Source organism: Anas platyrhynchos, chromosome W, assembly GCF_047663525.1.
Source record: "Anas platyrhynchos isolate ZD024472 breed Pekin duck chromosome W, IASCAAS_PekinDuck_T2T, whole genome shotgun sequence".
In the NCBI taxonomy this organism is placed as follows: Eukaryota; Metazoa; Chordata; class Aves; order Anseriformes; family Anatidae; genus Anas; species Anas platyrhynchos.
Window position 1 is genome coordinate 10,267,591 of NC_092620.1, and position 136,672 is coordinate 10,404,262.

The 136,672-nt window shown below is 43.4% G+C and overlaps 2 protein-coding genes and 1 pseudogene across 8 annotated transcripts; 2 read left to right on the forward strand and 1 right to left on the reverse strand.

Moving 5' to 3' along the window:
- Window positions 1-8,769: 8,769 nt before the first annotated feature.
- LOC140000529 (very low-density lipoprotein receptor pseudogene) lies at window positions 8,770-10,252 on the reverse strand (annotated as a pseudogene).
- An 8,002-nt stretch (window positions 10,253-18,254) lies between these two features.
- On the forward strand, window positions 18,255-111,523 carry LOC101804420 (chromodomain-helicase-DNA-binding protein 1). Of its 7 annotated transcripts, none has more exons than XM_038169392.2 (36): window positions 18,255-18,596; window positions 20,424-20,626; window positions 53,426-53,630; window positions 57,356-57,423; window positions 63,002-63,151; window positions 63,433-63,692; window positions 70,572-70,797; window positions 71,734-71,834; window positions 72,093-72,271; window positions 72,757-72,884; window positions 72,978-73,194; window positions 73,791-73,880; window positions 74,688-74,878; window positions 75,995-76,183; window positions 76,353-76,515; window positions 81,008-81,160; window positions 81,444-81,515; window positions 83,047-83,196; window positions 83,896-84,044; window positions 87,507-87,603; window positions 87,698-87,793; window positions 88,769-88,945; window positions 89,125-89,285; window positions 89,976-90,017; window positions 92,572-92,702; window positions 93,090-93,228; window positions 93,969-94,119; window positions 95,137-95,259; window positions 95,613-95,756; window positions 97,062-97,319; window positions 97,750-97,890; window positions 104,895-105,073; window positions 105,234-105,330; window positions 106,126-106,183; window positions 107,987-108,197; window positions 109,012-109,214. In XM_038169392.2, exons 2-36 carry the CDS (start codon window positions 20,574-20,576, stop codon window positions 109,064-109,066), a joined length of 5,004 nt encoding a protein of 1,667 aa, XP_038025320.1. In that variant the 5' UTR covers window positions 18,255-18,596; window positions 20,424-20,573; the 3' UTR covers window positions 109,067-109,214. The 7 variants fall into 7 exon arrangements, with proteins under 7 accessions (XP_038025320.1, XP_038025314.1, XP_038025319.1 ...); XM_038169386.2 differs by lacking the exon at window positions 109,012-109,214 and adding an exon at window positions 108,420-108,909; XM_038169387.2 differs by lacking the exons at window positions 18,255-18,596; window positions 109,012-109,214 and adding exons at window positions 18,863-18,998; window positions 108,420-108,909.
- LOC106020314 (GVQW motif containing 3) lies at window positions 78,992-80,342 on the forward strand. Its single transcript, XM_027447435.3, has 2 exons — window positions 78,992-79,392; window positions 79,425-80,342. Exons 1-2 carry the CDS (start codon window positions 79,128-79,130, stop codon window positions 80,207-80,209), a joined length of 1,050 nt encoding a protein of 349 aa, XP_027303236.1. The 5' UTR covers window positions 78,992-79,127; the 3' UTR covers window positions 80,210-80,342.
- Window positions 111,524-136,672: the final 25,149 nt, after the last annotated feature.

A 136,672-nucleotide genomic window follows, 5' to 3' on the forward strand; every position in this document is an offset into this window, starting at 1 on the left:
TTTTCCTCTCTTAAATATGCTCTCACAGAGGCACAAAACAACACTGCTTATTGGCTCGGCTCTGGTCAGCAGTGGGGCCCTTCCCAAACATGGGGCAGCTTCTAGATCCTTCTCACAGAAACCACCCCTATGGCCCCCTGCTACCAAAACCTTGCCACGTAAACCTACAACACCCATGGACACGAATCTTGGTATATTTTTACTATATTTCACTCAGTGCTCATAACATGCTCCTGGGCCAATTTCAAGACCCATTCCAGCATCAAAATTGAAATTAAACAGCTATTTGTACTAACTCAGCCTCCCATTGAGCTAACTCCTCACATGTTCCACACAGGTCCTTACATAATTAAAAATATGGGATAACAAGCTCTAGTTGGTTTCTAAAAAGGGTAGAGATAGCTTTCCCAGGAGAGCCATCACATCAGTTGTTGGCAGCACAGACAGAGCCTCCATCTCATGGTCTGACACCAGTTGCTGGCATTCACTGCCAGCCATCACTGCCTAGGTGTTGAGGGATTTCTTGAAACAGCAAAAATCCTATGGCTTGCTGTAGCTGAGCAAACCAAGCTACCAGGGCAACTATGGGACGTTCCCATGGCAGTGTTCCCACATTGCCCAGTTGAGGAATTCGGAGAAATATTGTTGCCAGTAGCTGGCTTCAAGGACAAGGTCTATGTGACTGCTGATCACAAGGGGTTGTTTTCTTGCAGGTGGGGTTGTTTTCTTGTGGTTGTTTGTCTGAGTGCTTTTGGCCGATGGTCTTGTGTGGGGCACTGTCCGCCCCTGTTGGGTTCTCTATGAAGGTTAGGCTATTCGGGCAATAAATTGGAGTATGATCTGACCCTACTGTGTGTCTGTCGTGCTTTCGGCCGTGCTTCCTGCAACACCTAGGAGTGTAGGACACATTATGGGATGCAGAGGAAGAGCAGTTTGGGATCACAAAGGATGTATGGGATGTTTAGAGGAGGAAACAAAGGTGGGAAAAAGGTGTGTGTGTGTGCAACAGTCTTTACCAAGAACTGGAGTGGGTTTGCAGCCTCAGGGACTTGTATGTCCAGATGCCAGCAACTGGGGAGATTGGAATCCAGCAGTCAACTACTGGGCAGACTGAATATCTGAGCCCAGCTGCTGGAGGGTTCCACAATGTAAATATGTATATATATATATATATATTCTCACTGGTGGACCTCCATCCTATCCAGCCAGAGAGGGGAGCAGGATGAGGCTGTTGGTGCTATGTTCATATGAGTGCTCTGAGTGTCTGTGATCTGTGTAGCTGGCTATGTATATATGTGGTGTATATGTGTGCTCTGTGTGCATGTGCCTGTGCCTGCTGGGAATAAATTTTTAGCCTTGTTATTGGTTGGATCTAGGGACATGGAGCAGCAGCAGCCTCACATCTCTTTGGCTGTCAGATCTGGCAAAATATATTTTCCTCTAACAAAATCAGTGACACCTTAGGCACAAGAAATACTCTTACCCAGATCCTAGAAGCATGCTGAGATGCCATAAACCCATAATACACTTTCAGAAGGTAGAAGAAAAAGAGAGCTTATTCCCATAGGTGCAGCCTCTGGTATGGCAGAAGAGAGTATGGGATCACAGCAGCTCTGACTCCAGTTAAACTCTTGTGAAATCATACCTTTGAAGAAGATTCCCAAGGCAGTTTGGTCTCAAGGAAGGCCAGGCTGGCAGTTTCTAAAATACTATAAAAGCATTCCTTAAACTGAAAGGGTCACTTGTGCAAGAGATCGTTGAGGTGAGCAGTGAAAGTGGTTTCATGAACTCTACTGCGAGTAGGAGAGAAAGCTGAGAAACTCTACCAATAAATAATCTAGGTGAGAGAAACTGAAGAAACTAACAATATTAGTAAGTAGTAGAAAATAACATAAAATGTAGACTTCTCCCAAACTTTATAATTTGTTATTTAACTTCATGTCCTGCTGAAGCTTTCTGCTCTTAAGTGGATGCAGTCTAGCATCTTTGCTACAGAGAGAAAGCAGAGATATCTCACAGCTCTAAGTAAATCATGAAACTTTATAAACAAGCTATCCTCATTACAAAAGAGATAGGTTTAATCATGTTAATTTACTTGTGGAAACTACTACTGTTGAAGTCCTGAGAAGAAAAAAAAAACAACAAAAGACAATTTATAGCAAACTATCCAGTAGTAAGAGATTATAGTGATGATGTGTAATGCCTTCCTGACAAAAGGGTGTTTGTAGTAGGTGCAAGCACATGTATTATAGCTTTATTACTCTAAAATAGCATAATGTGTTCCAGAGCCTTCTAGAAACCATACAACAGCTCTCCATAGATGTCTGATCAAATGATGTTATAATCTTGATAGTACTGCTGGTAAATTTCCCTAGTGCACACTCCAACTATTAATTTATGCTAATGCTGTCATATTTTCACAGCTATTGTTATTTTTGATAGCTAAAATAATCTTAATTATAAAGTTTAAAATTATATAAGCTTAATTTACAAATATACTTAATTTATGTACAGACATGCCTTCTTACTGTATAGACAATCCTCTCTATATTATTATATACTCTATATCCTTCTTAATGAAGCAATTGCCCTAAAAACTCATGAGAGGAATACCAAGGAACTGAAAATATTTAAGATGTTTGCAGATTTGGGGCCTTATCTGACAGCTAAGCACCATGCAGCTGCTCACTCTCCACACCCCACCTCTCTGGCCCAGAAGGACAGGGGAGAGAATAGGAAAAGCAAAAGCAAGAAAACTCTAGATCAATATAAAGACAGTTTAATAAGCAAAGGAAAGAAAAAAATGAAAGAAAAAAATCACAAAACAAGCGATGCAAAGGCAATCACTCATCAACTCTCACAAGTAAACCAATGCCCAGCCAGTCTCTGAGCAATGGCTACCTCCCTGCAAAAAAAACCACAACTCCCTTCAGTTTTTATTGCTGAGCATGATGTCATATGGCATGGAATATCCCTTTGGTCAATTTGAGTCAGCTGTCCAGGTTGTGTCCCCTCCCAGCTTCATGTCCACCCCCAGCCTACTTGCTGCAGGGGCAAAAAGTGGGAAAAATAATAGGCCTTAATGCTGTGCAAGCACTGTTCAGCAATACCCAAAACACTGGTGTCTTATCAACAGTTTCAGTCACAAATCCAAAACACAGGACCATGTGGGCTGTTATAAAGAAAATTAGCTCCATCCCAGCCAGACCCACTACACCTTGGTAAAGTGTTTCAGTGTTAAATACCTTATTTTTTTTTTTCATTTCAATTTAAGGCAGTTACTTACATTCTGACATTCCTGAGTTTAAAGTCCATTGATTTTGTGGCATCTTTCTCTAACACAATGAAGTATACTCCCTTAAGCTGACTTAGGCAAACTTAAGTGCTTCAGTAAGGAACATAGTCTAATACAGCTTTTTTTTTGCAGACTTTGAAGCTGTTTTCTTGTCTGAACACCTTATGCATTTTTTTTAACTCTAGGGGAGGAATAAAAGTTTATTCTGTCTTTAATCCCTGAGATTTTGAGGTATTTTCCTATAGTGTTTGAGAGAGGGACTAGTGGAAGTGCTTCATCTAGTCTCTGCTGCTTCAGTCTGGTTCCAAAATGGAAATGGAGTTTCAATGCGCAATAGTCGATCCCAACACTTACTTGGTGGGTGTCCTGGTTTTGGCTGGGCTAGAGTTAATTTTCTTCCTAGTAGCTGGTATGATGCTGTGTTTTGGATTTAGAATGAAAATAATGTTGCTAACACACTGAAGTTTTAGTTGTTGCTGAGCAGTGCTTACGCTAAGTCAGGGACTTTCCAGCTTCTCATACTGCCCTGACAGCAAGGAGGCTAGAGATACACCAGAAGCTCTGAGAATCAGGACAGCTGATCCATACTGACCAAAGGAATATTCCATACCATATGACATCATGCTGAACAATAAGAGCAGGGGGGAATTGGCCAGGGGAGCTGCTGTTGCTCAGGGATTGGCTAGTGTGGTGTAAATGCCTGAAGTAACTAGGAAAATAAAGCTAACATTCACACTTTTAAGGAAAAGGTACAGCATTGAAGAGGCTTTCAGGGTAGGGCATAACTGCATTACCTGAGCGTTCCCTAGGCTCCCAACCTTAGATGCTATCGCGCTGGGGAAACTTGGTGTGCTAGCTCTAAGGAACACCACGGAGCGTGGAGTGGAGTGGAGACACCACGGCTAGGCTCTGTAATCAGGTGGGGCCTCGATTGTTCTTGTGCACAAAGCTGCACTTTTTGCCACCCTAAGCCAAAGACCTGTCATGTTTTAACAAATGCTGTACCCTAGTGTACTTTTTGCTCATTATAATATCATTATAATACCAAAACACACCTCCATCCCAAAAGCTACCCGCCTCCAAGGTGCGACCACCCCTCACCGAGCATGCGCTCTGAATTTCTCGGAGCCTATTACTTTAAACGGAGACGGGAAAACTTTACACCAATCATAACTAAGATATGCTTGACTAGAGCCACTCAAGCTCCACCTAAAAGATAGAAAATAATATAAATTGGCCCAAGAGAGAGGGGATGTTAGGGAAGATACCATCGTCAGGGGAGATACCATCCCGAGGACATACAACATCCTTAGGACCTCCTGACTCCTGGGATCAGTCGACGGGCTGAGCCTCTCTTCCCCCCCCATTGGGACGCCTTTGGGTGAGATCTGAATATTTGCTTATAAATCTCTATAGAGTCTTTGATCCTTTTAACGCGTTTATTTCTAGGCTGCGCACCTGTAACACCTGTAACACCTGTAACACCTATAACATCTGTAACACTTATAACATCTATAACATCTGTAACACCTACAACACCTATAACACCTGTATAACATCTGTAACACCTACAACACCTGTGTATTTCATGCATACTAGCTTGCTTTTGCAGATAGTCACTATCACCGGCAATCCAAAAGAACCTGATTATCTGTTGCTGTAATAAACCATACTTGATTGCATTGTGATAGCTCTCATTAATGCAACTAGGGTGAGGGTGGTTGTCCGTGATAGTTCAGTGTTCTGAATCTAACCAGACCCCCAGACGGTTAATGCATTGTTGGTGAATGTCTGAACGGACCCCCAGGTGGTTAATACGTTTTTGGTGAATGTCTGAGCGGACCCCCAGGCGGTTATTACGTTTTTGGTGAATGTCCGAACGGACCCCCAGTTTTGGTGAATGTCCGACTGGTTCAGTACTCTGAATCCAACTGGGCCCGTAACGGTTAATCAGCTACACCCCTTTAACGCGACAGCTAGGCATCAGTCGGCTAGCGGTGAACAATTGTGTTGTGCATCACTTGGCCTCTCCTCTCCTCCCCTCCTCTCCTTTATCTCAACCCACAAGCTCTCACACTTCTACCTTTTTCAATTTTCTCTCCCATCTCACTGTGTGTGTGTGAGCAAACAGCTGTGTGATGCTTAGCTGCCTGCCAGGTTAAACCACAACAGTGGGCCAAAGGAGCAGTTCCAGGAAACCCGTGCAGATCTGCTGAGGGGATGCCTTGGCTGCCCAGTGTTGCTCACCCGGGGGGGGGGGGGGGGTGTGGCAGCCATAAAATAATCCCTAGGCCCAAGGTCTCTAGCTGACCTACTGTGGCTCAGATGCTGGCTCCTGGCCAACACAGCTCTTCAAGCATGAACTGATTTGACAGCTACTGTAGCCACCTTGCTCTGATGTATCCACACAAGGACTCTTCTTTCAAACTTTTCCTTCTTTCATGAGCAAACTGTTTTCATGCTAATCTCAATTTATTTTACTCTTGCAGGGTGCTGAAGAAATTTCCAAGTATGGTACTACATCCTCGTCAGACATGACCCCACAATCCTCCCTAGCATAACAGTGCATAATTGTATATGTGTGAATCTAAAGAGGAGAAAGCAGGTGAATTGCTTCCTCTTTCCAACACATTTGGCTGTGAAGCTGTAATGCTCAGAGTGTAGTTTTTACCCAGCAGCCACTACTTTCTTTTAACACTCTGGAAACACGTAGACTGTAGCGATAACACGTTATTATTATTATTATTTTTAATGAACATGAGCCACCTAAACAAACAGCTTGGTCATTAATCATTTCAACTAAAGGACAATATCAAAAGGAGTGCACTGCCTTCAGCTGGGGGATGCCTTCCTCATGGAGGCATGTGTTCTCTGTGCAGCTACATGCCAAGCCTTCCTAAATATGCCCTAATGCCACTTTTAACTGTGTAGGAAGACTAAGAAATGCATATGTGTTTGTTAGGGGTCTCTGATTTTACACAGGAAAAACCTTAAACAAATAACCCCACCCACACTACACTAAATGGTAACATGTTGACTTGCGGAAAATGGACTCCACAATCAGTAAGATTGTAAAGTAGGTATGTTTATTCAGTGCTGGGCAGCACAGGGGTAGTCCCGCCAAAGTCGTGCGCACCTGATGCGGCAACTTGCCTTGGTTATATGCAGTAAAGAGTTATATATGCATGAAGTTTCCCAATACACCTATACATATGCATAACATGTCCCCACTTCATATTAAAATTAGTTCCAAAGAGTCATTTCCATAAACTCCTCCCATCTGCTCTTGCACAGTGTATTCTGGTGGTGGTCATCAGGGGTCGTAAAGTTCTTTTACTATTTCTAGGTTCAATATAGTGTTTCTTTATCTATCACTCTTTCAAAATATCTGTTAGACTCCAGTTTTCATCTGAGTTGGTTCTTTTTCCACTCGCTGTAGGAGTTTCCTGTACTCTTAAAATACCATAAGGTATATTGGATCACTACGCAAAGAACCACGAACAAAACCACGACCACGATTATTGTGATAAACAACTGTTTCAGCCAGGTTAGGTTTGGCAACCAGGAAGTTATTTTTTTTTTTTTACCAAGTCTGTAAATCCCCAGGATGTATCATCCTGAGCTACTGCATGCAAAATTTTATTCTTTTCCCAAATCTTCTCCAGGTCAGTCTCAATTTGTTTTTGTTAACATATACACACCAAGTTTGGTTTATGACTGTACACAATCCTCCCTCCTTGGCTAAAAGCATTTCTAATCCCATCCTATTCTGAAGCATTACTTTATGTAGGGAGGAAATTTCTTCCTGTAATGCCAAAAAAGCATCGGCTGTGGCATAGATATTTATGATAGCTTTTTCTAATTCACTTATTCCCAGGGATGGAATCAACCACCTTACAAAACTATGGAATCCCATGGGTCTCATCACGAGGGGGTTATTTGAAACAGTATGTGTTTGTCTTCATAAGGTCTGGACTATTCCCGGAGGTGGTTCAGTGAATATACCCCCTCGAGGGCTAAGATAGCCCCCGATACAATGACCTTTCCAATTTAAGGGTAAGCTTTTTTCTAGCACTCCCATCTCCACATAGCCAATAGAATCCTTTTTGTAGCTTGCAAATTTGCGTGAGAGAATTGAGGCCGTGAGATCCTGACTTGGATCCTTTTTATCAGCACATATTGTGACACCTACACCATAATCTCTAATTTTAGTAAGATTAAAAGTTCCTAAATATTCTGCCATAATACAATTGTCAGATTCCTGGGCTAAATAACTAAGTGGACCTGTACCTATGCATGGGGTTTTATCGTTTAAGCACCTGGTGTATATGTTAACATATTTGCGTGGGATTAGTTCAAATCTCTCCCCTAGATGTTCACGATCATCCTTGCCAAATCGACATGTTCCATTTTGTTGCAGGAAGCACGGCCGAAAGCACGACAGACACCAGCAGAGTCAGATCATGCTCCATTTTATTGCCTGAATAGCCTAACTTTTATAGAGAACTTAACAGGGGTGGACAGTGTTTCACACAAGGTTATTGGTCAAAAGCACTCAGACAAACAACTACAAGAAAACAACCCCACCTGCAAGAAAACAACCCTTTGTGATTAGCAGTCACGTAGACTTTGTCCTTGAAGCCAGCTACTGGTAACAATATTTTTCTGAATTCCTCAATTGGGCGACGTGGGAACACTGTCATGGGAACTTCTCATAGTTGCCCTGGTAGCTTGGTTTGCTCAGCTACAGCAAGCCATGGGATTTTTGCTGTTTCAAGAAATCCCTCAACAATTCCCCCTTCTTCTTTTGAGCAAACCAAGCCCAACACAGCAGTTTTACAAGCAACTCTTTAGCTATACTTACAACACACAACGATGATTACCACCACCATAAACCAAATCCTTAATCCCCTTGTGACTAAACCCAGCAACCATCTACACCTTGTTTCAAACAAGTCAGTGAACCATTGATTGAAAGGATTGATACCATACTGAATCTTTCTAATATGCTCTTTCAGGAAAGTAATGGATTTGTGAATTGACTCATTATGATCAGAAAGGTTTAAACAGTACATTCCCTTAAAGTCCTCACACCCATTCCTTTGAGCCAAAAGCAAGATGTCAATAGCAGCTTGATCCTGTAAAAGCAGATGTCGCAGACTATTTTGATCTGGTAACATCTCCTCAAGTATCTCTGTCGTGGCATAGGCTTGCCTCTCGGCCCAGCATTCCAATTTTTCTAAGTTGTTACGTGCGGCCGCAGATGCCACTCCAGGCACTGAAATTGCTAATGCCGCTCTAGCTGCAACCCCACACAATTCAACATTATCATTGCAATCCGATGCAAGCAATGCCCATTTATGTCTGGTGATCTCACGCAACTGTAACAAGCTAGGAGCAAATACAATGAGTTTATCTAAGTAACATGGACATCTGACAGCATTTGCAGGGATACCATGCCAGGCCCCATCCCCACAAATCAGAAGCACATCAGGAGGCAAGGCCAAAGCTGTACAATTGTTCCAAACACTGTAGTTGTTACCCCTTGTCTCCATGCTATAAACCCCTAAACCCTGCTTAGCAGCGTCATTGTAATCACAGGTGTTATTTGTGTTTTTGTACTGGTATGGCCCTTTTCCAGGTTCCTGTAGCAGGAATCATCTGATATCCACGGCTACGTTCACATTTGTAGCCACCTTTCAGGTTGATACAGATTTGACTACAGATACCAGGGTTTTGACATTCATCAAAATCTCCACAGTTTCTCTTGTCTACAAAATCAAACCCGGCTGGACAGTCACATTCATTTATGTTGCATTCCTTCAGGGGCTCATCACTCCAGTCCTTGCAGCCTCTCTGCTGGTTACACACTTTATTGATATCTATGCATTCTCCACTTCTGCACTTGAATTTGCCAGGTCCAGAGCACTGAATAACATCGTTACAGTTTGCTTCATCAGTGCCATCCAGACAGTCTCTCACACCACTGCACTGCCTACTCCCATGGACACGGTTCCCATCTACACATCTGAACTGGTCTGGCCTGCAGGTCCGAGAAGGGCAGTTAATTTCATCACTTCCATCCTTGCAATCAGGATCTCTGTCACATCGCCACTTCTTGTGGATACATTCACCTGAGCCGCACTGCACCTCACTCGCAGAACACTTCACTGGAGGTGCAGGCTGGCGGCCACACTGCTCCAAAGATTCATCCGAGTGGTCGGAGCAGTCAGCATCATCATCACACACCCAGCTGATAGGGATGCAGGTAGAATTCTTGCACTGAAACTCATGAACACCACAGGTAGGAGGTGCACACTCCAGCTCATCACTACCATCACTGCAGTCATCTTGACCATTGCAGACAAAGCTTTTGGAAATACATTGCCCACTACTGCATGTGAATTCTGCTGCACTACAAGTCACATTGCCACAATTCTCTTCATTTTCTCCACTGTCACAGTCCTTTTCACCATCACATTTCCAGGACACTGGGATACACTGGACTGACTGAGGACCACAGCTAATTTCATTTACCCGACATGTTCTCATATGACACAGATCAGCACTCTCATCAGACCCATTTTCACAGTCCGGATCCCCATCACACGGCCATCTATTTGGCACACACTGACCACTGTTGCACACAAAGTCAGATTCAGCACACGTCTTCTTCACACAAGCACTCTCATCACTGCCATCTGAGCAGTCTTCACATTTTGCTCTAGCACTGTCGGCAGCAGTGCACAGGCAGGCGAGGGCGAGCAGCAGGCAGAATGCCCCACAGCGCAGCAGCGCCCGCCACCGCTCTGCACCTGTGTCACTTATACTACTCCTATTACCCGTGCTGTCAGTGTCAGTGGCATCCTCCTGGTACCGTTTCTGTCTTTGCCGCCCCTTACTCTCCCCTTTTCTTTTTGCCACTGACCATTCACCACAAATGGATAAGACACATGATTACTAGTTAGGAAAGAGAGCGTAACGTCTGCTATACGGCTGCAGGCAGTGCCAGCTGCAATCCTAGAAGCTGTTTGTGAACGAGCCTGCCGGTGGTCATTTGGCAGTGTAATCTGCGTCTCTGCACTCCTGCCCTGCAATAGAGCTAAATCGTCATTAATAGTCCGTAGAATGAGGCAACCCCACGGAATGTTATCCAGAAACCGAGTTATAACACCGATCTGGGGACGAATAGTCTTTTTTTTGCATTGCAAGATAAACCTCTTACGAAAAGAATGCCAGAGAGAAGCAGCACAGCCGCTGCTGCCGCCTCCATGGTTACGTCAGACAGGCTGCAGGGTCCTGATGTCCGCCCCTCTGCTCTGTGCCGACTCGACACACGGTGAGGGTCGGCTGCCGGCGTCCACTGACGCCTCTGGTCTCCCGTAGCAACTCGATCTCGGATGTCCCGCATCGCACCGCGATTACTTCAATTTCATGCGATTACTTCAAATTTCCCGCGTCTCTCCGCGATTCCTTTTTCCGCGTCCCACCGCGATTCCGCGTCCCACCGCGATTCCCTTTTCCGCGTGCCACCGCGATTCCTTTTTCCGCGTCCCACCGCGATTCCGCGTCCCACCGCGATTCCCTTTTCCGCGTCCCACCGCGATTCCCTTTTCCGCATCCCACCGCGATTCCCTTTTCCGCGTCTCACCGCGATTCCCTTTTCCGCGTCCCACCGCGATTACGTTTCCCGCGTCCCACCGCGATTCCGAGTCCCGTTTCTCACCCCGAGGCCGTTGCCCAGGTCAGTTAGTAGGGTGTTTCAATGCTTCTCTCTGTGCGGTGGTCGGCTTGCCGTGTGCCTCGGATCTCACGGCGCCGCTCCCATGTCCCGGCGCCGCTCCCATGTCCCGGCCTCAGCCTGTTCGGGTCTCAGCCTGTTCGGGCGCCATATGTTGCAGGAAGCACGGCCGAAAGCACGACAGACACCAGCAGAGTCAGATCATGCTCCATTTTATTGCCCGAATAGCCTTACTTTTATAGAGAACTTAACAGGGGTGGACAGTGTTTCACACAAGGTTATTGGTCAAAAGCACTCAAACAACTATAAGAAAACAACCCCACCTGCAAGAAAACAACCCTTTGTGATTAGCAGTCACATAGACTTTGTCCTTGAAGCCAGCTACTGGTAACAATATTTTTCTGAATTCCTCAATTGGGCGATGTGGGAACACTGTCATGGGAACTTCTCATAGTTGCCCTGGTAGCTTGGTTTGCTCAGCTACAGCAAGCCATGGGATTTTTGCTGTTTCAAGAAATCCCTCAACACCATTTCTTGGGTGCACAAAGGTCGATGTCCAATTCATAATTCTAGGTTGCCTCTACGCAACACTGTGTACACCCAACAGTCAGTTTCCTTGACCTATAATACCATTAAGACCGTGAGAAATGTAACCTTCCATGTTTCACCCAAGTAACCTTCCATGGGGTCTTGGGTGCCTTTTTCACTCTGGTGTGATGGATCCAGGCATTCTGCTCCTTGATTCTGATTGCTGTGAAAGAGGTAAGGAGTACCTGGAATGGTCCTTCCTACTGTGGCTTCAAGGTCTTCTCTGCAAGAGACTTTACGTAAACATAATCTGCAGGTTGTATATTGTGCACTGGTCCATCTAACCCTCTACCTGGAGTCCCACTCACATGCTTTCCAATTTCATTAAGCTGTTTACCTAAGACCACCATATAGGAGGTCATAATTTCATCCCCAGCTTGCATGGATATTCCTCTTTGTAAGATTTCAACGGGGCTTAACCCTTCCTTTGCCCTTAGTCTAGTTTGTATATGCAAATGGGCTAAAGGAAGAGACTGAGGCCAGGCCCAATTTGCTTCCTGTCCCAATTTCACAATTTGTTCTTTGATTAAGTGTTTCATTTTTACTACTTGGCCACTTGACTGAGGGCGATATGTGGTATGAAGTAATTTGTTGTACCACTTTTGCCCCTGTCAGAGGATATAGTTGCTGGAACTCCAAAACAAGGTATTATTTCTTGTATCTTAATTACCTCCCAAGCCTTGGCTGTTCTAGTCGGGAATGCTTCTGTCCATCCTGAAAAGGTGTCAGTTAATACCAATAAATACTGATACTCCCCTTTTCTTGGGAGTTCAAAAAAAAATTAATTTGCCACTGTTTGGAGCTTGATTACTTTTATACCTGCCTAACAATGGTATACAAATTAGGCCCTATCCATTTTCTATTTAAAAGCTCTTATACTACTTCAGCTCCCCAGCATGCTTTATTATGTTCTCCAATTACCATTCAATTTAATATGGTATCACAATTCTCCCATCATTTATTTACATTAAACCTGTAGGTAACATTTTCCGTTTACATCTTAGAATATTCTACTTCATTTTCTGAAGCTTTTGTTAATGCCTGGTTTTCTGTTCCTGGTACTAGTGCCAAAATTTGACTCTCGGATGCCTGTTCTGCCACCCCTTTGTCTCCTGCATCAGCCAATCTATTTCCCTTTTCAATATCAGTATTTTCTGCTTGATGTAGGCAGGTATACCGTTCAGAGTAATTTCAGTATCTCTTCTGCATGTTTAATTGAGGAAGATAAAAGTCCTCTCTCCTTCCATGTGTATTGCCCCATGTGTATGCACCACACCAAAGGCATATTTCAAATCTGTCCAAATGTTTGCCAGCTCAAAAAACTTATTAAGGCGATGATTTCCACCTTTTGGTCTGATGTTTGTTACCGCATATCCTGTGAGGTGAAGTCCCTGGTGGACGAAGCTGCTGCCATCTATATACCAATCCTCCACATCTTCTAGGGGTGTATCCTTTAAGTCTGGTCAGCTGGAGTATACTGTGCCTGTGGTTTTGATGCAATCATGATTAGGTGATCTGGAAACTCTGTTACTAAGGAAAGAGGCTGGGTTCACAGTATTAGTGCCGAAAAATTTTACTAAACTAATAGTCCATTCTACACATTCCTTTTCTTCAATAGTAGCTATCATTTCTGTATTGCAACAGTGTCCCCTTTTCCCGAAGGGGTCTTTCGAGCTTCAAGATCACAGTTCCTGAATATGGTGGTGCTATTCTTGAACCCCTGTGGTAGCACAGTCCAAGTAAGCTGAGTTTTCCGTCCTCTATTAGGATTTTCCCATTCAAAGGCAAAGAGTTTCCTGCTTTCAGTTGCCACGGGCAGGCAGAAAAAGGCATCCTTTAAATCTAATACCATGAACCAAATTTGACTGCTTTTCTTATTTTGTAATTCCAATCATTTTTCCCAATTTAAATTTCAAGCACTGAAAACCAAAAAACAACAACAACAAAAAATGCCTTTTCCTGTTGGCCAGTTGCTCCTATTACATTTACAGACTAACACAGAGAAAGAAGTTCCTGTAACCAACAAAAAAAATCAAGCCTCACTTCTTCATTCCTTAGCTTTATTTCAACTAGTGGACCTGCTAGGGTAGATGTCCCAGGTCCCCGTCATTCCTGAATGTTGCATGTTTATCCTGCAGCCTAAGACAATTTCTTTCTGATATCAGGGACCGATTGCCCTAGAAAGAGGCTAGCCAACCACCTCTGTTTGTTTTCTGAAGCCAGGTCAATTTTTTTGTCTGTTTCTTTGTTTAGTTATTGTTTTATTCATTGTATTTCAAAGTTGGTCCAAAAATTCAAAAATTCCATAGGGATTTCTTTTGGACCTTGCTGGAACAGATTCTCAATTCCCAATTTAACCAGATTTTGGTATTTACATAATTTCCGGGGTGATTAGGGTCTCAGTGGGGGTGTGTCTGTCAGGGAAATGCAATCGTTGACAGTTCCCTGAGCGGTCCCATTGGCAATCTGAGCTCACACATGAACTCAGGTTGTTTTAAGAGCTGCTTTTCTGTTTCCATGACAACTCTCTCGGACCCATCATGGTCCCTCTGCCCCAAAGGCTCACACCCTGATTTTGAGATCACAGCCTCCTGTTGAGGCAGAACTATTAACATTCCTACATCCTCTTTCCCTGCTCATTCAACTTCAAACAGTTCTGTTAAATACTACATGCCACACAACTTTTAACACCTTCAACAACCCTTTCAACCCTTCCTTTATCTTTCTCCAGCCTGTACTTTTCTCATGCCAACAGCAAATGCTCAGTCAGGGGCCAATTTAATTCCACTCCTTTTCCCCCTAAGATGCTGAAACAACATATCAGTATACATCCTATTTCCCTTCTCTCCTCAAAACCAACATTAATTGCAAGATAGTGTTATAGTCGATTGATCCATAAAGTGGCCATTTAGCTTATGTATTGGCCACCATTGATTGCAATACTTAGTGGAAGTCGTCTTGCTTTCTGTGCGCCCCAGTTCTAACAATATCCTTCCAATGTGCCAATAGTGTGCCAGTGTGCCCAAGGAGGCTTTCTTTAAAACGTCTTTGTTTTGGATATTACCCATTTCCTTGATTTCCCATTCCCCTTTATTTATTTATATTAGTTACTGTCCTTTGTTCAATTTCCAGGCAAACCTTTTTACTACTTACTATCTTTTTCTAATCTTCTTCTCCAATGTCCCAATTCTCTGGGATTAAACTCTTCTTCCCACATACAAACTTTACTATTTCAGATTATTAATGAGCCCCGTTCCAATCATAAATCCACAGGACTTCGGAAAAACACCTGAAGCACTCAGCCTTCCATCTTCTAGACAAACAATACCACCTTTTCCACAAAATTTACATTTCAACAGGACCGAATTTCAAGCCGAATGCCGATTTTTCTCATGCACTTTGTTAGTAAGCCCACACAAAACAAGGAATCACTCCTGTGTATCTGTCAATATGGGGGGTTTAAAAGGTATTGACACCTAAATAAATTCACTCTCCCCCTTCTTACCAAATTCCCAGGGCTCAAGCCCGAACCACCAAAGAAATGACTCTCTCAGTTCTGCTGCTTTGATAATCAGTCAGCCCCCTCCCCCCCCAGTACTTGGGAAACTGACCAAACACCACAGCAAATACACCAACACTTCTAAACTGTTAGTTACTTAGATAATGCTCCCACCTTTTTTCTTGTCACACTCAAAACGTTTAAGAACAAAATAGGATCACAAGATATACCGCCAGGCCCATATATTGGGCACCACCAATCAACACTTGGATAAAACAGCACTTCTTTTCAGACTGTCATGCGCTTCATTCATCTCCGGCCATTCCCCTGTAGTGGGTTTACGTGGCAAGGTTTTGGTAGCAGGGGGCCATAGGGGTGGTTTCTGTGAGAAAGATCTAGAAGCCGCCCCATGTTTGGGAAGGGCCCCGTTGTTTCCCAGATCTGAGCCAATAAGCGATGTTGTTTTGCGCCTCTGTGAGAGCATATTTAAGACAGGGAAAAAAAACGCTGCGCCACACAGCAGCCGGGAGAGTCAAGGGAGTGAGAAACAGCCTTGCAGGTGCCAAGGTCAGTGTAGAAGGAGGGGGAGAGGTGCTCCAGGCGCCGGAGCAGAAGTCCCCTGTGGCCTGTGGTGAGGACCATGGTGAAGCAGGATGTCCCCCTGCAGCCCATGGAGTACCACGGTGGAGCAGGGTTTCACGCTGCAGCCCGTGGAGGAGACCACGGTGGAGCAGGTGGCCCTGCACCGACGGAGGCTGCCGCCTGTGGAAGACCCCTGCCGGAGCAGATTCCGGGCCGGACCTGTAGCCCGTGGAGAGGAGACCACGCAGGAGCAGGTGATCTGGCAGGAGCTGCTGCCCGTAGGGGAGCCAGGTTGGAGCAGTTTTCTCCTGAGGGATGGACCCCGTGGTACGGACCCATATCTGGAGCAGTGCTGGAAGAGCTGCTACCTGTGGGAAGCCCACGCCGGATCAGTTCATCAAGGACTGCATCCCGTGGGTGGGACCCCACAGCACAGGGGACGAGAGTGACCGAGAAGGAGCGGCAGAGAAGAAGTGCTGTAGACTGACCATAACCCCCATTCCCCCGTTCCCCTGCGCCGCTCGGGGGGAGGAGGTGGAAGAGGGTGGATGGGGGGGGAGGTGCTTTTGGTTTCTTTCCTTTGTTTCTCACTTCTCTAGCTTGTTAGTAATGAGCAATAAATCTTACTATCTGTCTTCTTATGCTGAGTCTGGTTTGCCCGTTACACTAATTATTGCGTGATTTTCTCGTCCTTATCTCAATCCTTGAGCCCCTTTCACATATTTTCTCCCCATTCCTCTTTGAGGAGGGGGAGTGAGAGAGCGGCTGTGGTGGAGCTCGGCTGCCCACTCGAGCGGAACCACGACATCCCCTCACGGAGAATATGGAACCACAGATCGGAACTCCGCACTCACTTTGCAGCAATGCTGTGTCTCACTCACACAGCACAATCACGCAATCACACAGGGAGGTCCCTTGCACTTCTCGTTCATACCACAAGAATATATCACTTAAAACAATAACCAAACTTGTTTGTATCATTTCTGGCTGTGTTCCTCGTGGAGTAATTCACTTCACAACAATACTCTGTCTCAAACACATACACAAATGCTTTCAACATGAGATACCCAGACATCCACAAATAAGACATACAATTATTAACGCTCCAATTAATATCCCTCCAGCAGATGAAAATATTACCCAGGTAACCTTGTCACAATTGTGAGAGGCCCGCTTACCCTTCTTCCCATGCTTCTTATACAGTCATTAGCAGGTCCATCCTGGCTCCCAAAACTGGGATGCAGCGGTAACCTCAGATTTGCTTGATCTACTGCCAAGATCGCTAGTGGCCACTCTGTCGGTCAGCAAATCCCCCTTGATTCTATTGGTCAGCAAATACCCTTTGACCACTCGTATCAGTCACCAAATCTCTCCTTGACCGTACTATCGGTCAGCCTATAGGTTACCCTCCTCCCATATGGGGACTACGCTGCACGCCAGATGTCTCTGCACGATTTACCAGCTGCCCCGTCACGTGTACGACTTCCTGTACTGTAAAACATACTGTTTGTCCGCAGCTTCAGGAGGTCCTTGTCTGCTCCCGCGTTGAGCGGCTGAGAGCAGAGGCTCCTCCAAGGAAAATACTCAGGGTGCCCCTAGGTGCGTCCACTCTGCAGTCGATCCCGCAGCTGAGCAGAGCATCTCCTGGCTGGCTCGCCAAACTGACTTGCGGAAAACAGACTCCATAATCAGTAAGATTGTAAAGTGGGTATGTTTATTCAGCGCTGGGCAGCACAGGGGTAGTCCCGCCAAAGTCGTGCGCACCTGATGCGGCAACTTGCCTTGGTTATATGCAGTAAAGAGTTATATATGCATGAAGTTTCACAATACGCCTATACATATTCATAACCCATCCCCACTTCATATTAAAATTAGTTCCAAAGAGTCATTTCCATAAACTCCTTCCATCTGCGCTTGCACAGTGTATTCTAGTGGTGGTCGTTGGGGGTCGTGGGGATGAAGACTGATGACTCTTCCTCATCACCGCTAGTTGACCTCTTGTCTTTGTGCAGATTCAGTTGCTCCTTGGCTCTTGTCCATCCGCAGGACCCATTTCTACCAGTTTCCTAAGATAGGCTCACACTCTTATTAGGAGACTGACCTTGGTAAGGGGCCCAATGCTTCTTGCTTTAATTAATTTGCACAGTGCACCATAGTTAGCAAAGACACTAAGTAGCATCCTAGTTTAATGCTGTCAGTGCTCTATCACTACTTGATAAGATTCTCCTAACTTCCTCTCTCAGTGTGGTCTAGGCTAGGTTCACTGCCACGCTGTGCTGGTCATGGGCACCCCCCAGGCTGGACCGCACCCTGCCCCCTCACATGGGAGTTGCAGAAGGCACCAAGAGCGGTACTGGTACCGACACTGGCCCCAGCGCTTGTTTGCTGCGGCAGGCAGATACCTGCTGCCCTCGGCTCAGCCAGTATCCGGTGCGGCAAGGAGGCCGCTTGCGCCCTTCCTGCCGCCATAACACGATGGTGCTATCCCCTCCCAGCCATTGCTCCTCCTCCTTGCTCTGTCCCAAGGCGCAGGACTGACATCACACCCAGGATTTCCATCTGACTGAGGGGAAGAGGAGGACGTTGAGCGGAGCGGCAGCGTGATGGCGATGGTCGGGAGGACTTAAGAAGCGGCGGCACAGCACAGCCCCTACTGTGTTTTCCCAGGCTCCTCCCTGCTTGGAGGGGGGGGGGGGAGCGAGGGGTGGCTCTATTGTTCGAACCGGTGGGGGCTGCGGGCGAGCCCACTGTGCAGGGCTGTGAGGAGCCGGCGGTCCAGGCCCTGCGGCGGTCACCGGAGCAGTCTTCGGCTAAAGGTTACAGCACAAACCTCTTTGTGGAGCATAGCTCTGTCTTGCGCTAGGGAGGCTGGCACGAACACACACACGCAGGTAGGTAGAGGTCTGTCATGGTTCCTTTCCCTCTCTCGTCTGGAGTTGTGCGGTAGCTTTCGAAGATGGATGGGGAGGTGGCTGGTACTGAGGACAGGGGGCTGGATACCTACTGCGGATCTGGGCTCCTGGGCCTGCTCGCTGTTATCCGACGGGGGAGGGAGCTGTGAGAGCCGAGGCAGCTAATTGGGGTTGAGGCTTTTTCACTGGTTCCTGTGGGGGGAGCCTGTGACGAACCGGCTGGTAGTGCGGCCTTCGCTCTTCTCCGCCCATGGGGGGCGCTGGGGGAAGTGAGCATGGAGGACTGCGGCGGCCTTGGTGACTCTACTAGGAGCAGCGCTTGCGCGGGGTGCACCACCAGCGGAGTGCTGTCTCTGGGGGTTGGAAGCGAACCCACGAGGGGTAGGGATGCAGCTCTGGCCTCGGCTTCTCTCGGGAATGCTTTGGGAGCGGTCGGTAACGGGAGGCTGCGAGAGCGTGGTCGGAGCACGGGGAGGATCGCTGCGGAGAAGGGAGCTGGCGACAAGGAAAGACTTTCGTGACGCTAAAAGGGTATCGCCAGGGATTCCGAGAGTACCAGACACGGAGGCAGGCAGCAAGGTGTTTGCCCCCTGGGCGCGGGAGGACAAACAGTGGGGAGCTGGGCCCCGTTGGACGCCAGCTGCTGGTTCTCGAGAAAGCACTAAGCTGCTCGGCTCACCGCCGTTGGGGCCCTGGCCTTGCTTTGCGGCCGCTTTGGGGTTACAAGGCTTTTTCCTGTCACTTTTTCTTTCATCATTGTCTTTGTTTGATGGCTGGAGTGCCCTTTCTGTCCGAAATAGTGCCTGAGCACAGGGTTTTTTCCACCCCAGAACGAGATAGCCCTTGCCCCTATCGTAGGCTGTGGGTCGGGTCGTACTTAGAAGGGAGCAGTTCGAGGCAGGCAACTTGCAGATGAGCCACTAATTGCTTTCATGCCACTAAATCAGTGAGAGGCACAGCTCTTTAGCTGATTATCAGTGAGTTCATACTTGCACTACATTTAAAGTGAGTCTAAACTTTTTGTAGGTGTATCTGATGCTAGTGAACTGATTGAAGATGTTTGTGTATGTGAAATGACAGTCATTCCACCTGTGGGATCTTGTTTGCTTGGTGTAGTTGAGCTGTGTTTTTTTTGTTGTTTGTTTTTTGTTTCTTTTTTGTTTTTAATAGGGACAGTCCTTATTTTCCAGCCTCTGTACTCAACTGGATGTAAGCATTATGTTTGTGTCTGGAAATGCTTCTGATATTTTTTGTGCATGAAATAATTTCACTTTTCAGATCTTAGCAGAGCATTAATATCTGTAGTCTATATTTATGCATTTGGGAGGCTTTTTTCCTTTAAAACTTAGATCTGGTTGTTCTTAAGATAGTACTATAGCAAAAATCATGCCACCTGGTATAATGCAGATACATGGTAAGCCACTCTTCTCAACCCAAAATACTTAAAAGAATAGCATTTTCAAAGCTGGTCTGTGGGCAGACCAGCAACTATTCTGCAGCTAGTGGTTTTGCAGAACTTGTAGTACAATCAATGAAAAGTTGCATAAAAGAACATATAATGGCTGGGACCTAATAGTTTTTTGCCCAACTGCAAAAAAGGTCTTTCCTTCTGTGCATTTCATGTATTTCATTTAGTTATTTAATTTTTTCAGCGTAGTATAACAAAATATATTTTTCAGTTAAAATGTGAGATATACTCTTCTAGCATTGGTGTGATGGGACAGGTAATTTTCAGTATCTTTCAGTTGTAGCCATCAAATATTTCAAATTGTGTTTAAAATTGTGCATGTTGTTTTATTACTTTAGGTAATTTTGGGAAAAAACTTGAATGCATGCAAAGAACGGTTGAATAAACACATCACCTGGAAAACACAGAGTACCAGGAAGTGGATTCTTGACATCCACCTTGTAACCTGAGTGACTTCTATTTATCTTTTAAACTTCTTAATATTTACAATGAATGGGCACAGTGATGAAGAACGTGTAAGAAACAGTAGTGGAGAGTCAAGGTAAGCACTTTGTCGTTTCAGTCCCTGGTTGTGTATTTTGTTTAATAGAACTGCTTTACCTTTTAATTTTGTGCCAAAACTTCCTAGTGAGCAAGCAGGACATGTTTAGGAGGACTGGCTATGCTTTTTTTTTTTGTCTGCTTAATCTGCTTGTTAGTTTCATATAGTTTTGTTTAATAACTGTAATAATCATGGATATACCTTACAGAATAGAACTTAACCAGTATTAAAACTGTATCAGCGTTACTCTTTTTTTTCCTCAAAAGTTGCCGTAAGTGTTAAAAGCTGAAACAGATTGGATTGAAATGTTAAAATAAGACTCCATGTCTATGAAGTGCAGGGCATGCATGCATAGTATATGCTGTATAAGCTCTGAACTGGACTATCTCTAAAGCTGGAACAATGAGCTGTTAATTCTAGCTTTTGATATGTGCTACTTTATGAGGCTTCCTTCTTTGTTGAGCTGTGAAAGCAGTATAATGGAAAGTGTTAAATTCATGGTTGGTTTCCAAAATGGAAGTACAACTTTCCCAACTGTTTTCCTAATTAAAAAAAAAAAATTTAAAAAAAAAAATCTATTCACTATGTAGCATAGTGAGTAATGGGGTGGGAAGATGGGGAAGAGAGAAATGTTTAGCTGATATTAGGTGCAAATCTCTAGGAAATTTATGAGCAGTAAAATTAAAGAAACTTTTGACAACTCTTGTGTATTCTTTTGATGACATTATTCTTGTTATACCTAGGAATATTCTAGAAAGATAATAAACTTTGGATCTTGTGAATAATTTGTAAACTCTAATTTATTTTAAATAAAGATCTCTCCTTCCAGTAAAGATGGTACTTGTCTAATTAGCAAACAAATTTATTTCTACTAAGTGGCAAAACATTCCCAGTTACATAAAACAAATAAACAAAACAAGCTTTGTCAGTTGAGTAGAGGAATATGAACAAAATAGAAGTGTGAATAAAGCTAATCTTCTGAACTTTTAGAGAATTATAAATAAGACCTTCAACAAACATTAATTTTTTGGGGACAACTCTGACCTTGTATTTATGAAAGGTTTTACTACTTGAAAAAAGCCACCTAGCTAAAAAAATTATGTAGGAAAATTACTTCATATCAAGCTATGACCACTTTGATATAAAAATACCGGTATATCAAAGTTATTTAAAAGCTGTAGCAATTCTCATAAGACTAAACTAAATAAATATCATTAAAGCTTCCTGAACAATTTTATTAAAAGTAAATATCAGCAAATTACTTGGAACTTGATAGTTGCTGGTGAAGTGAGACTTTGTTCTGTGTTTTAAATGTGCTGTTGAGCTATTTTAAAACTTTTTTTTTTATTAAAAAAGTGTTAAAACTTTTTTTCCCTAGTTTTTTATTAATCATTAACCCTGTAGCCTACTGAATTCACAGGCAGATGTCAGAAAGCATATTTGCATGTTTACCATTTGCAATCAGGAAACTCTGTACATGAAGAGTGAAATTTCCTGTTTTAAAGAATTGAGCCAATTTATGTTATTAAAATAACTATTATAAAAGGAGTTTACATTGTTTTAAAGAAACTCTTATAATGAATTGCAGAAGTTGTGGAAAGCTTGTAGTATTCTCAGCAATAGGAGGGCTAGAGAAGGGGCTAATTGGAAACCTTAGATTATATATAAACGGCCAGCACTGTGGTAAGGAACTGTAGCTGTCTTCCATTCCCTGTGACTGGCAGTGAAAAGGCATTTCTGAAGCATGTGGGAAAGGAAAGGGCCATGCTCCTGTGCTCCTTTCCACTCTTGAATCTCTTCATTTGTTTGGTAGATGACCAGAAATCTTTCCATTGCTGCAGATGCTGAGCCTGAAGTTTTGTTTTGCTACAAGTAGAAGTGAATCTCTTGTATTTTCACAGTTGAATAATTGTTGCATTGTTTGGACTTTCCTTGGCCATGTTAGCAACCTCTGAAGCTATAAGTATGTGCTAGTACCAGGCATGGCAAAGATTGTGAACTGACAAACACTAAACTAATCTTGCTGCTTGATGTTAGAATTTGTGTAATAATTACAGTGGAATCTACTCTTCAGCTTTTTCTTTATTATAAATCACTGTTTTGGATTGTTTTTAGTAGTTCTAGGTGAAATATCACAGATAATGTTCATCTGGATAGCAAGTAAATATAAGCAGAAAACTTAAAAGTTTCTCAGAGTATTGCTATTAAAGTTAAGCAAAGTGTTTTTGTGTATGTTCTTGAAAGCATTCTGTTGCAAACTTGAATAGGAGTAAATACATATTAGTTACCTAGTAATAAGAACAGGGAATGCAGAAGTGAAACGTTGAATAGCAATCTGACTTCCCATCTCTTTGATTCTCCTATGTTTCCTGTAGAACAAGACATGGAGCGCTTGAGCAGACCTACTCTGTAGGTAAAAAGGAGTATACTCAGTACACCCCATTTGGAAAGTAGCTGGCTGGGGTGCATTGTACTTCCTTTTTTTAGTAAGCAGAAAGTGGTTTCTTGCACCAAATATCCTTATCATCGTTTACATTCTTGAAAGCTGATGTTACGACAGTGCAGTAATTTCTGTGGATTTAATTTGCTTTGTTGATTTCTGTGGACCACAAAAGACAGTTAAGTAAAACCAGCTCTTTGTCAGCAGGCTTGAATTTGCTGTATGAACTCATACCTTCCACAGAAGATTAAAAGGATAAATTGAAAGCTACTACTCTAGGATCCTGCTTTCAAGAAAACATGAGCATACTTACAGAAGTATTCTTATCTATTGGTTTCTTTTTGGTAGATGTCTGATAGGAAATAATAATAAAAATTAAAAACTGTGCATGTATATAGAGGAAAAAAGTGTACATGTATAGAGAATTGTATTGTGTTTATGTGGCAAGGTGTTGGTAGCAGGGTGCTGCTGGGGTGGTCTCTGAGAAGAGACTGGGGCTGTCCCTGTGTTGGACAAAGCCAGTCCCAGCTGGCTTGGCAATGGAACCATTTTTCCTGGTTTCTCACTATCCTACTTAAATTTTAATTGGCAGTAAACTACATTAATTTTCACTAAGTTGAGACTGTTTTGCTCATGACAGTGATTGGTAAGTGATCTCTGTCTGTATCTTGACCCACAAGCTCTTCCATCTTATTTTCTCACCCTGCCCTGTTGAGGAGGGGGGAGTAAGAGAGTGGCTGGGTGGAGGTCTGGCAGACAGCCAAGCTTAACCCACCATCACAAGAGTATATACCTTAAAGTATGGATATATCTGTATATTTTAATGCAGAAGACTCCTGAGATCAGAAAAAATACCTGAAAGGTGAAGGAAACTGTACATAGAACTTAATGTGAAGGGCTAGTGGATGAAGCAAGCTCTTTGCTTTTGTTAGTAATAGTCTTCTCTTTGATTAGCAAGTTGTGATTTTTACCAAGAAAATTTGTCATGGAATTAAACATTATCAGATATGTGGGTCTAAGTTTAAAAAAAAAATAAAAATAAAATAAAAATCGCTTCTCTTCATCTTACAGTTCAGACAGAATATTCATCAAAAAAAAAAACACACAAGTATTTCTGTTTAGAACCTTTTCCTGTTAAAAGAATAAATTCTAAATTGATGATACAGCTTTCATTGTGCATGTAGACTCTAGTTTGGCTTTGGGATTCCTGCTGATTTTTTTCAGTTCCCAAATGTTGGGATGCATCACTGAGCTTAGAAGAGGTGATCTTTGAATATTAACCAGCTTTCTTGGGGCCCCTCTTCCCCCCCCAGGGCATTATTACATGGGACTCTACTGTAATAAATGGCTCAGTCTTCAAAATAGGACTATCATCAAAGTTTACAACTTATTAAAGGACTAGAGGTAAGCAAACAGCGCTGGGTGCGCTGGAAGTCTCTGTTCCACCAAGATGCATACCAGTTACATCAAGCAGCTGTTTTTTATGCTCCTAGGCTAATACATACTCATTACTACTTCTAAAAAAAAAAAACAAACAGGGTTATTATAATTAGTTTCTGGAATCCGAACCCTCCTACTGGCGCATGCGTATCAGTCTCTGGGGGTCTCTCGTGCTGAAGGCTCATAGTCTTCCTTCCTCTTGTCCTTCTCCTTTGTCCAACTTGGCTGTATGTCAGAGACTTGTGCAGCGTCCTCTGCAAGCTTTGTCTTTTAGTTGTTTTTCAGGTCTCCCCGTCTCCTTAATCTCCCGGCCAGATATCAGAGACTTGCATAGTGTCCCGTGCAATAGTCATAATAGTTAGCAGTTATTCTGAAACCCCCCCAGATATCAGAGACTTCAAGGAAAAGCCTACAAATACATTTCCCTTCAAGCTCTCTATTGACACGACTTGCTAAAACATTCCTTTGCAAGATACAAGAACTATATACGTTAACCACTCTGTTTTTCTTAGACTTGTGGTTATACAAGGGTATGTATGACAGAAGGTCACATTCATCATACCATGCGGCCCTAGCACTGTTCCATACTGACACAAATCACATAAACATATTTCACACTACCAAGTGGATCCCTGAAGAGGCCAAAGTCTGCTCTCCCAAAGTCCAGGGTAGCGAGCTGTGCACCCTCCTCTCTGCCCTAAGGGTCTTGAACTCCACCATTTCATGGTCACTGCAGCCAAGGCTGCCCTTGAGTTTCACATTCTCCACCAGCATCTCCTTGTTGGTGAGAATGAGGTCCAGCATAGCACCTCTCCTTGTTGGCTCCTCTATCCCTTGGAGAAGGAAGTTATTGGTGCATTCCAGGAACCTCCTGGATTGCCTATGCCCTGCTGTGCTGTCCCTCTCAACAGTTATCAGGGTGATTGAAGGGTTAGCATCAAAATCACTGAGGTTTAATCTGAATTAAATCTGTGATGGTTTTACCCAAATGGGCATCTGAACTCCACCACAACTTCCACCAGATCACCTGCTCCTGCATGGGCTCCTTTCCATGGACTATAGGTCTGGTCTGGAGTCTGCTCCGGAGGGTGTTCTCCATAGGCCACAGCCTCCTTCAGGTCAGATCTACCTGCTCCCCTGTGGGCTCCCTCCATGGGCTGCAGTGTGGAGATCTTCTCTGCCATGGTGCCCGTGGGCTGCAGGGGGACAACCTGCTCCACCATGGTCCTCTGCACAGGCAGCAGGGGAACTTCAGCTCTGGTGCCTGGAGCACCTCCTCCCCCTCCTTCACTGACCTTGGTGTCTGTAAGGCTGTTTCTCACTCCTCATTTTCCCAGCTGCTGTGTTGCATCTTCCCCCCCCCCCTTCTTAAATTTGCTCTCACAGAGACAGAAAGAGCATTGCTTACTGGATCGGCTCTGGCTAGCAGCAGGTCCCTTTTGGAGCCATCTGAAACTGGCCCTTATGTAACATTGGGCAGCTTCTGGACTCTTCTTACAGAGGCCACCCCTGCAGCCCTATGCTACGAAAATCTTGCTGTATAAACCCAATACATTACTCATGTGGTAGAGTCTTATAGGTAATTCCCTGACAGGATTTAGAGACTTATATGCTTTTTTAATAACTAAAGCTTGCTAAATGTGTCTGTGTTAGGGAAAAAGTGTCTTTTTGTTTGGTTTTTACTTCTTAGTAGTGTGCCAGTTGTTTTGTGTTTGCAGTAAAATGGGGGGAGACTGGGTGGAGTATTCATGAAAGAAAACCAGAATCCATTAGCTAAAATATTGTAGCTAAAAGGTTGGTTATATTTGAGTCCTGAGGCAAGGTGAATCTGGGCCATTCTTAGGTTATACTGAGAAGTAATGACTCCTTGTTAAATTTCTACTAGGTCAGCACTAGTCAAGTGAACCAAAGGGAAAAAAAAAAGGCCAAGTAAAGATACATCCCAGTGAAGTTGCATCCACAAATGCCAAGTGCCAGAAAAGGATGGGTGGATAGTGAATTGACGTGGTATATCAAATTGCTAGTAGCTGTGTTGAAAAGACTTTGAAATTGAAAACTTACTACAGTAGTTCTTCAGTAAGATGTAATTTTCAAAACCCTAGTTTTTATTTTGGATACTGCTTAAGATACATGACTAGAATCCTGCAGATAAACTTCTTTTTCTGTTTTTGGGGGGGATTTTTTTTTTATTCTCCTCTTTAGATAACACTTCTTTTTTTGTTCCAAGTAAGTCTTGGCATATTTTTGAGACATTTTTTGGTTTTAGAAAATTAGATAGGTCTGTGTTTTTTTATCATTGCTGCTTTCTTACAAGTATTATTTGAAAAACAAATAAAACATTATTTCAGAAGTTGATGATGCAAATTGGTATTCTGACCGATGCCAATCTGAAACTGTTCCTTATGAGAGGTTAATAAGAACAAAACAAAAAAAAATATCTTTTTATTTCGTTTGTTCATTCTAATGCGTAAGTAGTTACCTTTTAAAGATAATTAAGAAATGAATCTTAGGCTGAAAATTTCCATTCAACTTCTGTTTGAATAGGTAAGTAGTTTTGATAGACAGTAATTGGTTGTTTTTTGTGGTGCTGTTACAAAGTTTACTTTTAATGGCTGCAGAATTCAAATAGCTTGATAAGGGAATAAGTTTTCCATTTTATAGGTGTGTGTGTGTATGGATGGAGGGGTGTGTGTATATATCTATGTGTTTCCCCTAGGCTTAAGAAAAAATAATCTCTGTGAGACAGCAGAGAGTGTGATTAAACTGAGTACCTTGTTCTTAAGACTTTTCATGACACCTACGTTCCTGTAAAATCATTTGAAATTGCAATATACTAGTAATTAGTTCTTTTTTTAAAAAAAATCTTATAAAGTTGAATGTCATAGCTTGAAATGCTGACAAATCAGCTTTACACTTTGTGAAAGAAGATTGTTATTAGGAATTAAGAAAAAGATAATTTCTTTGAAGGTAAAACAAGGACACAGTCTGCACTTGGAAATATGAGACAGCTAGTGTTTTGCCTTGGCATAAACTTCTATTCTAGTTCTTAGACTGCAGTGATCTCAGTGGTAGAAAGAAAAATGTATATGTTCTCTATGATGTTTGGAAAAGGGTGGGTTTGTTTGTTTTATGCTGAAAACTGAGTACCCTGTAGCATTTCCTGTAGAGTGTGTTTTGCCTTGCATTCCTAATCACTGTTATTGTTGGTCCATTAAATTTCTTAGAGGAAAGTCATTTGATAAAGAGATTATTGTGGATATTGGGGTTTTAAGTACTGCGTGTCATGCAGTGCTGCTTGTACAGTCTCAGCAATCCATAGTGTATCTTCAATGTAAAATGTGCTCATATATTGCTCTACTTCCTATGTCCTCTGTGAATACAAACTTTTGATTTTGGGATTATAATACTGTCTTTGTAGGGGTTATGCCTCCAAGCCTAAATTCTACTGAAACAGACTCTGCAGTAAGAACACATGACATTAAATGTGTGCTGGTAGTCCTCAGAGCCATCCATAGCTGGTTATCCTTTAGCCAGTGAATAAGCAAGTTTTTCTAAGCTTCATTAAAAATGAAGTCACAGCTATTATTAATCTTGTCTATTTTTCGTGTGCTGTAGTTACCTAAAGACCTCTGGGAATGTGGTACACATGAGAGTGCACAGGCAGGAAGTTTAGTGTAGTTGGATGCATCTGCATTGCTTTGGGTGACTAGAGTTCAAGTAAGCTCTATGCAGTATGTACTAGTCTTCTGTGCTTGAACTCCAATAGGTATTTTTTTATCAGTAAATTTGAAACTTTTTAAATCATGTATTGTTCTCCTTAGTACTGCTACGGAGGGGAAAGGTATGAGAAGGAGGACACTGATAGTAAAAGTCAATAATTTTAAAAAGGGTAGAAAGGAGGACCCAGGGAACTACAAACCGGTGAGCCTCACCTCTGTGCCTGGCAAGATCATGGAACAGGCCCTCCTGGAAGCAATGTCAAGGCACATACAAGACAAAGGGGTGATCCAAGACAGCCAGCATGGCTTCACAAAGGGTAAATTGTGCCTGACCAACCTGGTGGTCTTCTATGATGCATCAGTTGACAAGGGAAAACCGACTGATGTCATCTACTTGGACTTCTGCAAGGCCTTTGACACGGTCCCACATGACATCCTGATCTCCAAATTGGAGAGAGATGGACTTGATGGGTGGACCATTCAGCGGATAAGGACTTGGCTTGACTTGTCTTGGCTCTCTGTCCAGGTGGAGGCCAGTGATGAGTGGTGTACCTCAGAGGTCTGTCCTGGGACTGGTATTGTTTAATCTTTATCAGTAACATAGACAATGGGATTGAGTGCACCCTCAGCAAGTTTGCAGATGACACCAAGCTGAGTGGTGCAGTTGATATCAAAGAAGGAAGGGATACCATTCAAAGGGACCTGGTCAAGCTTGAGAAACGGGCACACATGAACCAAATGAGGTTCAACAAGTCCAAGTGCAAGGTGCTGCACCTGGCTCAGGGCAATCCCAGACAGGAGTACAGACTGGCTGGAGAACTCATTGAGAGCAGCCCTGCAGAGAAGGACTTGGGAGTTCTATTGGATTAAAAGCTTGACATGAGCCAGCTGTGTACATTGGCGGCCCAGAAGGCCAACTGCATCCTGGGCTGCATCAACAGCGGTCGAGGGAGGTGATTGTCCCCCTCTACTCTGTCCTGGTAAGGCCCCAGAGTACTGCATCCAGGTCTGGGGCCCCCAGCACAAGAAGGATGTGGACCTGTTAGAGCAGGTCCAGAAGAGGGCCATGAAGATGATCAAGGGGCTGAAGCACCTCTCCTATGAAGAAAGACTGAGAGTTGAGGCTGTTCAGCCTGGAGAAAAGAAGGCTCAGGGGTGACCTCATTACAACCTTTCAGTACTTAAAGGGGACTTACAAAAAAGAAACACAGATGGAGAGTGACTCTTCGCTCAATCAGATAATGACAGGACAAGGGGGAATGGTTTTAAACTAAAAGAGGGGAGATTTAGATTAGAGGTTAGGAGGAAATTCTTTACTCAGAGGGTGGTGAGGCACTGGAACAGGTTGCCCAGAGAGGTTGTGGATGCCTGTCCATGGAGGTGTTCAAGACCAGGTTAGATGAGGCCCTGAGCAACCTGATCTAGCAGGTGACATCGCTGCCTATGGCAGGGGTGTTGGAACTAGATGATCTTTACGGTCCCTTCCAACCCTAGCCATTCTATGATCCAATGTTTTTATGAATAATTGGCTTTTGAACTGGTGTCAGTGACAGGGGTTTGGTTCTTTGAACATGGAACCCCTTTTGAAGATCAGCAGCTGCTTGGGATACATGGGATCTGCCTCGCTAAGAGGAGCAAAAACTGAGGCATCCTATTTCCCAGTAGGATGGCTGACCTCATGAGGACTTTAAACTAGTAATGACAGGGGAGGGAGAGGGTTACCAGCAGCCCTGTGAGGGAGCAATGGACAGGGTTACTGAACAGAGGGCATGGGGTGATGTGACAGAGGGATCACAAAATGGGGCTTAAGCAGAGTCACCTCCGGCATTTGTAGGTTAACACAGAAATGCCTACAAGGTGCTGTTATATAAAAATCTCCCCAAACCTCCAAACCTTTCTAGGAACCAGATATGCTGCAGTTCCCCTCTTAAGTGCCTGTATACTAATGCATGTGGTAAGGGAAATAAACGTGATGAGCTAGAAGTCTGTGTGCAGTTGCAGGGCTATGATCTTGTTGAGATCAGGGAGACATGGTAGGATGGTTCTCACGACTGAAGTGTTGCAAAGAAAGGATACACTCTCTTTAGGAAGGACAGGCTGGGGAGAATGAGGAGAGGGAGTTGCCCTCTATGTGAGAGAGTAGCTGGAGCGCATGGAGCTCTGTCTCAGGATGGATGAGTAGTAAACTGACAGTTTATGGTTTAGGATTAAAGGGAGGAATGGATTAGGTAACATTATAGTGGGGATCTACTATAGGACACCTGACCAGGAACACTAAGCAGATGAGGCCCTCTACAGACAGATAGGAGCAACCTCACCTTCACAAGTGCTGGTCCTTGTGGGGGGACTTCAAACATTCTGACATCTGTTGGAGGGACAACACAGCAGGGCATGAGCAATCAAAGAAGTTCATGGAATGGATTGATGATAACTTCCTTCTACAAATGATAGAGGGGCAGATGAGGAGAGCTGCTCTGCTGGACCTTGATCTCACCAACAGTTCTTTCCGGGGTTAAATGTCACCGTAAGACTTGCTTTTTGAGGCCCAGGATAGTGTTCTGGGCGGTGGTGTGGGGCATGGAATATGTTTCCAGCCATCCAGTGGTTGCTTTCACCACTGTATGTGGTGCTTGCCATTGCAGGTTTGAGGGAGTGATGTAATCAGTCTGCCAGGCCTCTCCATATTTATATTTCAGCCATCATCCTCCATATCACAGAGGCTTTGACCGTTTGGCTTGCTTGACTGCAGCATGTTTCACAGTCATGAATAACCTGTGCTATAGTGTCCATGGTCAGATCCACCCCTCGATCACGAGCCCATTTGCATGTTGCATTTCTTCCTTGATGGCCTGAGGTGTCATGGGCCCATTGGGCTATAAATAATTCACCCTTATGTCGCCAGTCCAGGTCCACTTGAGCCACTTCAATCTTAGCAGCCTGATCCACCTGCTGGTTGTTTTGATGTTCTTCAGTGGCCTGACTCTTGGGCATGTGAGCATCTACATGGTGTACTTTTACAGGTAGTTTCTCTGCTCAGACAGCAATATCTTTTCACTGTGTGGCTACCCAGATGGGTTAGTCAATGTGCTGCCAGTTGTTTTACTTCCATTGCTGTAACCACCCCCACAGGGCATTTGCCGTCATCCATAAATCAGTATAGAGATAGAGAACTGGCTGCTTTTCTCGTTCAGCAATATCTAAAGCTAGCTGGATGGCCTTCACTTCTGCAAATTGGCTTGATTCACCTTCTTCTTTAGCAGTTTCTGCAGCTTGTCGTGTAGGACGAGTTGCAGCCTTCCACCTCCGATGCTTTCCCACAATATGACAGGACCCATCAGTGAACAGGGCATATTGCTTCTTGTTTTCTGGTAGCTTTTTATACAGTGGGGCTTCTTCAGCACATCACCTCCTCCTCTGGTGATATTTTGAAAACTTTGCCTTCTGGCCAGTCCACAGTCACTTCCAAGATTCCTGGGAGTCTGGGGTTTCCTATTTGAGCCTGTTGTGTAATCAGTGTAATGCACTTTCCACACATGAGGGAACTGATGTTATGTTGGGTGAGGACCCTCCCTTTGAACATCCAGCCCAGCACTGGCAGTTGGGGTTCCAAGAGGAGCTGTGCTTCAGTACCAACCACTTCTGAAGCAGCTGGAACTCTTATATGCTGCCAATATCTCTTCTTTGGTTGGAGTATAGCGGGTCTCGGATCCTCTATATCCCCGACTCTGTAACCCTAGGGGTTGACCTTGAGTCTCGTCATGCTCTTTCTGCCAGACAATCCAGGTGGAGTCATCCTCCCCAGCTGCAGTGTAGAGTACTTTTTTTTCTTTTTTTTTTTCTTTACACCTTGTTCTGCACAGACTGGCCCAAGGGCAGCTGCATGAACTGTCTCCCATTTAATTTGTTCAAAGGCTTGTCATTGCTCAGGGCCTCATTTGAAATTGTTCTTCTGGGTCATTTGATAGAGAGGGCTTATAATCAGACTGTAGTTTATTATATGCATTTTTTTCCTAAGAAAAATGGATCTCCTGTGCAGGTCTCTTGACTTTAATCTGTTTGAAGGCAAAACCAGATTCCAGAAGGATTTGGAGTATTCTCTTCCCTTTCTGAAAAACTTCCCCTGCTGTGTCACCCCAAACGATGTCATCGATGTACTGCAGGTGTTCAGGAGCTTCCCCCTGTTCCAGCACAGACTGGATCAGTCCATGGCAAATGGTAGGGCTGTGTTTCTACCCCATGGGGCATTCAATTCCAAGTATATTGGACTCCCCTCCAAGTGAAAGCAAACTGTGGCCTGCACTCTGCTGCTAAAGGGATGGAGAAAAATGCATTAGCAATATCAATTGTGGCATACCACTTGGCTGCCTTTGACTCCAGTTCATACTAGAGTTCTAGCATGTCTGGCACAGCAGCCTGCAGTGATGGCGTGATTTTATTCAGGCCACAATAGTCCACTGTTAGTCTCCACTCACCATTAGACTTTCGCACTGGCCATATGGGACTATTAAAAGGTGAATGAGTGTGAGTCTTGCTGATCACTCCTGGGCTCTCCAGTTGATGAACGAGCTTATGGATGGGAATCAGGGAGTCTTGGTTTGTATGATATTGCTGCTGCTGCACCATTGTGGTAGCAATTGGCATCTGCTGTTCTTTGACCCTCAGCAATCCCACAACAGAAGGGTACTCTGAGAGACTGGGTAAGGTAGATAGCTGTTTAATCTTCTTTGTCTCCAAGGCAACTATGCCAAAAGCCTACCGGAACCCTTTTGGGTCCTTGAAGTACCCTCTCCTGAGGTTAGTGTATGTTAAGAATGCACAGAGCCTCCAGACCAGTAGCAGTGCTTTTGCCACTCATTCCCAGTTATTCTCGCTTCAGCCTGCAGTACAGTTAGCTGTTGGGATCTCCCTGTGACTCCAGAAATACAAATAGGTTCTGCCCCTTTATAGCTTGGCATTAGGATGCACAGTGAGTTGGTGTCCACTAGAACCTTCAACTCCTGTGTGTTTTATCATAGAATCATAGAATATCCTGAGTTGGAAGGGACCCTTAAGGATCATCAAGTCCAACTCTTGACACCGCACAGGTCTACCCAAAAGTTCAGACCATGTGACTAAGTGCACAGTCCAATCTCTTCTTAAATTCAGACAGGCTCGGTGCAGTGACCACTTCCCTGGGGAGCCTGTTCCAGTGAGCAACCACCCTCTCTGTGAAGAACCCCCTCCTGATGTCAAGCCTAAATTTCCCCTGCCTCAGCTTAACCCCGTTCCCGCAGGTCCTGTCACTGGTGTTAATGGAGAAAAGGTCTCCTGCCTCTCGACACCCCCTTACGAGGAAGTTGTAGACTGTGATGAGGTCCCCCCTCAGCCTCCTCTTCTCCAGGCTGAACAGGCCCAGTGCCCTCAGCCATTCCTCGTACGTCTTCCCCTCCAGTCCTTTCACCATCTTCGTAGCCCTCCTCTGGACACTCTCCAACAGTTTCATGTCCTTTTTATACTGTGGTGCCCAGAACTGCACACAGTACTCGAGGTGAGGCTGCACCAGCGCAGAGTAGAGCGGGACAATCACCTCCCTTGACCTACTAGCGATGCCGTGCTTGATGCACCCCAGGACACGGTTGGCCCTCCTGGCTGCCAGGGCACACTGCTGGCTCATATTCAACTTGCTGTCTACCACGACCCCCAGATCCCTCTCTTCTAGGCTGCTCTCCAGCGTCTCATCGCCCAGTCTGTACGTGCAGCCAGGGTTTCCCCGTCCCAGGTGCAGGACCCGGCACTTGCTCTTATTGAACTTCATGCGGTTGGTGATCGCCCAGCTCTCCAACCTATCCAGATCCCTCTGCAAGGCCTTTCCACCCTCAACAGAGTCCACAACTCCTCCAAGTTTGGTGTCATCAGCAAACTTGCTCAAAATACCTTCTATTCCTACATCCAGATTGTTTATAAAAATATTGAAAAGTACCGGCCCTAAAATGGAGCCTTGAGGGACCCCACTGGTGACCGCCCGCCAGCCTGACGCAGCCCCATTTACCATAACCCTTTGGGCCCTGCCCGTTAGCCAATTGCTCACCCATCGTATGATGTTTTTATTTAGCTGTATGGTGGACATTTTGTCCAGTAGGATCCTATGGGAAACCGTGTCAAAAGCCTTGCTGAATTCCAAAAAAATCACATCAGCTGGTTTCCCTTGGTCCACCATACGGGTGATCTTATCATAAAAGGAAATCAGGTTAGTTAGGCAGGACCTACCCTTCACAAACCCATGCTGGCTGGGACCAATGACTGCTTTGTCCCCCAGGTGCGCCTCAATAAGTTTGAGAACCATCTTCTCCATGATTTTACCAGGCACTGACGTGAGACTGACAGGCCTGTAATTGCTAGGGTCTTCTTTCTGACCCTTCTTGAAAATCGGCACAACATTTGCCAGCTTCCACTCTACCGGGACCTGGCAAATGTTGTCCAGTTGGTGTCCACTAGAACCTTCAACTCCTGTGTGTTTTATGTGCCAGACCACCAAATCCACACAGTCTGGTAAACCTGGTTGTCATTTTCCTCCACCTGGCTGGAGGCAGCCTCCTCTATTCTTGTAATAGTATTCATTACTCACTTCATGTAAATGTCAATCAGATGTCTTTTTCAATAAAATCAGAAATAAGATCAACCCCTCTGCTCCCACTAGAAACTGGAGCAGCCATTTTCCTGGAAGAACACAATTATTTGATTGATTGTTTTATTTTGTGCCTCTGGGGTCAAGGTAGATTTCCAATCCCACTGCATCAGTGCAGCTGATATCCCACCTGCTGCACTGGTGATATCCCCTTCCCACTTTTTGCCCACCCCCAGCCTGTTGGCTTTGGGGGCTTTGGAGAGAGTCTTGATGCTGTGACAGCAATGCTCAGCAGAAGACAGAACTTTGGTGTGATACCAGGGCTGTTCTAGCTACAAGTGCAGAGCACAACACTATATGGGCTGTTGCAGGGAAAGTTAACTCCATCACAGCCAGACCCAGTACCGTCTCCCTTCTTAGAGATCTTCAAAAGCCACCTGGACATGGTCCTGAGCAACCTGCTCTAGGTGTCCCTGCCTGAGCAGGAGGCTTGGACCAGATGATCTCCAGAGGTCCCTTTCAACCTCAGCCTTCTGTGATTCTTTGTGAATATTGATATTGTGTTTCATAATTTGTTTTAGCAATGCCTTGTTTTGAAGAAAAAAAAAAAAGAAAACCCAGCAATATAAGCCATTAGTTTACGGTAGTCATCCTGCATTCTTCCTTTGTAGATGATATAATTAGGGTAGTCCAAAAAGAACTGTAATGAACCTTATTATTTGATTTTTTCATCTTGCCGAGGTGATCAGCTCCGGGGCAGACGCGTTCTGCAGCGGAGCGGGGGATCAAGACAGGCAGGACTTTTTTTTTTTTTTTTTTTTTTTTTTTTTTTTACCGGCATCGAGGCCACTCGAAGCAGTTGAGGGAGCTGCCAGGACCCAACAGCTCTCGCGAGGGAGGCTGATGATGCGTAGGCGGAGCCAGCAGCACCCCCTCCCCAGCTGTTCAAAAGCAGCCCCTAGGGAGTGCGAGTGACCAGGAGCACGGCGACCAAGACTGGCAAACAGGGCGTGGTGTGTCAGAAGGGCGTGGCGCAGCAGTTCCTCGCCACTCTCTTGCAGCGGTCTCTCCCTTCGGTACTGATACTGGTAGCCTGCTTGCAAGAAACCTGGCCATGGTATCAACCAGGCAGAAAACCATGGCCTCCGCATCTCTTGTGGCCTCTCCAGCTGCAGTCACCAATGTGGCTACTCTGAGGGAGGGCTCAGGGAAACACACTGCCATCCAGGTCTTGGGCTGCAGGGTGTGCCCGAGTCTTCTGTCTGTATCTGATAGCAGCAGTGAGGGTTATGCCTGTGGGAGGTGTGCCCAGGTTGAAGAGCTGCTCAAACAGGTAGCAGACCTTCGGGAGGAGGTGAGCAGGCTCAGGAGCATCAGGGAGTCAGAGAGGGAAATTGACTGGTGGAGGTGTACTCTACCCTCTCTGAGACAGACTCAGGAGCCTGCCGCAGCACAGGTGTCTCCTGCTACGCAGAAGACAAAAGTCCCCTCATCCCACCAGGCAGTAAGAGGGGACCTAGGCCATGGGGGGGAATGGAGGCAGGTTCCTGTTCGGGGTGGTAGGCGAATCCTGTCCCTGCCCACCTCACCTTCCCATCTACCCTTATGTAACAGGTACGAGGCTCTAGAACACCATAGTTAGAACAATGAAGTAGACGAAAGCCAGTCCCATTTGGAGAGGGTGCCTAAGGCAAGGCAACCTACCCCCTGCATTGCTACATCGTCTGTCAAGAAAGAGAAAAGGGTTATTGTCATGGGGGACTCCTTTTTGAAAGGGACAGAGGGCCCGATATGCCAACCGGACCCAACCAACAGGAAGTCTGTTGTCTCTCACCCGAGCCCTGGGGAGACTTAGCTAAGAAAGTCAAACAACTGGTATGGCCCACCGACTACTACCTGCTACTGGTCTTTCAGGCTGGTAATGACGAGGTAGCAAGGAGAAGTCCGAGAGCGATCAAAAGGGACTTTAGGGCTTTGGGGCGACTACTTAAAGGATCAGGGGCACAGGTTGTGTTTGCCTCTGTCCTTCTGATAGGGGGGATCAATGCTGACAAGCAGGCTCACCACATTAACACATGGCTTCGGGACTGGTGCAACCGACAGAACTTCGGGTTTTTCTATCATGGGAAAGTCTACGTGACACCAGGCCTGCTGTCACCAGATGGGATGCGCCTCTCTCAGAGGGGGGAAAGGATTTTGTCTCAGGAGTTGGTAGGGCTCATAGATAGGGCTTTAAACTAGAGTTGAAGGGGAAGGGGATAAAACCAGGCATGCCGGTGATGAGCTAAGGGATGGTGCACTAGAATCAGAGGGACTGTGTGCCAGAGAGGTCCTCTGGTCTGCTCCACAAGGTGCTGTGTGTAGGGAAGCGCATTTGAAGTGCTTCTACGCAAATGCACGAAGTATGAGGAATAAAATGGACGAGCTAGAAGTCTTGGCCCAGTCCCACAGCTACGACATCATTGGCATAAGCGAAACCTGGTGGGATGAGTCCTGTGGCTGGTGTGCTGCAATAGATGGTTACAGGCTCTTCAGGAGGGACAGACAGGGTAGGCGAGGTGGTGGGGTGGCAATGTATGTGAAGCATGGGCTGGACTGTGTGGAACTTCAAGTTGGGGATGGCAAAGTTGAGAGCTTCTGGGTAAGGATTAAGGGACGAACAAATAAAGGGGATGTCGTAGTGGGAGTCTATTACAGATCACCTGGCCAGGATGACAACGCTGATGAATTATTCTTTGAGGAACTAAGAGATGCCTCAAGATCAACTCCCCTTGTCCTTATGTCCTTATGGGGGATTTCAACTTGCCAGACATCAACTAGGATCACCACATGGCTGACACGAGCAAGTCCAGGAGGTTCATAAAGCACCTAGATGATAACTTCTTGGTGCAGGTGCTAAGGGAGCCAACTAGGAAAGGTGGCCTCCTTGATCTGTTGCTGGAAAACAGAGAGGGTCTTGTGGGAGATGTGGCAATTGGTGGCCGTCTCGGTCACAGTGACCATGAAGTGGTTGAGTTTAGAATTTATGGTGACAGAAGGAAAGCTGCCACCAAAACTTCAACCCTGGATATGGGGAGAGCAGACTTCAGGCTACTCAGGGAACTAGTTACTAAGGTCCCCTGGGAAGCTGCTTTTGAAGGCATTGGCGTCCATCAGTCTTTAAGCTGGTCAGTCTTTAAGCACTGCCTCCTAAAAGCACAAGATCAGGTGATTCCAAAGTATTGGAAGGCAGGCAGGTGGGGCAGAAGGCTGGCCTAGCTGACCAAGGATCTTCTAATGGAGCTTAGATGGAAAACGGAAGTGTATGGCTGCTGGAAGAAGGGTCAGGTAATGAGGAAGGAATACAGGGATGCTGTTCGTGTTTGTAGGGAGAAAATTTGTGGGGCCAAAGCCCAACTAGAGTTGAAGCTGGCCATGTCTGTGAGAGATAATAAAAAATGGTTTTTTAGATATGTGAACAGAAAAAGGAGGACCAAAGAAAACGTAGATCTGCTACTTTATGGGGAAGGTCTCCTCACAGACAATGACACTGGCAAAGCAGAGACGTTTAATGCCTTCTTCACCTCTGCCTTCAATGTTGATGATGGACTTTGGGACCCTGGGTGCCCTGAGCGGGAGGACCATGACGGTGGGAATGACAAACTCCCAACCAACCCTGAAAATGTGCGGGATTTGCTGCTCCACCTGGATCCATACAAGTCCATGGGTCCAGATGGGATCCATCCCAGGGTGGATCAAGGGAAACCAGCCGATGTGATCTTTTTGGACTTGAGCAAGGCTTTTGACACGGTTTCCCATAGGATCCTACTGGACAAAATGTCCAGCATCCAACTTAACAAAAACATTATACGATGGGTGAGCAATTGGCTGACGGGCAGGGCTCAAAGGGTTGTGGTAAATGGGGCCACATCAAGATGGCGGAAGGTCACTAGTGGGGTCCCTCAAGGCTCCATTTTAGGGCCAGTCCTCTTCAATGTTTTTATAAATGATTTGGATGTAGGACTAGAAGGTGTTTTGAGCAAATTTGCCAACGACACCAAACTTGGAGGAGTTGTGGACTCTGATGAGGGTAGAAAGGCCTTGCAGAGAGACCTGGACAGATAGGAGAGTGGGACGATCACCAACTGCGTGAAGTTTAACAAAAGCATGTGCTGGGTCCTGCACCGGGGATGGGGCAACCCTGGCTTTACGTACAGACTGGGCGACGAGGTGCTGGAGAGCAGCCCTGCAGAGAGGGATCTAGGGGTTGTGGTTGACAGGAAGTTGAATGTGAGCCAGCAGTGCACCCTGGCAGCCAGGAGGGCCAACCGTATCCTGGGATGCATCAAGCACGGCATTGCTAGTCAGTGCTAGTCAGGGAGGTGATTGTCCCACTCTGCTCTGTGCTGGTGCGGCCTCACCTCGAGTACTGTGTGCAGTTCTGGGCACCACAGTACAAAAAGGACATTAAACTGTTGGAGAGTGTCCAGAGGAGGACGACGAAGATGGTGAAGGGCGTAGAGGGGAAGACATATGAGGAGCAGCTGAGGTCACTGGGCCTGTTCAGCCTGGAGAAGAGGAGGCTGAGGGGGGACCTCATCGCGGTCCACAACTAACTCGCTGTGGTGGTTTTACTCAGGTGGGCAGCCGAGCTCCACCACAACTGCTCTCTCACTCCCCCTCTCCTCAAAGAGGAAGGGGGAGAAAATACAACACAGAGAACTCGAGGTTTGAGATGAGAAAGGTTTAATTAAAGGGAAAGGGAATGGGGAGGAAAAAAAAGAAACAAAAGAAACAATAAGTCCGTGCGGAAGCACAGAGAGAGGGAAAAAATATTATTCTCTACTTCCCATCAACGAGCGATATTCGGCCACATCCTGGGAAGCAGGGCCTCAAAATGCGTAGTGGTTGTTCAGGAGGAACAGCCCCCTCCCCCACGAGAGCCCCCCTTTTTATTGCTGAGTGTGACATCAGGTGTTATAGAATATCCCTTTGATTGGTTTAGGTCAGCTGTCCTGGCGATGTCCCCTCCCCATCACTTGCCCACCCCCAGCCTTCTGGCTCTTGGGGGCTTGGAAGGAGTCCTGATGCTGTGCCAGCTTTAAATAGACACAACACTGGAGTGATATCAGTGCTGTTCCAGCTAGGAGTGCAGAGCACAGCACTGTGTGGGCTGCTGCAGGGAAAGGTGACTCCATCCCAGACAGACCCAACACAACGTCCACCCCTTATTTCATAACATTTGTGTCACAATCAGGTACAGTTTAGTATATAGATGCTCTCATCACCATTGTTTTCTGTCCATTGAAGCATTTATATGTCTGTACTTCCTTTCATTCCATAGGTCTTTTCCCAAAATGTTCATAAAAGCCATTGATGGTTTCAGCTTCATCTGTCAAAGTGGTCACTCAGGGCAGGCGAAGTTGGTTTTCTTGTGTCCTGGTTTCAGTTAGCACAGAATTAATTTTCTTCCTAGTAGCTGGTGGAATGCTGTGTTTTGGCTTAGGATGAGAAGAGTGCTGATAATACCCCGATGCTTTAATTGTTGCAGAGCAGTGCTTATACTAAGCCAAGGACATCTCAGCCTTTTGCTCTGTCCTGCCAACGGGCAGGCTGGGGGTGCAGTAAGAGCTGGGAGGGGACAGACCCAGGACAGGTGACCCAAACTAGCCAAAGGGGTATTCCATACCATCTGACGTCATGCTAAACAATATATAGGGGTGGCTAGCTGGGGGGGAAGGGGCCGGACTGCTCGGGGTTAGGCTGGGCATCGGTCAGCGAGTGGTGAGCAATTGCATTGTGCATCACTTGTTTGTACATACTATTATTACTTTCCTATTATCATCATTGTATTATTATTGTTATTATTTTTATTATTATTTTGTTATTATTATTTTCCTGTCTTATTAAACTGTCTTTATCTCAACTCACGGGCTTCACTTTCCATTTCTCTCCCCCGTCCCAGAGAGGGAGGGGGGAGGGTGAGCGAACGGCTGCGTGGTGTTTAGCTGCCGGCCGGGTTAAACCACAACAGCCTTTTTGGCGCCCAACGTGGGGCCCGAAAGGTTGAGATAACGGCAGATCTGACCAGAGTGTGTTAAACTAAAATTGGTGTAAGGATTAGACCTGCTTAATAGTCACTTGTCATAATGCTGATTGCTTTAATCTCAACTTTGCTGCGCCTGTTTTCCAAATTGAGTATTATAGTACATTATTTTCCGTATTTACTCTCTGTCGTGTTGTTTATCCTCTCCGGGCCCTGGTTTCAGATCATTATGGTGCTGTGTGTTGTAGCAATGGCTTATGAGACGATGAAATATGTGGTCATGACTCTAACTTGTTATTTGTATTCAGTAACATCGTCGACTCTGTACTTTGGAAACTGTATCTTGGAAACTATTAGCAATTATACCTATTGTTTTTTTCCATTAAGGAGTCAATCTGTGGAGGGGAAAGGGGAGGATATTTTTCCTTACTTGCTTACTCTCCCTTTCTCCTTCACCACCCCTGTATCCTCCTGGGTCACTCTGCCTTCCTCCTTCACCACCCTCTTATCCCCTGAGCTTGTCACAATAGCTCTCCAAGATATTGAATATTTCTGGAATACTCAGAGTACCATAGTCTTGTTGTTCTGCCTCATGAATGCACTTCAGGTTCTGCTTAAAGTTAAACAACTACTTGGGAAGCTCTTCTGGAGATCTGCCCGGGGGCAGGATAGTTGTGGGTGGCAGGGAGTATGGGCGGATATGGGCAGGCATCTAGAGCAGTTGGCACCCCCAGTGTGTTGGAAATTCACCCCTGAACAATGGCAAAATCCTCAAAAACTGGCAGAATGCTTGAAAAAAAGGTGTCATGATTCTGGCAGTTCTAAAATAACACAAATCATTGTAACGTGCTGGGGCCTGGCTCATGCCTATCGAGCTGCCATTGATACTGCTATCAACTTAGTGACAGACCCTGCGGCCACTCCAAGCCCTGTGACAGATCCAACGGCCACTGTGACCCCTACGGTGGACTCGGCAGCCGCTCCAGATCCGGTTCCTGCAGCTGCTCCAGTCCCAGCTCCTGCAGCCGCTCCAGATCCGGTTCCTGCAGCCGCCCCAGCTCCAGCTCCTGCAGCCGCTCCAGCTCCAGCTCCTGCAGCCGCTCCAGCTCCAGCAGCCGCTCCAGTCCCAGTTCCTGCAGTCGCTCCAGTTTCAGCTCCGGCCGCTACTCCAGTCCCAGTTCCTGCAACTGCTCCAGCTCCAGCTCCAGCTCCTGTAGCCGCTCCAGCTCCAGCTCCTACTGCTGCTCCAGTCCCAGCTCCTGCAACTGCTCCAGCTCCAGCTCCAGCTCCTGCAGCCGCTCCAGCTCCAGCTCCTACTGCTGCTCCAGTCCCAGCTCCTGCAACTGCTCCAGCTCCAGCTCCAGCTCCTGTAGCCGCTACAGCTCCGGTTCCCGCAACTGCTCCAGCTCCTGCAGCCGCTCCAGCTCCTGTGGCCGTGTCAGAGAAACGAGCTGTAGCAGTGCAAGTTGACCCTGCAGAGGGTATTCCAACCCCTGTAACGGGGTCAGAGAAACGAGCTGTAGCAGTGCAAGTTGACCCTGCAGAGGGTATTCCAATCCCTGTAACGGGGTCAGAGAAACGAGCTGTAGCAGTGCAAGTTGACCCTGCAGAGGGTATTCCAATCCCTGTGGCAGACCCTGTAACAAAGTCAGAGAAACGAGCAGTAGCAGTGCAAGCTGCCCCTGTAGAGAAGGTGAAAATATGGTACAGAAATTCAAGTCGTTTAGAACGCAGAGAGTCTTCTGCCAATCCAGGTAAGGCTTCTGCCAAAACTAAGTATAGAGATGACGAAGATGATGACGACGCTGGGCCATCAAGGATTCAGGAGGAGGAAGATGAGGATGCCGAAAGAGCAACAGTAACTACGCGAAGCCTAAACGAGCGCGAGCTACGAGATGTGCGAAAAGATTTTGGTCGCTGTATAGGTGAGCAGCTTGTCACCTGGCTGCTCCGGTGCTGGGACTCTGGAGCCAATTGTGTGGAATTAGACGGCAGGGAAGCCAGACGGTTGGGATCCCTTGCTCGAGACGCCGGCATTGACAAAGCAATTGCAGATGGAGCACGACCCACCAGCCTCTGGAGGCGTCTCCTCTCAGCTGTGAGGGAAAGGTATCCCTTCAAGGAAGATATTTTATGTGTACCAGGCAAGTGGACCACTATGGAGAAGGGAATCCAGTACCTGAGGGAATTAGCCGTACGGGAAGTGATTTATGAGGATCCAGACCAGACACAAACATCCAAAGATCCAGATGAAGTCAAGTGTACACGACCCATGTGGCGGAAGTTTGTACGGAGTGCACCATCATCATATGCCAGCTCATTGGCAGTAATGGCCTGGAAAGAGGATGAGGAACCCACAGTGGATGAAGCGGCTAAACAACTCCGGCAGTACGAAGAAAGTCTCTCCTCTTCCTTACAGGCCTGCGTCTCAGCTGTGGAGAAACTGTCTGAAGAGGTCCACCAACTTAAAGAGAATCTATCTTCCCCCCAACCTGAACCAACCAGTGTCCAACGACCGAAAGAGAACACCTGGGAGAAACTTTCTGAAAAGTTTCACCAACTTGAAGAGAGATTATTCTCCTCCGCACCTGTACAAAGCAGTGTCTCAGCTATCAGGGGTAGGCGTTCATCCACACAAGGAAGACGATATAGTGGGTACTCACCCCGTGCCACCCTGTGGTTTTACTTACGAGACCATGGAGAGGACATGAGAAAATGGGATGGAAAATCTACCGCGACCCTAGAGGCACGGGTACGTGAGTTGCAAAAGAAAACAATCAGGAAAAAAGGATTCTCCGAAAAGTTTGCTGCTCCAACTTCCAGCAGACAATCCTTCAAACACAGAAACGAAGAAGATTCTGACCAGGATTAGGGGGGCCCTGCCTCCAGCCAGGGGGAGGAAAGGGACAATCGAGTTTATTGGACTGTGTGGATTCGATGGCCTGGCACATCACGCGCACAGAAGTATAAGGCTTTAGTAGACACCGGTGCACAATGTACTATAATGCCATCGAGCTATAAAGGACCAGAGCCCATCTATATTTGTGGAGTGACAGGAGGATCTCAGCAGTTGACTGTATTGGAGGCTGAAGTAAGTCTGACTGGGAATGAGTGGGAAAAGCACCGCATTGTGACTGGCCCGGATGCTCCATGTATCCTTGGCATAGACTATCTTAGAAGAGGATATTGCAAGGACCCAAAAGGGTTCCGGTGGGCTTTTGGTATAGCTGCCTTAGAGACAGAGGGCATTAAACAATTATCTACCTTGCCTGGTCTCTCAGAGGACCCCTCTGTTGTGGGGTTGCTGAGGGTCGAAGAACAGCAAGTGCCAATCGCTACCACAACTGTGCACCGGCGGCAATATCGCACTAACCGAGACTCCCTGATTCCCATCCATAAGCTAATTCGTCAATTGGAGAGCCAAGGAGTGATCAGCAAGACCCATTCACCTTTCAATAGCCCCATATGGCCAGTGCGAAAGTCTAATGGCGAGTGGAGACTAACAGTGGACTATCGTGGCCTGAACGAAGTCACGCCACCACTGAGTGCTGCAGTGCCGGACATGCTGGAACTTCAGTATGAACTTGAATCGAGGGCAGCCAAGTGGTACGCCACAATTGATATCGCTAATGCATTTTTCTCCATCCCTCTAGCAGCAGAGTGCAGGCCACAATTTGCCTTCACTTGGAGGGGAGTTCAATATACTTGGAATAGGCTGCCCCAGGGGTGGAAACACAGCCCTACCATTTGCCATGGGCTGATCCAGTCTGCGCTAGAGCAGGGGGAAGCTCCTGAACACCTGCAGTACATCGATGACATTATTGTGTGGGGTGACACAGCAGAGGAAGTTTTCGAGAAAGGGAAGAAAATAGTCCAAATCCTTCTGAAAGCCGGTTTTGCCATAAAACAGAATAAAGTCAAAGGACCTGCACGAGAGATCCAGTTTTTAGGAATAAAATGGCAAGATGGACGTCGTCAAATCCCAATGGATGTGATCAACAAAATAACAGCTATGTCTCCACCAACTAACAAAAAAGAAACACAGACTTTCCTAGGTGTTGTGGGGTTTTGGAGAATGCACATCCCAAATTACAGTCTGATTGTAAACCCGCTCTACCAAGTAACCCGTAAGAAGAATGAGTTTGAATGGGGCCCTGAACAACGACAAGCCTTTGAACAAATCAAGCAGGAAATAGTCCATGCAGTAGCCCTTGGGCCAGTTCGAACAGGACCAGATGTAAAGAATGTGCTCTACACTGCAGCCGGGGAGAACGGCCCCACCTGGAGCCTCTGGCAGAAAGAACCTGGGGAAACTCGAGGTCGGCCCCTGGGGTTTTGGAGTCGGGGATACAGAGGATCTGAGGCCCGCTATACTCCAACTGAAAAGGAGATATTGGCAGCATATGAAGGAGTTCGATCTGCTTCGGAGGTGGTCGGTACTGAAGCGCAGCTCCTCCTAGCACCCCGATTGCCGGTACTAGGCTGGATGTTCAAGGGAAGGGTCCCCTCTACGCATCATGCAACTGATGCTACATGGAGCAAGTGGGTTGCATTGATTACTCAGCGGGCTCGAATAGGAAACCCCAGTCGCCCAGGAATATTGGAAGTGATCATGGACTGGCCAGAAGGCAAATACTTTGGGATATCATCAGAGGAGGAGGTGGGTCGTGCTGAAGAAGCCCCACTGTACAACCAGTTGCCAGAGAATGAAAAGAAATATGCCCTGTTCACTGATGGGTCCTGTCGTATTGTGGGGAAGCATCGGAGATGGAAGGCTGCTGTATGGAGTCCTACGCGACGAGTTGCAGAAGCTGCTGAGGGAGAAGGTGAATCGAGTCAGTTTGCAGAAGTGAAAGCCATTCAGCTGGCTTTAGACATTGCTGAACGAGAAAAATGGCCAGTTCTCTATCTCTACACCGATTCATGGATGGTAGCAAATGCCCTGTGGGGATGGTTACAGCAATGGAAGCAAAACAACTGGCAGCGTAGGGGCAAACCCATCTGGGCTGCTGCATTGTGGCAAGATATTGCTGCTCGGGTAGAGAACCTGGCTGTGAAAGTACGCCACGTAGATGCTCATGTGCCCAAAAATCGGGCTACTGAAGAACATCAAAACAACCAGCAGGTGGATCAGGCTGCTAAGATTGAAGTAGCTCAGGTGGACTTGGATTGGCAGCATAAAGGTGAATTATTTATAGCCCGATGGGCCCATGACACCTCAGGCCATCAAGGTAGAGACGCAACATACAGATGGGCTCGTGATCGAGGGGTGGACTTGACCATGGATGCTATAGCACAGGTTATTCATGACTGTGAAACATGTGCTGCAATCAAGCAAGCCAAACGGTCAAAGCCTCTTTGGTATGGAGGACGATGGCTGAAATATAAATATGGAGAGGCCTGGCAGATTGATTACATCACACTCCCTCAAACTCGCAATGGCAAGCGCCACGTACTTACAATGGTGGAAGCAACCACCGGATGGCTGGAAACATATCCTGTGCCTCATGCCACCGCCCGGAACACCATCCTGGGCCTTGAAAAGCAAGTCCTATGGCGACATGGCACCCCAGAAAGAATAGAATCAGACAATGGGACTCACTTCCGAAACAACCTTATAGACACTTGGGCCAAAGAACATGGTATTGAATGGGTGTATCACATCCCCTATCATGCACCAGCCTCCGGGAAAGTTGAACGATACAATGGCCTGTTAAAGACTACCTTGAAAGCAATGGGCGCTGGGACGTTCAAAAACTGGGATACGCATTTAGCAAAGGCCACTTGGTTAGTCAATACTAGGGGATCTACCAACCGAGCTGGACCTGCCCAATCAAACCTGTTACGTACTGTAGATGGGGATAAAGTTCCTGTAGTGCATGTAAAAAATATGCTGGGTAAAACAGTCTGGGCTACTCCTGCCTCAGGAAAAGGCAAACCTATTCGTGGAATTGTTTTCGCTCAGGGACCTGGATACACTTGGTGGGTGATGCAAAAGAACGGAGAGGTCCGGTGTGTACCTCAAGGAGATTTAATACTGGGTGAGAATAGCCCATGAACTGAATTGTACCATGTTAAATAGTATATTATACTGTATGTTATCACTACCATGATTACTATAGGTGACTAATTAGAATGTATGGAAAAGAGTGTAACCTGAGCATGACATAAATGGTATGGAATAAGGGGTGGATAGATGTCCTGGTTTCAGTTAGCACAGAATTAATTTTCTTCCTAGTAGCTGGTGGAATGCTGTGTTTTGGCTTAGGATGAGAAGAGTGCTGATAATACCCCGATGCTTTAATTGTTGCAGAGCAGTGCTTATACTAAGCCAAGGACATCTCAGCCTTTTGCTCTGTCCTGCCAACGGGCAGGCTGGGGGTGCAGTAAGAGCTGGGAGGGGACAGACCCAGGACAGGTGACCCAAACTAGCCAAAGGGGTATTCCATACCATCTGACGTCATGCTAAACAATATATAGGGGTGGCTAGCTGGGGGGGAAGGGGCCGGACTGCTCGGGGTTAGGCTGGGCATCGGTCAGCGAGTGGTGAGCAATTGCATTGTGCATCACTTGTTTGTACATACTATTATTACTTTCCTATTATCATCATTGTATTATTATTGTTATTATTTTTATTATTATTTTGTTATTATTATTTTCCTGTCTTATTAAACTGTCTTTATCTCAACTCACGGGCTTCACTTTCCATTTCTCTCCCCCGTCCCAGAGAGGGAGGGGGGAGGGTGAGCGAACGGCTGCGTGGTGTTTAGCTGCCGGCCGGGTTAAACCACAACATCTTGACACCAGCACCAGCTTAGCTCACATCACTGTTGCACTTGCCCGGTTCCTTGCAAAGTTGACCTGTCGTTGGTTCTGCAGTGTCCTCCTACAACACATAACTTGGATGACAGATTAATTTTCTCCCAGTGTTAAATCTCCTTGAGGCACACACTTGATATCCCCATCTTTCTGCATTACCCACCAGGTATACCCTGGTCCTTGGGCAAAGACAATCCCACGAGTGGGTTTGCCTTTTCCCATGGCAGGGGCAACCCACACCGCCTTCCCCATCCACTTTCCCACATGCACTACAGGGACTTTAGCTTCTCCCACAGTGTGTAGGGGTTTTGTTTTAGCAGGACCAGCAACGGCTGTCAGACCCCCTGTTGTTAACTAGCCAAGTGGCCTCTGGTAGATTTATATCCCAATGTTTCCACGTCCCAGCACCCAATGCTCGCAGCATAGTTTTTAACAGTCCATTGTACCTCTCAACCTTCCCAGAGGCTTGTGGGTGATAAGGGATGTGATACACCCACTCAGTGGCATGTCTCTTGGCCCAGGAAGTGACCAAATTGTTTTGGAAGTGACTCCCATTGTCAGACTCAATTCTCTCTGGTGTACCATGTCGCCATAGCACTTGTCTTTCCAGGCCCAAGATAGTGTTTCGGGCCGTGGCATGATTCACTGGATATGTTTCCAGCCACCCAGTAGTTGCTTCTACCACGGTGAGTATGTAATGTTTACCTTGGAAGGTTTGTGGGAGTGGTCCGATGTAGTCAATCTGCTAGGCCTCACCATATCGAAATCCAAGCCATCTCCCCCTGTTCCAGGGAGTCTTTACCCTCATGGCGCGTTTGATTGCAGCACAGGTCTCACACTGATGGGTAACCTGTGTGATGGCCTCAATGGTCAGGTCCACCCCTCGATCACGAGCCCATCTGTATGTGGCATCCCTCCCCAGATGTCCTGATGTTTCATGGGCCCATCGAGCTACAAACAGCTCACCCTTACGTCCCCAGTCCAGGTCCACCTGAGCCACTTCAATTTTCGAAGCTCGATCTACTTCTTTGTTGTTCTGTTGTTCTTCGGTGGCACGATTCTTAGGCATATGGGCATCTACATGACGTACCTTTACAGCTAGGTTTTCTACCCAGGCAGCAATATCTTGCCACAGGGTAGCGGCCCAGATAGGTTTACCTCTGCTCTGCCAGTTGTTCTGTTTCCATTGTTGCAGCCACCACCACAGAACATTTGCTACCATCCACGAGTCAGTGTAGATATAGAGAACTGGCCATTTTTCTCTTTCAGCAATTTCTAGGGCCAGTTGTATAGCTTTCACTTCTGCATACTGACTCGACTCACCTTCCCCTTCCATGGCCTCCATAACTTGTCGTGTGGGACTCCACACAGCAGCTTTCCACTTCTGATGGCTCCCTACCACACGGCAGGATCCGTCAGTAAACAACACATACTGCTTTCTATCTTCTGGCAACTCATTGTATGGTGGTACCTCTTCAGCATGAGTTACCTCTTCTGTTGGTGCTCTGAAATCCCTGCCCTCTGGCCAGTCCATAATCTCCTCCAGGATTCCTGGGCGATTAGGTTTCCCCATTCGAGCCCGCTGTGTAATTAACGCTACCCACTTATTCCACGTAGCGTCGGTTGCATGGTGTGTAGTGGGGCTTTTCCCTTTGAACATCCAATGTAACACAGGTAGCCATGGGGCCATGTGCTTCTGTACCCACAACTTCTGAAGCGGCTTGAATCCCCTCATATGCTGTTAATATTTCCTTTTCAGTTGGGGTGTAATTGGCTTCTGATCCTCAATAGTCCCGGCTCCAGAACCCCAGAGGTCAGCCTGGAGTTTCTCCTGGGGTCTTCTGCCGGAGGCTCCAGGTGAGCCTATGCTCCCCAGCTGCAGTGTAAAGTATGTTTTGCACAGCTGGTCTGGCATGAACAGGCCCAAGGGCTACTGCACGAGCTATTTCTTGTTTGAGTTGTTCAAAGGCCTGTTGTTGCTCGGGGCCTCACTCGAAAGAGTTCCGACAGACCCAACTGTCGTGGTTTAACCCGGCCGGCAGCTAAACACCACGCAGCCGTTCGCTCACCCTCCCCCTCCCTCTCTGGGACGGGGGAGAGAAATGGAAAGTGAAGCCTGTGAGTTGAGATAAAGACAGTTTAATAAGACAGGAAAATAATAATAATAATAATAATAATACAGTGGTGATAATAGTACTACGAATAATAATATGTACAAACAAGTGATGCACAATGCAATTTTTCACCACCCGCTGACCGATGCCCAGCCTAACCCCGAGCAGTCCGGCCCCCTTCCCTGGCTAGCCACCCCTATATATTGTTTAGCATGACGTCAGATGGTATGGAATACCCCTTTGGCTAGTTTGGGTCACCTGTCCTGGGTCTGTCCCCTCCCAGCTCTTACTGCACCCCCAGCCTGCCTGTTGGCAGGACAGAGCAAAAGGCTGAGATGTCCTTGGCTTGGTATAAGCACTGCTCTGCAACAATTAAAACATCAGGGTGTTATCAGCACTCTTCTCATACCAAGCCAAAACACAGCATTCCACCAGCTACTAGGAAGAAAATTCTGTTCTAACTGAAACCAGGACACCAACACACTCGCAAGGGGGAGTGGAGAGGCAGGTGACCTGTTCTCTGTAAACACCAGTGATAGGACCTATGGGAATGGTGTTAAGCTGAAGCAGGGGAAGTTTAGGCTGGACATCAGGGAGAGGTTCTTCACCAAGAGGATGGTTGCACACTGGAACAGGCTCCCCAGGGACGTAGTCACTGCACCAAGCCTGTCTGAATTTAAAAAGTGACTGGACTGTGCACTTAGTCACATGGTCTAAACTTTTGGGCAGACCTGTGTGATGCCAGGAGTTGGACTTGATGATCCTTATGGGTCCCTTCCAACTTGGGATATTCTATGATTTTATGATCTTGTTTCTTGTAATTTCCTTTCTTTGTGTCCTCATCCCTCTTTCTTCTAGCTACCAATTTGTTTTTGTAGTTTTGTATTTATTAATAATTAAGTTAAATACTGACTAAATACTGAAAATTTTGCTCTTTTCAGATGTTACTATTAGTTGATATGCAGTCTGGTAATATTACCCTGCTCAGGTCAGTTTATTTTGAGAAGCAGGGATCATGAGATAGCAGGATCAACATAATAAGCACTAAGCCCGGTGGGGGATCCATTTCCAGGCAGCCATTGTTAAGAGGCAATGTTGGCAAGATATAGAGTCTATGTATTTTGTCTGAACACTGAATATTGTATGATCTACATTTGTTGGTGGATTGGTATTACTTACTGGAGAGCATAGAAGATAGCTAGTTGATCTCTTCAGAAAGGAAAAGATTTCAGTTTAGCTTTTTAGATTCAACTACTGAACAACTATTTACACTATCTATTTAGACTTTTTTCCTACTATTTTACAATCCTTTTTTTGTACTTGCCACTTAATTCCTGTCTTGAAAAACATTAAATCGTTAAAATTTCCCATCAATTGTGTATCGTATTGACATGAATTTTGCTTATTTATCTAGATACATTAGAAAGGTTTTTTTTTTTTTCCTTTGGTCTTTACCAGTTCTCTCCTGTATCTAGTTTGTTTTTCAGAATATTGGCAACTTGTTTGGCCCAATATGGTTTATTTCAGTTGCAGTTTCCTACCCCCACCCCTCTACCTTTGTTTTGTTTGTCTTTGGCCCTATATGTACTTGAACCTATGGGTAGTGTTATATTAGTGCATGTGAAATATTTTACCTTTCTGTGGAAAGCTAACCTAATCATCACCATACTTGTGGCTCAGTGTTTGTGCCTTTATTAGATTTGGTAATCCATGTTATTGCCACGAGTATGGCAACTTTGGACGAGCCTTGTCCTCCTGCATGAAGGTATTTGATTCCCCTCCTTTTCTGCAAGGGTATGTAGGTTTTAAGAGTTTTTGGTGGCATTTTCTCACAAGGACTTATTTGGCAGGTATTTACTTGTGTCTCGCTGTTTCTCCTTGCTGAATTTTCTTCATTTGTAGTTAGTGCTGTCTTCTGCAGTCCACGTGACATTTACCCATCTAAGTTACTAAGTTACCCATCATTAAAGGTAAGGTAACAGTTGTGTACAAGAATACTATTATATTAAAAAGTTTATGGTAAATCATGATGGATGCTGCCCTTAATTTCTGGTAAATAGTTTGAACAGTTATATTCTACAGTGAGTACCTTGCTTTATTTTGCAAACCAAGTTAATCTGTTAGTGTTACAGCATCCTGCCTGAAGCAGGCCCTTGATGACAGGAATGGGAAGTTTGGAGGAAGCAATTTTGTTATTTCCCAGTTTTCTCCTCAGGAAGTATGAGTAAACCCAGCAGTTGTATTTCTCCATATCCCGTACTTCCAAATAAGGAAGCTTCACCATGGTTTGTTTCTTTCTCTTTTTTTCAAAGTCAGCAGATGCAGATTATTTATTGAGGTACTGTCTACAGGAATCAGTTTGTGAATTTATTTTTCCTCAATAAATTCAGTTTAATTTGTGTTAGCAACAATAGGGAGAGTAGTGGTTTTGTTTTGTGACTTTAAATGTCAGTCAAGTGTGTTCTAGTGCAGAAGATGATCAGTTCCCATTGTCTGCCAGCCAGATGAAATGTGCTAACAGTGATAGGCTTAGACTTTGATATCAGCTTTAGGGTTTTTATTGTTTGGGATTTTTTGTTATCTTTATTGTTTGTTTGTTTGTTTGTTTGTTTCCTTTTTAAATACTTGCAGCCGAACTATACATAATTTAAAATTATTTTGCTGTGTGGTGGAGTGATTCCAATGTTTTCTCTCGTATATTTGATATAGGGTAGTATTTAACCTAATGAGGAATTTGATTAAAGTTTCAACTCAGTTCCTTTGTGAAATTATTTTAGAAAAACAAATGTTTCTGGTTTTGAATAGTCATGAAATAAATGTTTAACTTAACGTATTTTAAAAGAAAAATATTTAAAATCTAATATAAAATGAATGTACAGGTGGAATAATCCAGTGACTCAATATGCTAAGTGTCTTGGCACAAATCATTCAGAATTTGTCTGTGTGGGGAATTTTACTGCTGTTTTTTTAACAGAATAAGATGGTCTGTGTGGATTTATATTATGTGTGACAATACATTTCTTGTTTTCCAGTTACTTTTATAAATACATTGATGTTTAAAATGTTTAGTAGTATTTTGTATATAGTTGGTCCAAATAACATGAAATGTGGGTTTCTAGTACTTCCTCAAAGATTTTTTTTCCCTACTTTTTCATGAAAAAAGTCAAACTAGGGAAACAAAACTGAGATTATATTTTCCTTAAAGGAATGTGTGCTCAAAAAAAATATGGAGGGGATGACAGAGGTGACGATTGCTGATCTAAAAAGATTTTTAAAACAATCGTGTATGTGTGTGTATGTATATGTGTGCATGTGTGTATATATATGTATACAAATATATGCAAAAACACGTGAGGTTTGATAAAGCTAAGTAAGGGTTTGGGTGGGTGAGAAATACCCTTGCTTGACTCCTCTGAGTTCATTTTCTGTTTCCTGCTTTTTTTGTTTGCTGAAAAGTATCTAATTAAACTTTGAATTTTCACTCCTGCCTTACTCCAGTACATTCATTTGTATGCTATCCATGTGCGGGGGCTAATTTAACAACTGATTTATAGGTGAAGCTAAAGTCTTTTTAATGTGACTTTTAAAATCCTGTTTACTTAGCCATTGTATAATATCCTGCTATCTTCTGATTGCAGCCAGTCAGATGATGATTCTGGGTCAACATCGGCTTCTGGATCTGGTTCAAGCTCTGGAAGCAGTAGTGATGGAAGTAGCAGTCAGTCAGGTAGCAGTGATTCTGAGTCTGGTTCAGAGTCCAGCAGTCAGTCAGAATCAGAATCTGACACATCTGGAGAGAAGAAACAAGTTCAAGCTAAACCACCAAAAATTGATGGATCTGAGGTAAAATAAGACATGAACCCTTTCTGGGGAAAAAGCACTGTACAGAGTAGCTTCAAGAGCAGCCTTTATTTAAACGAATAAACAAAGCATTTTTAATTAGAATTTTAACAGAATTGGGTTAGTGAATATGCATGCTTAGCTCTCATAATCACTGAGCTCTTAAATTCTCATGTTTGTTCATATTTAGTTAGCTATTTTTGTCATGCAGAAGCACCTATTAACTTATTGTATATTTTTCAAGACAAAGTGACATTATTTCTAAAATTTTATTTAAGTTGTTTCTCTAGTGCTTAGTTTCTTCATATCAATAAGTCATTGTACAACAATTTCAGGCTTACATACGTTTTGTTTTCTGTATGGGGAAAAGTTTGCTAAAATTAGAAATAAACTGTTATTTAGAAATCTCTTAAATCCAGTGGTTGAAAATTACCCAAACTCTCCTCTGTTTCTCTGTGACTCAAAGACTGTTAAGGATTCTCTTTTATTTTTTTGTTCATGTACTTCAGTATTCCCATATGAAGCTAACATATATCAACTAAGCAGCCTGAAAAGACTTATCTGGATCAGTTTAAAAGTTTACTTTACAAACATTTTATCTTAATTATAGAGGCCTGCACAGCTACTGTTATATTTACTGTTAAAAGTGTGCCAGCAATTCTCATGTAACATTATTTTCTGCAGAAGTCTCGCTACTTTAAAATGCTATCCAATATTATTAATACATGCAGTATTTTTATAGGGAGTATTTTTTTTTTTAATTAATAACACTGAGATACTTCTTTAAGGGACTGGGGTATCTCTCCTGTGAGGAAGGGCTGAGAGAGCTGAGACTGTTTAGCCTGGAGAAAAGGCGGCTCAGGGAGGATATTATCAATACCCAAAGGGAGGATGCAAAGAGGACAGAGCCAGGCTGTTTTCAGTGGTGCTCAGTAACAGGACAAGAAGCAATGAGCACAAATGGAAACACAGGAGGATCTGTCTCAACATCACAAAACACTTTTTTTTTTTTTCTTTTTTTACTGTGTGGATGATGGAGCAGTGGAACAGGTTGCCCAGAGAGGCTGTGGAGTCTCTCTCCTTGGAGATCTTCAAAAGCTGCCTGGACATGGTCCTGGGCAACCTGCTCTAGGTGTCCCTGCTTGAGCAGGGGACTTGGACCAGATGACCTCCAGAGGGTCCCTTTCAACCTCAACTATTCTGTGACTTTAACAGTGATGCTGCTCATGTTAAGAAAAGTAAATATGTGGTAAACTGTAAAGTTTCAACATGTTTAAGTGACTTTTGTATCTGAATTCCAATTCAGTTTTGGAAGTCCAGTCCAAAATATACTTGCTGTGCAGGGATCAATAATGATCAAGAAATAACAACAGCAAATGATAGCCTCATCAGGCAGTGGTTCAGAAGAGGTGAATAACATATAAATTCGTCTATTAAAGTCTAAACATCCATGTCTCATTGCCCCATATGTTAGAATGAAATTACGTAGAGCCAAGTTCTCTTGTGTGTGTGTGTATAAAAAGTCTGTATTTAGTCTATAAAAGTAATGTTCAAATAAGTGACATGCAAAGATTTTTTTTCTGTTTCCTTATATGCATGTTTTCAGGTAAGTTGTGCCAAAATTAGAGCAGTCTAGATTAGTATTTTTAGCTAGATATACTGTGATGTATGGACAAAACTTTCAAGTCACGTAGTACTAAATTTAATTGTATTTCTGCATTCTAAGTTCAATAAAGACAGCTAAAATACTAAAAGACTTTCTCATCATTGTTTCTATATATAGTTCCTGCAGTTTTCAAAAAAAAAATAAAAATCCCACAAGTCTGTATAGAGTAGTAAACTAGATTTTTACAACTTCTGTAACAGTCATAAAATAATGATTGTATTTTAAGACCCATACCTTAATTTTAGCAATTTTTAAAACCTAAAGCATAGGCTAAACAGATACTGACTTTGTGTAGTATGAACATATTTCAAGGACATTAGTGACTGTGAGTTAGAATTACATATAAAGCAGATTTTCATATTTCCTTTGTTTTTTTTTTTAAAAAAAAGTAAGCATTGAATCATAGATCCACAGAATGGATTGGGTTGGAAGGGACCTTAAAAATTGTCTAGTCCAACACCCATGCCACGAGCAAGGACACCTTCTTCCACTAGATCACGCTGCCCAGAGCTCCATCCAACCTGACCTCGAGGACTTCCAGGGATGGGGGCATCCACAATTTCTCTGGGCAACCTGTTCCAGCGCCTCACCACCCTCACAGTGAAGAATTTCTTCCTTATATGTAATATATCTTTCCATTATCTCATATCTCTTTCAGTTTAATACCATTACTACATGTGCCATCACTACATGCCCTTGTAAAGTATTTCCCCATCTTTCTTATAATCCCCCTTTAATTATTGAAAGGCTGCAATAAGGTCTCCCCAGAGCCTTTTCTTCATGCTGAATAACCACAACTCCCTCAGCCTGTCTTTATAGGAGAGGTGTTCCAGCTGTCTGATCATTTTTGTGGCCCTCCTCTGGACTTACTCTAACAGGTCCACCTCTTTCTTGTACTGCAGACCCCAGAACTGGATGCAGTACTCCAGGCGAGGTCTCACAAAAGCAGAGTAGAGGGGGAGAATTGCTTCCCTCAACCTGCTAACCACGCTTCTTTTGATGCAGCCCAGGATAGGATTGGCTTTCTGGGCTGCAAATACACACTGCTGCCTTATATCCCATTTTTCAACCACCAACACCCCTAAGCCCTTCTCTGCAGGGCTGCTCTCAATCCATTTATAGCCCAAGCTTTGTTGATGTTTGGGATTACCCTGACCCAGGTGCAGCACCTTGCATTTGGCCTTGTTGACCTTCATGAGGTTCATGTGGGCCTGCTTCTCAAGCCTGTCAAGGTCCCTCGGGATGGCATCCCTTCTTTCTATGATATGAACACCACCACTCAACTTGGTGTTATCTGCAAACTTACTGAGGTTGCAGTCAGTTCCACTGTAGTTAGTGGGATCGATCATTTGATTCCACTTTGGTCACAAGTCTTATTACTGTTTAATGTTGTGTGTTTTTTTTTTTGTTGTTGTTGTTGTTTTTTTGTTTTGGTCAAGTTTAGCTGCTCATCATTAAAACTAAACAAAGGAGTTAATCATATAGAGTTAAAATGTTAATTTATAGCTGTTGAGCTGTTGCTAAGTACTCTTCCTGAAAATTCTTTTTCATTGTAAAAATGATGTAAACTTATTCCCCATTAGAATGGTTTTAGGATTTTTTAAGATAATTTTAAAGAAAATTTTAAGTTTTTTTTTGGTTTAAGGAGTAGAAAGAGAAGAAACGTACCTAGTATTCAGAAAAATTTCTTAGTCATGTTTAAAGGTGAGAGAACTCTCAAAGGGCAGGAAATTTTATTGAGGCTTTTGATAGAATTTAAAACTTGATTTATTAACTTCCAGCAGTTTAAACATTGACTATATGTACACACTGATTATTTGTTAAAACTTTTTTGTGGTATCTTCTTGAGTTCTAGTATATTCATAGATGGATAAATACAGAATCAATAGTAATCCCAATCTTACTCAATATCAGTGAGTATACTGGAGGGTGTGTGTGAAGAAGATAAGACATGAATATGATTTCAGTTTGAAAGTAGGAGCTGAATTATCTTTGTAATAGTAAAAACACTTCATTCTTTTTGTGATAATGAATCATATATGTTTTTTTACTTCATCTGCAGGATTTATCGAGCAGTGAAGATTCTGCAGGTGACTCATCCAGTGAAACCAAAAAGAAAAGACATAGAGAGTAAGTTATCTTTCATAAATATCATCATTTTTTGTTATGGCAACATATGCTTGTAATTATCCAGACTTCACTTCTCTGCACTTGAAATAAATAATCTTGTGCTTCTTGATTTTGAGTAATGTTTTAGAATATTTTAAAATAAATACTCTCAAAGGAACATATATATATCATTATTCATTTCTGAGCAAAAGAGACTGCATTACCTAAAGTTTTGTTGAAGAATATTCACCAGCAATTTTTATTTTTAAAACAGTCATATTTGTGGCATATTTTTGAGCTGAAGCCTTTTAAAAGTTCCAAAAATTATTACAGGTTTGACAGTAATTAGCTTTATTGACTACCCAAGACACTTTAATTGAAATTGAGATGGTTTTAAGCTGTAAATCAAACAATTTATGACAAAGATCATACCTTCTCATTGCCACAATGAGAGGAGAATAAACATAATGACCTTGGAAGGGTGGGTGTGTCTGTTAATGAACAGTATATAGAAATTGAATCATTCTCTCTTCTTCTCCAGTTAATGAATCATCTCAATATTCAGGGTTGTCAATATGAATTCTTCAAGAAATGATAGTTAAAAAATAAAAATAAAAAAAGCTTGCTATGCAAGATGGTACTTCTATAGTGATGAATTAGTTTTTATAGTCCACTGTTATTTAAGAATGTGATTACACCCTAAAAACCATACTTTGTTATAGGAAATATATATTAAGTTTAGAAACTAGTAACCAAATAATCTCATATGTCCAGTGCTTCAATTTTCATTTCAGACTGTTTTGAACAAGTATGTTTGCAGCTGTTTTATGACATGCAGATCATATTTATCTATTTAACTTAGTACAGGATCAAACCATAGAGTATGGTGTTTTATATATTGTCCATATCATAGAATCATTAAGGTTGGAAAAGACCTCCAAGATCATCTGGTCCCAACCATCCCCTTACCACCAATATCACTCGCTAAACCATGTCTCTAAGCACCACGTCCAACCTTTCCTTAAACACCCCCAGGGATGGTGACTCTACCACCTCCCTGGGCAACCCATTCTAATACCTAACTGTTCTTCCTGATAGGAAATGTCTCCTACTTTCCAACTTGAACCTCCCCTGGCACAACTTGAGGCCATTCCCTCTAGTCCAATTGCTGGTTATCTGGGAGAAGAGGCTGACCCCCAGCTCCCCACAACTTCCTTTCAGGTAGTTGTAGAGAGCAATAAGGTCTCCCCTGAGCCTCCTCTTCTCCAGACTAAACAACCCGAGTTCCCTCAGCCGCTCCTCTTAGGACTTGTGTTCCAGGACCTTTTGTTTTTGTTTTGAGGTTTCAGAAGTGCAGAATAGAGGGGGAAAATCACCTCCCTCGACCTTCTGGCCGCCCCTCTGCTGATGCAGCCCAGGATGTAGTTGGCCTTCAGGGCTGCAAGCGTGTGCTGCTGGCTCCTGTCAAGATTTTGTCCACCAGAACCCCCAAGTCCTTCTCTGTAGGGCTGCTCTCAATGAGTTCTTCTCATTGTTTCATGTCAGCAGCCTTTCCCTCATCCACCAGGCTGGTCACCCACTCATAGAAGGAGATGAGGTTGGTCGGGCAGGACTTGCTTTTCACAAACCCATGCTGACTGGGCCTAATTCCCCCATTGTCCCGCAGATGCTGTGTGATTGCACTCAAGATGACCTGCTCCATCACCTTTCCTGGCACCGAGGTCAGGCTGACAGGCCTGTAGTTCCCTGGGTCCTCCTTATGGACCATTCTTATAGATGGGTGTCACAATAGTAAGTCTCCAGTCATCTGGGACCTCTCCAGATGACCATGACTCCTGATAGATGATGGAGCGCAGCCCAGCAATCACATCCACCAGCTCCCTCAGCACCCTTAGGTGGATCCCATCTGGCCCCATGGACTTGTGACAGTCCAGGTGGAGCAGCAGGACTCTAACTGTTTCCACCTGGGTTGTGGGAGGTTTCTTCTGCTCCCTGTCCCAGACTTCCAGGTCAGGAGGCTGAGTACCCTGGGAATAAGTGTTCAGACTAGTAAAGACAGATATAAAGAACCTCAGCCTTTTCCTTATCATTTGTAGTCATGTTTTCCCCTGCATCCAGTAAAGTATGGAGATTCTCCAAAAAATACAGATTGTGGAGTTGCATGAGGTTGGGGGGGGTTGTTTGTTTTGGTTCTTGGTTTTTTTTGTTTTGCTTTGGAGGGATGTTGTTTGCATGTTTCTTAATTTACTGCTTCTGGAAAAAATATTTCATGGAGATGGATGTTTTCATAGCATTTCCAAGATACGCATATGTATCAACCACAATAAAACTGTAATTTCTAGGACCAATGCATATTCAAGTGAAAGAAGGGTTGAAGTACTGAATCTTAGGTTTTGTAATCGTAAATTTAATGAAGAAGCCTTTGAGTAATATTCTACTTCTTGAAGGACATGAGCATATGTGGTGGTTTTACCCTGCTGGGCAGCTGAACTCCCCCACAACCGTTCTCTCACTCCCTCTTCTCAAAGGGAAAGTATGATGGAAATGGCTCAAGGGTTGAGATAAGAACAGGGAGGTTGCTTGCCAATTATTGTTATGGGCAAAACAGACTCATCATAGGGAGATTAATATAATTTATTGCCTATCACTAGCAGACTAGAACACTGAGAAACTAAAAGCAAAATGAAAACACCTTTCCACCTCCCCATCCACCTTGTTCTATGTCCTCCCCCTGAGCCGCACAGGGGAACAGGGAATGGGGGTTGCAGTCAGTCCATAATGCTTCATCTCTGCCTCACTTTCACAGTCACTCTCTTCCTGTGTCTCCAACGTGGGGTCCCTTCCATGGGATGCAGTACTTCCCGAACTAATCCTATTTGGGCTTCCCACAGGCAGCAGCTCTTCAAGAACTGCTCCAGTATGGGTCCATACCATTGGGTCCATCTCTCAGGAGCAAACTGCTCCAACCTGGGTCCCCCATGGGCGGTAGCTTTGGCCTGGACTCTGCTCCTGCATAGGCTTTCCATGGGCTGCAGCCTCCTTCAGGCCAGATACACCTGCTCCACTGTGGGCTCCTCCACAGGCTGCAGAGTGGAAATCTGTTCCACCATGGTACACCATGGGCTGCAGAGGGACAGCCTGCTCCACCATGGTCGTCACCACAGGCCGCAGGGGAACCTCTGCTCTGGAGCACCTCCTCCCCCTTCTTCTTCACTGACCTTGGTGTCTGCAGGGTTGTTTCTTACACCTCTCTCCCAGCTGCTGTTGCACAGCAGGGTTTTTGTTTGTTTGTTTTCCCTTTTAAAATTATGCTCTCACAGAAGCATAACCAATGTTGCTCATTGGCTCAGCTCTGGCCAGCAGCAGGTCCCTTTTTCAGGTGCCTGAAATTGTCTCTTACCTAACATGGGGCAGCTTCTGGATTCTTCTCACAGAGGCCACCCCTGCAGCCCCCCTGCTACCAAACCCTTGCCATGTAAACTCCATACAGCATCTTGGTCAAAGACCCCTTAACGTGATAATAGATGGTAGCATAAAGATTTAGGAACCTTTCAAGAATGCATGCCAGGCTCTCCCTTCCCCAAGCTATTAATATTACATTTGCCTTTGTAAACTTGGAGTCATAGAATAGCCCAAGTTGGAAGGGACCCACAAGGATCATCGAGTCCAACTCCTGGCTCCACACAAGACTACCCAGAAATCAAACCACATGTCTGACAGTGTTGTCCAAATGCTTCTTGACCTCTAGCAGGCTTGGTGCCATGACTACTTCTCTGGGGCACCCATTCCAGTGCCCAGCCACCCTCTCAGTGAAGAACCATTTCCTAATATCCAACCTGAATGTCCCTGATGCAGCTTTATGCTCCCAGTGTTCACCAGAGAGAACAGATTAGTGCCTCCCTCTGCTCTGCCTTGTGAGGAGGCTGTAGACTGTGATGAGGTCACCCCTCAGTCTACTCTTCCCTAGGCTGAACAAACCAAGTGACCTCAGCTGGTCCTCATACGTCCTGTCCTCTAGAGCCTTCACCATCTTTGTAGCCCCTCTTTGGACACTCTCTAATAGTTTCATATCTTTCTTTTATTGTGGTGCCCAAAACTGCACATGGTACTCAAGGTGAGGCCATATCAGTACAGAGTAGAATGGGACAAACACTTCCTCCAAATGGCTAGCTCTGCCGTGCTTGATGCACCCCAGGATATGATTGGCCCTTTTGGCTGCCAGGGCACACTGCTGACTCATATTCAACTTGCTATCAACCTCTGGATCTCTTTCTGCGGGGCTGCTCTCCTGCCTCTCATCCTGCAATATGTGCATATATCAAGGGTTGCCCTGTCCCAGGTGCAAGTTGAATTGTCCCAGGTTGCTCTTGTTGAATTTCATACAAAATTTCTCAGCCCTCTAATTTGTCAAGATCTCTATACAAAGCCTCTCTACCCTCAAGGGAGTCAACAGCCTCTCCTGATTTAGTATCATCCGCAAACTTATTTAGTATACATTTAAGTCCTGCATCCAGGTCACTTATAAAAACATTGAAGAGAACTGTCCCTAAAATGGAGTCCTGTGGAACCCTACTAGTGACTGGCCACCAGCCTGATATAATCCCATTTACTATAAACCTTTGAGCCTGACCCGTCAGCCAATTGTTCACCCATCGTATTATGTATTTATCTAGCTGTATGTTGGACATTTTGTCCAGAAGGATACTGTGAGAAACAGTATTGAAAGTTTTTCTGAAATCCAAAAAGATTACATCTAATGGCTTCCTTTGGTCAACTAGATGGGTAACCTGTCATAAAAGGAAATTAAGTTAGTTAAGCAGGACTTTTCCCTCATAAACTCGTGTTGGCTATGACCAATGACTGCATTGTCTTTTAGGCATTTCAGGAATCTGAGGTAAGATACTGTTGATCAGCGGGTGCTTCTTTCTTGTTGCAAATGGATCATCTTAGCTAAGCAGCAGCACAGAGATACTGCCACTGGAAGTCACAAGTGGCTTACTCATATCTTGTATGGGTGTGAAGTATTGATCTGGGAGCTCAGTGAAGGCTTTTGGGAGCCAGTGCCTTTCAGATTGCCTTTGTTCAAGTCTTTCTGTGTTTCTCACATCTGATTCTGCATTATTTTTGGTTCCTGTGCCAAAGTTGCTGATTTCTCACATGAGGCACAGTGAACATAGTTATCAGAGAATTTTGGACTCTACAAAATATAATTTTAAGGGAGTTTATAATTTGAGCATAGGTAAGTTCCAGTAAACATATATCTTTTCAGCTAAAGTCTTGTTAAGTACTTTTTTTTAATGTCAAGTTAATTCATTTCTTAAAGCTGTAATTTATACAGAAATCCAGATTTTATTTTATTTTTTTAATTTACATCTTGATAATAGAAAACAATTCAATTCCCTTTGAAACCATTATGCATTTTTACCCATCTATTATCCATTCATGATAATTTTCTGTTCTTTCTGCTGAAATAATGATTATAACATTTTTATTTCTATGGAGAATGTTGAAATTAAAGCAGCAAACCCGTGGTGAATACCTGATTATAAAAGAAAACAAAACTAATGCGAGTTACTGTTTTGTCTTTCAATATGTACAGTGAAGACTGGCAAATGTCTGGGTCAGGGTCAGTATCGGGAACTGGTTCTGATTCTGAATCAGAGGAAGATAGAGAGAAAAGCAGTTGTGAAGAGAGTGAATCTGACTATGAGCCAAAAAACAAGGTCAAAAGCCAGAAACCTCCAAGGAGGTAAGAAGTCTCACATTTTGGATACTCTAGTACTATTTCAAGTTAGAAATTTAGTATTGTACTACTGTACAGGCAAATGAAAACATTAATACATATTACAGAAACTGAAGACTAAGCTACAAAAGATGTTATCATACCAGTGTTTTGTGTTGAATGCCTCTGTACTGTATCTGAAAGTGGAGTAACTGAGCAGTCATGAAATATATGTATTAAGAAACAAATACAGAAGGCTTGTGGTTGTACATGTTGAAACCCCACTGTTCTATTTTATTGTTTTCAAGAATTAAGCCAAAAAATGGTAAAAAGAATGCAGGACAGAAAAAGAGGCAGCTTGATTCATCAGATGATGATGATGACGATTATGACAAGAGAGGATCTCGTCGCCAGGCAACAGTCAATGTTAGTTACAAAGAAGCTGAAGAAGCTAAGACAGATTCTGATGACTTGCTGGAAGTTTGTGGAGAAGATGTCCTGCAGCCTGAAGAAGATGAATTTGAAACTATAGAGAAGTTTATGGATAGTCGAATTGGCCGAAAAGGAGGTATTTTTTTTAAATCAGCGTTCTTAAGATCACAGAATGTTAGGGATTGGAAGGGACCTTGAAAGATCATCTAGTCCAATCCCCCTGCCGGAGCAGGAACACCCAAATCATGTCACACAGGAACACGTCTAGGCAGGTTTTGAGTGTCTCCAGAGAAGGAGACTCCACAACCCCCTTGGGCAGCCTGTTCTGTCACCCTCACTGTAAAAAAGTTTTGTCTCATATTTAAGCGGAACCTCCTATGTTCCAGCTTGCACCCATTGCCCCTTGTCCTGTCATTAGATGTCACTGAGAAGAGCCTGGCTCCGTCCTCCTGACACTCACCCTTTACATATTTATAAACATTAATAAGGTCACCCCTCAGTCTCCTCCAAGCTAGAGAGACGCAGCTACTTCAGCCTTTCCTCATAAGGGAGATTCTCCACTCCCTTAATCATCCTTGTAGCTCTGAGATGGACTCTCTCAAGCAGTTCCCTGTCCTTCTTGAACTGAGGGGCCCAGAACTGGATGCAATATTCCAGATGCGGTCTCACCAGGGCAGAGTAGAAGGGGGGGGAGAACCTCTCTCAAACTACTAACCACACCCCTTCTGATACACCCCAGGATGCCATTGGCCTTCTTGGCCACAAGGGCACACTGTTGGCTCATGGTCATCCCGCTGTCCACCAGGACCCCCAGGTCCCTTTCCCCTTCACTGCTCTCCAGCAGGGCAGTCCCCAACTTATACTGGTGTCTGGGGTTGTTCTTGCCCAGATGCAGGACTCTACACTTGTTATATTTCATTAATTTTTTCCCCGCCCAATTCTCCAGCCTGTCGAGGTCCCACTGGATGGCAGCACAGCCTTCCAGCATGTCATCCACTCCTCCCAGTTTAGTGTCGTCAGTGAACTTGCTGATGGTGCACTCCATTCCCTCATCCAAGTCATTGATGAATGTATTGAACAACACCGGTCCCAGTACTGACCCTTGAGGGACTCCACTAGATACAGGCCTCCAACTCGACTCCATCCCATTGACCACAACCCTCTGGCTTCTTCTCTTCAGCCAGTTTACAGTCCACCTCACTACCCAATGGTCCAGACTGCACTTCCTCAGTTTAGCTGCAAGGATGCTGTGGGAGACGGTGTCAAAGGCTTTACTGAAATCAAGATAGACCATGTGCACTGCCTTTCCATCATCTATCCACCTGGTTATATCCTCATAAAAGGCTATCAGGTTGGTCAAGCACGACTTCCCTTTGGTGAAGCTATGTTGACTGCCCCTAATGATCCTTTTATCCTTGATATGCCTAGAGACAATGCCAAGGATAAGTTGTTCCATCACCTTACTGGGGATGGAGGTGAGGCTAACTGGTCTATAGTTACTCAGGTCCTTCTTCTTGCCCTTTTTGAAGACCAGAGTGACATTTGCTTTCCTCCAGTCCTCAGGCACCTCTCCCATTCCCTACGACTTACCAAAGATGATGGAGAGTGGCTTAGCAATGACTTCCGCCAGCTCCCTCAGCACCTGCGGGCACATCCCATTAGGACCCATGGACTTATGAATGTCCAGATTTCTTAATCGGTACTTAACCCAGCCCTCATCAACCAAGGCAAACTCCTTTATTCTCACTTCCTCTGGGGACTCAGGGGTACAGGGCTCCTCAGGACAGCCTCTGGCATTATAGACAGAGGCAAAGAAGGCATTCGGTAACTCTGCTTTCTCTTTATCTTTTGTCACCAGGGCACCCACCTCATTCATCAGTGGGCCTACATTGCCTCTACTGTTAGTTTTATCCACAGTGTATTTGAAGAAGCCTTTTCCGTTGTCCCTGACCCCTCTTGCAAGGTTTAATTCTAAAGAGGCCTTAGCTTTCCTAGTTGCTTCCCTACATCTTCTGACAACAGCCTTATATTCCTCCCAAGTGGCCAGCCCCTCCTTCCATGATCTGTAGACTCTCCTCTTCCACTTGAGTTTGCCCAGCAGTTCCCTGTTTAACCATGAAGGTCTCCTGGCTCTTTTTCCTGACTTCCTACCTGTTGGGATGCTCTGTTCTTGAGCTCGGAAGAAGCAGTCATTGAAAGCTAACCAGCTATCTTGGGCTCCTTTTCCTTCAAGTACCTTGTCCCATGGGATTTCCCCTAGCAAATGCTTGAAAAGGCCAAAGTTGACCCTACTGAAGTCCAGGGTTGTGATTCTGCTCGGTATTCTGTTCCTGCCACACGAGATCCTAAACTCCACCATCTCATGGTCACTGCAATCAAGGCTGCCTTCACCATTTCAACCAGCCCCTCTTTGTTAGTGAGGACAAGATCCAGCAGCGCTCCTCTCCTAGTTGGCACATCCACCATTTGCATCAGGAAGTTATCATCAATACACTGAAGGAACCTCCTGGATTGCAGATGGCTGGCTGAGTAGGCCTTCCAGAAAATGTCAGGGTAGTTGAAATCCCCCACAATAACCAGGGCCTGTTATCGCAAGGTTGCTATCAGCTGCCTGTAGAAGGCCTCATCAACTTCCTCATCATGATCTGGTGGCCTGTAATAGACACCCACAACAGTATCCCCCATGCCAGCCTGCCCCTTAATTCTCACCCACAGACTCTTAACTTGCTCCTCATCTGCCCCGAACAGTACTCAATACAATGTAGTTGCTCTGTCACGTAAAGAGCAACTCTGCCACCTTGCCTTGCTGGCCTGTCTTTTCTGAGAAGGACATACCCATCCGTGACCACATTCCAGTCACTTGAGCTGTCCCACCATGTCTCTGTAATTGCCATGAGATCATAGTCTCCTGACTGAACATGGATTTCTAATTCCTCCTACTTATTCCCCATGCCACATGCATTGGTGTAGAGGCACTTCGGGGAGCGAGCTGAGCACGCCGATTTCACCCTAGGGGAGTGGGAGGCCTCCCGGTCTTCCTCACTGCTAGAGTTCTGCCCCACCATTGCAAGCCCAGGTACAACCCCATCCCCTTATGGATCTAGTTTAAAGCTTTCCAAATGAGCCCTGCTAATTCCTGTCCCAGAACCCTTTTGCCCCCTGTGAGATAAACCTTTCCCACGTATTACTGTCAGGCCTGGTGTCTTATAAAACCAGCCATTATCAAAGAACCCAAAGCCCTGCCTATAGCACCAGTCATACAGCAAATCATTTATGGACCAGATCCTTCTATTCCATCTCATGTCATCACCCCAGATCAGAAGGAGGAAATGACTTGTGCCCCAGACTCTTTCACCAACTGTCCCAAGGCCTTGAAATCTTTCTTCATTCCCGTCAGACTATGGGATGCATCTTCCCCTCCACCTATCTGGAAGATCAGCAGTGGGTAGTAGTCTGTGGAGCGCAGCAGGTTGGGGAGTATCCTGGTGATATCCCTGATCCAGGCTCCAGGAAGATGGTGGAGTACATTGTGCAATATAAATGTCAGTTGTTCTCAGCTGTAGGTCACCTGTGATTGTAAACAATAAGTTTAAAAATACCAGGGAATCATCTTGTTTTTCATACTCATATGTGTATGTTTCTTTTGTAAACTTTATAAAATAAAGCATAGAAGAACTTGCATAACTAATGAAAAAAGAAAAAAAATATGTGGAAGATAGCTCCATATTACACAACTGCATACCATGCTGTTAAACTACTATTTGTACAGTTTATTGATTACATGATAGGTATAAGCTGTTTACAGTGAGGCAGAGAAAGTGGACTGGATAGGGCATCTAACCAGTAGGCTGAACCCTAAAGGATGGTATTGGGAAGGCTGAAGCACTGAGATGGTGATTTCAGGTATTCCTGTATAATTAGTCTCAATACAATACAGTGGATGGTGGAATGGCTACAAAGTGCATCTAAAATTTCAGTAATGTGCTTGGATATGAATTTCTAAAATTTTATGAATTATGATAGGGGTCTCATTTTCATTAGCTGATAGGATGCAGTATCCTACTTAAGTGTTTTTTTAGTCTGAAAATTAGGGTTCAAATCATAGAAAATTTGGCCCCCCTAACACTTCAAAACTGCCTTTCTTCATGGGTTATACCTAATTTCTAGAGTTTCTGATATGCTATAGAGCTTGCACTCTCTTCCCTCTCACCTTCCTTCTCCCATACTGTCCTAAATGCCATTGTATCTTTACTCCAGCCACTTACTCAAATGCAAAGTATCACTGCTGTGTTAAAAGCCTTTTGAATAAGGCTTCTTGTATTCTGTATGCTTAGATGTTACTGTTTGTGCTGTTCTTTGTTATTGTCACTCTCTGTTGCTAGATCTTCCTTTCTTGGCTCTTCTCACAGAAATGAGCTTGTTTACAGATGAAGCATACTAGCAGCAGTAATACAGACTTAATGTAATTAAAACTTACTCCACATAAAATTCCAAATGCAGGGGGAAAAATGTTGTAAAAAGAGGTTAGGAAGACATAACATAAGATCAGTACATTCCAATAATCAAGAAATCAGGCAAAAATGCTGGGAGGCAAGAATGAAAGATCAAGGAACTTCTGGCCAAACTAAAACACAAAAAGGAAGCATACAGAGAGTGGAAGCAAGGATGGGTAACATGGGAAGAATGCAGAAACATTGTCTGAGCATCCAGGGATGAAGTTACGAATGCCAAAGCCAAGATGGAATTGAATCTGTCCATAGATGTCAAGGACAATAAGAAGGGCTTCTATAAGTACATTAGTGACAAAAGGAAGGCTAGGGAAAATGTGGGCCCATTGCTGAATAAGATGGGGAACCTGGTTACACGGGACAGGGAAAATGCTGAGGTACTGAATGCCTTCTTTGCCTTGGTCTTTACCATCAAGGCTGGCCCTCAGGAATCCCAGGTCCCAGAGACCTGGGGGAAAGGCTGGAGGAAGGAAGATGGATCCATGGTGGGAGATGATCAGGTCAAGGAATACTTAAGCAAACTGGACATTCATAAGTCCATGGGCCCTGATGGGGCCACAAGTACTGAGGGAGCTGGCAGATGTCCTCGCAAGGCCACTCTTGATAATCTTTGCTCGATCATGGTGACTGGGAGAAGTGCCTGAAGACTAGAGGAAAGCAAATGTCACTCTTATCTTCAAAAAGGGCAAGAAGGAGGACCCTGGGAACTACAGGCCAGTCAGCCCCACCTTGATGCCTGGGAAGGTAATGGAGCAGCTAATCCTGGAAACCATTTCCAGGTATACGAAGGACAAGAAAACCATCAGGAGGAGCCAGCATGGATTCACCAAGAGGAAGTCATGCTTGACCAATCTGATAAGTTTCAATAATGATATGACCAGCCTGATGGATGAGGGGAGAGCAGTGGATATAGTCCACCTGGACTTCAGTAAGGCCTTTGACACTGTCTCCCATAAGATCCCCATAGACAAGCTGTTAAAGTGGCCATTGCTGGATGGACAAACAGCGAGGTGGTTTGAAAACTGTCTGAATGGCTGGGCCCAGAGGGTGGTGGTCGGCGGCACACAGTCTAGTTGGAGGCCAGTAGTAACTAGGGGTGTACTGCAGGGGTCAATACTGGACTCAGTCCTGTTCAACGTTTTCATTAATGATCTGGATGATGGGGCAGAGTGTACCCTCAGCAAGTCTGCAGATGACACAAAATAGAGGGGCACGGTGGATACACCAGAGGGTCTTGCTGCCATCCAGAGGGACCTGGACAAACTGGAGAAATGGGCAGAGAGGAACCTCATGCAGTTCAACAAGGGGAAGTACAAAGTCCTGCACCTGGAAAGGAACAACCCCAGGCACCGGCACATGCTGGGGGCCACCCAGCTGTAAAGCAACCTTGCAGAAAAGTCTATGGGGGTCCTGGGGGTCACCAAGTCGAGCATGAGCCAGCAATGTGTCCTTGCAGCAAAGAAGGCTAATGATATCCTGGGATGCATTCATTAGGCAAAGTACTGCCAGCAGGTGGAGGGAGGTGATCCTTCCCCTCTACTCGGATTTGGTGAGGCCACACCTGGAGTTTTGTGTCCAGCTCTGGGCTCCCCAGTACAAGAGAGACCTGGATCTACTGGAGAGAGTCCAACAAAGGGGCCACAAAAATGATTAAGGGACTGAAACATCTCTCCTATGAGGAGAGGCTGAGAGAGCTGGGACTGTTTAGCCTGGAGAAGAGAAGGCCCAGGGGTATCTCATCAATGTCTATAAATACCTGAAGGGAGGATGCGAAGAGGATGGAGCCAGGCTCTTTTCAGTGGTGCCCAGTGACAGGACGAGAGGCAATGGGCACAAATGGAAACACAGGAGGATCCATCTCAACATCAGGAAGCACTTTTTTCTTTTTCTTTTTTACTGTGTGGGTGATGGAGCAGTGGAACAGGTTGCCCAAAGCCTGTGGTCCTGGGCCTGTGGTCCTAGGCCTGTGGTCCTGGGCAACCTGCTCTAGGTGTCCCTGCTTGAGCAGGGGGCTTGGACCAGATGACCTCCAGAGGGCCCCTTCCAACCTCAACCATTCTGTGATTCTGTTAATTGTTTTCATAGCTGAATAGTAGGTTTTTCAAGTTGCAAGGCTGATCAAGCCTAATGTTAAATATCTATTATATGCTCAGAGAGGAGAAGAATATAGTAAAGATGGCATCAAGCAGTCCTTGTGGAGCGTTCCCTGGGGTTCACAAAAAAAACTAGGGGCGACAAGAAAATTCTAATAAGAAAAGATGAGGTACTATAGGTTCGATGCAAAGTGTTTTGGTTTCTGTTTTGACTCTTTGGAGTATTTTTACATGTATTAACTTAGTTTCATCATAATATTAAAATAAGAGGAGTGACATAAGTATTGTAGGTGAAATTAGTCAAGGTACATGCTTAGGTAGAAACATCAGGTTGTTTTCTGCAGTACATTTTTTACTGTTTAATTTATGGCAGTGCATTCTTAATCAAGCCTAATGGTGTGGTGTCTTATTCAGCCACTGGTGCTGCAACCACTATCTATGCAGTCGAGGCAGATGGTGACCCAAATGCTGGTTTTGAAAAGTCAAAGGAGCCAGGAGAAGTTCAGTATCTTATTAAATGGAAAGGTTGGTCACACATACATAATACTTGGGAAACTGAGGAAACCCTGAAGCAACAAAATGTTAAAGGAATGAAGAAACTGGACAACTATAAGAAAAAGTATCAGGAAACAAAACGATGGTGAGTGTTTTTATAACTACTTCCATGTAACATATTTTGTAACAGTATAGATGTTTTATTGTGTTTATGTATGTTCCATTGCCTCTTTATGAAGGCATATCAAGTGCCTTTACAACAGGAAGACAAAATATAAGTTGAAGCTTCCCTAATACTTATGATCCTGTAACATTCTGAGCATTCCAAATTTGGTTGAGAAAGTGAGTATACTCACACCTTCTGTAAAATCAGGCCTTTTAAGGAACCAGCTTTTGCACCTAGACTTTAATGCACGTTATAAATGAAGTTTTAACAAGGTGAGTGGTGAGTTTTCTGGTTTTGTTTTAAATCTTACCTTTTACTAGTTTTGTCATTGATTGTACTTTGATCAGAGTTCTTTGGGAATTCATGCAGAGATTATTCAAAATAAAAAGTAAAGAAAAAACCCTGAAATTCCTAAAGCACTCAAAACATTACAGCATTTGCTTTTTTGGCTCAAACTTCCTTTAAAGCCTCAGAACCAAGAACTGAAGAAATCCTTATGTTTTAGTGCTACCTTTTTGTGTTCAGTGTTATTAGCGTGTTTAATATAATCTGTGAGTGCTGGTGGGATTTTTAGCATCTCATACTCATAAAATGGATTCTTATTAGCGTGATTATTAGTGCTGTTTTATGAAAATACCATGTGAAGTATACTACTCGCTGTTGAGAATAGACATTGTAAATTATCTGCATAACTAGTACAAGCTGTAGCTGATAGAAATGTCTCTTAATTTAGCTTTCTCAGGCCAGATGCAACACTTTTATAGCAGGAATTTCATTCAGAGTTGTAGCTCCTTCAAAGAAGCTCTCTAAGCAGCATTCCCATGATGTTTACATTCAGAGCTTTAGAATTGCCGCATTTTCTTAGTTTTATAACTACATAATGTAATAAGTGCTTTAAATAAATTTCCATTTCAGGCTGAAAAATGCTTCTCCAGAAGATGTGGAATATTATAACTGCCAGCAGGAACTTACAGATGATCTACATAAACAATATCAAGTAGTGGAAAGGATAATTGGTACGTGACAAACTTGCAAACAGAAAACAGTGTTGAGAATATTCTGTGTTCATTACTTTCACGTTGCCTTTATAGTTAAGAAATTTAGGTTATAAGTATCCCTAACAACTTAAGGCAAAACAAAATCTGATAAAGAGAAAACTCATTGTACTGTCTTTGCTGTGAAACTAGTTCATGTTGTCTTATCACTTAAAATGAGTGCTTTCTTAAAAAACAAAAGGAAAATATTGATATGGTATCTCTGATACGTTTCTGCAGCTCATTCAAATCAGAAATCAGCAGCTGGTTATCCAGATTACTATTGCAAATGGCAGGGTCTGCCTTACTCAGAATGTAGCTGGGAAGACGGTGCTCTCATTGCCAAAAAATTTCAGGCATGTATTGATGAGTATTTTAGCAGAAATCAGTCCAAGACCACTCCATTTAAGGACTGCAAGGTGAGTGTGTAATTGCAATGGATTTATACAGTTGTGATAATTTTAAAAAAGAAAAAAAAGTTGAAGTATTTTATGCATCCTGAGATCAGATGCTAATTATAAAATATTTTTGAAGGTTGTTCAGAATAGTAATGATAGCTATATTTATATATGAAGTAAGTATCATTACTGAGAATAGTTTTTTGTAGATATTTGTTCCCTGCTTCTTTTATTACCGTTCAAAGATGGAATTTGGTATTCTTAGTTTTTTAAAAGTATCCTTTGTGAAAGAGTTAATGTCACTTCTGTTGTGGAATGTAGTTCAGCCATTCAACTTGCTCCTTCAACTTGCAAGTGAGTTGATGTTGTATGGCCTAGTTGTCTGTGATGAATAAACAGTAGAATTGGTAACTCAACAACATTTCTACCGCTAATTTGTTTCTATAGGAAAGCATTTTGATAACTTCAGTCAGTAGCAGGACTGATGCTCAATTTGCTTTTGACAGATTCTTAAACAGAGGCCAAGGTTTGTTGCACTAAAGAAGCAGCCATCTTATATTGGAGGACATGAGAGTTTAGAGTTAAGAGATTATCAGTTAAATGGACTGAATTGGCTTGCTCACTCATGGTGCAAGTAAGTATAGTCTTAAATGAGTTTTGCTGTTTTTAAATTGTAAGCATTTATAAAACTGTTTTTTTTTTTTCCTTTTTTTTTTTTTTTTTTTAGAGGGAATAGTTGTATTCTTGCAGATGAAATGGGTTTGGGAAAAACAATACAAACAATTTCTTTTCTGAACTACCTGTTCCATGAACATCAACTGTATGGGCCTTTTTTGCTGGTCGTGCCACTTTCTACCTTGACGTCTTGGCAAAGAGAGATTCAAACTTGGGCTCCTCAGATGAATGCTGTGGTTTACTTAGGAGATATAACTAGCAGAAATATGGTGAGTATTTCTTTGTATCATTGAAAAAGCTTAGTGGTAAAAAGCAAGACTCATTTCATTTCCTGTCTTATGCTAATCTCCGATATAAATATCTGGGCCTGATATATAAATATCAATAAATAATATATTTATTTAATAAATATTTCAAATACTTATTTGAAATATTTTGTTTTTAAAATGCAAATTAAAAGCTTAAATTTTGTTCTGATATAAATGTATGTGAAAGATTCCCTTCCTGCTTAATAATAAAAATGATTAAAAATGCAACCTTGCATTTGAAAATAAATTGTCTTTTGTCATGAAATTATTTAGGTCCATAAAATAAATATAAATATTTAAGTATACCAGCCACAATTTTAATTCCTTTTCTGAAATGAGGAACGTAAGTAACTGTTAAATTAAAAAAAAAAAAAAGTTTTGTGGAAATTTTGTCATTTTTTCAGAAGTTTAAATTAATAGCTTGAGTATTGTGTTCCTGTTTTGTGATCAGATTATTGTATGTCACTTAACATTTATATTGCTGTAGTTCTTAAAGTCATACTGACCAATAAGACTGTTTTTCTTCTAGCTTACAATTTTCTTGATTCTTTTTATAGATAAGAACTCATGAATGGATGCATCCACAGACCAAACGATTAAAATTTAATATACTTCTAACAACTTATGAAATTTTGCTGAAGGATAAGGTAATTACACTTATTTCTTCAGGGTGATTAAATGAGTTTTACATTTGACAAATGTTTTTGAGTTGCACGTATTTTGGTTCTGGATGTGGAGTATGACAACGTTGCTTTTAGAAATATGGCAGTGAAGTGTTCTTTTTTTAAAAAAACACATTTATATTTTCTGTATGTGTGGTATGGCTTTCTCCCCCCCCCCTTTTTTTTTCTCCATATCAGTTTGCTTGGGCTTCTCATTACTGTAGTAATTTCTTCACTTCTCAAAATGCTCTACTTTTTTGTAGACTATCATCCAGGAACTGAAAAAAAAACCAAACCAACTCATAGCCCCAAACACCTGTGATTCACAACTCTGAAATCCATGTTTTCTTTGTATTTGTGTGTGCAGTAGTATGTATATTCTTACTATTTCTATGATGGTAGCCCATAGAGTTATTGTTAATCTTAATGGCATATGAAAATTTTAACTGAAAGCCAAATGAGTGGAACTTCTTTACTTCATTTGTTTGTACATACTGGAAAGAAGATAGTCTATTCTGTTTTTTTTTTTATTATTATTTATTTATTTTATTTGAAAATTTATAGATCAACTTTATTTAGCCTTTTTCTTTTCTTTTAAACTTGGGATGCTTCCATAACCTTTTGTTGAATCCTGCAAACATAAAAACTATAATTGATGCTAAAAATGCATAGGTGTCCATATGGTATTAAAATAAAAAAGTGATGGGATTTATAACCTCATGTAAAATGTCAGAAATTCCATAATATATTAACTTGTTTAATGTCTTCTTCCCCCATCCCAATTTCTTTAAGTCATTCCTTGGTGGTCTGAATTGGGTGTTTATAGGGGTTGACGAAGCTCATCGTTTAAAAAATGATGATTCCCTTCTGTACAAGACTTTAATAGACTTCAAGTCTAATCATCGTCTTCTTATTACTGGAACCCCTCTGCAAAACTCCCTCAAAGAGCTTTGGTCTTTGCTGCACTTCATCATGCCAGAAAAGTAAGGAAGAGTTTTACATGGTTCTTTTTATTTATTTATCTAGTTTCTTATGGTGGAATATTTTAGTGATTGGAGAATCAATAGAGATAGAGAATTACTTTGTGAAACAGTTTAAATATCTTATATAAAATAGATGTACATACTTTTTCATACTATTTTTCATTCTATTTTTGATAAGTCATTCTGGTAGCAGTTGCTGCTTTTTCTGTTTTAGCAGTCCACAAAAAGGGTGGATTGATGTATGTGGTTGATTGATATTGATGTATGGTTGATTGATATACGTCTTTTTCCCTGAAAACACGTATCTTAATCTAAAAGGAAAACCACATGGACTTACTGTATGGAAACAGAATGGGGCTGAGGATGTCTTCTTTTCTGTGTTAGTACCATTAATGAGAACAAGTTTGTACCATGATGCCTGATATACAGTAGTTCAGTCAGGCAGCCTTATGGTTTGCATACAACACGTTTATTGTATTGACATTATTCTGTAGTGACCTCTGTTTATATCTGGAATAAAGGAGAACACATGTTCCTTTCAGATATCTTGTGAATACAAATCACTGTAGCTCCAATTTCGGAGCTATGCATTACATCGACTTCTTCAGAACCTTACAGTCCATTTTCTTAGTCTGTTAGCACATATCAGAGGATAATCAAATTTCAGCTAGACCATCCAATCTGCAAGAAGTATGTAAAGTGGTCTGTTCTCTTGCACTCCCTCCAGCCATGCAACTTTTTTTTTCTCATGCTGCTCTTGAGAAATATAATAATGGAATTTCTGTAACCTTCTACCTGGGTTTCCATGCAGAAAAGTAAAATGCAGAGCTTTCATTGGAGAAATTAAAATTTAGTAGTTTGTTTTGAACTTTCATTTTGCAAAAGTGTTTGGAAACTTCCATTCTACTATTTGCAGACAAAATGTTTAGAATTGCTTGTGAGATGAAAATTCAGAAATTTATTGAATGAAACAGAGGGGAGTGGGGAATGAGTCCATATGCTTTTGTGTGCATGTGGTATATTTATGGGTTTTATGTGTTCTGTTTCTTCGCTGTTGCTTCTTCAGGTCATTCATACTGTGTCATTATTCTCCCTTTATTCTTTCTTATGTTGAAGGTTTTCTTCCTGGGAAGATTTTGAAGAGGAACATGGCAAAGGGAGAGAGTTTGGTTATGCAAGTCTTCACAAAGAACTTGAACCGTTTCTACTCAGAAGAGTTAAAAAAGATGTAGAAAAGTCTTTACCTGCTAAGGTTGAGCAAATTTTGAGGATGGAAATGAGTGCATTACAGAAGCAATATTACAAGTAAGTAATGACACTTTTAAAATCGCACTATTTTAATTAGATGTCTGTATGAAAAGTAATGAAGTGTAATAGTTTTCATGATGCAATTTGAAATGATATTTTGAGAGCTTACCATTTGTGGAAATATGACATGTTAGAAATTACTTCCACTACACGTTTTATATCATAGGTGGATTTTAACCAGGAATTATAAAGCCCTGAGTAAAGGTTCAAAAGGCAGTACCTCAGGCTTTTTGAACATCATGATGGAACTCAAGAAGTGTTGTAACCATTGCTACCTCATTAAACCACCAGATGATAATGAATTCTATAATAAACAGGAGGCCTTACAGGTAATACCACCTTGTTTTTAATTTATTTTTATAAAATTGTTTTCCATCTCTAATATACATGCAGAAATTTTGTAGTGTTCTAGCAATTTAGTAGTTCTTATTAAAGTATATTAATAGAATTATATAATGTTAACATTTAATATTAATAAACAAGTTCTCAATTAAATGTACATCATGGGTTTTACAGGTAAGTGAATTGTTTTTTTATTTCTTAGCTAGAACTGAATAATAGAGAGATCAATACTAAATAAAGCATCTCTGTGCAAATGCATGACCGGCAAAGCACCAACAGTCCATGTGATAGCAGAAAGTGATCTGCATAGTCTCTTCAAGCTTGTTTGTAAACAAACACTGTTCGCTGCATGCCTGCAAACAACCAAACTGAAAGGAAATAAAAGTAATAAACATCCAAAGCTTAGTCTGATTTTTATTGTTATAAATGAAAATACCTGTAAGCATCATTACTAAAGATGATTCGTGATTGTTTTGTGTTTTGTTTTGTTGTTGTTTTTTTTTTTCTTCAGGGTTTTGTTGCATTTTTTGTTTGTTTTGTAAATGTTAACCAATCTTTGTACTTGTATTGAGTTCATGTCACAAGGTTTTGGTAGCAGGGGGGTTGCAGGGGCAGCCTCTGAGAAGAGACCAGAAGCTGCCCCAGGTCAGATAAGAGCTTACTCCAAAAGAGACCCACCACTGGCCAAAGCTGAGACAATGAGCAATGCTAGTTGCACCTCCGTGATAACATATTTAAGAAAGTTTAAAAAATGCTGCACATCAGCTGTGAGAGAGACAAATGGGAAAATGTGAAAAACAATCCTGCAGACACCAAGGTCAGTAAAGAAGGGGGAAGTGCTCCAGGTAGCCTGCAGAGAATCACACAGAATCACAGAATTTCTAGGTTGGAAGAGACCTCAAGATCATCGAGTCTAACCTCTGACCTAACGCTAACAGTCCCCACTAAACCATATCCCTAAGCTCTACATCTAAACGTCTTTTAAAGACTTCCAGGGATGGTGACTCCACCACCTCCCTGGGCAGCCTGTTCCAGTGCCTAACAACCCTTTCAGTAAAGAAGTTCTTCCTAACATCTAACCTAAAACTCCCCTGGCGCAACTTAAGCCCATTCCCCCTCGTCCTGTCACCAGGCACGTGGGAGAAGAGGCCAACCCCCACCTCGCTACAGCCTCCTTTAAGGTACCTGTAGAGAGCGATAAGGTCGCCCCTGAGCCTCCTCTTCTCCAGGCTGAACAAGCCCAGCTCCTTCAGCCGCTCCTCGTAGGACTTGTTCTCCAGGCCCCTCACCAGCTTCGTCGCCCTTCTCTGGTGAAACAGGTTGTCCCACTGCAGTCCATGGAGGACCCCATGCCACAGCAGGTGGATATACCCTGAAGGAAGCTGCAGCCCATGGGGGACCCACACTGGAGCAGTGTGTTCCTGAAGGACTGCACGCTGTGGAGAAAACCCATGCTGGAGCAGTTCTTGAAGAACTGCAGCCTGTGGGAAGCCCACGTTGGAACAGCTTGTGAAGGACTGCATCCCATAGGTGGGACCCCACACTGGAGCAGGGGAAGAGAGTGACCGTGAAGGAGTGGCGGAGATGAAGCATTATAAGCTGAACACAGTCCTCATTCCCTGCTCCCCTGCTCCGCTCAGGGGGAGAATGTAGAAGAGGATGGATGGGGGGAAGGTGGTTTTTAGTTTGCTTTTAGTTCTCGCTGCTCTACACTGTTATTAATTGGCAATAAATTAAATTAATCTTCCCCAAGCTGAGTCTGTTTTGATCGTGATTGTAATTGGTGAGTGATCTTCCTGTCCTAATATCAACCCATGAGTTTTGTTGTTCTTTCTTTTTTTTTTTTTTTAATCATAATTTCTGCCCTTTTACTGCCAAGGAGGGGGAGTGAGAGAACATCTTGGTGGGCACCTGGCAGCATTTTATACCAACATAAATGCTTCTAATGATCATTTTTTTTTTTTTCTGTAAGCTTTGAAGTTCATAATTTCAAGACTTTCCCAAAACTACTAGATTGTGCAGTGACAGCTTGTGATTTCAAGGTGTTTTATATTATAAAGTGTTTCTCAAAGGTAAAGGGTATTTAATTTACAACGTGGCACACTCTAACTACCTAAATTATAATTAAACTCTTTAGAACTGTTCAGCCATTATTTGTAATAATTGCATATTTTTAATAATGATTTTCTTGGCTCATCTGAATAAGCTTTGCTAACTCTTACTATGAATGATGCATCCTTCTCATTTCAGGCAAAAGGAATAAAAGCACCTAAATCCAATTTTTTTATTCTACATAATTCTATCCTGAGCCTCTTCACCTAAAGAGGCCTGATGTTTTCAACATTAAATTCAATGTGCATCTGAATTCCTCTTCTAGTTGTTCCCACTGGAGCTGAGAAGGTACATGGTCTGTTCTGAAAGTAGTAGGACTGGCTTTTTCCTGGGCAAACGGGCGGACAAGAGGCGGTCTGCGCACGCAGGATCGGTGGAGGGAGATATTGGGAATGCTGGGAAAAATCGGCAGTCGGCTATCGGCCGTTGAAGAGAGCAGGTTGCTTGTACTGTGAACACCTGTCGAAAGGCCTCGTCACGGAAAATCATGGAGCGTTTACTGGAGCAGCGATACGCGATCAAATTTTGTGTAAAGCTTGGTAAAACGGGCAAAGAGACTCACAACGTGATTAAGGAGGCCTACGGTGATGCTGCCATGGGTAGATCGGGTGTTTTTGAGTGGTACAAGCTTTTCCGAGAAGGTAGGGAAAGAGTGGAAGACGACGACCGCTCCGGACGCCCTTTGACCATCAAGACCAACGAAAATGTGTCGCGAGTGAAAAATTTACTGAATTGTAAAAAAAAATTTACTGAATTTACTGAAAAATTTATTGCAGGATGAGTATCAGAATGATTGCTGATGACTTGAGCATTCCTCAAACCCAAGTTTTTGAGATGGTGAAAGAAAACTTAGCCATGAGGAAAGTGTGCGCAAAGTTTGTGCCGCGAGTGTTGTCAGAGGAGCAAAAGGCCAACCGGAAAGCGATCTGCCAGGATCTTTTTCATCATGTGAATGAGGAGCCCGACTTTTTGGACAATGTGGTGACTGGTGACGAGACGTGGGTGTTTGAATATGACCCGGAGAGTAAGCGGCAGAGCACAGAATGGCACACCCCTGCTTCCCCATGCCCCAAGAAAGCACGAATGAGCAAATCCAAGCAAAAGTCCATGCTCATTTGCTTTTTTGATCGACATGGAGTCATCCACAAAGAGTTTGTATCACCCGGACAAACAGTTAATGCAGTTTTTTACGTGGAAGTCCTCACAAGACTGCGAAAACGCATTGCTCGTGTCCGCCCAGCCATCGTCAACAATTGGCGGCTGCACCATGACAACGCACCGAGCCACACAGCGTTCCGCGTAGTGGAGTATCTTGCCCAGCACAAGGTGGCAACGCTGCCTCAGCCCCCCTACAGCCCCGACTTGGCCCCGCCAGACTTTTTTCTATTCCCGAGAGTAAAATCAACGCTCAAGGGGAAGCATCATGCATCGGTAGAGGCGCTTCAAGAGGCCGTGACGAGGGAGCTAAACAGCATTCCGGTCCAGGCATTCCTGGAGGCGTACAAAAACTGGAAAACTCGTTGGCAGCAGTGTGTAGATGCAGAAGGAAAATTCTTTGAAAAATTCTAATAGTTTGTTCTATTCTCATGAATAATTTTTTTTTAAAAAAATGAGTCCTACTACTTTCAGAACAGACCACGTATAATGCTATAAGCCATCTAAAGCCACTTGGGCTCTACAAACAAGATTCCTCTCACTTTTAACTTGCCTGAGAAACTTGACAGATTAGTTACTGTTTAAAAATAATTAGAGGGTCAAATAGCAGTGCTTATTTCTGTTCAAAAGATGGAAAGCAAGGAGTAAGTAGTACTAAATTAGTAACGTAATCTTACTTCCTACCAAATAATTATTTGGTAGGAAAACATTGAGTCTATATCTCAACTGCTCTAACTTGTAGCACAGTTTATTTGCTTACTTTTTTTAATGAAACGTTAAGATGATGTTTTATTAGCCAAAGCTGAGAAATGCATTTCCTTTAAAACATGCTAGTTAGTATTCCTGTTGCTTCCAATTAGAGTACTCCATGCTTTTATAATGAGTTTTTACGAGATCAGGACTGACTAAGTCCTTATTAAACTTTCATATTCAATTAATGCTGCATACTAGTAAATGTATATAGTGGTATAGTATGGTCATCTGAATGCGTTATTTAGTTCTAGGAGACTATTGTGTGCACATTTTAAAACATATTTTTAAAGGAATGTCAAAATTTCTGTCATTCTTCCCATTCCAGTAGACAAGAAAGAAAACCTTAAACCTTAAAAAACCTTAAACCTTAAAAACCTTAAAAAAAAGTGTAACCAACTGCAGTGTATATTAGTGCTAAGGTGAACTAATTTTGCAATACACCTTTTCTTATCTTTGTAGCATTTAATACGAAGCAGTGGGAAACTAATCCTTCTTGACAAGCTACTGATTCGTCTACGAGAACGTGGCAACAGAGTACTGATTTTCTCTCAGATGGTGAGGATGCTAGACATCCTAGCAGAATATTTGAAGTATCGTCAGTTTCCTTTTCAGGTAGGAATTTGCTGGTAGTAGCCAAGAAGCCTTGATCTTTGCCACTTTAGCTTAAGAAACGTAAAAGTGTCCTTTTTAGTAGAAGGATTTATAAAAGTTTAATTTTATGTACAGAAAAAGACTATATGATAAATGGTGTTTTGAAATGAAAATGATAAATTAGAAAGGTGTTACATTACTCTTCTCCTTGCCCCTAATTGTTTTGGCAATTGAGATTTCAAGTTGCTCTGATTAGAATATAGTATGAGTGTTCCTCTTTAACTGTAATATTTGATCTCTTTAGAGACTTGATGGATCAATAAAAGGGGAATTGAGGAAACAAGCACTGGATCATTTTAATGCAGAAGGATCAGAGGTATGATATTAGTGGGTGGTGGTTTTTAAATCTATACAGCTTTATTTTTTTCCCAAGAAATATAACAAATATTACCAAAAAAATTAAGACAGAAAAAAGTGAGGGATGTATCATGTTGAAATTTTGTTATTGGTAACCTATATATTACAAGATTTACAACTCTTTTTTTTTCTGAGAAGAGGTTAAATAGGAAACAGAATTTATGAAAATGACGTTTAACTAATATAACTGCATAAGTTACCTTTTTAGATTTTTGACCGTGCTTTTTATCAAAGTAATTTTCAGTACTGTATAAACACTGAAGAATTTAACCTGTGTTTTTTGTTTGTTTGTTTGTTTGTTTGTTTGTTTTTGTAGGACTTAGTCCTTCAGTTTTTACAGGAGCACTGAACTTTTGCATAAGCCTTTGACATTGAACAAGTACTTAGGGAATGGGCAGAACTGAGTTGTGTATATCCTTGCATGAAGAAAAATTGTTTTAAATATTTTTTAAATCTGGCTTCTGTTATCTTCATTTTCTATTTTTTATTTCCTTGCCCTGGAAGAAAATGAAGAACTGATTTATAGCCATTGTGTACTTCTATAAGATTCCTAGTTTATTTAGCATTCCTACAATGGAAGCCATTCCATACCTTTGATAATCTTAGGTCTTCTGTTCAACACTGGCAGGGTTTTTTTCAGCAATAGAAGCATAACATTTGTCAGTTGCTATTGGGCTTATATTTATGTTATGGTTGAGGAGGAAGGACTTAATTTCATAACATAATCTTCAGATATTTGTTAAAACAGAACTAACTTCTGTATGTAAATTTCTAATATAGACATCATTGCCTTTTTCTGGAATTCTTGTAGTTGTACTGTATGTTTTTTTAAGATGAAGGGGGATCCAAACTTCACATGGTATTCAAAAAAGGAGGTAAATTATAGACTTGTGCAGCAACAGAATTGTTTCCTGTTTTATTCTCTATTTCTTTCCTAATAATCCATAAAACTTCATTTTACCTAATCAACTTTCTTCACTATTACTGGTGAAGGTCTCAATATCTATGACAACTCCAAGGACTCATTCCTGTGCATTAATGGTTTGCTATTACTTGTCACTGTATTTAATATTCAAAATTGTTTCCTATTTCTCTTTATCTTGAATTTCATATGCTTTTTTTTATTGCCTGTCTCATAAGATCCTCCTGCAGTCCTTCATAGTTGTCCTTTGTCCTTGAATAATTCCATATCATCTGAAAACTTTGATCATACTATTTTCATATTGTTTCTGAGTGGGTTGAAGAGCATTGACCCTGACAGAACTCTTGTTTCTTATCTCTTAACCAGTTACTTATATGCTCAAGAATCTTCCCTCTTATGCCATAGCTGCTTAGTTTTCTTTAAATATATATATATATTTAAGCTTCATACTTAAAGAAGCTTCACCTATGGAAGAGCTATTTGATAGTGTATGAGTTGATAGTCCGCTCCACAAAGCATTATTATGACTAATACATATATAAAGCTATTTCTTATTTTATAATTTCAGGATTTCTGCTTTTTGCTGTCTACCAGAGCTGGAGGATTAGGTATAAACTTGGCATCTGCTGACACTGTAGTTATATTTGATTCTGACTGGAATCCACAAAATGATCTGCAAGCGCAGGCTAGAGCTCATAGGATTGGACAGAAAAAACAGGTATGCATATTTGTCTTCTAAGCTTCAAACCTGAAGGAGGGTTTCACACAGTAGCCATAAGCTGTTTGTCTGGCCATCGCAGTCTTTGTGTATTTTGAGAATAACTAGAACTTGCCAGGTATGTCTAAAAATGTTAATAATGCTCATTTGACATTTTTTAATAAATAAATAAATAAATAAATAAATAAATAAATAAATAAATCTCTCCCTATATGGAGAAATGGCATAGTAGCTGTAGTATATGGATGAGTAGAGAGAAGAGTTCTGGGCTTGTCTCACGTTCATTGGCTTCATGTCATCCTAGAAAATAACTGTTATATTTAAGGCACATCTCCTTTACCTAATGATAAATAATTAGTAGTTCTCTTTGGGTTTTTTTCTTGCAGAAGACTTCAAGTAATAATCAGATATGACACTGTTCCTTATGGCCATGCTTGTGCCTAATTATTGAAGTTTAAAGAGGAGAGGTCTAAGAATTTCTTTATTTTTTAAAAACTTTACGTAGAGACAATGGTAATGTGATTGACTGGTTTCATATGAGAAATACTAGTTCAATGAGATAGAAGATTAGAAGTAAGGACTAACATTGTTGTTGTTCAAGGTGTGGGTTTTTTTTTTGTTGTTGTTAATCTTATCTGAATATTGTTTTCCTGTGTAATTTGTGAGCATGTAAGTAAAGCCTATTTATAACATACATAGGTTAATATTTATCGGCTAGTCACAAAAGGATCAGTAGAAGAAGATATTCTTGAAAGAGCCAAGAAAAAGATGGTGTTAGATCACTTAGTGATTCAGAGAATGGACACTACAGGGAAAACTGTACTACATACAGGCTCTACTCCTTCAAGGTATATTTATATAACTTACATATCAATTTAGAGTTAAGTATACTTGACTATTTTATTAAAAGTGCAAGTCACTTCACTTGGTTAACAAAAGGCAAAAAATATATGGTAAGGTATTATATCATAAAATCATAGAATGGCTTAGACCTTAAAGATCACCTCATTCCAACTCCTCTGCCATGGGCAGGGATGCCACCCACTAGATGAAGTTGCTCAAAGCTCCATCCAACCTGGCCTTGACCACTTCCAGGCATGGGTCATCCACTACTTCTCTGGGCAACCTGTTCCAGTGCCTCACCATCCACCAAGTGAAGAATTTTTTCCTAACACCTGATCTAAATCTCCTCTTTTAGATTAAAACCCTTCCACCTTGTCCTATCATTATCTGTCTGAGTAAAAAGTCAATCTCCATCTTTTTATATAAGCCCTCTTTAAGTACTGAAAGGCCACAATGAGGCCTCCTCAGAGCCTTCTCTTCTCCAGGCTGAAAACATAATCATAGAATCATTAAGGTTGGAAAAGACCTCCAAGATCATCTGGTCCAACCATCACCCTACCACCAATATCACCCACTAGACCATGTCCCTAAGCACCACGTCCAACCTTTCCTTAAACACCCCCAGGGATGGTGACTCCACCACCTCCCTGGGCAACCTGTTCCAAAGTCTGACTACTCTTTCTGAGAAGAAATGTCTCCTAATTTCCAACCTGAAACTTCCCTGGTGCAACTTGAGGCCATTCCCTCTAATCCTATCGCTAGTTATCTGGGAGAAGAGGCTTACCCCCAGCTCCCCACAACTGCCTTTCAGGTAGTTGTAGAGAGCAATAACGTCTTCCCTGAGCCTCCCTCTTCTCCAGACCAAACAACCCCAGTTCCCTCAGCCGCTCCTCAGAAGACTTGTGTTCCAGACCCTTCACCAGCTTTGTAGACCTTCTCTGGACATGCTCCAGGGACTCGATGTCTTTCTTGAAGTGAGGGGCCCAAAAGTGAACACAGTACTCGAGGTGCGGACTCACCAGAGCTGAGTCCAGAGAGATGAACACCTCCCTGGTCCTGCTGGCTACACTATTCCTGATACTAGCCAGGATGCCATTGGCCTTCTTGGCCACCTGGGCACACTGCTGGCTCATGTTCAGGCGAGCATCTACCAACACCCCTAGATCCTTTTCTTCTGCACAGCTTTCCAGCCACTCTGTCCCAAGCCCATAGCACTGCATGGGGTTGAGGTGGCCAAAGTGCAGGACCTGGCACTTAGCCATGTTGAACCTCATCCCACTGGCCTCTGCCCTTCGATCCAACCTGTCCAGGTCCCTCTGCAGGCCCTTCCTACCCTCTGGCAGATTGACACTCCCCCCCAACTTGGTGTCATCTGCAAACTTCCTGAGCATGCACTCAATTCCCTCATCCAAATCATCAATAAAGATATTAAAGAGGGTGGTCCCCAACACTGACCCCAGGGGAACACCACTCATCGTCGACATCACTGGTCGACAGATGGATTTTACTCCATTCACCACTACCCTCTGGGCCTGGCCGTCCAGCCAGCAAAGAGTGTACCTGTCCAAGCCATGGGCCGCCAGCTTCTCCAGGAGAATACTGTGAGAGACTGTGTCAAAGGCTTTGCTGAAGTCTAGGTAGACTACGTCAACAGCCTTTCCCTCATCCACCAGGCTGGTCACCCACTCATAGAAGGAGATGAGGTTGGTCGGGCAGGACTTGCCTTTCATGAACCCATGCTGACTGGGCCTGATTCCCCCACTGTCCCACAGATGCTGTGTGATTGCACTCAAGATGACCTGCTCCATCACCTTTCCTGGCACCGAGGTCAGGCTGACAGGCCTGTAGTTCCCTGGTTCCTCCTTACAACCATTCTTATAGATGGACCTCACATCCCCAGCTCTCAGCCTTTCTTCATAAGAGAGGTGCTCCAGCCCTCTGATAATCTTCATGGCCCTCCTCTGGTCCCCTGCTAATAGGTCCACATCTTTTTTTGTGCTTTTTTTTTGCCCCAGACCTGGATGCATTACTCCAAATGGGGCCTCATGAGGGCAGAGTAGAGGGGGACAGTCACCTCCCTTGACCTGCTGGCCACTCCTCTGTTGATGCAGCCCAGGATGCAGTTGGCTTTCTGGGCTGCAAGTGTGCACTGCTGGCTCGTGTCAAGATTTTCATCCACCAGAACCCCCAAGTCCTTCTCTGCAGGGTTGCTCTCAATGAGTTCTTCTCCCAGTCTGTACTCCTGTCTGGGATTACCCTGACCCAGGTGCAGCACCTTGCAATTGGACTTGTTGAACCTCACAGGATTCACAGGGGCCCACTTCTCAAGCTTGACCAGGTCCTTTTGGATGGCATCTCTTCCTTCTGTTTTATCAACTTTGCCACTCAGCTTGATGTCACATCTGCAAACTTGCTGAGGGTGCACTCGATCCCACTGTTTATGTCTTTAATAAAGATATTAGACAGTACCAGTCCCAAAAAAGACCCCTGAGGGACATCATCATCCTCCACTTGAACATAATGCCGTTGAGTGCAACTCTCCATTTCTTAACATAGAGAGCAACACCCCCACCCTTTCTTCCTTGTCTATATCTTCTCTAAAGCTTTTAGCCCTCGATTTCAATGTTCCAGTTGTGTGAATCATCCCATTGTGTTTCTGTGATAGCAATTATGTCAGAGTTTGTAATTGGACCATGGTTTCCAACTCCTCCTGTTTGTTTCCCTTGCTGCATGCATTGGTGTAGAGGCACTTCAGCTGGGCTATTGGCTGTATCACCTTTTTAGAGGAGCCCTTCCTAATTCCTTTGGGACAATTCACAGGTATTCCCCTGTTGCTTCCTAAAGTGTCAGTGTTCCCAAGTTCTTTTCTGTCACTAAGAGGTACATCCCCTTCCCCCACTTCATCTAGTCTGAAGCCCTGCTAATAAGTCCCACCTGCTTACTGCCCTGAACACTCTTGCCCCACTTGGTCAAGTATGCCCCATCCAGTGTCAGCATGTCTGGTCTCTCAAAAGTACATCTGAGATCATAAAACCCAAAACCTTGAGCATGGCACCAGCCATGCAGACAGTCATTCACTTGGTCTGTTTGTCTCCTTGGGTCCCATTCACCAACTGGGAGAATACAGGAGAACACTATTTGCACTCCTAATCCCTTCAACATCTTTCTGAGGGGACACGAAGTCCTTTTTGATATTTTGGCATCTGGTTGCAGCCTTATTTGACCCTACATGAAAGAGTAGGAATGGGTGGTAGTCCTCTGATCCCAACAGTATATAATATAATAATAAAATAACAGCGACCTTATAAGTAAAGACTGCAAAGTATAATGTCTTTCTATATTTTTGTTTACATATTAAATATAGCTTTTATTTAACAGTCAGAAGGAAGCTTGATTAATTCATGGTTATAGTAATTTGAAAAAATTCTCAAAGATAAAATGCTTTTCTGAAATTTCCTGTATTTCAGCTCAACACCTTTTAATAAGGAAGAGTTATCAGCAATTTTGAAGTTTGGTGCTGAGGAACTCTTCAAAGAACCTGAAGGGGAGGAAGAGGAGCCTCAGGTAAATGGAGCAGTGAATCTACACTTTATGGATATAACAACTGAAAAATATGTATGAATTATTTTGTTATAAAAAGAAACAACTTCTGTTTCAGGAAATGGATATAGATGAAATCCTGAAGAGGGCTGAAACTCGAGAAAATGAGCCAGGCCCATTAACTGTAGGAGATGAGTTACTTTCTCAGTTCAAGGTATTACTCTGTTCCCTCCCTCCTCCCATAATCGTGATTTTCTTTATAAATGCTACTTTTTATTTCCTTTTGTGTAACCTTTTTCTTTCTTATGAAATTGTCAATTTGTTGACAATAGGTCAACTCTCGCATAGAATGTCTTTTCACCTATACAGCATAGTTACCACCAGTGCAAACATTTAAAAATGCATAATGTATTCTGCTAACAAAATAAGAAAGACATTTACAAATACATTAGTCTTTGATTTAATGATTGTAATACTGGGGAGGGCTGTTCTTCATTTAATGCTTTACACTGTTAAGCAACTATGGCACTTCTGAAAACAGAATGAAGTTTGGATTTCTTAGTTGATGACCTTTAGAAATTCCTTTCAACACATACGTGAACTTGAATTCCAGATGTATTTAACTGTATAATACTTAAAATATTATGGTGGGTCTAAATTGTGGGTGTGTCTTGTATCTCTTTGTGTGTGTGATTTTGTTTGTTTTTTGTTTAAAGTGGGGAAGGACTTTTCTTTAGATCAGAGTACTAAATCACCTTCCTGCTGCTCATTCATTTGCAATATATTGTGGTTTCTACAGTTTATAAATGTTTGGTTAGTTCTGCGTAATAATGCAGAATTTTACATCAGCTTGAGTATTCAAATACTGTTAGCTTTGCTTTGAAGGAAATTAAACAACAATCACACAGCTATCAAGGAGGTATTTCATAGTGTTTCTATATTAGTCAACTTATAAAAGAAGAAAAATATTCTCATCTGTATATTCAGACGTGTTGCATGGAGCGTGTGCATTTCACGTATTAAATTACTTTCAAGACAATGATTCATGAACTATTTTATATGTATATATTTTGTATACATAAATAAATAAAATATGCCATTCCAAACTAAGTTTTCTTAAAAAGTTAGTTGCTGACTCCTTGTTTAAATAAAACCATTTTGTGAAAATACTTATGTTCCAATACATAAGGTAGCTAACTTTTCCAATATGGATGAAGATGACATTGAATTGGAACCAGAACAAAATTTAAGAAGTTGGGAAGAAATCATTCCAGAAGTCCAGCGGCGACGATTAGAAGAGGAAGAAAGACAAAAAGAACTTGAAGAAATATATATGCTCCCAAGGATGAGGAACTGTGCAAAACAGGTATCTCTGGGTTTTGACCAATTTTCTTTGATATTTGCATTGATGGTTTTTTGGCTTGTACTTTTGTGTTGGATGGTTTTTGCGTATGCCCCCCCAATACATATTTTTGATGGGCTAGATAACAAATGAATAAAATGTTTTAGTCACATAGCTTTGAACTACTTACTCTGAAATTCCAGATTAGCTTTAATGGAAATGAAGGGAGATGCAGTAGGAGCAGAAGATATTCTGGATCTGATAGTGACTCTGTCTCAGAAAGAAAACGACCAAAAAAACGTGGACGACCACGAACTATTCCTCGAGAAAATATTAAAGGATTTAGTGATGCAGAGATTAGACGGTAAGATGTGGGGGGACGTGTGCTTAATGGGACTTTTTTTTTTTATCATTATGAGTTTGAAAATATGGAAAACAATCTATCTAGGCATTTAAAGCTTTACTTTTTGTAGTTTGTGGTGCTGAGATAAAGAACTATCACATCCAGATTTTGAACAGATTTAGGTGAGGGATAAAACTGGGTTGGAAAAATATTCTTTATTGTTTACAGTCTTTTAATATGTGTTATTCTTCCTGCATCCCCTGAAGGCAGTGATTTCAAAAACAGTTGTTACAGTGGGTGAGCTTTTTTTTTAAAAAAAACATGTAAACTTTCCATCATTTTACCGAAAAACTGTAGTTGAAGAAAGGATATGTATATCTTTGTGGAAATACCTACAAAATGTTGAGAGAATTTTGTTTTAAACTTTAAAACTTTTAAACTTTTGTTTTAAACACCTTGTGTTGCTGAATGCTTTGACTTGTGAAACTAGTAAAGTAACCTTTGAAATGAATTATATTTTCTATTTTATTTGTATCAGTTAATAAACCAAACAGAACTCTGGCTTTAAATGTGGGTTAATTGAAATGCTAACCTGCCCTGGTCTCTCTAGTTCTTTTCTTTGCATTGTCCATATAGCATTGTACAAATAAATTTTGAAACCGGTGTAGTTAAGCATATGTTTTTAACTGCAGAATTATTTTCTGTTACTAGATTTATCAAGAGTTACAAGAAATTTGGTGGCCCACTTGAAAGGTAAACTCATTTGATTATATTTGTGTAGCAATTTGGAATCTGGTTTACATTAAAATTAGATCAGTACACCAAAAATCCTTAGGCTGAAGAGATAATAGTATACCCAACTTTTTGCCTTGATTATAACATAAAATTAAATTATTTCCTTTCTTCATACGTGGTATTTATGTAGAAAGACAGAAAGACAAACCTTTCAATTTTGGAAGACTACTTCGTCTTTTTTTACACTTTACCTATTAGCTTGTTTAATCCGCATTAGTGACGATCATTCAGTTTTCTCGTTTGATAGTATGGTAAAAGCTTATGGTTTTATGCACTGTAACTACCAGTTTTACATTTTTATTGTCAGTTATTATTTTAAGCTTTCTGTATTACTCGATATTCTCCAAAAAATTATCACCTTCATTTTCTTTAACAATACTTATATTCTATATGATCATGCAATATATAATAGTTCCTTTTATTTTCAAACGAATATACAGAAATATATTGAAACTGTATAGTTAGGGTCCTTTATAGTTCCTATTGTATTATCCTCTAATATCTGAAACACCTTTAGTATTTCCTTTTTTTAAATAATATTTTCTGTATTCTTTTCTATACATACTTTTAAGTGCATGGATTAAAAATGCACACAGCATAGCAAGTGTGGGTGAATTCTAGCTTATTTCATAACTACTCTAGTTTCAAAGTCTGAAGGAGTCATTCATGAATGCATTAGTGACAAAAGGAAGGCTAGGGAAAATGTGGGCCCATTGCTGAATAAGATGGGGAACCTGGTTACACGGGACAGGGAAAATGCTGAGGTACTGAATGCCTTCTTTGCCTTGGTCTTTACCATCAAGGCTGGCCCTCAGGAATCCCAGGTCCCAGAGACCTGGGGGAAAGGCTGGAGGAAGGAAGATGGATCCATGGTGGGAGATGATCAGGTCAAGGAATACTTAAGCAAACTGGACATTCATAAGTCCATGGGCCCTGATGGGGCCACAAGTACTGAGGGAGCTGGCAGATGTCCTCGCAAGGCCACTCTTGATAATCTTTGCTCGATCATGGTGACTGGGAGAAGTGCCTGAAGACTAGAGGAAAGCAAATGTCACTCTTATCTTCAAAAAGGGCAAGAAGGAGGACCCTGGGAACTACAGGCCAGTCAGCCCCACCTTGATGCCTGGGAAGGTAATGGAGCAGCTAATCCTGGAAACCATTTCCAGGTATACGAAGGACAAGAAAACCATCAGGAGGAGCCAGCATGGATTCACCAAGAGGAAGTCATGCTTGACCAATCTGATAAGTTTCAATAATGATATGACCAGCCTGATGGATGAGGGGAGAGCAGTGGATATAGTCCACCTGGACTTCAGTAAGGCCTTTGACACTGTCTCCCATAAGATCCCCATAGACAAGCTGTTAAAGTGGCCATTGCTGGATGGACAAACAGCGAGGTGGTTTGAAAACTGTCTGAATGGCTGGGCCCAGAGGGTGGTGGTCGGCGGCACACAGTCTAGTTGGAGGCCAGTAGTAACTAGGGGTGTACTGCAGGGGTCAATACTGGACTCAGTCCTGTTCAACGTTTTCATTAATGATCTGGATGATGGGGCAGAGTGTACCCTCAGCAAGTCTGCAGATGACACAAAATAGAGGGGCACGGTGGATACACCAGAGGGTCTTGCTGCCATCCAGAGGGACCTGGACAAACTGGAGAAATGGGCAGAGAGGAACCTCATGCAGTTCAACAAGGGGAAGTACAAAGTCCTGCACCTGGAAAGGAACAACCCCAGGCACCGGCACATGCTGGGGGCCACCCAGCTGTAAAGCAACCTTGCAGAAAAGTCTATGGGGGTCCTGGGGGTCACCAAGTCGAGCATGAGCCAGCAATGTGTCCTTGCAGCAAAGAAGGCTAATGATATCCTGGGATGCATTCATTAGGCAAAGTACTGCCAGCAGGTGGAGGGAGGTGATCCTTCCCCTCTACTCGGATTTGGTGAGGCCACACCTGGAGTTTTGTGTCCAGCTCTGGGCTCCCCAGTACAAGAGAGACCTGGATCTACTGGAGAGAGTCCAACAAAGGGGCCACAAAAATGATTAAGGGACTGAAACATCTCTCCTATGAGGAGAGGCTGAGAGAGCTGGGACTGTTTAGCCTGGAGAAGAGAAGGCCCAGGGGTATCTCATCAATGTCTATAAATACCTGAAGGGAGGATGCGAAGAGGATGGAGCCAGGCTCTTTTCAGTGGTGCCCAGTGACAGGACGAGAGGCAATGGGCACAAATGGAAACACAGGAGGATCCATCTCAACATCAGGAAGCACTTTTTTCTTTTTCTTTTTTACTGTGTGGGTGATGGAGCAGTGGAACAGGTTGCCCAAAGCCTGTGGTCCTGGGCCTGTGGTCCTAGGCCTGTGGTCCTGGGCAACCTGCTCTAGGTGTCCCTGCTTGAGCAGGGGGCTTGGACCAGATGACCTCCAGAGGGCCCCTTCCAATCTCAGGTATTCCTTGGTTCTCTGATTGTGTAGTTACTAATGTTTTACAGTTATAAAAGCATACTTCTTTTTTTATAGGTTAGATGCTATAGCTAGAGATGCTGAGCTAGTTGATAAATCGGAAACAGACCTTAGACGTCTGGGAGAACTTGTACATAATGGATGCATTAAGGCTTTAAGGGACAATGCCTTTGGACAAGAAAGATCAGGTAAATTGTATTTGGGAGTTGGCAAGCGGAATAAAAAGTGTCAAGTGTTATGAGCTATTCTTAAGGTCTGATTATAACATTTATTTTCTTGGGGGAAAACAGAAACAAAAATGTTAGTGTGCTTGGTGAATTAAAAAAAAAAATCCCCATTCCCTGTGTATTTTGTCACAGTGGAATGTGACATGATTTTGCTTTATCATGAAATTTGTAATTAATCTACTAGTATTTGGAAGACCTTGAGATTCTGGAGTTTAGAGTGTTTGTTTAGAAAAAGTTTTTCTAATTGAATTTCATCTGCTATATTATCAATTTTGTTTTTTCTTTACGTTTGTGTATAACATTCACCTAAAGGCTGAATATTTTAATAGTTTTGTCCTTTATTTTAAGGAGGTGGACTTGGGAAAGTTAAAGGCCCAACATTCCGAATATCAGGAGTGCAGGTGAATGCAAAGCTAGTCATCTCCCATGAAGAAGAGTTGGCACCATTGCACAAATCCATTCCTTTAGATCCAGAAGAAAGGAAAAGGTATTTTTTTATTCTCCTCCTAAAGGAAACAATAATCTAGAAAATTATTCAAGTCTTGTAAGCATATATTTAACCAATCCAGACTGTAAGCGCGCTGGGACACCAGTGTTGCTTCATTTCCTGTAAGAACTGGTAGCATAATCTGATCCACATTCTTTGTTTATTCTTTCTTCCCTCTCCTTTGTAGCCAGTATTTGCTTTGGCTTCTGAACTGTATTCACTGGGGCCTGGGTTCAGTTACTCTTAATTATTTCAGAGTAGAAATTAGGCTTGTTGAGGAGTTGCTTTGTGTCACCTCTGCCTGAGGGAAAGCAATATCTGTCAAAGGGGAACAGATACTAATTGTTGATGATAGTTTCAGCCCTCTGAACTTCTTAGCTTGCTACCTTCTGTATCACAGTCCCTAGACTACGCTTATTCAGTTAGCAGTTACACAAGAGTGATATTTTAAGCTTGTCTTCATTGTTAACCAATTCTGTCTTAATCCATGACCACAGATAGATATCTGTTGTTCTTTATATCTTGATCTAGATCTGCTTTAAAACTTGTTTCAGTACTGATTTCAATAAATATTTTATAGAAATTGTAAGAAAATCTTATGATAGTTATCTGGATTACTTACCTAAATATACCAGCATTTTAGTGGTGTAACATTTTTGTTTCTGCTCTTAGCATGTTCCTTTCTCCCTTGCTAAGTTTGAGAAGATGGCTTATTTATGTTTCTATTTTTTTTCTACTAGATATGTCATCCCATGCCACACCAAGGCAGCTCATTTTGATATAGATTGGGGTAAGGAAGATGATTCCAATCTGTTAATAGGTATCTATGAGTATGGTTATGGCAGCTGGGAAATGATAAAAATGGATCCTGATCTCAGTTTGACGCAGAAGGTATGTCATCTATGAAATTTCATGAAGGACTTTTTTTTTTGATGTTTAAGTAATAATGCTAAAAAGATCAGTTACTGAAAGAGCTTATTTTATGATTGCTGAAATTGCACAGAAGTTAGGACAGTTGTACTCCTTTGTATTCTTGTTGTACATTTATTAGAATTCAAGATCTTGTATATTCATTTGAATTATACCTTCTTATAGTCTGTTACATTATTTTTGTGTATTTGGATTTCTGTCACTTGAATTTTCTCTCTTCCATCTGTTGTTTCCCTACTTTAGATGCTCTAGTTATGTTAATTTTATTCTTGATCTTTTGGAGGGAAGGCTATTTTGGGGTTTTGGTTTGGTTTTCTCACCCCTCCTTTCTTTCCCATCCACAGTTTCTTTGCTTGAAACTGCCTCTCATTCACAACATGAGAATAGCTGTGTTCATTAGACAAGTAGTAGTGCAGCGTCTGCCTAGTAGTGAGAAACAGATATTTAGGGAAAGACTGAAGTGAAGCAAACTCAGTGACATTGTCAACAACCTGTAGCTTTGGGATTTGAGAGGTCAGGATTGTATCTGTTTAATGATATCGTACCCCTGCCTTCCATAATTTTGCCTGTTTTATTAAATCACTCATTTATATTTTTGGCTTCAGAAATATTCTGTGGTAATGAGTTCTGCATTTAGAAGAAGCACAAGTCAGAACTAGATCTGTGGATGACAGTGGTACAGGAGCTCTGAATTTCTTAGATAAACTATGAAATTGGAAACAGAAATTTGAAGCTATTTTTTTGAGTTTACTGTAAATTTTGTGAGGCCATTTCCAAGACTCTACATTACTTGTGTGTTTGCGGAAAATATATAACGTTGAAGAAATTATACATTCCTTCAAGTATGCTGTTATGTTTGCCAGGTGTAGTTGGAGTGAATTGGTTTTCTACGTTTGTTTTTTTTTTTTTTTTTTTTTAATGCAGCTTCCAAATTTGATAATGTGTACTTATAGTTGATACCACCATTGCTCTCTTCAGATTTTACCTGATGATCCGGACAAGAAACCCCAGGCCAAGCAGTTACAGACCCGTGCAGACTACCTCATTAAATTACTGAATAAAGACCTTGCAAGAAAGGAAGCACAGAGACTTGCTAGTGCAGTAAGTAAATCTTGACATTCAGTAGCGAGATAACATATTATGCTTATGGGCATATCAATAGATCCTTCTTTTTCCTTAGTTCTACTCTTTGTGCAATTTTCTCCATATTGCTAATCACATTATATGAGACTAACTCGAGGAATGAATTGCAAGTTTAATATTATTTTATTGCCTCTTATTTGTATATATACTCTACTGTTGCGCTAGGTTCAGTCTCCAGTCCTGAGAACAGTATTAGTCGTTAGTGTTAACAAATAAAATTAATGTTTTATTTAACATAAAAACAATTTTTTCTGCAACTATGGTGCAGATACTTGTCAGTTCACATAATAAAGGTACCGATTTGCATTCAGGGCAATTCAAAGAGGAGGAAAACAAGAAGTAAGAAGAGTAAAGCAACAAAGGCTGCAAAACTAAAAGAAGAAATAAAAAGTGATTCCTCGTCACCACCCTCAGAAAAATCTGGTGAAGATAATGAGTTAAACATCTTTCATATGGTAAAGATGGGTTATTCAGTTCTTTATTAGTAACACTTTCAATTTGATCTTCTGTTTGATTTAATAAAATTGAAACACTTGAATGGCATTCTCCTTCTGTGGCAAATAAAATTGCATCAATATAATCACATGGAAGACTGTATCTATTTTAATTTAATGATAAGTCTGTAGCTGAGGCATTTATGATTAGTTGTCCAAATTATTATGTCCTAAAAGAACGTTGTAGTCCAATTACAAGTGACATCATGCAATTTCAATGCTCTTTAAACACCTGAGCATTGTATCTGCTAGAAATGTAATTTTAATGTAACGTGAAAACTCAATCATCATAAATACTCCAATGTTTCTGACTAATCCGTTATTACTACTGATAATGATTCTTCAGGTAGCAACTTTTTCCAGGCTCAGGAAAAAAAATCAAGCTTGATTAGAAAGCACAGCATGAATAAATGATGTTTTGATACATACAAGTGAATGTTCCTGTATATGTCAAGGGTTTCATTATTCTAATAGACTACTTAACTTTCTTATATTTTTATTACTTCCAATTAATTCCTTTAGGCCTCTGCTTTTGTTGGGTCACTTATTTAAATCTATCACACAGCAGAAATCACGGGGGGGGGGGGGGGGGGGGGGGGACAGGGGACAAAACAGATCACAGAATCACAGAATTGTAGGGGTTGGAAGGGACCTCAAGAGATCATCATGTCCAACCCCCCTGCCAAAGCAGGTTCCCTAGAGATGATGAAGTGATGAAGTCTAGGGGCTGGCCATGTTGCTCACCTAATTCTGTGACTTTGAAGGTAGATAAAAGAACACCAGATTCTTCAGAACACCTCTGGAAAAGAGGAAGTTGGAACTCTTTTCCCTTTTCCTTTGACTGTGAATGTTTAATTTGTAGTCAGTAAAAAAGTTACTAGAAGAAAGCTAAACAGAACAGAGGTCTTATCCTCACCATCACTTGAGTGCCCTCTAAAATCAGCTGTTTTCTGATGCCTACTTCCTTATTGCTTTTAGCTCTTTAAAGCTTTTACAGGGGCAGATTTCTTTGGGGATATGAAAGTTAAATGGGCTTAATCTCTCACCCCCATTACTACTGCCCAATCAGTACTTGTTTTGTGTCACATCAAGGAAATTAGTAAGTAGTCCTTATTTTTCTTTGCAACTGTATCCAGCTCTAGTTGATAGGTAATAAACCTAAGAAATCACACACACACAAAAAAAAGTAATTTTTTATTTTATGGTTACAAAACTTGTATAGCTAAGAACTCAGTTTGATGTGATATATATGCTTGTGTATCACAGGATGAGATTGTTTCAGTGAAACATCCGCGTAAAAAAGTAAAAGCAGAAAAAGAAAATGAAGAAAAGCATGAGCCAGATATTGGTATAAAAAAGGAAGCTGAAGAAAAAAGAGAGACAAAAGAAAAGGAAATTAAGAGGGATTTGAAAAGGGAGAAAAAAGAAAAGGAGGATAAGAAAGAATTTAAATATATTAAAGAAAAGAGAGAAAACAAAGTAAAGGAATCCACACAGAAAGAAAAAGAAGTAAAGGAAGAGAAGGTAACTAGGTTTACTTTTCTTATAGCACTAGAAAAGGCCACCAGCTTTTGTGAATGATTTTGAGTTGAAAATGTATTTTGGATCACTTCACAGTTGTCATTACATTGAAATCTTTTGCGTCATTTGAAATTTTATTTTTACCACTTGCAACTACAAAGACAGACAAATGAAATGGGAAATTGCCCCTTTAAAGATGCATAGCTTAATGGGACCGTGAATGCAAGTAATATAAGAAACTCATAACTTTTCCATTCTCATTCTCCATCCCTCAGAGAGAGAAAATAAAATGTACCATAATTGCATGTCAGAATATATTTTTCTTGCTATAACTGAAGAGAATGCAGTAATTATGGTGATTGCCTAATTACAGTATAATTCCAGTCGAAAAATAAGGTTTGCTGATCAGATACATTTTCATATCTATTCTTAGGTAAATGAAATCAAATCTGAAAATAAAGAAAAAAATAAAAAAGTTCCATCGTTGGATATTCCAGTTCATATTACTGCAACTAGTGAACCAGTTCCTATATCTGAAGAATCTGAAGAACTGGATCAGAAGACATTCAGTGTGGTAAGTCTCTTGTTGATAACTTAGTGTTTACACTTGATATTCTAAATGAACACAATTTTGGATGTTCTTGATTCTGCTAATTAGACATTATAACAAAGATATCTATTGTCAGTAAAATCTCAGAACAATGAAGGATTATCTATACTATACTAAAATCAGTTTTGTTTTCGGGCCAGCAGTTTTGTTTTATTCTATTTTTGCAGTATAGTGAAGAATATTTGTCCATTGGCCTGTGCACTGAATAGTTTTAAAATACAGACTATGAAGATCCATAATCAAGAATAACTCGTGTCCTTAAAGGACAGAAACAAATGAGTTTTAACACAGTCGTTGTAGCCACTGGCCTGACCTTATCAAATACCCTTTTGTTCTTTGTAAGCGAATGAGAAAAATTAAGTTTCAAAGTTGATCTTGAAGTATTACAGACTTCCTGTGTTAGACACAGGAAGGAACAAATCCAAAAGTCCTTAGAAATATCTTGCCGGAGTGATTGATCTCTCTGAAATAAAATAAAATAAAATAAAATAAAATAAAATAAAATAAAATAAAATAAAATAAAATAAAATAAAATAAAATAAAATAAAATAAAAACTATTAAATCACTACTTTTGACTACAACAGTATCAATACTGGAAGAAAAAATGTTAGGTAAACTCAACCTATACAATTTTATAGGTTGATTAGGACCTTTGGAAAGGTGTCAAGGAGTTATTCTGAGCAGCTAATTTTCTGCTGTGGAACTTTTATCATTCAGTTTTCAACAGTTGTCTGCTACTGCCAGATGGGTCTACTGGATCTACTGTAATGTTAACTGTGAGAGGCAAATTATCTTGTTTTCTCATCAGTATGGTAACTGACCAGTTTATGTATGTGGGTTTGGGGGATTTATTTTTGTTTGTTTTGTTGTTGTTGTTTTTTTAATCTATACATTATAAGCAAATTGTCCATGACTTCCAGGATATCTTATATGTGGTTAGGTGACTGAAAATCACTTGATTCCCATGTATAGTTATGCTTCTCTGATCACCTCTACATTAACTTAAGCAATGCACTCTGTAAACTGTCTTTAAAAGGTTGCTTTAAGCTGTGGTTAGTGCAATATATAATGTAACTGTTTAATAAATCAATGGCATGAACTGGCAATGGAACAGCAGCTTCACTGATTTCTGAATTATCCCTTGACGTTGATAGGGGAGCGGAGATGTTCTTCAAATGCCCTCAGTTTTGATTTGGGATCCAGGAGGTTCCTGGAATGCATTGATGATAACTTCCTTCTCTAAGTGATAGAGGAGCCAACAAGGAGAGGTGCTATGCTGCATATCATTCTCACCAACAAGGAGGGGCTGGTGGGGAATGTGAAATTCAAGGACAGCCTTGGCTGCAGTGACCATGAAATGGTGCAATTTAGGATCCTGAGGGCAGTGAGGAAGGAGTACTGTGTTCAGCTCTGGGGCCCTCAGTACAAGAAGGACACAGAAGTATTAGAATGAGTCCAGAAGAGGGCCACGAAGATGATCAAGGGGCTGGAGCACCTCTCCTATGAAGGCAGGCTGAGAGAGCTGGGGTTGTTCAGCCTGGAGAAGAGAAGGCTCCAGGGAAACCTTATAACAACATTACAGTACCTAAAGGGGACCTACAGGAAAGCTGGGGAGGGATTCTTTATCAGGGAGTGTAGAGATAGGGCAAGAAGTAATGGCTTTAAACTAAAAGAGGGTAGATTTAGATTAGATATTAGGAAGAAATTCTTTACTGTGAGCATGGTGAAGCACTGGAACGGGTTTCCCAGAGAAGTTTTGGATGCCCCATCCCTGAAAGTGTTTAAGGCCAGGTTGGATGGGGCTTTGATTAAACTGGTCTAGTGAAAGGTGTCCCTGCCCATGGCAGGGGGGTTGGAACTAGATGATCTTTAAGGTCCCTTCCAACCCAAACCGTTCTTTGAATGTATGTTTCTATGATATAGAGACTTGCCTCTTTTCCATAGTGGGAACAATTCTAATTTGTTTGTGTATAGAACGTTTTTGGACAGGCCCTCTCTTCTGGAATGTATAGTCATCATTAAGCCATAGTCAGATGCAGTCTAATTAGTATGTTTATCTTATCAAATGGAAATATACCGATGAGGGTTGTAGAGGCCAACTCATTTGACTTCTCTGCCATGTGACAGGTAGAATATGCATTTCATCTGTCTGCCTTGCTGTTGTGATTGGATGGTATTTCCAAGCAAGTGTCTTTAATTTAAAACATGTTTACTAGTTTATCTCCATCTATTATTAATACATTTGAATTAGTGTGAAAATTCAGGAACACACATACTAAATGTATATATGGGTACATCTGTATTGTACGCTGTTGCTAATTTAGGCATACCTAAAGTAGCTTTATCACAGAATCACAGAATTTCTACGTTGGAAGAGACCTCAAGATCATCGAGTCCAACCTCTGACCTAACACTAACAAGTCCTCCACTAAACCATATCCCTAAGCTCTACATCTAAAGGTCTTTTAAAGACTTCCAGGGATGGTGACTCAACCACCTCCCTGGGCAGCCCGTTCCAATGTCTAACAACCCTTTCGGTAAAGAAGTTCTTCCTAACATCCAACCTAAAACTCCCCTGGAGCAACTTTAGCCCATTCCCCCTTGTCCTGTCACCAGGCACGTGGGAGAACAGACCAGCCCCCACGTCGCTACAGCTTCCTTTAAGGTATCTGTAGAGAGCGATAAGGTCGCCCCTGAGCCTCCTCTTCTCCAGGCTGAACAAGCCCAGCTCCCTCAGCCGCTCCTCGTAAGACTTGTTCTCCAGACCCCTCACCAGCTTCATCGTCCTTCTCTGGACTCGCTCGAGCACCTCGATGTCCTTCTTGTAGCGAGGGGCCCAAAAGTGAACACAGTACTTGAGGTGCGGCCTCGCCAGAGCCGAGTACAGGGGGACAATCACTTCCCTTGCACTGCTGGTCACACTGTTTCTTATACAAGCCAGGATGCTGTTGGCCTTCTTGTCCACCTGAGCACACTGCTGGCTCATATTCAGCCAACTATCAACCATCACTCCCAGGTCCTTCTCTGCCTGGCAGCTCTCCAACAACTCATCTCCCAGCCTGTAGCTCTGCTTGGGGTTGTTGTGCCCCAGGTGCAGGACCCGGCACTTGGCCTTGTTGAACTTCATGCAGTTGACCTCAGCCCATCGGTGCAGCCTATCCAGATCCTCCTGCAGAGCCTTCCTACCCTTGAGCAGATCGACACACGCACCTAACTTGGTGTCATCTGCGAACTTACTGAGGGTGCACTCGATGCCCTCATCCAGATCATCGAAAAAGATATTAAAGAGGACTGGCCCCAGTACCGAGCCCTGGGGGACGCCACTAGTGACTGGCCTCCAACTGGATTTGACTTCATTCACCACAGCTCTTTGGGCCTGGCTATCCAGACAGTTTCTAACCCAACGAAGCGTACGCCAGTCCAAGCCACAAGCAGCCAGTTTCCTGAGGAGAATGTTGTGGGAAACGGTGTCAAAAGCCTTACTGAAGTCAAGGTAGACCACATCCACAGCCTTTCCCTCGTCCACCCAGTGCGTCACTTTGTCATAGAAGGAGATCAGGTTCGTTAAGCAGGACCTACCTTTCATAAACCCATGCTGACTGGGCCTGATCACCTGCTTGCCCTGCAAGTGCCGCGTGATGACACTCAGGATAATCTGCTCCATGAGTTTCCCTGGAACTGAGGTCAAACTGACCGGCCTGTAGTTCCCCGGGTCTGCCCTCCGGCCCTTCTTGTAGATGGGCGTCACATTTGCTAGCCGCCAGTCAGCTGGGACCTCCCCCGATAGCCAGGACTGCTGATAAATGATGGATAGGGGCTTGGCCAGCTCCTCTGCCAGTTCTCTCAGTACCCTTGGGTGGATTCCATCCGGCCCCATCGATTTGTGCACATCCAAGTGCCATAGCAGGTCACCAACCAGTTCTTCATTGATGGTGAGGGCCACATCCTGCTCCCCATCCCCTTCCACCAGCTCAGGGTACTGGGTATCCAGAGAACAACTGGTTTTGCCGCTAAAGACTGAGGCAAAGAAGGCATTAAGCACCTCCTTTTTTTCCTCATCTTTTGTAACTAGGTTTCCCCCCGCATCCAGTAAAGGATGGAGATTCTCCTTAGTCCTCCGTTTTGCGTTGATGTATTTGTAAAAACATTTTTTGTTGTCTTTAACGGTAGTAGCCAGATTGAGCTCCAGATGAGCTTTGGCCTTTCTAATTTTGTCCCTGCACAGCCTCGCAACATCCTTATAGTCCTCCTCAGTGGCCCGCCCTTTTTTCCAAAGATTATAAACCCTCTTTTTCTCCTAAGCGCAAGCTGCAACTCTCTGTTGAGCCAGGCCGTTCTTCTTCCATGCCGGCTTGTCTTTGGGCACGTGGGGACGGACCACTCCTGTGCCATTAAGATTTCCTTCTTGAAGAGTGCCCAGCCTTCCAGGACTCCTCTGCCCTTCAGAACCGCCTCCCAAGGGACTCTGCCAACCAGTGTCCTGAGCAGCTCAAAGTCAGCCCTCCAGAAGTCCAATATAGCAGTTTTACTGGTCCCCTTCCTGGCCTCGCCAAGAATAGAGAACTCCACCATTTTGTGGTCACTCTGCCCAAGATAGCTTCCGACCACCACATCTCCCACCAGTCCTTCTCAGTTTGTGAAGAGAAGGTCTAGTGGGGCAGCGCCCCTGGAAGGTTCACTAACCAGCTGCGTCAGGAAGCTATCTTCCACGCCCTCCAGAAACCTCCTAGATTGCTTTCTCTGGGCTGTGTTGTGTTTCCAGGATATGTCAGGGAAGTTGAATTCCCCCTCGAGAACAAGCACTGATGATTTCGCAACTTCTGTCAGCTGCCTGTAGAACTCCTCATCCGTCTCCTCATCCTGGTTCGGCGGTCTATAACAGACCCCCCACCAGGATGCTATCCTTGTTGGCCTTCCTGCCGATCCTAACCCACAGGGACTCAACCTTATCATTCCCAGCCTCGAGTTCCACGACATCAAAAGATTCTCTAATATAGAGAGACACACCACCACCCCTTCTGTTCTGCCTGTCCCTTCTGAAGAGCCTATAGCCAGTCATTGCAGCACTCCAGTCGTGAGAGTGGTCCCACCACGTCTCCGTGATGGCAGCCAAGTCGTAGCCTGCCTGCTGCACGATGGCTTCCAGCTCCTCCTGTTTGTTACCCATGCTGCATGCATTGGTGTAGATGCACTTCAGCTGGGCCATTGCCTTATCCCCCAGCCTTGCCATTGTTCCCCCTGGCACAGCTCCAACAAGCCTTATTTCAGCCCCATCCCCCATCTTACCTAGTTTAAAGCCCTCTCAATGAGCCCCGCCAGCTCCTGGCCCACGATCCGTTTTCCCCTTAGAGATAGGGACCCATCTGCGGCCATCAGGCCGGGTGCCAAGTAAAGCGCCCCATGGTCAAAAAACCCAAAATTTCTGTGCTGGCACCAGCCTCTGAGCCACGTGTTTATCAGGTGGGCTTTCCGTGTCCTCTCTGTACCCCTCCCTGCCACTGTAGGGATGGACGAAAACACCACCTGTACTCCCGCTCCCTCCACTAATCGTCCCAGCCCCCTAAAGTCCTGTTTGATAGCCTTGAGGCTTCTCTCTTCAACGTCGTCACTGCCAGCCTGGACTATCAAAAGAGGATAATAGTCAGAGGGGTGAACCAGGTTGGGAAGCTTCCTGGCAACGTCCCTGACCCTGGCCCCAGGGAGGCAGCAGACTTCCCTACGGGTAGGGTCAGGCCGACAAATAGGGCCCTCTGTTCCCCTGAGAAGGGAGTCAGTCGCCTACAACAATCACCCTTCTTTCTTTCATGGTGGAGGCAGTCCTGAGGCGTGGAGTTGACTTCCTCGCCCTAGGCGTCCTCCTGGGTAGGCTTCCTACCTCATCCTCACCCACGGGTCTCTCAAGCTCCAGGGCCTCAAGTCTGTTGTATAAGGGCACCTGGGAAGGTGGGGCCGGAAGGGGAGGGCATCGCCTGCGAGGTCGAGCATGGACCTGTCTCCATTCCTCCTCAACTCCCAGGTCCCCTCCCTCTGCCCGACGGCGACAGGGCAGGGGGTCCACCCCCATTTGGGGTGTCTCACCCCGGTACCTCTCCTTGAGGCCCTGCAGGGAGTTGCTCCACCAGTCTATCTCCCGCTCGCACTCCCCGATAGCCCTCAACCTCTCCACCTCCTCCTTGAGTTCTGCCACCATGCGGACCAGGTCGTCCACCTGCTCGCACCTCACGCACACAGTCTCTCTGCCTCCTGCCGATGGCAGCAACAGGATCAGACACTCCCCGCATCCAGTGACCTGAACTGCTGCATTTTTGGATGGGCAGTCGGTCTGGGTATGTACTGACTTCCTGGAGAGCGCACTGTGCCTGGTGGAGACCATTGCAGCCTAGCTAACGGGAGACTGCCGTCAGAGGAGTTGTTCGTATGTCGTTCATATCTTTATCCTAGATATGTTAGTTTCTCTTAATATCTGCATAGAACTCGGGCTTATAAACTGCTCGGAGAAGGAATGCTTATCTTCTGCTGAATGCCAAGTTTAACTGTTTCAGAAAGTATCTACTTGAAATATACTGAATCTTGACACTGAGTTTGTATAGCTTTCAAGGTCCTAAAAAGTAATATAAGTCTTGTCTGATATACTCGTGCTGTTAAACCCATGATTTTAAAACTGCATTATAATAATTCTTTTCCCTTTTATTTTTTTATATTAAATTAGTGTTTTATTTATTATCTGTGTTGCATATAATCTAATGCATATAATCTAAGAATAAATTTTCTACTTGGTTTCAAATACTTTTTTTTTCCAAATTAAACCTCTTGTAAAACTAAATGTAATGGGCTGTGAGTGAAGTCTTTTTCATTTGGCTTAGATCAGTACTGTTTTTGCCTGTATAAATAGCACAGTAAGGGTGGGTCATGTTTTAGAATTTTTTTCCCCTTTGAATTAATGTATTTCTTTTTTTCCATTTTACAGTGCAAAGAAAGAATGAGGCCTGTCAAAGCAGCATTGAAACAACTGGATCGACCAGAGAAAGGCCTTTCTGAAAGGGAACAGCTAGAACATACTAGACAGTGCCTAATCAAAATTGGGGACCATATTACTGAATGTCTAAAGGAGTACCCAAATCCTGAACAAATTAAACAATGGAGAAAGTAAGTTATTCTACAAATTTTTTCTTGGAAAAAGGAAAATCCATAATATGATTTCAGTTTACTGAAGTAAAGTTGAAATAACATAAGTCTGCGTTCTCTTGTATTGTACATGAAAAACTAATATATGGAAGAATTATAACCTCTCTTTCTTTCTCCTCAGAAACTTGTGGATTTTTGTCTCCAAGTTTACAGAATTTGATGCCAGAAAGCTGCACAAACTGTATAAACATGCAATCAAAAAACGCCAAGAATCTCAGGTAATACTTTAAAACTCTCTCTATACAAATTTGTATTCTAATTATTATAACTTTTTTTTTATATTATCAGTTTAATAGATTATCAGGATGTCCCGATTTCAGCTAGGATAGAGTTAATTTTCATCTTAGTAGCTGGTAGGGTGCTCTGTTTGGGATTTATGATTAGAATAATGTTGATAACACACCGATATTGTAATTGCTGCAGAGCAGTGCTTACACTAAGCCAAGGACTTTTCAGCTTCTCATGCTGTCCTGCCAGCGAGGAAGCTGGGGGTGCAGCAGGAGCTGAGAGGGGACCGACCCAGGACAGCTGACCCAAACTGGTCAAAGGGATATTCCATACCATCTGATGTCATGCTGAACAATTAATATGGGGTGGCTGACCAGGGTGGGGGGAACTGCTGCTCGGGGATAGGCTGGGCATTGGTCAGCGGGTGGTGAGCAATTGCATTGTACATCTCTTATTTTGTACACATTGGTAGTAGTAATACTATTATCATTATCATTATTATTATTATTTTCCTTTCTTTTCTGTCCTAATAAACTGTCTTTATTTCAACCCACGAGCTTTTACTTTTCTCCAATTCTCTCCCCCATCCCACTGCGGGGGGAGGCTGTGTGGTGATTAACTGCTGGCTGGGTTAAACCACAACAAAGGAACAATAACAAAATGATTACTTGAAGTGTATTTTTCTGTTCATTGTAAACTAGTCTATTTTGTTAGGATATTTTCTGAAGAATTCCGATGCAACTTTGGGATTTATCAATTACAGTTTCTGTACTTGTCTCTTTCAGCAACATAATGATCAGAACATTAGCAGCAATGTGAATACACAAGTAATTAGAAATCCAGGTAAGAAATCTTAAGTATATTCTTGTGCTATGTACCTTAAATGTGGGATGTAAAATGAAATAAGTTTTAAAAATGTTTCCTAGAACTCCCATATTCCTGGATATAATAGGGATAGGCTGACTTGGCATAACTTCACTAATTTGCTGATGAAATTCAACTGAGCAGAGACTGAACCTGGTACTTACTGATTTTAGTAGCAAGTTATTTGGCTGTTCTTTTAAAATAAATAAAAAGCAAATATTTATATTTAATTTTGGCAAGGGAGAGAGGCCTACTCAAAACTTGTAAACTTCTTGGAGGCTCTGTGCATATTTGTAGCAGTTGTAATGTCACCATGATTTCAGGAAATATAGGATGTCTTTTATTGTTGACAAAATCAGTTTTTCTATGCTCCCACACTTACCTTCTTTTAATACTTATTTTTATATCATGTAATGTAAAACTTGAGTATGTTATCATTGGTTTAAAATGAACATAATATGTTTCATTAATAAGTTGTACCTTTAGAACTGACGTTCATGCTACGGCTCTCTCTCCTTAGAGAGGAACTTCCAACCATTCTGTCTAAAAGTGCACTGTTGAAGGCCTCTACTCACCTCTCATTTGGACCACACTCATCCTCTCCATTCAGTTTATAAGTCTGAAAAGCTTAGCTTCTCAGCCCTACATATTCCTAGCTTGCATGCCTTCTATTTACTTCTGAGGTCTCTCTCAGTTCACTCACATTAGTGCATTTGTCTTTAAACTGTTTAGATCTTGTTTCTGTCAAATGATAGTGTCATTTTCATATTGCTTTAAATCTGACAGGTAGAAGTGCTGTTTGAATTAGGTGAAGAAAAATGTATAGTGTATAAGAATTCCTTATAAAATCATAGAATCATTAAGGTTGGAAAAGACCTCCAAGATCATCTGGTCCAACCATCACCCTACCACCAATATCACCCACTAGACCATGTCCCTAAGCACCACGTCCAACCTTTCCTTAAACACCCCCAGGGATGGTGATTCCACCACCTCCCTGGGCAACCTGTTCCAAAGTCTGACTACTCTTTCTGAGAAGAAATGTCTCCTAATTTCCAACCTGAAACTTCCCTGGTGCAACTTGAGGCCATTCCCTCTAATCCTATCGCTAGTTATCTGGGAGAAGAGGCTTACCCCCAGCTCCCCACAACTGCCTTTCAGGTAGTTGTAGAGAGCAATAACGTCTTCCCTGAGCCTCCCTCTTCTCCAGACCAAACAACCCCAGTTCCCTCAGCCGCTCCTCAGAAGACTTGTGTTCCAGACCCTTCACCAGCTTTGTAGACCTTCTCTGGACATGCTCCAGGGACTCGATGTCTTTCTTGAAGTGAGGGGCCCAAAAGTGAACACAGTACTCGAGGTGCGGACTCACCAGAGCTGAGTCCAGAGAGATGAACACCTCCCTGGTCCTGCTGGCTACACTATTCCTGATACTAGCCAGGATGCCATTGGCCTTCTTGGCCACCTGGGCACACTGCTGGCTCATGTTCAGGCGAGCATCTACCAACACCCCTAGATCCTTTTCTTCTGCACAGCTTTCCAGCCACTCTGTCCCAAGCCCATAGCACTGCATGGGGTTGAGGTGGCCAAAGTGCAGGACCTGGCACTTAGCCATGTTGAACCTCATCCCACTGGCCTCTGCCCTTCGATCCAACCTGTCCAGGTCCCTCTGCAGGCCCTTCCTACCCTCTGGCAGATTGACACTCCCCCCCCAACTTGGTGTCATCTGCAAACTTCCTGAGGGTTCCTTTAAGGCTTATAACCTTTGTCTACTTTATTAAACAGATGTTGAAAGAATTAAAGAGAATACAAACCATGATGACAGTAGCAGGGACAGTTATTCTTCTGATAGACATTTGTCACAATACCATGATCATCATAAGGACAGGCATCAGGGAGCTGCTTATAAGAAAACTGACTCTAGGAAAAGGCCGTATTCAGCCTTCAGCAATGGAAAAGATCATAGAGAGTGGGATCACTACAAACAAGACAGCAGGTAAGTTGCTTCAGCTATTGTAAAGTCTCTTAAGAATTCCCTTCCTGTAGCCTGCTTGTAGTAAGCAACAAAGTGTTTTGTTTTGTTTTGTTTTGTTTTGATTAATACAGAATTGCAAAGAAAGTTCTCTAATGCAGTTCTGTCGAACTGACATAATTGTAGTTCTTACCGTGTATTCAGTAATACTAATATACTGGTGTTTTGTTTGTTTGTTTGTTTCAGATACTATAGTGATAGTAAACATAGGAAGTTGGATGACCACATGAGCAGAGATCACAGGTCAAACCTAGAAGGAAGTTTAAAAGATAGTAGGCCTCATTCAGATCACCATTCCCATTCAGACCACAGGATGCATTCAGATCCCTGTTCAATTTCAGAGTACAGCCATCATAAATCTTCCAGAGATTATAGGTACCACTCAGACTGGCAAATGGACCACAGAGCTTCTGGTAGTGGCTCAAGGTCACCATTAGATCAGAAGTCTCCTTATGGTTCAAGATCTCCATTTGAACACTCATCAGATCACAAAAATACACCTGAACATACATGGAGTAGCCGAAAAACATAACAAAGACTGACATTTTCTGGACCTTCTTTTAGCCATATACAGTAAGCTAACACAGTAATTGCCTTATGTGACTTGAAAGACTGGATATTCTATCAGTAACAGTATTGTTACTTCTTCCCAGGATGCAAGGTCTGTTATCCCAACAAAAGAAAAATATTTTTGTATTTAAAGTTTATGCTGCACAGTGCTGCAAATGTTGTGGCACTTTTTCTCTTTTTTTATTTTTATTTTTTATTTTTTTTACAGGGACCTCAACACTATCCCATCAAGACTGGATCTTATAAAACTGTTTTTAGGCTGAACACAGTTTAAATTGTTTATAAATGAATTTTTAAACACTGACATATGGTCATGTTTCAAGAAGGAATGAGGAGTTTGCTTTGTTTTCTTAGTAAAGAATTCTCACTTTCCAAAACTGTATGTTTACATTTTAAACTGCAACCACCTTGCCGCTTTTCATAACAAGCTCGAATATTTAAATTCTTTATCTATAACTGTAACATAGCCAGGATTTCTTCTGTGATCAGTTGTAATAATGCCTTTTTACAATAAATAAATGAAAATAAATCACTGCAAATTAATTAAATTAACTTTTTTTTTTTCTCTTGTTCCTTTCCCCACCAGCTCAGGCCTTCTTGTCACAAGTATGAAAAAAAAAGTCAGTGTGCTAATTCTTTTTAATAAAATATCTTGATGAAAACACTGTTCAGAATGTAGAAATGGGGAAAGGGAACATTTTTATTCCTTTTGTGCCCCTTTTTTATTTGATAATTCAGATACATGTTTTTTTGTTTGTTTGTTTGTTTGTTTCTATTAAACTGTCAATATCGTGATTTGTTGTAATGAAATGATGAGAAATATTGAATTAAATTGTGTTCTGGAAAGTTTTTTTCCGATCCATTAGTTTTAAAGGAGGAGTGTTCAATATCTGAACACTTAAGAATCAAATTAGCCAAAATTTATTGTACATCCATTTGTTTTCCCTCTTAAAATGGGCAATAACATCAAATGTGCTATGCAGCCAGATAATATTTTAGAAGATTTGAATTACTTTATTAATAGAATTGTTACAATGCACACTGATTGTACATAGATAACATCTATCTGACAAATTAAATTTAAACTAAAAGTGTGTGTGGGCTCTTGTTTTTAGCTGGTATTTTTCTACAGTGTACGTTTCTCATATTTAACCATAAAAATATTAAACTCTATGTACTAAATTTTAATACACAACATAATTAGGGAAGATAAATGTCTACACTGGCATGTGGTTGGAGCTACTCTGTTGCTTCAGTTTTTCTTGTTTTACAACGTGTTGAGCATTTTTTCTGATTAACTGTGTTTACAGGAACAAATTGACAAATCTGGTGGCCTTCTATGATGGGATTACAGAATTGGTAGATAAGGGAAAAGCAACTGCTGTCATCTACCTGGACTTGTGTAAAGCATGCAATGATTTCTCACACAATATCCTTGTCTCTAAATTGATGGATGCATCACTCAGTGGCTAAGGAATTGGCTGGATGGTCGCACTCAAAGTTGCAGTCAGTGGCTCAATGTCCAGGTAGAGAACAGTGATGAGTGGTGTCCCTCAGGGGTGAGTACTGGGACCAGTGCTGTTTAACATATTTGTCAGTGACATGGATGGTGGGATTGAGTGCAACCTCAGCAAGTTTGCCGATGACATCAAGCTGTGTGGTGCAGTCAATGCACTGGAGGGAAGGGATGCCATCCAGAGGGACCTCGACAGGCTTGAGAAGTGGGCCTGTGCAAACCTCATGAAGGTCATGTGTAAGGTCCTGCACCTGGCTCAGGGCAATCCAAGTACAAATACAGACTAGGTGGAGAATGGATTGAGAGCAGCTCTGAGGAGAAGGACTTGGGAGTGCTGGTTGATGAGAAGCTCGACAAGAGCAGGCAATGGGCACTCGCAGCCAAGAAAGCCAGCTGTATCCTCAGTTGCATCAAAAGAAGCATGACCAGCTGGTCAAGGGAGGAGATTCTCCCTCTCTACTCTGCTCTCGTGAGTACTGTGTTCAGCTTTGGGGCCCCCAATATAAGAAGGATATGTACCTATTAGAATGAGTCCAGAGGAGGGCCATGAGGATGATCAAAGGGCTGGAACACCTCTCCTATGAAGACAGGCTGAGGGAGCTGGAGCTGTTCAGCCTGCAGAAGAAAAGGCTCTTGGGAGACGTTATAGTGTCCTTCCAGTACTTTCAGGGGGCTTACAGGAAAGAGGGGGATGGCCTCTTTGTCAGGGCATGTAGTGATCGTGTGAGAAACAAAGTTGTATTTTTGCAATAGCAGGTGTTTTTGCAGTGTAAAATTCCACTAACCTTGCGTATTCAAAAGTGATTCTGCAGGCATAACAGAGGCATAGCAGTGGGGAGTATGTAAAGCAGGTAAGGGGAAGGTCCCACTATCCCACGATAAGGAGGATAGCTAAGAAAAACAAGATGAGCAGTGCCAAATCAGTTAAAAAAAAAATCACAGGCCTTCTAGCCATGAGATAAGAAGGAAAAAAAAAAAGGAAAAGGAGAAATTAAGGGTTGGTCAAATAAAATTGTACATATATGGTATAATAATAAGGGTCAAATAGTTTGTGAACCTGTAGTACTCAGCTTATGAGGAAACAGGGGAGGAATCAAGCATCAGGTAATAGGGAATATAAGGTTATGATATGCTTTTGCTGTGCACTCCTGCTTGCAGAACATCCACCATTGCAATTGTGAATAAAAATGCTACTTCACTGAGATCCTTGCCTGAACCTGTGTTATTGGCTACAGATTGTTTCTCACAAATTGGGGGCTCATCTGGGATCCAGTAACCTTCTGGGGAGCCCCATTACCACCGCAGCAGGACGGCACGCCCCACTGATTTCAGCAGTCCTGTGCCTTGGTGATGGTGGTTCTGCAGAGAACTGACAAAGGAACCGAGACTGGTTAAGAAGGCAGGATTGGTGAAGAATTAGGGAAGAAAGGAAGGTAGGCACTCCTGTTTTGAGAACTGACCCGGTAACTCTGTGCACAGACTGAGGTAAGAAATATTAAATATTGCCTTGGTGGTCGGGTAAGACTCTTGTGTGAAGTGTGATGGGGATGTACTTTTGTATGAAGTGAGTGTGGAGTCCCAGTCCCCGATTCTGTAGCTCTGTGATGGGTGTGGCCGGAGACGTACAAAGCGAAAGTTAAAAGTGAGAAAGGAAGAGTCTTGGGGAAGTCTGGAGTACGGTACCCCCTTGCACGGTAAAGTGCTTGGCAGTACACCCCCATTTTCTATAACTGGAATGTTAGTGTGTGGTACCCTGCAGGAGGAAAAAAATTCTGTAGCAGCACACTGACAAGGACTAGGAAAAATGGGAAATAAGGGTTCCAGGGGACAGGGAGATATCCCTGGGGGAGTGCCTACTGACAGTCCTTCAGGAAGAATGATAAGAAATTGGAAAAATAATCCCCAAATTAGGGGAAATTATAAAAAGAAAATGATTAAATACTGTGTATTAATCTGGACAAAGGAACCAATTAAGAAAACAGCAGTATTTTGACCAAAATTCCGGTCTGATGAATATTCGGACTTTAAATATATATGTAAACAATAAGACTCCTTTTTTGGAGGAGTTATGCTGCTTGCTGGGTGCAGGGGGTAAGTCAGTTAGTGAAAATGGGTCAGGACCAGGAGAAAGAAGAGTCAGAAGGAAGGATGGGAACCCTTGGATAATTTACCCCTTCCCTCTAATCCTAATATTGCACCGGTGGCAACAGCAGCCACTCCAGGAAGGGAGCCAGGGACTGAATTAACGCTGTCCCTAGAGGAGTGCACTCTAGGCTCTAGCAAGAATTAGAACAAGGTAGAAGAGAGATTGAGAGTTTCCCCTTCCCTGATACTAGCAGTACTAACACTCCTATGTATCCTCTTAGGGAGGCCCCAGTAAGGCAAGGACAAATAGGTTATGTGAACTCCCCCCGCCCCTTACCAGCAGAGAGGTTAGGAGTTTTAAGAAGGAAATGAAGTTTCCGTCGTGATTATCAGCTAACCGTTATTATTATTAACCATTATTGTCTCCTTCTCTGGAGATATTTAAGGCCTGTCTGGATGCCTACCTGGGCAGCCTGCTCTAAGGAACCTGCTTTGGCAGGGGGGTTGGACCCGATGATCACAGAATCACAGAATCACAGAATCTCTAGGTTGGAAGAGACCTCAAGATCATCGAGTCCAACCTCTAACCTAACACTAACAGTCCCCACTAAACCATATCCCTAAGCTCTACATCTAAACGTCTTTTAAAGACTTCCAGGGATGGTGACTACACCACCTCCCTGGGCAGCCTGTTCCAGTACCTAACAACCCTCTCAGTAAAGAAGTTCTTCCTAACATCTAACCTAAAACTCCCCTGGCGCAACTTAAGCCCATTCCCCCTCGTCCTGTCACCAGGCACGTGGGAGAAGAGGCCAACCCCCACCTCACTACAGCCTCCTTTGAGGGATCTGTAGAGAGCAATAAGGTCACCCCTGAGCCTCCTCTTCTCCAGGCTGAACAAGCCCAGCTCCTTCAGCCGCTCCTCGTAGGACTTGTTCTCCAGGCCCCTCACCAGCTTCGTCGCCCTTCTCTGGACCCGCTCAAGCACCTCGATGTCCTTCTTGTAGCGAGGGGCCCAAAACTGAACACAGTATTCGAGGTGCGGCCTCACCAGAGCCGAGTACAGGGGGACGATCACCTCCCTAGCCCTGCTGGTCACACTGTTTCTGATACAAGCCAGGATGCTGTTGGCCTTCTTGGCCACCTGAGCACACTGCTGGCTCATATTCAGCCGACTGTCCACCATCACTCCCAGGTCCTTCTCTGCCTGGCAGCTTTCCAACCACTCATCTCCCAGCCTGTAGCTCTGCTTGGGGTTATTGCGCCCCAAGTGCAGGACCTGGCACTTGGCCTTGTTGAACTTCATGCAGTTGACCTCAGCCCATCGGTGCAGCCTATCCAGATCCTCCTGCAGAGCCTTCCTACCCTTGAGCAGATCGACACATGCACCTAACTTGATGTCATCTGCGAATTTACTGAGGGTGCACTCGATGCCCTCGTCCAGATCATCGAAAAAGATATTAAAGAGGACCGGCCCCAGCACCGAGCCCTGGGGGATGCCACTAGTGACTGGCCTCCAACTGGATTTGACTCCATTTACCACGACTCTTTGGGCCTGGCTATCCAGACAGTTTCTAACCCAACGAAGCGTACGCCAGTCCAAGCCATGAGCAGCCAGTTTCTTGAGGAGAATGCTGTGGGAGACGGTGTCAAAAGCCTTGCTGAAGTCAAGGTAGACCACATCCACAGCCTTTCCCTCGTCCACCCAGTGCGTCACTTTGTCATAGAAGGAGATCAGGTTCGTCAAGCAGGACCTGCCTTTCATAAACCCATGCTGACTGGGCCTGATCGCCTGCTTGCCCTGTAAGTGCCGCGTGATGACACTCAAGATAATCTGCTCCATGAGTTTCCCTGGAACTGAGGTCAAACTGACAGGCCTGTAGTTCCCCGGGTCTGCCCTCCGGCCCTTCTTGTAGATGGGCGTCACATTTGCTAGCCGCCAGTCAGCTGGGACCTCCCCCGATAGCCAGGACTGCTGATAAATGATGGATAGGGGCTTGGCCAGCTCCTCTGCCAGTTCTCTCAGTACCCTTGGGTGGATTCCATCCGGCCCCATCGATTTGTGCACATCCAAGTGCCGTAGCAGGTCACCAACCAGTTCTTCATTGATGGTGAGGGCCACATCCTGCTCCCCATCCCCTTCCACCAGCTCAGGGTACTAGGTATCCAGAGAACAACCAGTATTGCCGCTAAAGACTGAGGCAATGATCTTTCGAGGTCCCTTCCAACCCCTTACATTCTGTGATTATTATCCACAATTAAACTGCAGTTAGTTTGTGGCAAGTACCCCAATGGAGGCCAATATCTTGCCAGTTAACTACTGGCAGTTCAAATCTCCAGTAAAAACATACTCTGAGCAAAGTTTAATGGAACTAGGAGTTTATTTTTATCTGATTTACAATAATGCTACCTAGAAATCTTGACTGACATGAGGGACCCACTGACATGAGGGCCTGGCAGTGAGGGACACAGCAGCCTTGTCCAAAGATTAAATGAGAGATTACCAAAAACATAAAAAGTAGAACAGAAACCAAGTGCAATGAGGAAAAAATTATTTGCCCAAGATTACACAGTGTCCTCTCCACAATGGCAGAGCTAGATCTGGGTCATCTGCTTTTGTGTTATGTTGAGCATTTTCTTCTTTTTTACTTCTTGTAATTTGACTAACCGGTTCACTTACAAATGAGGTACTTTTAGGCTATGGGGTTTATTTTTGTTATTGCTTCTTTTTTACTCAGGGAGCTATAATAGAGCATGTTGATTTTAAGGATTGTAAGAAAATAGTCAGCACTACCAGGCAGGTGATCTTTTCCCACTATTGAAAGAGTTTACAAGATTTTTACTTTTGAAGTGAAGTGATTATTTATTGTCACCACTCACCATGATTTGGTTCACATCTTGGACTGCATGAAATAGCTCCTTTCAGATGAAACTATATCGGAAGTGCTCTAGAAAAGTATATAATACACTATTTGAGTCAGAGTAGTGCTTGTACAAAGCAAAATCCTCCAAAACATGCAGGGGTGGGCACTAGATCTTCAGAATCAAAGATTTCACTCTACACTTCTGCTCCCATTGAGCCACAAAGGAGCAATATCCTAGTACTTTTTTGAACATAAGTCCATTATTTGGTGTATGTTTCTTAACTGTGAAGCTAGTTAGACATTTTACCATACAGTCCAAACCCAGACATAGAAAGCATTTCCATTTGCGAGGCTCCTTTTTTTTTTTTTTTTTGACTTTTGGTGAAACAGTCACATCAAGTTATCTAAATAAATCAACAATACAAAAATAGAGCAACTACAGAAAGACAAACAACAACACATGATCTTACAAGGAATAGTTGAAGCTATGCTGATAGAGAATGCCATCTTATTTGTCACTGAACATGCATGTTTACTTATAGAAAGCTTTCAAAGATTCAAAACATGGATAGCTCATCACTGAAAGATTCAATATGTATTTATTGAAGAGCTTAAAAAAGTCATGGGGGAGGGTGAAGAATGAGATTGTTACGTAAGTAGGCACACCTGAAATACAAATAGGTTATGTGAACTCTCCCCCCCACCCTTACCAGCAGAGAGGTTAGGAGTTTTAAGAAGGAAATGGGAAATGAAGTCTCTGATTGAGGACCCTATAGGACTAGTGAAACAGTTGGATCAGTTTCTAAGGCCTAATTTGTATTCGGGGGGGGGGGGGGGGCACGGAATGTCAATCTTGAGTATGTTATTTACTGGAAAAGAACAGAAGAATGTTTAGGAGGGGAATGATTAGGTGGGCAACTATACAAGAATGTGAAAAAAACACCACCACCCCAGATTGGGAGTAATTTCGATAGGCAGAAATATCCGCTTATCCAACTGGGTTAATAACAACCCACAAGACAGAAATTATATGAAAGACTTGGGTTCAGAATGAGAAAGTACTCGGGGATGAATCCTGAGGACCTAGTAGCCCAAGGGATCTTGAAAGTTCATTTTGTGATTACAGCCTGGCCAGATAGACAGAAAAAGCTCCAGAAGGTGGGAGGATGGAGTGAACAGTCACTGGAGGCCCTCCTGCGGGAGGGCCTGAAGGTGTATGTCAGGAGGGGAGATGAGAAGGAAAAGCAGAGAGCAAAACTAATGGTATTCACAGCATACCAGGTAATGAGGCAGAGGGTTGAAGATAGAGGAAGAAAACTCTCAGCGGGAGTCGGGCCCAGGATGGAAGGGAGAGGAAGAGAAACAAAAGAATGGCAGGCAAGGAAAGCTACCTGTGTTGCAGCCTAAATCCTAGAAGGGACAGGCTTTGAGAAGATGATTTAAGTATGGCTTGGCCAGCCACTTCAAATAGGAGAATCCGTAGTGGAAGAAGAAGAGATAGTTTGCTGTTATAAATTCAGAATAGGGGAGTCGGGGCTTCTTAGAAAGCTAGTCCCATTGAGAGCCCCCGATAAATGAAAAAGGGCTCAAGGGTTGAGATATGGACAGGGAGATCACTCTACAATTATCGTCATGGGCAAAACAGAGCATAGGGAGATTAATAAAATGTATTACCTATTGCTGACGGGCTGGAGCAGTGAGAAACAAAGAAACAAGCTGGGGGCAACTTCCCTCATCCACCCTCTTCCACTACTTCCTTACCCTGAGTGGCGCGAGGGGGCTGGGAGTGGAGGCTGTGGCCAATCCAGGTGCTTCATTTCCACTGCTCCTTCACAGTTGCTCTCTCCCCTGCTCTGGTGTGGGGTCCCCCCTCCCTCAGGGTGCCAACCTTCCTGGGCTGGTCCTGTGTGGGTTTCTCCACGGGCAGCAGCTCTTTGGGTGTTGCTCCAGGTGTGGATCTGTGATGCAGGGTCTATTCATAAGGAGCGGGTTGGTCCGGCTTGGAACCCCCTGGGGACACCCCCCCATCACCTGCTCCTGCATGGGCTCCTCTCCATGGGCTGCAGCCATGGAGATCTGCTCCACCGTGGTACACCATGGGCTGCGAGGGGGTCAGCCTGCTCCACCATGGGCCTCTCTGTGGGCCACGGGGGAACTTCAGCTCTAGCACCTGGAGCATCTCCTCCCCCTCCTTCTTCACAGACCTTGGTGTCTTCAGGGAGGTTTTTCACTCCTCGCTCTCCCAGATGCTGTTGTACAACAGTTTTTTGTTGTTGGTGGTGGTGGTTTGTTGTTGTTGTTTTTTCTCCTTATTTTTTTCTATTTTGCTTGGGTGTACTGTCACAGAGGCACAAATAGCGTCGCTCATGGCTCAGCTCTGGGCAGCAGTGGGACCCTTTGGAGACAGCTGAAACTGGCCTTATCTAACATGGGGCAGCTTCTGGATTTTTCTCACAGGGACTACCACCGCAGGCCCCCTGCTACCAGAACCTTGTCACGTAAACCCAATACACTGTGACAGATAGGTCATTACTGGCCCGTAAAGTATCAGGGCTTAAATAAACTAATGAAACCCTAAAAGCAATGGGGATAGAAGGGACTGGGATAACAGTGCTACTTTTGGGAAACACCAAGCTGAGACTAGGGGATAGGATGATCACTGGGCAATTATTATATGTACCCGAGGCAGGGACTAACTTGTTGGGAAAGGATTTGATGATGAAGTTGGGCATTTGAAAGATAAGCTGTTAGACTGAAATAATAGTGTTATTAACAGGGTGCTCTGAGACCCTGAGAGCAAAGATGTATCTGCTGATAGAGAATGTTTTCTTATTTGTCAGTGAACGTGTATGTTTATTCGTAAAAGGCTTTCAAAGATTCAAAACATGGATAGTACATCACTGAAAAATTCAATATGTATTTATTGAAGAGCTTATAAAAGTCATGGGGGAGGGGGAAGAATGAGATTGCCACATAAGTAGGCACACTTGAAATTATTGTCCACCTGAGGCATCTCTATAACTGATTTCAGTCAGAATATTTATCGATACATAAAGGCAATATCATTTGTAAGAAGTGAGACTTACAACCTCATTTAATAAGCAAATTAAAAAAAATAATAATCTTCCAAACTGGTGGCCTTTCAAGGACTCGCAACCATGATTTGTGCAAATCCTAGAATAATTATCTAGGGTCTTTTTTTAGGATTTAGAATTAATAAATGTACGTTATATTACTTTTTAACTTGCCATAGCCAGCAGAAGGGTTGGTCGCTACTGGGCTAGCTCTACAGAGAGAGCGACAGTTAGAGAGAGAGAATTCCTCCTCTGACATGAAATGCTACCTCATTCATAGAAAATGGGAGTGATGTGTTGTCCTGGTTTTGTCTGGGCTAGAGTTAATTTTCTTCCTAGTAGCTGGTATGGTGCTGAATTAAGATGGGAATAATGTTGATAAAACAGTGATGTTTTAAATGTTGCTGAGCAGTGCTTAAGTGCTTACACTAAGTCACTTCTTTTTTCTTTTTTTTTTTTTTTTTTTTTTTTCCCCCAAGACACTTTTCAGCTTCTCATACTGCCCTGCCAGTGAGAAGGCTGGGGATGCACAAGAAGCTGGGAGGGGGCAGAATCAGGACAGCTGACCCAAACTGGCCAAAGGGATATTCCATACCATATGACATCATGGAGAAACTTTCCCAGGAGGTCTACCAACTCAAAAAGAATATATCTTCCTCCTCACAGGTACGAACCAGTATCTCAACTATAAGAAATAAGAGTCCCTCTGCTCAAGAGAGAGGATGTAGTGGGTACAGACCATGAGCCACCCTGTGGTTTTACCTGCATGACCATGGGGAGGACACGAGGAAATGGGGCAGGAAATCTACCTCGACCCTAGAGGCACAGGTACGTGAGTTGCAAGGAAAAACAATCACAAAAGAGAGTTCTTCTAGGAAAATTGCTGCTCCAGTTCCCCAGAGTAATGAATACTATGACCAGCACTAGAGGGGCCTTGTCTCCATCTGTGGGGAGGAAAGGGACAATTGGGTTTATTGGACTGTGTGGATTCGATGGCCTGGCACATCAGACTCACGGAAGTATAAGGTTCTAGTGGATACCATCACGCAGTGTACCCTAAAGCCATCAGGCTACCAAGGGGCAGAACTCATCTGTATTTCTGGAATGACAGGGGGATCCCAACAGTTAATTGTATTGGAGGCCAAAGCTGAACCTAACTGGGAATGAGTGGCAAAAGCACCCCATTGTGACGAGCTCAGAAGCTCTGTGCATTGTTGGCATAAACTGCCTCCAGAGAGGATATTTCAAGGACCCAAAAGGGTTCTGGTGGGCTTTTTGTCATATCTGTCTTGGAGAAGGAGGAAAATAGAAGGGTGTCTACCTTGTCTGGTCTCTCAACCCCCTTCTGTTGTGGGGTTGCTGAGGGTCTGTTGTGTTAAAGGGGACTTATCAGAGTCAAACGTTTGCCTGTTTCAGAGCCCTGCTAAGGACTTTCACTGAGACAGTTTTGCAAAGTTGAACGTATTTAATATGGCGACAGATATAATAGACTCGGAATTGCCATTAATAAATACATTTACTGCAATAGCGCTAATATATGATGATAGCACTGGCAAAATGCTATCCTGGGTATTCCTCACCAAAGGAGCAGAGCTTACCGAGAAGGCATCCCTGTCTTGGTGGAGGAGGCACAACCCATCAACTGCCTCTTCTAAGTTTCCAAATTCTTTTTTCTCCCCACCAGCTCTTCTTTTTTCTGCACTCTAACTTCTTTTTTTTTTTTTTTTTCCCTAACACTAACTTTACACTAAATCCTAGCACTCTTTTATATCCTAACCTTATCTCTTCCCTCTCTGGGGTGATGTTTAGCATGATTTGAGTGAAGAGCCAAGTACCATAGTCATATATGTTTAGCATGTACTTCATTAAGCTCATTATCATATTTGGGAGTGTTAATTTTAATATTCATTATTAAAATAATGAAGCAAAAGGTTTCACTGCAGGCACTGTAGCCTTCAAGATTCTGTTCTGCCACCAAAACAGGGCCGTCTCACCAACACAAGACTCCCACCTTCGTCAACCTCTTATATCAAGCCTGCAGAACTGCATCCACAAAGTTTGTATGAGATAAGCAGGAGAAAGCTGCTCAACTCCCTTTTGCTCAAGGCTGGTGCTTATCAGTGACATTAACAAGTATGACTGTTCTCCACATTATCCACCCTGTGACTATAGTCACTTCTTGATTCAAGATCTAAATCATGCTTGTATAGAATCAGTCTTGGGGGTATCTCTTGTGTTCGCATTTTCTTCCTCTCCACCTGGACGCAGCTCTAATTTAGTCCACCCAGACACCATGCACACTTGACGAAGCAACAACTGGGTTAGCATGGATTTGATGCAAGCTAATAATGTACAAAACAATAATTACAGTGATTACTGTTAATGTAGATTGCAATAAAGAAGCAAGCTATCCTGATAGTGAGAATCCTAATCCATGCAAAAGTTTGTTCAACCATCTGCCTTCCATACTTTCCCTAAGGTCTCTACTTGCTTTTGCCACATGCCTCATGCTGCCTAGTTGTTTATTAAGTAACACAAGACCTTAATTCTTTAATACATTTGGTATATGGATACAGCAAGTGTTGTTGGCCAAGCTCAAGTACCCACACACTCCATTTTCATGCAACAGTAACAAATCTAATGTCAGTCTATACTGTAATGCCACGTTCAATGTGGCCTGTAGTTGCATGTTCAGTTCTTCCAACCTGACACGAGTGGCACTAGCCAGTGCTTCAATCTGTCCAGTGAGGTTACACAACATCCTTTGATTCTGGAATGCTGTGACTTGAGATGTGAAAATTGATTCCAGGGCCCATCCAACAACAGTCCCTGTCTTGGGGTATTGCCAAGGGTCTTTTGATTCCCTTTTGGTTTGTCCCCCATGAAGCTGGTTCAAGGTGGTGTTCTCTCCAGAGGGGGCAAAGTGTTAATGGCCCCAACACATTTGGGGCCATTGACCTTATCTGTGGAAGGTCATTGACCTTCCACAGGTAAGTCTGTAGTCCATGTTCCTTCACTACTAAACCACTCAGTGTGTCCCATAGAGGGTATACCGTGTTCTGAACAAATTATATCAGACCATGTCTCATTATTAGTCAAATGAGACCAAGTGTCATTAGTTGAAGTGGTGTAGTTATGACAAATGCAACCTATTTGGAGGGCTTGAGCTACCAGGCCCAATCTCTGAATTTCAGCCTCTCGACTACTGCAATTAGAATCATAGAATCATAGAATATCCCGAGTTGGAAGGGACCCATAAGGATCATCAAGTCCAACTCCTGGCACCACACAGGTCTGCCCAAAAGTTTAGACCATGTGACTAAGTGCACAGTCTAATTGCTTTTTAAATTCAGACAGGCTTGGTGAAGTGACTGCTTCACTGGGGAGCCTGTTCCAGTGTGCAACCACCCTCTTGGTGAAGAACCTCTTCCTGATGTCCAGCCTAAACTTCCCCTGCCTCAGCTTAACACCATTCCCACGGGTCCTATCACTGGTGTTTACAGAGAATAGGTCACCTGCCTCTCCACTCCCCGTTGTGAGGAAGTTGTAGACTGCGATGAGGTCCTGCCTCAGCCTCCTCTTCTTCATGCTGAACAGGCCCAGTGACCTCAGCTGCTCCTCATATGTCTTCCCCTCTACGCCCTTCACCATCTTCGTCGTCCTCCTCTGGACACTCTCCAACAGTTTAATGTCCTTTTTCTACTGTGGTGCCCAGAACTGCACACAGTACTCGAGGTGAGGCCACACCAGCGCAGAGTAGAGCGGGACAATCACCTCCCTCGACTGACTAGCAATGCCGTGCTTGATGCATCCCAGGATACGGTTGGCCCTCCTGGCTGCCAGGGTGCACTGCTGGCTCACATTCAACTTGCTGTCAACCCCAACCCCCAGATCTCTCTCTGCAGGGCTGCTCTCCAGCGTCTCATCACCCAGTCTGTACGTGCAGCCAGGGTTTCCCCTTCCCAGGTGCAGGACCCCACACTTGCCTTTGTTAAACTTCATGCAGTTGGTGATCGCCCAGCTCTCCTATCTGTCCAGGTCTCTCTGCAAGGCCTTTCTACCCTCATCAGAGTCCACAACTCCTCCAAGTTTGGTGTCGTTGGCAAATTTGCTCAAAACACCTTCTAGTCCTACATCCAAATCATTTATAAAAACATTGAAGAGGACTGGCCCTAAAATGGAGCCTTGAGGGACCCCACTAGTGACCTTCCGCCATCTTGATGTGGCCCCATTTACCACAACCCTTTGAGCCCTGCCCGTCAGCCAATTGCTCACCCATCGTATGATGTTTTTGTTAAGTTGGATGCTGGACATTTTGTCCAGTAGGATCCTATGGGAAACCGTGTCAAAAGCCTTGCTCAAGTCCAAAAAGATCACATCGGCTGGTTTCCCTTGATTGACTAGACGGGTGATCTTATCATAAAAGGAAATCAAATTTGTTAGGCAGGACCTACCCCTCATGAACCCATGTTGGCTGGGACCAATGACTGCTTTGTCCCCCAGGTGCGCCTCAATAACTTCAAGAGTCATCTTCTCCATGATTTTACCAGGCACTGACGTGAGACTGACAGGCCTGTAATTGCTAGGGTCTTCTTTCTTACCCTTCTTGAAAACTGGCACAACATTTGACAGCTTACTGTCTACTGGGACCTCTCCAGATTCCCAAGATCGTTGAAAAATAATTGAGAGAGGTCCCGCAATGATGTCAGCCAGCTCTTTAATCACCCTGGGATGGATCCCATCCGGACCCCTGGACTTGTATGGATCCACTGTGACTATACTCACCAACTTCTCTGCTTGTGAATTAACTTCTGCTAACCCAGTCGAGAACTGATGGCTATGTATATGGATAACACTTTAGGGTGCAGTTCTCCCCTGAATGGCATCTCACAGCTGCAGAAATAATGACAACAATCTGTCCCTCTTAGTTTGCCATATCAAGGCATCCTCTGTCCGGTTTACCACATTGACAACATACAGACAGTCTGAGACGATATTAATTGTCTCATGCAACCAGCACCGACAAGCCCAAACAACTGTAGACAATGCCAATGTTTGTAATGAATCCCCTGTCTCCCCCAGAGTTATGTATTTCTCCCAACATCCATTCTTGTACCACACACACACACAGCCTTCCTACTTGCTACACCTGCATCAGTGTATACAGTGCAACCCACCACTGGTCGGGACGAAAGCCGTGGTACTACCTGCCATTTATATGATCTTATAACTTGCCAGAGAGGCCCCTTTGGAGTTCGGGAATGTACCAATCCCGGGTAATCTAACACAGCTTCTTGTAGTGGTATGGATTGCTGTAAACCCCATTCCAAATGATCCTGAGTCATCGTCAGACTAATATCTCCTGGTTCCTGCCCGCTGATCTCAATTCTCTGAGAGCAACCCTCACGTACTAACTCTGCGATAGCTTCCGCCCATGTCTGAACACTTTTTTTTGGCTGAATCGGTAGGAAAATCCATTCCAGAACTTGAAAATGCTGCCTTATCATTCCACCCTTGCTATCACCTGCTATTCCTATTCCCAGTGCTGTTAATGTCAGAGGCATCCTCCTGAAACCGTTTCTGTCTTTGGCGTCCCTTACTCTCCCCCTTTTCTTTTTGCCACTGACCAAGCACCGCAAATGGATGAGACACATGATTGCTAATTAGGAAGGAGAGTGCAACTTGTGCTATACATCTGCAAGCAGCGCCAGCTGCAACCTTAGAAGCTATTTGTGAAAGAGCCTGCCATTGGTCATTTGTTAGTGTAATCTGCAGCTCTGCACTTCTGCCCCGCAATAAAGGTAGTAATATAGCTAAGTCGTCATTAGTAATCCCTACAATGTGGCGACAGCATTGAATATTATCCAGGAACATTTGTACATCTGTCAAATTATGTAACACTGTAGTTATATCACCTTTCTGTGGACGAATAGTAGAGTCTGATATTTTCCATCCCAAGTATAGCCATGGCTGTTTCCGTTGAACCTTCTCTGGGGCTATCTTCAACCCTTTTGCTTCCAAAGTATTCTGAATAAATTTTAAATCTGAATCCTGGAAGCCTTCTGGCCTATCATCCAATCATGCGGCTGCCACAACCTGGTGCTTTGCACAGGGTCGATAATAATAGGGCAGGCCAAGGATGTAGCATGCCAATGCCCTTCTATGATGGCATCACATATGACATCGGAGCACGTGTCCCTCCTTGGTGCCGATGGTGGTGTAGCGATGGATAATGAGGGAGTTGGCTCCGGTGGGGCAGACGAGAGAGGAAGCTCCTCCAAATACTTAATTTTTAAGTTCTCCAATTTCTCTAGCAGTTCTTGGAACAGCTCCTCCACTGAAGGTCGATTTTCAGAAGCTGCTGTTGCACCTCTCATTGGCGAAGCATCATGAGGGGATTTATTGCTGCCTGGCAACGGCACGGATGCTGACAGCTCAGCTTCATCAAGATTTTCTGGCGCGGGGGGTGGGGAGGGCAACCCCCACTCCCCATCAGCACTCTGCTCCGATAGTCCCTTAGTTAGTTCTGCTGATTATTCCTTTATTGAAGAGGTCATACCCCGAACCAGGGTGGGTGCAGGAACTGACAAAAAGAATTGTGCCAGCCGCGTTCCTGAGGTGTCAGGTTTTGCACTTGGTGTTCTGTCAGTCCCAGACAGTACTGACAAAGCTTGCACTGCTGCCATAGCCAGCTGCTGTTCGGCTTTCATACTGCACAGCGCATTAATCACTGTGTGACACGTCCCACTTGCATCTTTATCTAGCTTTCCACTTGAGATGGCTTTATCCCATAAGCAATCTCCTACATGTCACCACTCATCTGGGCTAAACATTAGAGGGATTTCCTTCAGAAAACCCTCCATCAAAGCCCAGTGCACCAAGGATTTGATCTTTTTTACATTGCAAGATACACCTGTCTTAGAGAGAATTCTAGAGAGAAGCTGGATAGCTGCTTCCTCCTCCATGGTTACGTTGGACAAGCTGCAGTGTCGTGATCTCCACCCCTCTGCTGTGTGCCAACTCGCCTCATAGCGGCGCTCGTCTGTCGTCGTCACTGACTCCTCTGATCTCCCATAGAAACTCGGCCCCGGATGTCCCGTGTCTCACCACATCACTATTCCACGTCTCACCGTGACACTGCACCATGTCTCACCTCGTCTATCCGCATCTGTCTGTGTCTGTGCTCCGAGTCTCTCCGCGTCCCGCGTGTTGCCACGTCTCTGTTCCTAGTCTCTCTGCGTCTCTCTGTGTCTCTCCATGTTCCGCGTCTCTCTGTGTCTCTCTGCGCCTCTCTGCGTCCGACATCTCTGTGGGTGTCTCCGCGTCTCAAGTCTCTCAGTGTCTCTCTGCGTCTCTTCACGTCTCACCAGATCTCAGCCTGTTCGGGCACCATTTGTTGCAGGAAGGACAGTTGAAAACATGACAGACACCAGTATGGTCAGATCATGCTTCCCCTTTATTACCAGAATAGCCTGACTTTTATAGCAAACTTAACAGGGGCGGATAGTGTCTCACACAAGATTATCGATCAAAAGCACTCAGACAAACAACTGCAAGAAAACAACCCCCTTGTGATTAGCAGTCACGTAGATCTTGTCCTTGAAGCCAGCTGCTGGCAACAATATTTTTTAATTCCTCACTCGGGCGATGTGACATTGTCATGGGAACTTCTCATAGTCATCCTGGTAGCTTGGTTTGCTCAGCTGCAGCAAGTCATGGCCTCCTTGCTGTTTCAAAAATCCCTCAACAAATTGGCACAACATTTGCCAGCTTACAGTCTACTGGGACCTCTCCAGATTCCCAAGACCATTGAAAAATAATTGAGAGAGGTCCAGTGATGATGTCAGCCAGCTCTTTAAGCACCCTCGGATGGATCCCATCCAGACCCATGGACTTGTATGGATCCAGGCGGAGCAGCAAATCCTGCACACGTTCAGGGTCGGTTGGGAGTTTGTCATTCCCACCATCATGGTCCTCCCACTCAGGGTACCCTCAGTCCCGAAGCCCATCATCAGTGTTGAAGACAGAGGCAAAGAAGGCATTAAACGTCTCTGCTTTGCCTATGTCATTGTTTGTGAGGAGACCTTCCCTATCAAGTAGCGGACCTATGTTTTCTTTGGTCCTCCTTTTTCTGTTCACATATCTAAAAAAACCCTTTTTTATTGTCTCCCACAGACATGGCCACGGACATTATAGACTTTAGTACAATTCCAATTATAGTGTTTTGGACTATCTGAATGAGAAATACTGAAGTTTACATATTGGTTATCAACCTTTATGGGATCATCTGGTAATCCAATGGTCCATCCCAATTAATACACCAGTCAGTAGTCTGCATGTAATACCAGTCACCATGCTGTCATGCTCCCCACACACTAGGAATATGCATTAAAATCATAGAATCATAGAATGGTATGGATTGGAAGGGACCTTAAAGATCATCTAAATCCAACCCCCTGCCACGGGCAGGGACACTACCCTCTAGACCAGGTTGCTCAAAGGTCCATCCAACAAGGCCTTAAAGAGCTCCAGGGATAGGGACAGCTGTCAATTTGCCAGACAGGAACTCTATAACTCTATTTACCTTCCAGCCATTTGCTGCCCAGTGGCCTATCCATTCTGTGACTCCTTTATAAACTGCATATGAATTGGTATAGATATGACTGGCACCATGTTGTGCAGCTAGTAAGACTGATCTAAGTTGACCACTTGAGCACTGCCTTTGCCTGTTTCATCTTTGTCCTGTGGCTACTTCTAAAGCCATGGCCTTATATTTCCACTCATTATTTTGCTTGGCAGGATTTGGAGCAGTAAAGTACTGTATATATCTTTCTGCAATTTAGATACCTTAACATTGCCTTCTATAATAGGCATATTTTCATTGATACCTTCTAGATAGGCGTACCACTTACGGACTGTGGGTTTCAGGGCAATACCTGCAGGTGGTACAATACCCTTGTGAACTATATCTAGGAGACGGACAGGACCCTGAACAAACACACTGTTCTCTTCTGTTCTGCCTGCACTAGAGACAGCAAGCCTTTTTCAAGATCAGAATGTCTCATTTTGGTGTCATTGAAAGAGTGGGAGCTAAACTCTTATGGTCTCTTTGGTCCTTCTTGTCCCTTTTGCCAGAGATTCAAATGGGAACCATGTTCAATGAATCCCCATTCTACATGGATAGTGTCGGTTGGGTGTAAGGGGCCTAGCTGTGGAAATAACCTCAGTTCTTTTATTAATAATTCTAACACATCCTCATGCTATTTAGTCCATTCCCATGATTCCCCTTTTCTAAACAAATTGTATAAGGGACCAGCCAAGATAGAAAAAACAGGGATATGTTTATGCCAGTAACCTAAAGCTCCCAGAATTTGCTGTAATGCCTTTGTGCTAGAGGGACTCTGCCTCTGCTCTATTTTCTCCAGGGTGTCGGGAGGAATACAAGTGGCTCCTTTAATCCACCAGACTCCCAGGAACTTAACCTCTTGTGCAGGCCCCTGATGTTTTGACGGAGGAATGTCTAATCCCAAAGCTATCCATATACAGCTTCCATGGCATGTTGGACTCCCTCTGCATTTTTCCCTCCTATCGATATGTCATCAATGTATTGATATATCATAATGCCTGGCAAGCTGGGGATTTCTGTTAAAACCTTTGCCGAGGCATTGTGAGCAGTAGAAGGGGAGCGTTTATATCCTTGAGGCAGTCTATTAAAGCTATACTGTATCCCTTTCCAAGTAAAAGCAAATTGAGGTGCCTGGAGCACTTCCTCCCCCTCCTTCACTGACCTTGGCATCTGTGAGGCTGTTTCTCACTCCTCACTCTCCCAGCTGCTTTTGCACAGCATTTTTTTTTTTGTTTTTTTTTTTTTTCCCTTTCTTAAATCTGCTCTCACAGAGGTGCAAACAACACTGATATGGCATATATCAACCATAGTAGTGATAACATACAGCATTAAATAGTAATTAACATCATACAATTCAAATCATTGACTATTCTCAGCCAACATCAAATCCCCTTGAGGTACGGACCTCCTCATTCTTTTTGCATTACTCACCAAGTGCACCCAGGTTGCTGAGCAAAAGCAATCCCATGGATGGGTTTGCCTTTGCCTAAGGCAGGAATAGCCCAGACTGTCTTCCCCAGCATGTTTTTTACGTGCACTATAGGGACTTTGTCCCTCTCTAGTGTACATAACAGGTTTCATTGGGCATGTGAGGAATGTTTTAACAATTCATGTCAATAGAGAGCTCGAAGGGAAATGTATTCATAGTTTTTTTCCTCGAAGTCTCTGATATCTGGGAGTTTCAGAACAACTGCTAACTATTATGACTATTGCATGGGACACTATGCAAGCCCCTGATATCTGGCCAGGAGATTAAGGAGAAGGGGAAAGCTGAAGGACGGCTAAAAGACAAAGCTTGCAGGGAACGCTGTGCAAGCTTTTGACATGCAGCCAAAAAGGACAAAGGAGAAGGACAAGAAAAAAAGCCTGAGAGGAAGACTATGAGCCTTCAGCATGAGAGACCCCCCAGAGACCCCCAGAGACACCACCAGAGACTGATACGCATGCTCCAGTAGGAGGGTTTAGATTCCGGAAACTAATTATAATAACCCTGTTGTTTTTTTTTTTTTTAGAAGTAGTAATGAATATATATTAGTCTAGGAGCATAAAAATCAGCATCTTGATGTAACAGGTGTGCGACTAGGTGGAGCGGAGACTCTCGGCGCACCCAGCACTGTTTGCTTACCTCTATTCTTTTAATAAATTGTAAACTTTGATTATAATCTTATTTTGGGACTTAGCTATTTATAACAACTTGGGGGCTCGTCCGGGAGGGTTTTGGTTCCTGGATTTTAATCTATGAGAGGCGCCCCACTGTTTGGTGGCTCCTGTCCGGAACCAATGCCATCTTGAACCTGAATAAAGGTAAGCAAAGATTTTGATTTTTATGAGCTCCCTCGCCGGCTGCAGCATTGTTTTTTGCCTGTAATTCTGCATGCGAAGATCCGGACAAAGACGACGGAGTCATAAGTATTTAAGGCATATACCGTTTGGTTGGGTGGGATTTGGTTGCCTGTGTAAGAGTGTGACAGAGATGGAACTCAGTTCCGAAGCGAGTGTGGAGGTCTTCTAACCGTGGTCCCAATCTCCCGCGAGGGACTTGGCCAGTGAAGGACCGAAGCGATTCCTATAGGATTTGTGGGTGGGTAATAGGTCCTAAACCCCCTGCAAGACACTCTTACTAAGGTAACCAAGGGCTGTGGGAATTGCCATAGTAAAATCCCTAGATGGGTCAGACAAAGTCAAAGACCAGGGACCAGAAGGAAGGGAGTGAAATACCAGATATACCACCAGAAAGTCCACTAGGAATTATGATTGGAAATTGGAATGATAGGGGCCCCAGAAAGGGAAAAAGTAAATTAAAAATGGTTCAGTATTGCATGATAGAATGGCCAAAGGAGCCTTTAAGACCACGTCTTCTGGCCTGATTTTGGATCTTTTGAGGACTAGATCTGCCAGGCCTTAAATATACATGTTAATTCAAAAAAAACTTTTTGCCAGGAAGAAAGTGATTATGCAGGATTATGGATTAGGACTTCACGCCCAGCCTCAATATTTACACTAAAAACAAATGAGAATTTTGAAGAAGAACAGGAAAAAGAAAAAGATGATGAATGGGAGCCATTGGATAATTTACCACCTCTATATCCTAACAATACACCCCCGGCGGCTCCCCCTCCAGTGGCTGTAGTATCTCCAGCAGTACCACCGTTGTCCCTGCTTCCACCACTGCACCGGAATTAGACCTGCCTCCGGCTGCATGTACAAGAAGTAGGACTGCTGTATCTGAGAGAGCTTCTCTATATCCCTTAAGAGAGGTACACCTCGGAGGCAATCAGGGAGACATCGGGTTTGTGGCAGTCCCCTTAAATACCACAGATGTAAGGAATTTTAAGAAAGAAATGGGGATCCTATTAAATGACCCCCTTGGAGTAGCTGAAAAACTGGACCAATTCCTAGGCCCTAATACTTATACCTGGGAAGAAATACAGTCCATTTTAAGAATCTTATTTACTGCTGAGGAAAGGGGAATGATCAGGCAAGCCGGAATGAGGATTTGGGAAAGACAAAATCAAGCAGGACCCCCAGGAGACCAAAAATGGTCAAATGTGGATCCCCACTGGGATCATCAACAACCCCAGGGAAGACAAAATATGAGGGATTTGAGAACATTAATCATACAGGGAGTAAGGGAAGCGGTTCCCCGAGGACAAAACATTAATAAAGCATTTAATGAACAACAAGGAAAAGATGAATCTCCAACAGAATGGTTGGAGAGATTAAAGAAAAGCCTACAAATGTATTCGGGAATTAATCTGAATACAGTAGTTGGAACCACACTCCTTAGAACACAATTCGTAGCTAAATCCTGGGGGGACATAAGAAGAAAATTAGGAAAGCTAGAAGATTGGCAAGAGAGAGGGTTAGAAGAATTACTTAGAGAAGCACAGAAAGTATATGTTAGGAGAGATGAAGAAAAACAAAAAGCAAAAGCCAAGATCTTTGTAGCAGCAGTAAGAGAAAGTCAGAAAAAGACCTTGTCCGGGGAGAGGAGAAAAAAAACAATAGAAAAAAGCCCTAGGGGTCAGCCTTGTCGAGGGAAATCAACAATTCCCATCTGTTACTATTGCAACAAGAAGGGACATGTTCAGAGGAACTGTCGTAAGCGGGAACAAGATGAGAAAATGTTCAAAGAAGAATAGGGGTGTCAGGGGCTATATCTTCTGGGGACTTCAACATCAACAGAGCCCTTGATAAAACTATTAATTGGTCCCCATAAAGAGGAAGTATTATTTTTAGTAGACACAGGGGCTGAAAAATCCACTATTCAAAAACTTCCAAAAGGAATAGAAGAAGGGAAGAGTTATATGTCTGTAATAGGGGCAAAAGGAGAGCCCTTTAAGATACCTGTTTTGAAAGATGTAGAAGTAGAAACAGATAAAAAAAATTTGTCTTAATGATTTACTTTTGCTCCCTGAAGCGGAGTACAATTTACTAGGAAGGGATTTGATTTTAAAATTAAATTTAAGCATTCAAAGCCAAGGGGATAAATTGCAGATTAAATTATACACTTTAACACAAAAAGATGAAGAATTCATTAACCCTTCAGTGTGGTATAAGGAAGGGGAAATTGAAAAAACGGAAATGGACCCCATAAATGTTTAAATAATGGATCCACATTCGTCCAATTAGAATTAAACAATACCCTATACCAATGGAGGGTCGAAAAGGATTAAAACCTATAGTTGACAGACTTCTGGAAAAAGGAACTCTAGAACCATGTATGTCACCTCATAATACACCCATCCTCTCTGTAAAGAAATCGGATGGGTCATACAAAATGGTACAGGACCTGAGAGCTGTAAATCAGTGAACAATCACTAAATTCCCTGTGGTGGCAAATCCCTATACTTTACTAAGTCATATCTCTCCCAAACATACTTGGTATAGCGTAATAGATCTGAAAGATGCTTTTTGGGCCTGCCCTCTGGATGAAAAATCCAGAGATTATTTTGCTTTTGAGTGGGAGGACCCTGAAACGGGACAGAAACAACAATTAAGGTGTACCGTGCTACGACAGGGGTTTACAGAGTCGCCAAATCTATTTGGACAAACTTTAGAAAAAAGTTTTACAAGATTTTACATTACCCAAGGAAGTAAAATTATTGCAATATGTGGATGATCTATTAGTAGCAGAAGAAACTGAAGAGGGAACCCAAGAAGCTACTATTAAATTGTTAAATTTCCTGGGAGAAAAGGGATTAAAGGTGTCTCGATCAAAATTACAATTTGTGGAACAGGAAGTAAAATACTTAGGACATTGGTTAAGTAAGGGAAAAAAGAAGTTAGATCCTGACAGGGTATCTGGGATCCTATCATAGAATCATAGAATCATAGAAAATCCTGAGTTGGAAGGGACCCTTAAGGATCATCAAGTCCAACTCTTGACACCGCACAGGTCTACCCAAAAGTTCAGACCATGTGACTAAGTGCACAGTCCAATCTCTTCTTAAATTCAGACAGGCTCGGTGCAGTGACCGCTTCCCTGGGGAGCCTGTTCCAGTGTGCAACCACCCCCTCTGTGAAGAACCCCCTCCTGATGTCAAGCCTAAATTTCCCCTGCCTCAGCTTAACCCCGTTCCTGCGGGTCCTGTCACTGGTGTTAATGGAGAAAAGGTCTCCTGCCTCTTGACACCCCCTTACGAGGAAGTTGTAGACTGTGATGAGGTCTCCCCTCAGCCTCCTCTTCTCCAGGCTGAACAGGCCCAGTGACCTCAGCCGTTCCTCGTACGTCTTCCCCTCCAGGCCTTTCACCATCTTCGTCGTCCTCCTCTGGACACTCTCCAACAGTTTCATGTCCTTTTTCTACTGTGGTGCCCAGAACTGCACACAGTACTCGAGGTGAGGCCGCACCAGCGCAGAGTAGAGCGGGACAATCACCTCCCTCGACCTACTAGCGATGCCGTGCTTGATGCACCCCAGGACACGGTTGGCCCTCCTGGCTGCCAGGGCACACTGCTGGCTCATATTCAACTTGCTGTCTACCACGACCCCCAGATCCCTCTCTTCTAGGCTGCTCTCCAGCGTCTCATCGCCCAGTCTGTACGTGCAGCCAGGGTTTCCCCGTCCCAGGTGCAGGACCCGGCACTTGCTCTTATTGAACTTCATGCGGTTGGTGATCGCCCAGCTCTCCAACCTATCCAGATCCCTCTGCAAGGCCTTTCCACCCTCAACAGAGTCCACAACTCCTCCAAGTTTGGTGTCATCAGCAAACTTGCTCAAAATACCTTCTATTCCTACATCCAGATCGTTTATAAAAATATTGAAAAGTACCGGCCCTAAAATGGAGCCTTGAGGGACCCCACTGGTGACCGCCCGCCAGCCTGACGCAGCCCCATTTACCATAACCCTTTGGGCCCTGCCCGTTAGCCAATTGCTCACCCATCGTATGATGTTTTTATTTAGCTGTATGGTGGACATTTTGTCCAGTAGGATCCTATGGGAAACCGTGTCAAAAGCCTTGCTGAATTCCAAAAAAATCACATCAGCTGGTTTCCCTTGGTCCACCATACGGGTGATCTTATCATAAAAGGAAATCAGGTTAGTTAGGCAGGACCTACCCTTCACAAACCCATGCTGGCTGGGACCAATGACTGCTTTGTCCCCCAGGTGCGCCTCAATAACTTCAAGAGTCATCTTCTCCATGATTTTACCAGGCACTGACGTGAGACTGACAGGCCTGTAATTGCTAGGGTCTTCTTTCTGACCCTTCTTGAAAATCGGCACAACATTTGCCAGCTTCCAGTCTACTGGGACCTCTCCACATTCCCAGGATCGTTGAAAAATAATTGAGAGAGGTGCCGCGATGACGTCCGCCAGCTCTTTCAGCACCCGGGGATGAATCCCATCCAGACCCATGGACTTGTAGGGATCCAGGCGGAGTAGCAAATCCCGTACACGTTCAGGGTCGGTTGGGAGTTTGTCATCCCCACCGTCCCGGTCCTCCAGCTCAGGGCACCCTGGGTCCCGAAGCCCATCATCGGCATTGAAGACAGAGGCAAAGAAGGCGTTAAGCGTCTCTGCTTTGCCTATGTCATTGTCTGTGAGGAGACCTTCCCTATCAAGGAGCGGCCCTATGTATTCTTTAGTTCTCCTTTTTCCATTCACATATCTAAAAAAACCCTTTTTATTTTCTCTCACAGACACAGCCAGCTTCAACTCTAGGTGTGCTTTGGCCACACGAATTTTCTCCCTACAAACACGAACAGCATCCCTGTATTCTTTCCATGACACCTGGCCCTCCTTCCAGTAGCGAAACACTCTCTCTTTCCACCTAATCTCCATTAGAATGTTCCTGGTCAGCCATGCTGGCCTCCTGCCCCGCCTGCCTGACTTGTGATATTTAGGAATTGCCTGATCTTGTGCTTCTAGGAGGCATCGCTTAAAGAATGACCAGCACTGGTGGACATCGAGGCCTTCAAGAGCAGTTTCCCAGGGGACCTTGCTGACTAGTTCCCTGAGCAGCCTGAAGTCTGCTTTCCCCATATCTAGGGATGAGGTTTTGGTGGCACTTTTCCTTCTGTCACCGTAAATTTTGAACTCAACCACTTCATGGTCGCTATGACCGAGGCGGCCACCAATCACCACATCTCCCACCAGACCCTCTCTGTTTTCTAGCAACAGGTCTAGGAGGGCACCTTTCCTAGTTGGCTCCGTTAGCACCTGCACCAAGAAGTTATCATCTAGGTGCTTCATGAACCTCCTGGACTTGCTCATGTCAGCCGTGTGGCACTCCCAGTTAACGTCTGGCAAGTTGAAGTCCCCCATAAGGACAAGGGGAGTTAATCTCGAGGCCTCTCTTAGTTCTGTAAAGAATAAGTTATCGGCGCTATCGTCCTGGCCAGGCGGTCTGTAATAGACTCCCACAACGACATCCCCTTTATTCATTTGTCCCTTGATCCTTACCCAGAGGCTCTCAACTTTGCCATCGCCGACCTGAAGTTCCACACAGTCCAGCCCCTGCTTCACATACATCGCCACCCCACCACCTCGCCTACCCTGCCTGTCCCTCCTGAAGAGCCTGTAACCACCTATCGCAACACCCCAGTCACAGGACTCATCCCACCAGGTTTCGCTTATGCCGATGATGTCGTAGTTGCGGGACTGGGCCAGTACTTCTAGCTCATCCATTTTATTCCTCATACTGCGTGCGTTCGTGTAGAAGCACTTCAGGTGCGTCTCCTTACACTCAGCACCTTGTGGATCTGACCGAAGGACCTCACTGGCACACAGCCCCTCTGATTCTAGCGTACCATCCCTTAGGTCTTCACTGGCGTGCCTGGTTTTAGCCCCTTCCCCCTTCGACTCTAGTTTAAAGCCCTATCTATCAGCCCTGTCAACTCCTGACCAAAGATCCTTACCCCTCTCCGAGAGAGGCGCATCCCATCCGGTGCCATCAGGCCAATTTCGCCTTCCCTGACACTAACAGTACTAACACTAACTGTGTATCCTCTTAAGGAGGTTCCAGTGGGACAATGACAAGTAGGTTATGTGACCACACCCCCTTACCAGCAGAGAGGTTAGGAGTTTTAAGAAGGAAACGAAGTCTTTGATTGAGAGCCTAGCAGAACAGTCATATCACTTTCTAAGGCCTAATTTGTATTCCGGGAGGGTGTGTGTGTAGGAAAATGTCAATCCTGAGCATGTTATTCACTGGAGAAGAATGTTTAGGACAGAAATGATTCGACTTTGTCCTGGTTTCAGCTAGGATAGAGTTAATATTCCTCCTAGTAGCTGGTAGGGTGCTATGATTTAAATAAGGATGAGAACAGTGTTGATAATACACGTTTTAATTGTTTCAGAACAGTGCTTACACTAAGCCAAGGACTTTTCAGCTTCTTGCTCTGCCCTGCCAGCGGGCAGGCTAGGGGTGCGGCAGGAGCTGGGGCCCAAAACTGAACACAGTACTCAAAGTGCGGCCTCACCAGAGCCGAGCTTCTTGCTGAGGCCAACAGTATGAAGTTCAACAAGGCTAAATGCCAGGTCCTGCACCTGGGGCACAACAACCCCAAGCAGAGCTACAGGCTGGGAGATGAGTGGTTGGAAAGCTGCCAGGCAGAGAAGGACCTGGGAGTGATGGTTGATAGTCGGCTGAATATGAGCCAGCAGTGTGCTCAGGTGGCCAACAGCATCCTGGCTTGTATAAGAAACAGTGTGGCCAACAGGTCTAGGGAAGTGATTGACCCCTGTACTCGGCTCTTATATTTGGATTATTAATATTGTTACAGTGATGCTATTATATTGTGACCATGTAATCAATGTCAGTCAATATATACAACTTATATTAACAGGATTACAAGAAGGGAACAATTAACATGGGTGAAAAGTGAGTGTATATAACAGAACCACAGAATCACAGAATTTCTAGGTTGGAAGAGACCTCAAGATCATCAAGTCCAACCTCTGACCTAACACTAACAAGTCCTCCACTAAACCATATCCCTAAGCTCTACATCTAAACGTCTTTTAAAAAAAAAGACGTTTAGATGTAGATGTAGGCTTTAGATTTAGATGTAGGCTCGTTACAGCCTCCTTTAAGGTACCTATAGAGAGCTATAAGGTCGCCCCTGAGCCTCCTCTTCTCCAGGCTGAACAAGCCCAGCTCCCTCAGCCGCTCCTCGTAAGACTTGTAAGACATGGTCCCACATGAAATCCTGGTCTCCAAATTGGAACAAGATGGATTTGAAGGGTGGACTATTTGGTGG

Excerpts from the sequence above, each read along its gene's own strand:
- LOC101804420 (XM_038169386.2), top strand. The coding sequence starts at position 20,574 with ATGAATGGGCACAGTGATGAAGAACGTGTAAGAAACAGTAGTGGAGAG. Across the intron at positions 71,835-72,092 it reads AGTAGTGGAAAGGATAATTG|CTCATTCAAATCAGAAATCA; the intron begins GTACGTGACAAA and ends ACGTTTCTGCAG. Across the intron at positions 95,757-97,061 it reads AGTTAAACATCTTTCATATG|GATGAGATTGTTTCAGTGAA; the intron begins GTAAAGATGGGT and ends TGTGTATCACAG.
- LOC106020314 (XM_027447435.3), top strand. The coding sequence starts at position 79,128 with ATGGAGCGTTTACTGGAGCAGCGATACGCGATCAAATTTTGTGTAAAG. Across the intron at positions 79,393-79,424 it reads TTGTAAAAAAAAATTTACTG|TCAGAATGATTGCTGATGAC; the intron begins AATTTACTGAAA and ends GCAGGATGAGTA.